Here is a 139,586-nt window from a genome sequence, read left to right as displayed (position 1 = left end):
ACTGTTTAAACAGTAGGTGATCCTCCCAGGCACTTCTGTAGAGAGGAATGGCCTCTGTTTCCTACTGTGTCTCCTACCCACACTGCCTGGCTGGAAACTGCTTCTCTTAACCCAAAGCAACAGCAGAGGAGAGGAAGAACCGGGGAAAAAAAACAAACTAATTTCATCCTGGTGAGTCTGTGCAGACTTCATTTCAAGTAGATTTGGCAGTATGATCTTCTATTTTACATTGTAAACCTGACTGCAAAAAAAACTTAGTAATGGGGTGTATGAAAGAGGTGATCAGGAGAAATGTTATGGAAAAAGCAACTTTGCAAGTACTTATGGAATAAAACATTTGCAAGTAAAATATATAAAAGGGGGATGAAGGAATAAAGAAATTCACTGGCTCAGGGGCAAAGGTCGGTGATGTAGATAGATGCATTCATGTTTGTATATTTTTCTACTGTTAAATGTACTCAGAAGCATATCATCATAAATCCTGACTTGATCAGATGAGTGTTTTTCATTGTTCGATCACCCTTCCACCGTAGAAAGTGATGACAGTTTTTGTAACAGGTGGCACTCGCTCTATTATGTGCTACTAAAGAGTGAAATTGTACGGGCTGTCATCCTATTCTCAAGCATCATGCCTTAAGTGCAAAAGGGCTTTCAGCATCTGACTAAATCAAATTGGCAGTATGATCTTCCATTTTATATTGTAAACCCGACTACAAAAATATTTTGGAATAAGTTTAAATAGGTGGATTTTTATACATGATTTGTGGGTCTGTATGTCCAAGGTACAATTCTAGCTCTGCAGAAATCAATCATAAAATTCATACCAACTGTAATAAAGCCAAGTTTTACTGAACTTTTATAAAGCCAGGTATTTTTAAACATCAGAAATAATGTATTCAGGAAACATTAATGCCTTTACTCAGCTGAAAGTGGGGACCCTGCTCACAAAAGGTTTGATTGTTTTTCCAGCTTAGCTGGTTTCTGGACATGCTTTGCTGCCTCCTACACATCACATAGCAGTGTTGAAATTGGCAGAGAACAGGATCTTTCCCTCCTGAAAACTTTTTCTTCCAGTCCTCATGGTGAGTCCAGAGTAACAGCTGGAATCTCAAAACACACCTCACCGATGGTAGATTCAGTCAGCAGTGCTGACTGAATGGATGCTCGGAAGTGAGGTTCTGGGGCATGGTTAGACTAGCATTGGATCTGTTCCTAGGTATGAGTTTGGATTTGCCCTCCCTAGGTAATGAACCCTTACCCTGTCATGCAAGAAATGCTGACGTCGTCAAAAGTGTCTGTGGGTAAAACACCATCTGAATTAGAGTCATTAAACCCAGACATATCTCTTTAAGGTCAAGGAGGCAAGGAATTGCAATTTACACTTATGGGTGAGCGAGCACATAAATTAGAGCTATTTAACTAATTCCCTGCCTTACAAAGATGAATTGGACAAGGCTTTCCCAGAAACGGGAGATATTTTGGGCTCACTTGTATATGGGAACACTTTCCTAGTCCTCACTCAAAATGCTACCACAAGGCCATTTCTCACTACCTAAACCTTCTAAATCATTTCAAACCCCTCAGTGGACACAGTATATTCAATGCCTCTCTCTATAACAAGTTTAGTACAATTCCCTGCCTTTCCCTCGGAGATGCAACAGGCTCTCAAGAGCACAGGCAACAGCCTTGTGGACTGGCATAGGAACTGTTAAGGAACACGTGAACTCTGGTCTGACCTGTAGTAAGTGAAACTGGGTGTTCCCCATCTAGTCCAGCCCCGAGGACAAACTGTGAAACACTAAACTAGCTCTCTATACCTGTATTTCCCTAAAACATTTTCTATTTTTCCAAACCTAGTGAATTACCATAAAAATAGGACCTGCCACAGATAACAGGAGTCAGGAGCTTGTATATTATTTTCACAGGAACAGAGCATGAGTAGTTATTTACTGTAGAAGGTGATGTGCCGTGAAGTGCAGCGATGAGTATGAACCAGCACTACTTGGCCCTAGGAAGAAAGTATGAAGTCATAAGTTCTGCATTTAGAAGAAGAAAAAAAGCTACAGGAGTCAAAGACTGTTTGTGAACTGAGGATGCCTGCCAGAACCAGAAATAGTTCTGTTGCCTGATGCTTTCTTTCCTCAGGCTCACAAACCCCAGAGGTGCCTTGGAGAGTGGGTGGAGCTGCAATGTTTTAATAAAGTACTCTGGAATTTTATTAACGTGAAGGGTTGTAAATGCCTGCAGTTCTGGTCATGTGAGCATCTGCATTCATCTGTCTTGGATTTTAATGAGGTGGTAAAGAACATGAGCTGTGTAATTCATGTAACTATTCTTTTGGCCCATAAGGGTCTAACAAGGTTAATGTCATGTTCATGTTCAGATTTCAGTGTTTGGCTTCCAGAAAAGAAAAAATAAGCAAAAAGAAATTCCTATGCATTGAAGGGGATCAGAAAGACTCTTGGAAATGAAAGGCGTGGTTTGCAAATGTGGAACTCTTGGAGTGCACAGGAAGGCTAGCCAGGAGAAACAAGGGACAGGGTGTTCCCAGAGACTTCATTGCAGGTCTCAGGCTCACAGAAAGCCTGACTGTCATATTTCATCCCCAATAAGGAAGAGATGAAGTGAGCTTTTAAAACCTTTTTCCTTTCAAGAGAAAATCAGGTCAGTCATACTTCTCAGAAAGAACAAATGTCTGGGGCTTTTTTAGTAGGACATGTAGTTAGCTCTTGATCCCAGTCCAGCTCTGACTGAAGCTCAGTCCCTGTGAAAGGGGTGCCTCCCTCAGAGAAGCATTGTCAGTCCAGGAGCAGATTACGGCTACGGACATACCGCTTACAGCCCCAAGACAGCAGCTCCCTCCCAAAAAGAAAATTTAATTCCTTTGTGTGCCAGAGTTCAGGTATCTGGCCATAAATACCAAGCAACCTTCTGACAACTGGTAGGTTCTCCTGTATCCTGAACTTATATTTAGTGTTTCTTCAGCAGGAGGAGAGCAATCCCATATGTGAATCCCACTTCAAACATTATCTTCCTCTATGGCTACGGCCAAGTTACACAGCTTTTCTGTCCCAGTTTTCTTCCTCCCCCAAAACCCGCCCTCGTTGGATCTGCTCTAGTGTTCTTTTCCAGCTCCCAGAGGAGGACTTGGTATTCAAAAGGAAGCACACAGTGAAATCAATCGGCACACAAGCGCTCATCCTCTGCATACAGTCTTTTCTCTGAGCTGATATCTGCTGTCAGTGCTTTAGGGTGGAGAGAGGTCCTAGTCCCAGCTCTGCCACTGCTTGCTGTAGAGTCATCACCTCTCTGGGCTTGTAATTCTCCTTCTCCTGATGGCAGGCAGAACAACTCAATCGCAACGTATAATGCTCCAGCAGACATGTCAGAGACTCCTGCTCTATGGCAAGACCATTAGAAGCGTCTGGTCATGCTTTCAAGATCTGGCAGAGGTATTTGTTGATGACACCTGAGAAACTCTTTCTCAGGAACTGGAGTGTTACAGCTGGGAAGAGGGACTAGGCAGGCCAGGCCAGGGCTGTTGTGCAGTCCCTCTTCCATAAATGCAAAGGCCGGCTTGCCTGTGAAGATATTTGAATAACATTTTTCTCCGGTGCCAGACTGTGAGCTGTTCATCATGCTGTCAAGGCTAGCAATCAACCTGATTGTTGCAAACTTGACAAACACTCTTATTTTTAGAACTGCTAAATATTACGCATTGCACTAGATCTCCCTTTCATGTTAAAGACTTTAATCTTCTGCTGGATTTTCTTATTGGACATCTGCCCAGAACATAAAGACTAATCTTTCTTCTTCTCCTCCCCCCATCCCCGCCTTTGATAAAGTGTCAGAGCCTCACTGAAAAGTGTAGATGGCAGCCAAAGGATCTCAGTTGAAGTTATGCCTCTCCCACCTCTCATCCAAATTGTATGTAGGGGTTATTGACAGTATGTTGAAATAACTTTACCTTGGGATAATAGCCTTTTGCTTATCTCCCATCTGTCTGTCACATTGTCTAACTTCTGTATTAACAGAGTCTACCTTTGGGCAGCTCACACAGTACAGTAGCTGTCATTCTGTCCTCACTCCTGGGTATTTAATGTAAACTGAACTAAAGTATGTTAAAGGTGTACCAGGAAAGACAGTGATTTTTCCATCTTTCTCCCCAGCAAAGTGAGAGGTAGCCAAAAGAGTGGCCCTGCAGCACTCCAGATGTGAAGTAGCACAGTACATATCATTACAGAAGAAACATTTTCTGCCTCAGGGGTCTATTAGTAATTTTGACAGCAGAGGCACTCTAATCCCACACAGAAGAGAACAAGGCTAAAATAAACTGGGACTAGTGAGTTCCCAAAATTAAGCCCCACCTGAGATATCCTGGCCCTGACATTACACCACAGATTGTTGAAGACTTATATTCCAGAATGTAGGGCTCAATATTGCTTGACTGTGGTGGCTGGAAATAAAGTGGGAGTTGAAAAGATGGGAAAGTTCACTTAAAAGGCTCATCTCTTTCATCTCTAATGTAAGACTAGGTGACAAATGGCCCATAAGGACAAGGTACTCTGAGAAGCCGAGGCCACAGGAGGCATGTGAACACCTCCTCGACTAGCAGGCTTCTCCTCACTGCAGGAGGTGCTATCCAAACGCAACAGTAAGTGAATGCAGAATGGGGCCAATACAACAACAAATCCTGACTGGAACACCAAGATTAGCCACTTCTGAGAAGTAGAGACCCCAGCACCTCAACATCCTCCTCCTCCTCACGCTCGCCTCTCCTTTGCACTGTGCCATGAGCTCAATCTTTGTCTTTCCTGAAAGAAAAAAAAAAAAAGGTACATAAAAATAAAGTGGTTCACATAAGAATAAGCCAAGCTGCTTATCATTACCTTCCAGAAATTACTTTTTCTACATACTTTCCTCCATTGTTTCTGCTCTCTTTTTTTTTTTCTAAGCATCATTCACTTGCTGTTCTATTGTTTTATACACGCCCTCATTCAATGACAGGGGAGGGTAGGCTTCTGATACCTTTTTACTGATTTGGATATTTAAAGGGGAATATGTACAAAAAGTCTGTAGAATTTCAGTGAAAACATAAACCTGGAAGTTTAAACAAAATCATATTCAAAATTCATCACAACTGTATCTTTTCCTCCTAGCCTACTGTCCAGCTGATCCAGCAGGTGACATGAGCTGCTGAGGGCATGCGTGGCAGCCAGAATCCAAGGAGGACAAATATCAGCATGCTGCCTCATAAGCATGTGTGAGAAAAGGTAGGAGAACCACTAACAACACGGAACTGGCCTGAGGCACCTCGGCTTGTTAGCAGAGAGAATGGAGCCGCCTTGCAGCAGATGTAACCAACACCCTTCATCTGTAATCACTGCACAGTTCTTATGTCAGAAGAGTCTGGGCAACATGAGGATCTCAGCTGCTGTCAACGTCCAGTCCATGAGAAAACAGAAGATGTGGCAAACCTCCAAGCATAGCTTGGATTGGTGGTCCAGTATGTTAGTGTTATACTGGAGAGACACTTGCTTTCCAGCTACTGATCTCAGTTCCACGCTTTTTTTTTTTTCCTGACAGATGGGGATTAGTGTAGCTAGCCAATATGCTTTATCTCTGGAGAGCAGGAAACATTTTATGTCACTCAACAGGAGGCTTTATGGATGCTAGAGGTCAAATTCACAATGATATCTGAAATCCTAAATCCTATTGGGGTACTTGACTTCCCTCTGGCCCTGGTGGGAATTTAGGCACTGGAGAGTTAGACCTTAAATACCTTTGGGAAACTGAGCCTAGACAGCTGACGTTTATATAATCCCTTGTGGAGTTACTTCTTGAACTGTTCCCAGGTTTCAGGGATCCCTATTTCAGTTATAAAACTGGGGAGAGGGGGACATATACCATAACTTACACAGTGAGGCACAATAATCCTCTAAGTAGCAAGATAGCTACCTGCTGTAGAAAAAGTACGGTCAAGCTTGTAATATTAAACGTTGGCCTTTCCACCTTAACTGCATAGCTGGGAAGCTGCTTAGTGAGTGATATACCTGCAGTCACGGACCCTGAGAGTCTAATATCCCATTCGTTCTGTTTAGCTGGAATAGTATTGGAGAAACAGAATTTTATATCAGATCTGTCAATAATTCCACAACACTGGCTTTTTTCCAAGTTTATTAATACAGTGCCTCTCTCATAAACCACAGGCATTACTTTTAAATGTTTGCTATGTCATCTCACTTGCAAGAAAAATTATTTCACTTTGAAATGACCATGTTCAATATGTGTCAAAATATGTTGCCTCTTTTATTAATTCTCTCCCATGAGCATTTCAATGACCATGGTTTAAATTAAAATTAAAGAGTGAAATGACTTAAAATAACATATTACCAGTACCTGCAAGGACACTATCCCTTTAAGATCTTGCAGTCTGCCCTAATTAACATTCCAGTTTTACTGCATGTACCTGGTCTGAAAAGAGTCAGTAGCCACTGGGTGTAGCATAAATTGTTGGCCTTCAGCAAAATGAACAGCTGAAATGCACGCAGTACCTGACCATGCTTGTTAGGCTATTTGCTCCTTTAATCACCGGTTGTGCTCATGAATGCTTGCCATTCAATTATCTTCAAAACCTTCATCATGTCGCTGGACAATAAAATGTGACAAGACAGGTATTACTGTGTTATGCTCATCTGATACCTAGAAGTGTCTCATTATTCCCTTCAGTGATTAGTTACAATTACTGCTTTAACCCAAGTATTTAAGACTGTAACTAAGTGTTTCAAATATTCATCATAGAATAACTTAGGAGCTGCAGAAGTGTTTGTGGAGAAAGCACCAGCAGTTTGCAGCTGACTATTCGCAGAGCAGAAGCAACCCATGAGACAGTCTTCCAAAAATGCTTTGACTCCCAGTTTGTTCTTACGATACAGAGCTCACTGACCTACGCGTAGGCAGCCTGCGTGTTGTCTGTGCTGATCGCAACTGACACCAGACCTTTTAGGAAAGATCCACTCACAAAACCGATCTCGAGTCAACCTTTCTTACCCTACATCACTCCAGGCAGACCTGGTGGGATAGTTGAAGCCAGAGATGCATCTGAAGCACCCGAAACCTCTCCCATAGGAATAGCCACAGAAGCCACCAGAAGGTTGCACCTCTCTGCGCAGTCTGTATTGGCCCCAAGGAAATATTGTCAATCTTGTCTGGTAACACAGGCGCGTCTGGCCCCAGAGTTACTGCAGAATCTATATTCAAGTTGAGAATTTGTGATTAGATTTAAGATTAGGCCATCTTGTTTGTGAAGTTGATGCGGTCCTATCCTAACAAAGTCCCTTCAACCAATTTAGGAACAGGAACAGGTTTTTGTGCCTGACACCTGAAAACAGCAAGGCATAAGAGTTAGAACCAATAAAAGATTACACAATCTCATATTCCTCAAGTTTGGGTAAGTTAGGCAACCACCTGAGTTAAAAACTTTTGTTTTCTTCAGACCACACCATTCATTTATGGTGAGCAATGAGCAAGGGAGAATTCCTTCCAGGAAGGGAGAGTCCTACAGGCAAGCAGAGATGGAGGCGTGCAGGGCTGCCATTTGTGCACTTGGAATGATGATTGTCAAGGAGAAGGTAGGATACACCCAGAATTTAGCATTTCTCAGTAAATCTAAATTACATCAGGATCAAACTAAGTCTGCCCTCTCCCTTTCCCCCTGCCCAACCTAAGCCAAACTCTGGTGAAGGGGAGAATTTATCCTGATCTTTGAATTCAAAGGCAAGACACACGTTTCACAGCGGTGCTTCAGGAGGTGGAAATAGTACCTGCATAGAGTAGTAAACCAGAACAGCTAACCTTTCACTGAAGGAAAGGCAGATTTACAGGCACATTGCCAGCAGAAACCACTCTCTCATAGCACCTCAGAGTGGCCCCGGTATTCACTCTGCCTCACATATTGCATTCAACGTGACAAACCAATAACCACAGCTGGCACTGCCACTGGCAGAGTCAGCAGTTACCTCAAGCAGATGACTGGTAGCAGCAGCAAATTAGCTTCTGTGTTACCTACAAGCAGAACCCTGAAAAGTCAAGTAAGGCAATATGGCAGATGTCCCACCCCCAGTGGTGCAGGAATAGCAAGCCTGGCTCTCCAGGACTCACCTCCATTCCAGCCCTTCCTTTGTCCTTCCCCATCCAGCAGCAGGACAAGCACAGTCCTCCAACCTTGGGGCTGCAAAATTCAATCTTTCTAGCGCTTGTGGCTGCAAAATTCAATCTTTCCAACACCGCTGAGAAGCTTTGAGCTGGCCCTCCAGTCAACGTGTATTATTGCTAGAGAATGAGTTGCCAATTTTGTTTCTTGTGGAACAATGAAACTTATTTAAATAAAATTCTGATTAAGACAAGAAGCCACGGACTTGATTCACAGCAGGGAAAGCTGAAAACTGCTTGCTACATGCCGTTAAATTACCGATTTCTACTATTTTATTTCTAAAACAGAGTGCTGTTTCTTTGAACTGGGAACAACATGGCACACACATCATTTTGGATAATGTGTATGCAAGGTCACTTTGTTCATTTGATGTTATTGAGCCTGAATTAAGAAACATGGGGGATTTTTTTCCTCTTCAGTTGGAGTGTCTTTTGATAAGTGGAACTCAATGACCCTGCAGCAGTAAAAGAACTGCCCCATTGTGCAAACAGTAAATCAAGGAGGATCCCACAATAAAGATCAGTGGGAATCATTATTTCACCAGTCATTTTTCTATTCCAGGGATGCATCAATGAGATACAACAAACTTCGTAGCTCTCTTCTCTATTCCTTGCATTTAAGTCGTAACTGCTACACAGCACAGTTACTATTTGCAGATCATTGCTTTCTGTCTCAGTTACAGAGGACCTGTTACACATACCAGGCACAGCTGGTAGAAGTTCAATTAGGCACATGATAAGAAAGCCTATAACGATGTACCCAAAATTTAATTTAATACTAACTGTGAGTAATTTGGTACTTTGTGGCTATATATCCTCCTAAATCTTATTCAGCTAATCACTTATCATCTTTTCCATTGCCTGGCTGAGATTTTCTCATGGTAATCCATGCAGCCTTGTCATAGCCGATCATTTCAGACCATTTCTATTTACTATTTGGATATAAGCATGTGAGCAACGCTGAAACAAATACTCAAGTCTGTTTCATATGGGTAGTTGTATCTAGGAACAGGAACACAAGAACTTCCTTGGAAAAGGACTACAAATAGAACCTGGTTATAGTAAAGAAAACATAGTTACTGGAGTTCATATTTGTTAGTCCTTTCAGGTCTTTTCCAAGACCTTCATGAACTAAATGTTTTGTCTCCCATCAGCTAGGCTAGCTATGAGTTTGGGGCTCTGTATCAGCTTACACTACCTGGGCGTCTGGTCCTTTTTGTACTGTGTGCATTCAGCTATGGCAGAAAGTCAGAGAAGACATGTCCTATACTTCACTGCTTTGTGTTCATCTGCAGATCAGAGGAATGTGTCATATACATTAAGCACCATAACAGTTCTGTTTGTTTTCACTACCTAGAGGATTTTCAGATATCTACATTTCATATGAGGGTGCACTGCACAACATAAATGAGTTTGCATCATTGTAGGAATGAGCACTTGGCCATTTTAGAACATCCCTTTGAAACTCATCCCTGGCCTTCTGTAAGGACAAGAGCTTGTATATATAGCTATATCTTATAATAAAATTTTTCAGTGAATCCAACTTCCTTCAGCAATGCTGTGTCTTAAGAGATCCAGCTATATTAGCAACCAACATTCCTTTACTCTGCACAGCTATGAGGGAGTATGGATAGCACACCATCACTGTCCTGATGCAATTTAACTTCAGGTTGTGATAAAGAATGGTCAATTTTGGCAGCTGCCTCCAGGGTAAGTTTTCATGTTTCAATGTTAGATCTTTCAGCAGTTTTATATCTGGAATAGCCTGAACAGCACCAGTAACATGCCAGAGAAATCTAAGCCAGGTAAATGAATAAGTGCTGTGCTAATGTGTTTGTTCTTTCTTAACAGTTCAGGGTTTTTTTACTGCATTTTGGGGAGTATCTCTTTGGTGCTTAGCATTGTTATCCACCCCACCTAGCTCTTATCTCCAAGCAATGTTAATATCTGTTAGTGCAAAATGACATGTATTCCACACCATGAGTGCTCAGGTAGGTTACCGCTTGCTATCTAGAAAACCCTGTCTTCCTCCCCAAAATGTTCTTCCTCTTGTGTGAGATAAGCAGAGGGGTGGAGGGATGATAACAAAAAGTTGATGTAGGAAATCAGGGAGGGTAAGTTACAGAAGACAGGGTAACTTGCCAGTGCATTGGTCTGTTAACCCAGAGCAAATAGGGCACTGCAAAACCTCCAGGTCCTGCTAGACATCTGAACGTAGGTCACTCAATGAAAAAACTTTTCAGTCAAATGTGCTGTGGATTTTTGTCCTCACTATAAGCATCAGTGTAGTAGCAGTAGTGAATATGAATGGATTATATCAGCTTCAGTTATTTAGTTTCTGTGGCCAGGAGCCAGGCCATGATGAAGCTTGTGCTTGCTGCACCTGAACTTTCTATATCATCATTGGAGTACCCTAGACAGCCCTGAAAGTGCTTTGTTTCCAAAGCAGGCCAGAAGCAAATTCGTTCAACTCAATATAGGTAAGGCTTACTGAATTCTTTGTTATAGTAGTCCTTCAGTGGGACCCTGAAGCTCTAAGTGAATCCCAGTTATGGACTCTGCTTCTATGACGCTACTGAGACTTGTATTACAATAATAAACCATTGAAGAGATTATTCATCATATGTAATTAAGACGTTGGTTAACCATGACACCCAGAATGAGCATTAGAGCAAAGACACTTTGCTAAATCTGTAGCAGTATTCCAAGCCATCAAGATATCAGTTTGATTGACGGGTCAGATAATCTCTTTAGTAATCCTCTGAATTCTAAACACAGAAACACGTAACTCATAATCATACAAGAATATGCTGCAGTGATACTCTACAATAACGAAGAGCAGATTTTCAGTTTGCCGTTTTTATCCATTCACTGTTTGCATAAGGGTCTTAAAGCATCTCTGTTTCAAAATAAAGTTTAGCTTTACTTTACAAATGTCAGGCATATTCATTAATGTCAATGACATGTTCTTGCAGAGGTTCTGCTTCTTTTTTACAAGGCACTAATGATGTAATAAAGATTAATTAGTGTAAGTTATAGTATCTGAAGTGTATATCTTCAAGCTGTTAAATGTGTCAATGGAGATCCATTATGACAACAACGGGGATATTATTCTCAATAGGGATTGCTCTATTTGCCAGTATGAGATGTGTGCTTGTTATTAAGACAAAATCAGTGAAAGAGCCCAGATCTGGATGCAGCTGAAATAAAAGCTTGCTTTACACAGCTTGATAACCTTTGATTTTGTGAACACTATTACTTTGTCTTCATTATATATTCCTGCTGGTATTATTTCATGGCATCAGCTATTTTACAGGCTTTTATTTGTCATTATATGAAATCAGACCAACAGAACATGCTTAGCACTTCACAGCTTAAAAAACAAATTCAACTGAGTGATTTAAAAGGGATAAGTACTTGAATTTTAAATAGAATCTGTGTATCCCTATCGATATCTGCCCAGATCTGGACAGTCTATCAGACAAAACAAATTAAAGCTCACTGAATTTCTACAGCCAATAGGAAACAAGGAGGAAGTGTTCCAGATAACATCACATCTATATGTTTGGACATTCTGTAGTCCAGTCAGGTAGTCATCCAGTCACTACTGGATCAGAGAGGGGTGATTACCACTGCAAAGCCCAAACCCATCTGTGTCTATGGACCCATATTGACAATTGAAATATACTCCCACCATCCAACCATCTCTTTAACTTGTTAGAAGATTTAAAGTGATTGTAAACCCATTATCAACATATTTTAAAATAAACACAAAATGTCACAGTAGGATATTTGCTGCAGACTTACGGTTTAAAGGTTATAAACACCAGTAGCAAATGCATTGCTTGAAACATTTTGAGTGCATATATCAGTTATTTAAAATTCAGTGCTTGAATTAGCTTTCAAAAACGGCCTGCATGGGTTGGGCTATTCTGAGGTAGATACATGTGCAGGCGTTTCCAAATCCCCCACAGCAGCCTGGACCCAGCATGGTGTTCCAGCCAAATGGAATAGACAGCTCTTTTCCTCTTCCCAGGTTTTTGCACTAGAGGGTTTTCCTTTCTTAAAGGAATATTTTTCCCACACACACTTAGAAATTGTTTCTCAACATTCTGTTTTCAAAACTTGAGCTTTTACCCAAGGGTCTGCTGTGCATGGCATTCCTTGAATTTTGTGGGACTACAGCTGGGCTAGGACACTGGCCTTTGCAGAAGAACATTCAGACATTAAAACTAGGTATCACCTTCTCTGGGGTATTTTTGATAGTTTGCTTGCTTGCTTTTTTAAAGTTGTATTCTGTAAGAAGGTTCATTATCTCACTCTTCCGTGACTTAAATTTCGATCAAAGAATTTTCCTCAAAACTTCATCTGAAAAAAAGGTCTTTTATGAGCTGAGACCAAGTATCAAAGCTTTCAGCCCTAAAGAAGCTTGTGAGGAATTTACAAGTATTTGAAATTGAGGAAGAATAACAAACATGCCACAAGTAACTTCCCTGACACCAGAAAAATGCAGTTCCTGCCTCTCTTCTGCCATAGTCTCTGGTTAAAACAAGCTTCAACTTTTTTAGAGCAACATGAGTAGGGCTCAAGGCCAGATCTACTCACTCTTTGCTGACTTTCTGCTAGCTGTCTCGTTGAGGTTCACCTTAACACAACAGAAGGAAAACAAGGAGGGAAACCTGGAAAAAAGCAAAGATCTCTCCTTCCTCTCCTAAATATAAGTGAACGACCATGCTGAACCTTAAGCCCAGAAATGGACGACTCATAGTCCAAGGCAACTTTTCTAGAAACTTGGGGGGTTCACAACACGCCATGCACACACGCTCTGTCTGGAGTCTTTTTCTCTGCAGTCATGCGGGCCCAGAGCTGGACTCAGCTGCGGTCTGAGGACTCACCTGGAACTGAAGCAGCAGGATGATTTTTCATAGCTTTGCTCTGATCCTAGAAATCCAGAGTGATGCCTATTCTTATCTTTACACATCTGGGACAGAATCATAAGTGCATACAATGTCAGAGCCTGAGCAAGTCTGTAATATCAGGTAGCACACTACAAACAATTTCCCAGTGCTGTCAGGGACTAAAATACTAGTTGACTATGTCTCAAGGGAGGGATGAAAACCTAAAACATTGTCCTTATATCACTGACTGACATCTGGTTGTTTGATTAAGATCTCAAGATTAAAGCTGGATAAAGGGAGAAAAACCTTTTCAAACACCCTTCGCTTTCTTAGAAACACAGAGATTATTCTGCCCAGTATGTAATGAAATCACGGTTTCCCAAAATAGCATAAAGTGTCACAGCAGCCCCCTCCTTCAAAACAGACAGCTATGCTCGGGGCGTGGGCAGCTTTTGTAGGCAAGGCAAGGATTCATCTGAATGTAACCTGTTCTGGGCCTTCTGTCAGAGCTGCTGATGATGATCCCTATACTACTGATCAGGAATACCATAATAATTAAGTGCAGGTGTCTGATTTTGCTTTCTGTAAATGAAAAACAATAACAACCACTACTAATTGCTACTGTGTTATTGATGACCATCCCGTTTGTAGGAGACACTGAAACAAAGGACCAAAAAGCGTTTGCTTTGAATTCAGAATTAAAACTAAGATATCATAGTTTCTTACTTCGCAATCTAAAGTCTGAAACTTCACACATCTAAACTACAGCTCATGTTACTTTCCATACATTAACCACTTCTACAGTTGAAAATACGCTAATTTGCTTAAAATGAATCCATTAATGCTGTATGAAGATGTATTTACTGAAGATCACATCTGTGTTTTGGCGTATTTATAATTAGATACACAGTTTACCAGGCAGTTACAGAAGACAGGTCTCTGGCTGTGACCCACTTAAGGATTCCAGCATGTAATTTTTTTAATCTTTTTTTCTATTTTGGTAAGCTAATCACTGCTTCTATTTGGAACTATATATTAAAAATTACTCAATTATGTGCATTTCACTATGAATGAACCTTTTTCTAATAACAGCATTGCACCTGAAGTAATTAAATAGCTGTAGAGCTTATAATCACAACAGAAATTGAATTTCTCAGTTAACATTTTCAAAGTCTTATTGATGAAGATTCCTTCTGATTACGATTCCTATTGACTGAAAGTGATTTTAATCAGTTCAGTTGTTTTTCTAGAGGATTGACCACAAAATAAATACTCTTTTCCTCTGTAAGAATATTTGCATTACTAGGACCTATACAGGGATGAAGCTTAAAATTCAGTGTCAGCTTACTTTGCCTAGGTGCCTTCCCTGAAGAGAGAAAAAAAGCTCTTGTTTGAAGACACTTAGCATTATAATTTTAAAGGCATGAACATATTCATCTCCTACGGATAAGATATCAGAAAATTCTAGAATTCCATTTCTGAGACTGCCATACAGCTCAGCCAGTACAAACATCTACTTGCTTGAGTTTGTAAGCACTACGTAAGCATGGAAATCAACTATAAAAAAAGGAAGGTAATGGTTTATCAAGTATAAAACCAGAATTCTTAATATCACTGCATAACAAGTTAGCTTTCTGAAATACTATTAATTTGATCGTATTACGCACCTGTAGTATTTTCCATTGTTTTCTGAGATATATAGATCTGGCCTATATAGTGTGAGACCATAATACGTGATGAAATATCTGAGCCAGTATTGTCCAAAACCATAACACTTCCCTAATTTTTACATGATCTGTAAGACCGTAGTCAAGTCAAAAATTCTGCCACAGCAGGGAGTACTCTCTTTCATTCTCATGCACAGTATGGACAGGTTTATAAAATGTGTCTGTAACTGGAAGCCTAAATACTTGAATTTAAATAAAGGGCAATTGTCAAAATACTGTAAGTTCACCTAGTATCCCAAATGATTCCTATGCACAGCAAAATATCTTTGTTTAGGCGTTATGGTGCATAAGTCTTCCTAGAAGGATCTTGGTGAAGATGAGTTGATGTTCTGTCTTTTAATTTTTTAGTACCTTGACTCTGTATTTTTCTATTTTCTGTCAACTCAAGAAGCCTGCAAAATTTTGAATTCATTTTAGTGTTGAGCACCAAGTGGGAGATTCACTTTGCTTCCCTGGCATTGTAATGCTATAGCTGAGAACAAAAGGTATAACATTTGCAAGTGTTTTGATAAATCAGATTGCCTAAAGATTTTTTTTTTAATCAAAACTAATTAAGGCCATTTAGATAGTGTGATAGATAAACTATCAGAAAAACTGCAACGTACAGAGTTTGGTGATTTCTTTAAGATTTCACATAAGTCGAGATGACAAACAGATGGCACACAGACAGGAAAATCTGGAAGGCAAAATATAGCCCCCATGTCCCTTTAATGATGCCTCTGCTTATCACAGCCTATATTTTAGATCTACTTAGAAAGTATTTTTCTAAATCATAAAACTCTCTAGAGCTCTATTTTCCAAAGACGAACTGGTTTGTAAAGATGCATCAGTCAAGCAGAAGATTAATTCCTGTTGTACTGAGTTGTTGTTTTTGGCACAGAAGTCAATATTTATAAGACAGAAAGCAGCTGTAGTGCGCAAGTTAGCATAGTGCATAAATCTTTGCAGCAGGTTATAGTAAGATGATGATACTATCCACAGGTAACATGAAGGAAGCACTGCCACAACAGAGCCTTCCTAATGGTGGTCATCCATTTACCGGTGTGAGCCACACTAATGAGGTCACACTGATTCACTTCATGTCATTTCCCCTTTGGAAGCAATCAGCCCAAATATAAACCAGTAATACATTAGAAGAGGTCACCCAGCACAGTAGCTCTGTAAAGAGTGAGCTGTTTGTATAGGACTCTGAGCCAGATCCAAGCTTGCCTGGAGCAATAGGACATGCAGCTACTGACAACAGGGCCTGGGAAGCAGATTAACCCCCCATCCCCTCGAAAGCTGTCTGAGGTAGAGCGCTGCTCAGATTTGCCTGCGGTGCAATACTTCATCTCTCCTCTCTCATCACCCCACATCAGCCACGGGGGCAGCAGGGAACGCAGGGGGTTAACTCTCAATTTTCATTCTGCTGATTGAAGCTTTTGCCTCCCACTCAGCTATGCTGGACCCTGTGGCAGCTTTGGGGTAGCAGAAGAATCGGCACACAGTACTGCCAGGAGCTGTGGCAAATGTAGTCCTGCCTTCCTTGCAAGGGGACAGAAGACTTGTCCTCTGGCAGACGTTCTGACTCCCTTCCACATCTCTCCACCCCTCTTGCCCAGAACACTGCTGGAGGTTGGGGGGGCGTATTGCCAACCACTCTGGTTTGGGGTTCGGTTCTTTTGTCAGAAGTTGGGACATGACATGAAGCCCATTGAGGTCAACAGGACCATTCCCCTACTTACAAAGGGTTTCTCATCAGTGCCAGAGCCCCTGGATCTGATCGAGAGGCTTGGCACGGACCATGTAGCACTGCACTCCCCCTCGGTGCTGAGCAATTCCTCTGAGGCACCAAGACACACATCAGTGACCATGGTGTGGTCAGCAGGAGGGTCAGGGCACAGAGTCTGGTGGCCAAGTGGCTCCAGTGATCCCCTTCCCTCCCCAGCATCAGCTTCCACACTTTAGCCTGGCAATCATTCCTTCTGTGGCACACAACGAGCTCTGCAGAGGAGAGGCTAGAGCTGATCTAATTTTTGATGTGCAGGGTTATATAGATTACTCACATCTCTGTCAGCCTTTTTGCTGGTGCTGAAATTGAGGATATCAGATCCCTTGCCACAGTGTTATCCCTAAGAATAGATGTGAAAGTAATTCAGCCTGGAAATGTGCTTAGGTATTTCTCTCCCTTCTTGAGAATCCCGTCACACTGAATTTTGGCCTCCTGGCACTACAAACACGAGTGCAGTTACTCACATACGGATCTGTATGCAGTTTCAAGCCCATGACTTTCTCTCTAACCACTGCTGTGCTTGTTCTGACATTTCCAGCCTCGCTTGACCGAATTATATGTGCGTTTAGGCAAAGGTGTTAGAAATTTAATGTCAAATAGATGCAGATTGAGCCCACATGGGAAGCAGGAAATACAATAGAAATGTGCAACTCCATTATATGAATTTATCAGTGTACGTTCTGCATGCTTTCTAAATTTCACTAGCATGATCATCTGTTTTGTTCCTAGAAGAGAAAAAGCTAGTAAATACGAGTTTCTTGAAACAGGCAGCAGAAAGAGATTGACTTGAAATAAACAAAGTAGTAGAAATTAAATTTTCTTGGCAAGATTTGCTTGTGTTGTTCATCAAATAAATGTACATTATGTCTTGCACTGTTACTCAGCTGTGATCCTATAATGTGTTCTCTGCATCCTGTCAGACATATGATCCTTTGTTCCATAATAGACCCAACTATCTCACAACCAGCTGAGCTCAGGGTCATCCCAGGGTCAGTCTGGTTAAAGATGGCTGTCAGTTCCCTGCCTGACTCACAGACACACTTTAAATCACCTTTATCTTACTTGTGCTGATGCTTTCCAGCCATCACTGTAGCAGGAGCTCTAATGTCTGTGTACAATGTAGGAAAATGTCTTGTAGCATCCTTGAAAATTTCTCCATGGATATGCAATGTGTAATGTACCCAATATAAAGAACGTGCAGCTTGATGTATAATGTGAAATGAGAACTAATTTGAATACCTTTATGCAAGGTAGCTAAATAATATGGTTCTCATCCATCTTGCAAATGAAAACAAAAATTCAGAGGGTGAAATATCACCTTTCAGATCAGAAATATAATTATTACCTAGCCTGAAATTTCCAGCAAAAGGAGTATTTGCATAAGAAGGACCGATAATCTGGGAAATGCATCACCTGATGTTTTTATAGTGATAAATACTTCCCTTCAGCTCCTGATGCTACACAACTTCTTAACGTTTGTCACTAGTCTCTGAGGCACAGAAGAAGGACAGGCCTTAATTGTGAATTTACACATGCTTTATTGCCGGTGCAACGGCATGAACACATTTAACAGGATTGTCATTCCAGTTAATTATGCTGATTCTGACATGTACCTATCACGCCTAAAATTGATAGTGCTTTTCGACCAGTTAGTAGCAGCACAATCCGTGGTGTCTTTCTCTCTAAGGTTAAGCATGTTAGGAGCCAGAGAATGGCAGGAGAAGAGTCCCTGCATACAAAGTAAGCTCTGCTAGCGAAACAGCCAAACCTCCTTTTAAGTGAACTGTAGATAGCTCAACCCCAGCAGGTGTTCTGCATTTCTATGTGTGCTCTGGCCTCAACCCACCTGCCCCAGGCAAAGACAACAATCTTCATTATACCTAATAGTAAACAACACTGTCCCAGCCCCTGGAAACTCTTGGCCCTGTTCACAATATGTAATACCAGGCACCAAAGCAGATGGTAACGGTTACCATAGATATTAAAACGGAAGAAAAGATGGCAGTAAAAGAGGCAACTATTAGAAAACATTTTGTGGTAAGGGAAAAAAACAATTTCCACGTTTTCCCTGCAGCAGGGGTCTGAGTCTGTGAATTCCAGAGTGAAAAAATAAATGGGCAGAAGACCTGAAATCAACAGCTAATTAATATCAAATGAAAGTGAAACACCATCCTTACCCTCAGTGAGTTATCCATGCTCAGATCAAAGCCTCACTTTAAAACCCCACAGTGAAAAGCTAGATAGAAATCTGGGCATACTATACATCCTCCTTTCCTCCCCTTCCCACACACACCAGTATAAATCTTGTGGGGCATTCCAGAAGGGAAGTGGATGTACATATATTTTACAGTCACAGCTGGCTGACAAGGATAATATTTTCAGATCGCCTGAATCAGAGGGAAAGGAGGAAGGAAGGAAGGAAGGAAGGAAGGAAGGAAGGAAGGAAGGAAGGAAGGAAGGAAGGAAGGAAGGAAGGAAGGAAGGAAGGAAGGAAGGAAGGAAGGAAGGAAGGAAGGAAGGAAGGAAGGAAGGAAGGAAGGAAGGAAGGAAGGAAAAACATTTTTACTTTTCTAAAAAATGCATTCATTCATTTACTATCACATGACTCACATACCTTTTAAATAAAAGTAAATTTTTATGCTACACCCGAAAGCACATCGGTGATGGGATCCAAGCTACACTAAACAACGCAGAAACCTGAAAGAAAGTACCTAGAGGAACTATAATATACATTAAAGAATAGCAGCCCTATTGGATGGTTTTGTGAAATGCAACTTAGTTACCTGAAGAGCTTGTCTCCTAGGTGTGGATAAGCATTTGGGAAACATATGTATACAGCTTTATTTCAGAAATTATTTTAAATAAGAGAGTAAGCACAAGGAGGAATTCCTTCACCACATTTTCATAATAAAAACTTCTGCAACTTTTCACCTTTTGAGTATGTCCAGGACTCATTTTGCTAGACAAGAAAAAGTAGTGTTTTCAGTAGTGGTGTTCTGGCTAAGCACACATAAGCCGACCCACTAGTAAAGGGATGTTCACACATGGTGGCTCAAGGAATGTCCTTCAGATCTAGCTGACAGGATCTCCGGAGCAGAGCATGGTGCCTGCCTTTGGACAAATTCATACCAAGCAGGTATACCTCAAGGCAGGGCTGCTGACAGACTTCATTCTTTTCTCCCTCTTCTCTTTGAGCTCAGATAGTGTTCACCCCAAAGGCAGTGACTACTTCCACAGTCCATTTACTGAGAAACCCCCCAATGAAGCTCCTAGGGCATTTTGTATAGCACCAAGATAACAGGAGCTAACCCTTTTGTGATGAAAGAGAATTTTCAGTTTTATGCCTGCTGGCATTTTTTTATTGTAAATGGCTTACTACAATGAAAAAAAAAATCCTACCATCCAAGAGGTGAATGATAAATCTTAGATTATTTAATCTTCACTTAAATGCAGATTGCTTCTTTTCCAGAGGCTGATATAAATTCCTTGCCCTGGAGAATATTTAGAGACAAACAAATATAATTTTAAGGCTCAGGCTGGACTCCATCACCTTTAGTGCCGCTGCTGTGAAGGGATATGGAATTGCACTTAATAAAAGAAGTGCTTTAAGGATTAAAAACATGAAAAAACATGCCTCATTCTCATGAATCCTAAAGGACACACCCATGCACCCGTAGATCACTCTCTTTCTTCAACATGGACGTTTAAGACATGACAGCAAACAAGGCAGCTGTCACAGGTGCTTCACGAAGGAGAACGGTTATTTGAATTTCCTGTATGAAGTAACAGCATCCTTATCCCTCTGAGTGCACACCAGGGGTACAGGGGACTCTGTGCAGCTGCACAGCGACCGCCATCCCACATGGCTGAACGTGCACGCTGCCCTCAAGGAAGGGGCCAGGTTCCTTTCGTCTCCTCTCAGCCAACAGACACCTGAACGCAGTTAATATTGCTCAGCTCTTCCATTCATCTCCTGGCCATTTTTTTTCAGCCCCTAAGAGAAAAGGAATTTTATGAAATAAAGATCTAAGGGTTGAAAATGTGTGCGCAAAGGAGGCGGGAGTGTGACAATCCTCGCAGCCCGTGTGAAAGGTTGTTTTGCTTCTAAACCAAAGGGGAGGAGGCCTGATCCTGCTCTCCTGCTAGATAAGCAGATATCCTGCAGGCAAGCAGGGCTGGCAACAGGGTGAAATTGTGGTGAGAGTTGAAAAGCCTGTTTTTCTATACGCACAACAAACCAGAGATGTTGACAGAAAAGCAAAAGAACATCTGCTCATCCTGATCTATGGAGGCCCTCCCTGGATCCATTAACCTCCCTTCTTTCTCTGTCTTTCCTTTTTTCCTAAACTGAAAATTATCATTTAAAATGTTCAGAGCTTTCATTTCGCTATTAATCAAACTAAATTTCCTTAGCTATCTTTAAAATACTCAGTGAGGTTCTTCGACCAAAGATCATTTGCCTTGCAATTAGATCTCATTTTTAATACAACAGAAGGGAAATAGAGAACCACAGCTTTAGAATCAATATAACTATAAATTACATGGAAAAGGAAATGGTAGCATCCTAGCTTGAAACAACAGATTTATTATCAAAGTGGATAGCGTTGTATCAACAGAGTACATAAGTTTTATAAAGAAAGAAAGAAGGAGACACACAGAGAGAAATCAATGTTAACATAGGCTCACTGTTCCTTTAAAAGCTGCATTTGTGGTAACTAATTTTCACTTATTATTTAAAATTGCAAAATGTCATATTGAAAAATGGCTAGTGGCTCAAAAAATCCTGTCTATAATATGGCAAAATTCCACTGATTTTGATGAAAAAGGTCTGCAGAAGAGTCACATCATGTAGTCTGTATTTCATCACGGTTAAGACACCTCCTCTCTTCCTCTGTTCCTGTAGTTTGAATAGGATCATAGTTAAGGTTGAAGTTAAGACTTTTACTTAAACCTCAATGGTCTGCATTTATTTTGATTCACACATACTGGATAGGGTGAGCAAAAGCGTTCTTTCTGATAAGAGCAAATATTTTGAGTGTGTCACTTTCCTCTTCCACAGACAGGATTCCACTGCAATAGTTCCAATACAGTGAAAAAAAAAATTTGAATGTCTGAACAGTAGACTGCTTGTTAGGCTTCCTCTGCTTTCAGTGCACGGCCTGCCCTGCTGTCTTCTCAGTGCAAAGCAGAGGGGAAATTTTGAATACAGAGTTTGCAGCCGAGGCCTGATCCAGAGCCCAAGGTAATAGGTGTGTCTTCTGTTACGGCTCCAGCGAAAGCAGGAGCCAACCTGCACGGCTGGCTGGTCTCAAAACAGATAACTGTGTTCGAAAAGGGGATTACATGGAGATTATCTGGATTTATAGAGTCTTTCCTCTGATTTGTAATCAAACTGTTTCATTAGAGAGGCCTCAGCAGAATTTCTAGTGGTTTTTGTCTACGCTCCTTATATGCTTTACTGTGCCATTCAAATATTGAAGTGAAAAAGGTGTGATCTGAATAGAGAAAAGCTCTTTACTGATGGATTACCAGGTTCAATAAATCTAATCTTTAGATTTGCAGACCTGTGGGTCTCAGGTGAGCTGAATCTCCCTGGGCAATGGGCCACGTCAGGTCCCACTCAAAGTCAATGTAAACCTGTGGTCAGGTACAAGCCTCTGCTAACACTTATATCTTTCAGTTCATGAGCTGACTGAAAACAACCTCAGTTAATGCCTCTTTAAGTGAACAGAAGTTCTGGGGAAACCTTACTGTTCCTATGCATAAAGACCTTGCACGTCTCCAGCACAGTTTGAGCTGAGGTGTGTAATTCCTCATCCTGTTCTGACTAGAGGACAGGTCTTCTCAGACTCTTTTTGCCTCACTCTCTGTTTCCATGATCATCGCCTTGCCTGCTAGCACTGTCAGAAATACAAAAAATGAAATATCTGAGGAGGGGTGTAATATATTACAGAGCCCCACGGGGTCTTGCCTTTCTGCAATACCCAATACCGTGTCTAAACATATTGTTCATGCTAACACCATTTGCTGGAAGGACTGTTCCTCCAAGATAACATTTTTGCACAGTGAAATATGTGTGGCTTTTTGATGGCTCAGCTTGGATGGGATCACCTTTCAGTTTCTAGACAGTGTTAGGGGTTTTTTTTACTTTTTTTTTTTTTCTCAACTCAGCATGAGGAATACAGCACTACCCCAGCCAATACATTTTGTTTTACGACCTGTCTGTCCTCAGAACCATGCATGGAGGTTGAATCCACTGACATTACAGAGCTGTGCCGCAGGGATTTGGTTTCCTGCAAAGAGACTAGTCTGACGAAAGTCTTCACCTTTGCTGGGTACTAGCAGGAATATTTCACAACTATGCTAAGAATACAAATTGAATTGCGGGTGGCATTTCCACTGTAACCGATATCTTGCACTGGAGTTAGCTGAAGCAGCAGACCTGTTGCAAAAATCAAGGAAAAGATTTGTTTTATTACTATAGAGGAGTTTCAATTAAAACTGTGTAGAAATCCCCACCCCTGTGACTTCATCCCTTCCATAACTTTGAATGTAGTGAGAAGTCTGGACAAGTGGTTATTCACTGAGACTCCTCCAATGTGCTCCCCCTGATTTATCCCCAGGCAGAGTCTGTGATTTACACAGATGTGCTTTGCACCTGAAGGCTCGCTAGCACGCGGTGGAGGAGAGATTCCTGCTCCTCCGTTGCCCCACATTTCCACCAGCCTCATCCTCACCCCCATCCCTTTTTATTACTTAACGAACCTGGTCTCCTGTGTTTTCTCTGCTCTTTATTCCATGTCACCGGGGCTGAGTGACTGCTGAAGATGAGAGGGAATGAGGAGTGTGAAGAGGGAAGCTTCTGCCTTTGGTCTGAGTTTGACGGGGAATGATGAAAACCACATGGGCTATGAAAAAGTCCAGTCCAACTTTCTGTTTACGGAGCTCCCTAGAAACGTCAACATCTGTCACCAAGTTACCCCTAAAAGGGGCACCCCCTTGCTACAGGACCCCGATAGCAGGTCCCATCCCTCTTCCTTCAGCACGGGATGGAGCAGAGGGGTGTTGACAGAGGGAAAAGGAGGTTATCCGGGATTTGGTGATGGCTGTATTAATAGGCAAAGGAGATCAGAAGCAGCACCCCGGGTTCAGCGCTGCGATGCCACTCCAGGAGCAGCCAGCCGGCCGCAGCTTCACTCCCAGCAGCTCGCAGCCAGCCGGCAGGGCAGGACAGGGCCCACCGGGACACTCCCCCGGCAGAGCTCGGGGTTTGCCCTCCCTGCAGCCGGAGGCCCGAAGGAGCGGCCCGCAGAGCCGGGTACGGAGGAGGTCGAGCCAAGCGCGGAGCGCAGCCCCCCTCCGTTGTTATTACAATGCACACAACGAATTTCCCTTGTATTAGTCATTTCCCGAAGAGCAAACCCGAAGACAGCTGCAATCGATCCGTACAAAATGTGTTAGCGAAGGGTTCAGTCAAAGTAGATAATTCCTTGGATTTATTTTTATTTTTATTTTTTTAGTAATCGATAGCACATTCCTTTTTTCTTCTTCTTTTGTGGTGGCGAGCGGCTACAACGTCGCGTAGGTTAGAATTAGAAAATGTACAAGCGCCTACGCGCAAAGCCAAGTGTGTGGGATGCAAAGAGCCAGCGCTGCGCAGAGCAGGGGAGCCGGGCAGCAGCGGGGCAGGGCAGGCGGTCCCCCGGCTCCCGACAGCTCGGACACTTCCTACAGCTGTTGCGAGCCAAACAGTCCCTGAGCCCCTGTATTTTTCCTAATTCCTCCGCTTCCCGCTGGCTACACCACATCTTAGCCCGATGTGAACAGAGGCAAAAGTGTCTGTGGCTGAGGGTGGCTTCGCGTCTGCTCGACCTGCCTCGTTTGGGGTTTTATTTGGTTTAATTTGATTTCTTTATACTGTTAATTCTACTTTCTGGAGTAGGGAAAATCTTGCAACACGTTGAGTTTGTATTTGACACTCGGAGAAGTCATTTACTGCTGTTGGTTTCATCGGAACAGAGGATGATCATTATTCGGCCACGATTTTATAAGAATCGATAGTCCTGGTTTAGCTTTACAAAACTCACACTTTTAAGGAAAGTAGATCGGAAAACCAAAACAATTGTAAAAGTCGTGGCTGAAACATTCTCCGTGTGGAGCAAATGCTTGAAATATGTCACTGCTCTATAAAAAAATAGCGCAAAAGTATTTTTCCGGGCCAGCTTCTGCTCGTGTTGCTGAAATATGTAATCCTTTTGAAGTTGTATGGCTAAGAGGACTCCTCGCATGATCTAAATAAACAAAATTTGCCCCAAAATTCCTGGGCAAAAGGGAAGACTTCTTTTCCCTAGAGCTCCTATTGATTTCAATGGTCCTTCTGAGTCTGAAACGGGAGTAACTGTGACCTGTAATATTTTATGACACATAAACCATAAAAGAATAACGTTAACAGTGAAAGTCGGCCAAGCAGTGTGCCTCGGGGAGGAAAAGAATGTTTGCCTTGGAAAGAGAGAAAGGGAAAAAGGAGACAAAAAGAGGGAGAGAAAAAGTGAGAGAAAGAGAAAAATTGAGAGAAAGAGAAAAAGACAGAAAGAAGGAAAGAGGAAAGGAAGAAAGGAAAGAAAATAAATAAAAATAAATATTTTAATACATAATATTGTTATTTATTAATATAGTATTTATTTATTTATGTACTCTCGTATTGTGGTTACTAATTCACTGCGACCGCACAGCGCTAGTTGCTAAGGGAAAACAAACAAGAAATCTTTCTCCTAGAGCTTACGAAGGAAAAAAAAAATCGAAACGATCCTTTTTCCCAAAAAACCATCACAGCCCCCACGTCCCCGCTGCAACACCCAGGCTCTCCCGCCCAGGTCGAAGCCTCCCCGTAGCCCGGCCGGCAGCTCATCGCCTTTCGTGCCCGCGGTCCCCAGGCAGTGCCCGGGCACTGGGAGGAGGAAGGTCCTGAGAAGCAATTTGCTGGTGAAAACCCGCTCGAGTCTATAGCCCAAACGTGAGCTGCCATTAGAGAGGTATTAATAAATCCCTATTAAGAATGTATTTATGCAGTGATTACGTGAACTTTGGCCTTTGAAGAGTCCCTGCAATTAGCAGCCACGTCCGTACCGTTTTGTCTATATTTCTCTCTAATCTTTTTCCGTCGAGGGTGGAGAGGGGAGTTAAAACCCTGTGAATCCGCCAGCGCCTCTAGCTGTAGGGCGCGACTCCAATCCCAAGCCCCCCAGTCACCCCCAGTAGCTGCCGGGGAGAAAGCCCCGAGCATCCCTCCCTTTGCCCCATGAAAATGCTGGATCCTTTGAGGGCGGGCTTGTTTCCCGCACCCGCGGTACCTCCCGCCTTTGCTCCGGCGCCGGGATTTTGCCCTCTCCGCAAAACAGCGGAAAACGGTCAAGATTTAGTAAAAATTGTTGGGCAAAAATGAGAAAAAAAAGTTGCCGCTGCTGGGGAGACAGCGAGAAGGAGAGGGATGGCTCTGTAATTGTTGCCTTTACCAAGGCTGTGAGATTAACCACTGGGACTTATTCTAAAGTGACCCATCACCGAATTCATTTCTGCTTGAACTTTCGGTGAACCTGAGATTAAAGAGGGGAGAGCAGCTAAGCAGTTTGTTGTTAGCTGCCTTTTCAACAGCCCTTTCAGACTGAGTAAATATTGATCGGTTTCAATCTGATTGCCCCAGAGGAAAACACCAGAGCATCTCAATAGCCTCCAAAAGTAAACTTTAAAAGTGAACAGCAGAAATGGCCTTAAGTATGATAGGAAGATGCTAAACTCCGGTTGACATCTGGACGCGGTTTGCTTTTTTTTGCTTTTTTTTTCGGAGGGGTGTTCTTTATTTTTTTCCTCTGAGACGCTATGGAGAAAAATTAAAATAAATTTTAGAAGGTGTAGAAACAAAAGGATCTCTACTACCTGAAGGAAAAATTAGTATCTCCATCAGGCCAAAGCATGCTGTGATATTTTTAGCTATATTTTTGTAGTAGAAACTCTAAGGTAGAGATTTTAATTTCTCTTCCCCTCACACCGTGACCCGAGCGGATGATCGTATCGAAATAATAGTAACGCTAACTAAATGAGCCAGGATCGGGAGTTTTAGGGTGTCTTTCCTTGAAATCGATGGGAACTACAGGGGGGAAAAAAAAGATAACGCAGGGTCTGGACTTGTAAGGAGACGGGATTCTTTGCCGATGAATCGCTCACCTCAGATTGGCGCACTGACAAGGGTCTTGTCTCCCGCATTTAGGCTATAATTTATGGCCACTCTTTCTAACACATAAAGTCAACACCGGGGGAGCCGTGTTGCAGATCCGGATTCCAGCAATGTTTAGATCCAGATTTCGATATTGAAATGCCCTCATTGGCATGCAAATGTCACTTTAACACATCCAAGGCTCTGGAAGAAGGCCATCTGTTTTGCTTTGTGTCTTTACACTAATAAACAAAAGGTAAAGTATATGGCAGGCGAGGAAATGAAAGAAATAGAGGGATCGGCGGGAGTCTTTGGAGACAGCCCTGCTCCCTTGCAGATAGCTCAGCTCTTGATATGCCCGCCGCGCCTTGCAAATCAGGGCTTGTCTCTGTTGACACCGAAGTGGAGAAAACTTCGTTGACTCGCTGCGCATCCCGAAAAACCGAGCCTGCGTGGGCAGCCCGGCCCCGGGAGCAGCCCGGGAGCACTGCCCTCGCACATGGGCATGGTGAAGGGGATGGTGTGCGTTGTTTGCGCTAAAATTAGAGAGGCAGAAGTGACGTGAGACAACCCTCCGTCATGACTCTGCTCCCTCTTGCACACGATTTCTCCACACACACTCTCTCATCGACCCCATCCCGCAGTTCATTTGACACCTCTTGAAAATGTTATGATATTTACCTGAGAGAATTTGATATTTTTCCAAAAAAAGAAGTAAAGTGGTGGTGGCTGGGGTTAACGGCAGAAGCACCACTGCCAAGCACCTGGGAGTCATCTCCCACCTTGGCACCCACCAACCACTGGGGATGGCAACCTGGGGCGGGGAGGGGTAGAGAGGAGCCGCAGCAGCTTAGTTTCAGGGCTAATTAAAAGTGCAGCCCTTGGCGAGGGGCCTGCGATGTGAGGAAAGACTGGCTGAAGACAGTTTCGGCTTTTGAAGCGTGCTCTGTTTATGTAAGTGTCAGCATCCATCCCGAGGTGAAAAGGTTAGCACTTGACCCAGGAAGTTCTCGTATTTGTGCTTCAGAAATAGATCGGGACCATAAATTCCTCCCGGTTACAGGAGAGGGCCTTATATTTTCTACAAATAATGTTATTTGAGCATAAGAAAGGAAGAAGTTTGGTGTTATGAGTCAGGCTGGGAAGCCAGAGTTCTGCCCCTGGTAAAATAACGCATGAGGAGTAACGCTGGGAGATTTTTCCTCCCTTTCCCCCGTGGAAAGGCCCGAGCAGTAGAAAATAAGGGAAACCAAACTGCTGAGTCCAGCCAGTGACTCAGCTCTGACGTCACGCAGAGGTAGGCAGACAAGGGCTACCTGAAAGTGGAATATATTTATTACAGACATTATAAGGACCCGTAAATCCTGCCCTGGCTTCCATCACCAGTGGAATCCCAGAGCCTTTTATGATTGTACAGAAAATCAGGAGGACATTTTGCTCACACACGATAACTGATAGAACTCAGTGTACCCGCAGCACAGCAAAGCACGGTGCGTCATGCAATGGTCCAGACACCAACCACAGAAATTATACATTCATTTGGCCATTTGTCACATTCACGAGTAGGCTGAAAAGACATCGAGTCTAAAGAAGGGTTAGTGTGAAAATAGGAAGAGGTGAGGTCTTTTGGACAGTTATACCCTTTGGCTGAGTATAATCCAGAAGTTTTTTGGGGGGTGGGGGCAAGCACACCGAGTAAGGTTTACAAAACCTAGTGCAATTGAAGCCTTTTCTTGTCACATTTAAAGAAATAACGCTGCTTTTTTTTGAGGTATCTGCTTGAGCTTAAGACGTTTACTTTACATGGTCATCGACTTTACCAATATAAAAGTGGACCCAGTTTGGCGAATGCACTCACCCTGCTTAACCTGATAATCGAAATGTCATTTCTAGAAAAATCTGTAAAAAGATAAATCTCTGGGACAAAGTATTTACAAGCAACAAACTCATAGACACGAACGAAGAATACGTTAAATTAAGGGGATGAAAGTCCTATTAGTCGTGTAAACACTTGCAATAGTGCATCTCTTCATGAGGTTATGTACCCTAGATCACCTGTCTTTCGCTCAGGGAAACTCAGAGGAGCGTCCTTGCAGCTGAGGAGGGAAACCCTTACGTGTGTGCCAACACAGCTCCTCCAGCAGAAAAGGGTTCGAGGGGCGAAAGAAAATCTCTTGGCACCAAGGTGCCGGCAGCTGGGAAGCGGGCGGGTGGTGAAACCGGCAACCCCGGGGCCGGGCGGTGGCTGGCGGGGGTGGGGGGTCTGGCCCGCCGGGACCTCTTGGGGAGAGACAGACCGACCGACGGACCGACCGACGGACCGAAATAACCGCGGCGAAGGGACGCGATCTGCGGTGACAGGGGCATCGCGACGGGCGGCCGTCGGGGCACGTCGGGTCTCAGTTGGAGGCAGCGAGCGTGTCCGAGGCGGAGGAGGCAGGTGAGTCGCTGCAGGGCGACGAGCAGGACTTCTCCGAGGAGTCCTCTGCCTTCTCCTCGCAGCCCGTGGGGGTGACAGGGGAGATGGGCAGCAGCCCCTCTTTCTCCCGTTTCTTTTGCTTCATCCGCCGGTTCTGGAACCAAATCTTCACCTGCGTCTCGTTGAGCTGGAGGGAGGCGGCGATTTCCACCCGCCTGGCCCTGGTCAGGTACTTGTTGAAATGGAACTCCTTCTCCAGCTCGGTGAGCTGCTTGGTGGTAAAGTTAGTTCGGACGGTGCTGGGTTGCCCCACGAAGCCGTACTCGCCAGCCTTGCCTGCGAGGGGACATGCAGCGGTAAGTGAGCGCAAATGATTTATAGGCGACGTAATCAATATGTCCACACGGGCTAAGCGATAGGGAGCAAGAACTTCTTAGGATAAGAGGGAAGCCCCGGCAGGGTGAGTGATGGAATGCGAGGTGCTAAACTGGAGTCAGCCTCTAGTGTCAGACGAAACTTGATAAGTGGTTTATGAATTACAAGAAATATGACCGCAGGAGAGGGGGAGAGGGGGAGTCAGGAATAAGCGGTGCTGGATTCCAGCGCCGCGGGCAGACGGCTGCGGCTGCTCCCAGAGGTGCGGGTCGTCCTACCTGCCCCGCGGGGTACCCACGGCGGAGAGGGAGAAAGAGAGAGGAGCGGCGCCCGTCCCGACCCTCCCGCCAGCCACTGACCTGTTTTGGGTGGGTTTCTTTTCACTTTCATCCAGTCGAAGGTTTGCGCCGGCGGCGAGGTCTCGGCGGAGGGGGAGCGGGCGTTTTCCCGGTGGCCGGCGTGGAGGGGAGACAGGGCATGGTTGTAGGTGCCCAGGGGCAGGCTCTGCTGCTCCTGCCCGTAGGGGGGAGGCACGTACTGAGCGGGGCCCCCCGCGTAGCCCTGGTGCGGGTGCTGCGCGGCGGAGGAGGAGATGCTCCCCGAGTAGACGGCGGGGGCGCAGGGGGGGAAGCCGCCCCCCAGCTCCGCGTCCTGCCCGAGGGGGTAGGGGCTGTACCCCGCTCCGAAGCCCTGGGCGCCGTAGGTGGGGCCGCAGCCGGGGTGCGCGTAGGACACCCCCAGGCCGCCGTGGTGCTGGTAGGCAGCGGGCTGTGCCGGGGGGTGGTGGTGATGGTGGCGGTGGGGGCTGATGGGCACCCCGCGGCCCGCGAGGAAGCGGTCCTCCCCGCTGCAGCTGCCGGCGCTGACGGCGCAGGGCTGGAAAGTTGTAATCCCGTGGTCGGGGTGGTAGGCGCGGGCGGCGCAGCCCCCCGGCTCCCCGCCGAGGACGGGGTACTCGAGGAAGGAGCTCATCCTCGCCGCGTCCCTCTGTCACGCCGCCACCGGGTCTTCAGCGTCCGGCGGGGCCGCGCCAACTTTCCCACTTCCTCCATGGGGCCGGCAGGAAAATGACACGAAGGTACAGGCAGCGGGCAGGCACGTGGGGGGCGGCAGCCAATGGCTGCGGCGCCTGCGGGACTTTCCCGGCTCCTGCCGCTGATAGATCGCCGCGTCGGGGGCATTTAAACGCCGAGCGCTCCGACGGCGCGGCACGGCGCGGCGCGGCACCGCGGGGCAGGGCGGTGGCGGCCCCCCGGGGGGAAAGGGGGGGGCGGGCTGTCGCCCCGCTGCCACCAGGGTCCCGCCCGCCGGATAAGAGGTGAAGGCAGCAGAGACCTAGAGGCTGCGCCCGTCCCGCCGAGCCCACCGGCCCGTCCCCTCCAGGGTGAGTGCTGCTGGGTGTCCCGGCGCCTCCAGCGCCATCGGCTCTGACAGGACGGCGCTGGGCACCTCTGCCGCCCCCCCACCCACCCCCATCCCTCTGCCGGGGCCACGGGGGGGCGGCTGGATCCACGATACGGGGCGGTGGCTGGGGGGAAGGGCGGCAGGGAAGAGCATCAGCCCTAGGGGTGGGGATGAGGATGGGACCGCCGACACGGTTGGGGAACGCTATGTGAATTAAGATAGGGACGGGCATGAAGATAAAGCGGAGACCAGAGATGAGGACGAAGATATGGGTGTGGATAGGGGTGGAGATGGGATTGGGATGGGTAAGGGTATAGGGTCGAGAGATGTCACTGGCTCCTGCTCCGCTGCAGTCCCAGCGCGACGCGACGCCAAGAGTTAAAGGGGCTTGTCCAGCCGCATCACCAGGCGGCCACGGACATTAACATGGAAATGAGTAGCATTTGGGACTGACGACCATTGTGCTCTCCCGGGCCGGCATCCCTGCTCCCCCCGCACCTCTGGCGGGCTCACCCGCGCCAGCCCGGGGCTGGGGCAGGGGAGGAGGAGCCGGGGACAAGGGGATGGATGATGGGGCGGGGGGCGGCGGGCTCCGCAGCCCATCTGCTGGGTCCCCGCGGTGCTCCTGCCGTCCGCCCGGGGACCAGGTGAGGGGAAGGATGCCCGGGGTGCCGCGGGTCGCAGCCCGGCTCTGCCAGGAGGGGGTCCGGGGCAGGGACTGAGCAGCGGCAGGAGGCTCAGGGCCCGCCGCAGAGGGCCCCTTTGTCCCCGCTCTCCTCCGCCCGGGCCGGCGGTGGCAGGAGGTGGCAGATGGCCAGAGGCAGAGGCGGCCCCAGGACCCTTGGGAACCGCGCTCAGCACAGACACAAACCGACCTCTCCCCATTCCAACCTGACAAAAAAAAAAAAAAAAAAAAAAAAAAGAGAGGATCCATGGCTAGAGAAGGAGGGAGGGCGGTGGGAGGTGGGTTGCAGCCTCATGTTCGGTTTACGTATGCGGAAAAGGAAAGGCGAGGTAAAGGCCGGGCATCCGTCCGTCCCGGGGCACCCACCCGTCTGCAGAGGGAGAGAACGGCACCGACAAGCTACAGAGGCGTCCTGCGAGACGTTAATATCAGGGATAGATGGATAAAAAGCTATATCCCCCGCCACCAGTCCCAGGAGGGGTTGCCCCTTCTATTTCTGCAGGTGCACGCCTAGCCGGCCTCTACGTCCTTCTGTTCTCACGCTCGGTTCTTGCTTGGATTTCAATCCAAAAGGCTCTTCTACCCCTCCACCACTCTCTGCTCACGGACACACACACAAACCCTTAAGCTCCTCCCTCCCACATGAAGTACAACATCCTCTTGTAAGTGCACGGCTCTCCTACTGCTATTAGGTCATCTCTTACCCCGTGCCACCCCCATGGCCTCTCTATTGCCAGCCAAAACCTAAGGGCTGCTCTCTCCACCACGTGTCTACCCGTGTGCCCTCAATATTTCTATTTGTTCTGATTCACTACATAAACACGTATGGTTAAGGGCCCTCTGGAAAGGTTTGGTTTCTTAAACTCCAGGGGGGCGGGGTGGAGAACAAGAACAACAACACCCCAGAGGCATTTATGACATTATACTGCACCAATTTTGGCTATGCTTATGGCTGTAAACACATTTATTTCATTCTTGTAAACCAGTTGTGATAAATACTGTGTAAGGCAGAGAAAAAAAGGCAGGCCATCGGGACTGTTTACCAATAAAGGAGCTGGCATCTTTTCAGTGTCTTTTCAGCAGTCTAAGAAAAAAAATGTTTATTTTACTATAAATAGATCCATTTTACCCATAAATTCTGCCGAATCACAGCACATCCCTCACAATCTCCGGCATCCTGAAATCCTTTTTTTTCCTCCCTTTTCATACCATTGTCTCTTTGTTGCATTGTCTCTCTGGCGAGGCTTTGGGGGTTTGCTGCCTGTACTGTGCGTGGGGGCAACATCATGAGAAGGGCCGGAGCAGAGAGGATCCCTCCCTTCCTCCTCAGCCTGGAGAGAGGGAGCTGCTGCCCCTTCCCCCTGCCCGCAGGCCAGCCCGGCCCCTCAGTGGCTCCTCTCCACGTTTCCTGCCCCGAGACTGGGACCGAGGAGGCGATCCCGGCGCTTCGGGCTTTTCCGTGGGAGTGTGCCCCTTCTTTGGCTCCAGGGCTCACCGGGAGACTTGGAGGCGACTCCTGCTCGCTGAATCCCCCCATTTATTTAAGCGATGCTTGCCAGAAATTTGAATCGTGCTGCGTATTTTCCTTTTTTTCTTTTTAGTGTTGTAAACATCCAGAAATCTGGGCACAAAAGAAACCCCAAGCCATACGTGCACATTGCAGTCCAATTTAAGCCAGTGGCAGAGGGGTTAAAATGCCGGTGAGGCTGCTCGCTTTCTGCAGGGACAGGGCTGGAGCAGAGAGGACAAGAAGCAGGGCCGAGGTTTCGCCGCGCCCGCAGCTCAGCCAAGCTGTTGTTTTAAAAGAGCAATAAAAATGAATTATGACTAAACGCCTTCTCACTTAATGGTTTTAGACGGGAATCCCCAGCCCCGGCAAATACGTAAGAGGATTTTTATTTGTGCATGTGTTCCTGCAATTGATCTCTTTGATGACATCCTCATTCATAGAAAGAGGTTGATTTATGACTTTCGGAAGAATTGCGTTCAGCCCTTCCAGCAATAACCCACGCATCCCGGCTCCACAACGTGTTGCAGAGCTGGGAGACAACACTCCTCGCATGGACGGGCAGCAGAACCCCGACTATAAACCCCCCCCTTTCAAGCCGCACTCGCCTGTGTAATGAAACACGCTCACATGCACGGAGGGAGCCGCAATCGCACTCGCCCAGGGTTCCCTGGCCCCGGAGCGGCAGAGCCCCTCTGGCATCTGTTGCTCGGTTTTAGTTCCAAGGACGGGGCTCACCCTCCGCTCCGGGGTCCTGCGACGCCGCTAGCCGAGCGGCAGGCGATAAGGTGATTTCTCAAAGCTCATCTTTGCTACCGCAAGCAGAGAGTGAGGAGCTCCGAGGAAATCGTAACTTTAAAGTCAGAGTTTGCCCTTTTCGTTATCGATCCTTCTCCCGCAAAAAAAAAAAAAAAAGGTTTAAACCGAAAAACAACTTCGGCTGTGCCCCCGCGTCTCCCCTCAAACGGATCGAGTGAGGGGCTGATTCCTCCCTGAATGTTTTTTTACCCCTTGCTTTCTTGCCACCCTTTTGATTTTAGAGACACTAACTTCTCCATTTCTTCTCCTTCTAGGGCTGACTTCTTGGACCGCTCAGCACACGAGAAGTAACCAAGCTCGTTCTCTGTGAGCTCTGATATTTTTAACATATGCTTCCTGAAACAGATTGCTGGCAACCAAGCACTACTTTAAAAACAAACAAACAAACCAAAAAAACCCCAGGATTATCTCTCCCAAAAAGCCTTTCGGGTATGTAACAGGCTAGTTTCTGCAGGAGATGCTTATCCTACTGAGTCTCATGTTTTGTCTGTAACAGAGAAAGTGCTCGTTCATGCTTTTGTTACAGCTCAGCATTTCCAAGCTTTGTATCCTCACGGAGATAAGATGCTACATTTATACATTAAAAGGAAGAGGTCTCCATCAAAGCTGTGGATGGTTTTAGTTTCTTTGGTTTCTTTTTTTTTCCTTGTGAGAGCGCTTGAAATAAAGGATTTGAAAGCGTTTTTTCCTCTCTAATGGATGTCCTAAATTGCCAAAAGCTCGTCAGAAGGTTGGATTTTGGTTCTTAGTAAATTAAGAGTAGGAGGGAGGGGAGAAATACCCGTCATGTTATCAGTCTTGAAAGGAGAGAAAAAGAGAGAGGGAGAAAGAAAAAAAGAGAAAGCTCCTTGTAGCAAACAAGAATTTATTCTACCAAAAATACTTATGACAACGCATCCTAAATGCAATACAAAAATAAAAAGAAAGTGAAGATACAATTCCTATATGATCACTTTCTTACAGACCTCATATATTGCTTTCGTAGAAGGACCTAGAGTGTGGCTAGGTTAAAATTGAACACTACTAAAACTTCGTAAGAAACAGCAAAATGGCACAGCAGAGGGAGGTAATAAACAGAAAATACTGACTAGGAAAAGGGAGGAGAAGGGGAAATTAATTCACTGGAAAATAAAGAAGAATAAAGAGGAGAAAGCAGAACCCTTGGAGAGGACATCTTTAATGTCTCAGTAATTCAGATGCTGTAAGTCAATTGTGGTGAGTGTGTCTGTAAAAAAGTCAAAACTGTCAGCAGAAATATCTACGGGACTGTCCAGAGATCCTGGCAAACTGGGCGAAACCGCATCTGAAAGCTGTAGGCAGGAATCTGTGGAGAAAACGTTAAAGTCCTGTAAAGAAGGGACATCTAGGGCCTCAGGACTGTCATTGTTCAGGCCAGCTGCACAGTTCTGGGCCATTGTTGAGAGACAGTTTTGAACAGTGGGTGACTGATGCTGAAAATGTTTCAGATTTTTCTCATTGCTCGTTAAAGGCGAAACGGGGAAAGTTTGGGACTCGCCATTGTGCGCATTCGGTGCCTGCTGCTGGGAGAGGGCATTCTGCTGGAAAGCGTAGCCTTCCCGCTCCAAGAGAGCGCCGGAGACGTTGCTGAGGGCTTGCTCGAAGAGGGATTTCTCCTCCTCCTCCTCCTCCGCCGCTTTCTCGGGGTCCTCTAGGCTCTTAAATTTCCCCTCGCTGTTTTGGTTCTCCTTGCACTGAGTCTGTCTCTTGTGCTTCATCCTCCTGTTCTGGAACCAGACTTTGACTTGTCTCTCGGTCAGATCCAGCAAGGCTGCAATCTCAACCCTCCTTGGTCTACAGAGATACTTGTTGAAATGAAATTCCTTCTCTAGCTCCAAAAGCTGGGTGTTGGTGTAAGCTGTCCTCAGCCGCCTAGATCCACTGCTACCGCTATCGGGGATTTCAAGGGGGTCTGTTAAAAGAAAGAAACAAACAAAAAAAAAAGAAAGAAAGAAAGAAAAGGGAAAAAAAAAAAAAAAAAGAAAGAAACCCACCACCACACGCACCCAAAGCATCAGCGCCAGAACAGCGAAAGCAAAACCACCCGCACCCGCACACAAAATAGATATATGCAGGGATTGAATTTCAGCTCCCGAGCAGATCGCATCCCGGGGGGGTGGAGGGAGTGCTCTCTCCGCACCTATGTGTCTATATCTATATGTCCATATAGCATAAAATAGCAACTGCAACAAAATGGCCGCCTTTGGGTGCAGCAAACCCATTGTGTTGCACTGCTGAGCGCCCGGTGCTGAGTGCCCCTCGGCCACCTCGGCAGAATTACCGCCTCCAGCTCCCCAACCTCCCCACACCAGAGCAAACTTTATATTAGCCATAGCGCAATTTATAATTAATGCATCAGCTGCTTAGCTGAGCGGGAGCAATCTATCACTCTTCATTACTGTCAAATATCCTAACTCTAGGACGGCGAGACAAGAGAGGTCAGCTCCAACTCAAATAAATCATCCCACGTTAAGCAAGTTTGGGGAAAGTTTGGGTTTCCAGAGCGCCCCGCCAGCTCCGTCCCCCCAGCCCGCCCGCCCCTCCGCCAAGCCGGGGGGATGCGGGGAGCCAAAAAAGCGGCCCGGCGAGGCTTTTGGACTGACCTTTGTGGCTGAGGCAGGCAGGTCCAGCGGCTGAGGCGGAGGCCGAGGCGGGCGGCAGCGCGGATCGCTTGGACGCCTTTTTCTCTTTCATCCAGGGGTACTCCGGGGGCGGCGGGGCGCCGGCGGGACCCGGGCTGCCGCTGCGGCCGCGGGGACTCGCCTTGGGGCGGCTGTGGCGAGGGTGGCTGCCGGGGTTCAGGCTGGGGATGGTCTGCTCGAAAGGAGGAGGAATCAGTGTCGAGTGTGAAAGCGTCGAGTTCTTGATTGATGAACTTTGAAATGTATCACCGACAGGGGGAAAAGATGTCAGGCACTCAGCAAGCGATGGCTGGCTATTGATAAAACCGATCTCTCGCTCAAATGCGAAATTCATGGCCTTCAACTGGCAGCCCCCGCGGAGAAAAAGTTCCCTCGGATTCAGGGGGCTCGGGGGGGGAAAGGCCCAGGAAAAAGGAGAGAGAGGAGAAAAAAATATAGCATAGAAGATCGCTGGTGGGGTGTTTTTTTTCTAATTCACTGATTACAGCCGTATGGGGACCGTGCTACTATTAAACTATTGAATTCATGGAGACAAGGTTGAAATTGGACCGAATTGGCTGTCACATGATTGCCTCTGCCCAATGACAATTTGGGCTTTAATCAAAAGAAGCCACTGTCTGTTTGATTGATCCAAAAAAGTCGGGAAGGAACGCCTCATTGGGGGCCAGAAAGGCTTTATTTACACTTTCTTAAAAGAGGGAAATGATATCTCGAGTATCTATCCCCTTGGCGTCCTAATCTGAAAGGATCGGGGGTCGGGGGGAGGGTGCGTGTGCGTGGATATGTTTGTGTGAGAGGCTGCGAGTGTGTGTGTGTGTGTGTCCGCGCGAGAGTGTGTGAGTGTGTGTGTGTGTGTGGCTGCTTGTCCTGCAGCCTGCTGCCTCCCTCGCCTCCACCCGCACACTCTTCTCTCATTGTTTGGGACTGTCAGGAAAACGCTTTGCACCTCACAAATCATTTAAGCACCGCAATCTGACGCCTTGAGTCATTAACAAAGTAATCCATTAATCTTCAAAGTTTTGACACCGCCAGGCCCCCGCATAAGAAGTTGCACCCAGGCAGGACTCTGAAACAGAGGGTCTTGATTTTTTCCTAGGGAATAGTACTTCCTCCAAAACTAGTTTCTCCTTCCCGATTCAGCCTCCATGGGCGCCTTTCTTTTTTTTTTTTCTTTTTTTTTTTTTTTTTTTTGTGGTTAGTTGGGGCTTTTTTCCCTTCTTTTTTTTTTTCTTTTTGTTTTTCCTCCTTTTTTCTTATTTCTCTTTTTCCCCTTTTTTTTGTAAATTTTCTTTTCTTTTTTTTTTCTTTTTTTTTTTTGGTGACTATCGGGTGTACAGTACGGAGAGTAATTGGTCGCCGTTGCCGAGCCATTGTTTAACAGGATCTTCCTCAGCAACCTTGCTTCTAGGGGAAGAGTCACATAGGCAGCAGCCCTTGTGCTTCATGACTTCCCTCTCCAGTTGGCTTCCCGGGATTGGACCGTAAAACATAACCTTAGGAGTACCTCTCTGGGCGAGCCAAATCGCGAGGCTGCAAACGCGCTTGACTGTTGCCTCTTTAAAAAAAAATCCAAATCCTGTGCCTTAGCTTACAAACGATACTCCAGTCTGCTGGCATAATTTGCTTAATAACCGTAGTAGGCTGGGTCTGGTGAGTATTTTCGATTACCAGGAAATATGCGGGCTGGTAGCGGGTTTGTTTTCACGGGGACAGGCAGAGCGAAAACGCTGCGGGATTATGACTTGAGAGACGGCACTCGTCTCCGACGCTTGGCTCTCGCCGCCGCCGTCTCCAGTCGCCTCTGCTAAGCCGAGGCAAGTCTCGAATTTTGATGCTTTGGGCACAGTTTTCCAAGCAGATTGAGGCGATCTGGAGAGCGATGACAATGATGGGCACAATCACCAGCCTGAAGAGTCCTACGGTCCCAGCCGCCTTGGGGAGCCCGGACGGGGCTCGCCTTCCTGCGCGGAAGGGGGTTCCTTGTAGGCTGGGGTGCTCCGGTGGGGAAGGCACTTCCAAGCCGCTCTCCGTGTCCTCCAGGAGCCGGAGACCATCGCCAGCGCGATGCGGTGCCTTCCTGCTTTATTTTAGGAGCTGCCAACGAGGGGTCGGCAAGCGTCTTCGTAATTAAAAGGAAGGGGGGAAAAAAGAAGAAGAAGACGAAGAAGAAAAAGGAGGCAGGGGGTGGAAAACAAGATCCCAAGCACTCAGCGGATCGGTCTGTGTCGAGACTACACGAAGTGCATTTTAAAAATCGGTTTTAAGTTAATGCACCCACAAGATGTAGCATATCTGCGAAGGCATTGGAGAGAGGGGGAGGGGAGGGGCTGGGAGGCTTTAAATGGGCTTTTTGGAGGTTGCTTGTTTAAATAAAATATATAACAAGACTTGTCATTTAATCCCTCAAAAGGGATGCCTTACAAATATCGATGCTGTTGGAAAATGCAAGGGGTTTAATTTTCTTGCTTTTAGTCCAAACAAAGCTCTGGTGGTGTCTGCGCGCGATCAATCTTGGCCGCCAAAAGGTTTGACAGCTACTGGCCCTTAAGAACACATTTAAAGCTTCTTGCTCTTTCCAAGATCAAATGTGGCCGAGAAAAGAGGCAGAGCAAGAAACCCAAGTAAACAAGGAAAAAAGCTGCTTTTAAAATATGCTGCCAGAGGACTGGGCTGCTTGTGGGAAAAGTCCGTTTTTTATTTTGCTTCTCAGTGCCTACCTTGGGGTCGGGCTTTTCTTTTATTTTCTTTTTCTTTTCCTTTTTTTTTTTTTTTTTTCCTCTCTGGAAAATTCTGGGATTAACAGCAGGATGACAAATAATAAAGAGAGAGGTTTGGACTTTAACCAGGCTTTGTGAGTAAAACCTGTGTGGGTGTCTCTATTCTGCACATTTGTTTCTTGTGGTCAGTCTAATACAAAAACCACCTGGAACAAAACCTTTGGAGAGGGGAAGAGGGTATGTGAAATTCTTGGGCAAATCAATTACTTCTCCCTCCAGAGAGATCTTTTAATCGGATGAAATTTAAATTAAAAAGTACAAATTCTTCTTTGCAACCTACAGGCTCCGAAAAAGGGGTCGAGCACGGTTTCTAGAAGGAAGGGGGCAAAATCGCCTGTATTTTTTATTCTTCGGAGTGGGAGGCGGACGAAACGCCAAATTTCTTCTCTTCGAACGTTTTCCTAAATGTAATTCGTGATGCTAAAGGAGCCAGGCAGTAAGGATCACCGACGGTACCGTTACCTTTTGTTGTACCTAGTCTAACCGATCCGAGGGGTGGGGGGCCGGCTTGGATTTTATACGGACGCTCATTTGAAACGAGTAATGTCTCGCAATGTTGAAAAAAAATGCTTCCTTCGCCTATAAAATAATAATCAGTCGTTGGTCTGTATTGAGTAATAATCAGATTTCAATGGAAAATATCAGACTACATAACCTTTCCTTCCACGGTTACATATCTATATATACAATAAACAGCACGGTATAAGTATATTTGCACTGAGCATGCTTTATCAATTTATGCAAAAAAGCTCTATATAGATTCATGGATGCATGACAATGTTTCAGCAGCAGGCAACGATGGTTCTGGGAACAAGATAAAGCCCAAAGATTAATAATATTTCAGCATGAGACCAAAATGGCGACATTTTTTTCTGTGCTCTAAAAGATACAGATGGTGAGCAGCGTGTGTTATTGCCTATACAACGTAGGAATATGTCTTTATAAACGTGCAGGGGTATATTTTACCTAGTCTATTAAGGTCCATTTGGATTTATCTTTCAAGTTTCAATCTAAAAATTACGGTCATTTCACCTGAAAGGAAAAAAAAAAAACGATTTAGGCACATGCTTGCGGGTTTCTGCCTTCCACCTCGAGCCAGTTCGGCCCGGAGATCTCCGCGGGTGCCTGTTTGGGGCCGGGACAGTCCCCCTTCTGCAGTACCGTGTGCCCCTCATCCCCTCTTGCAACACAGAGACACGCACACACATCCACACCCCCGCGGGAAGAGAGGGAGGGCAAGGCTCCCCTCCCCCACAGCCCCGGGCTGCGAGGGAAGGCGGCTCAGCAAAAATGAAAAAACATCCACAAAACAAAATGAAAAATAACCATTTTTTTAAAATATATAGATATAAAAGATAAAATCAACATCTTCAAAGAAAAGTGAAAAGGATGGCGGCGGGGGGTGGAAGGAGCCGTGTCCAGAGGCGGCGGTGATGGGCATCCACGGCCCAGCCGCCTTTGGGGCTGGGTGGGGGGCTTTCTCCTCCATCCTTGCTCCTAAATGCAAGGGCTAGGTCCCCGGCCGCTGCCCTGCTCCCCCCCGTTCACCAAGAGCTCGGGGACGAGGTGGCCCCTCCGCCCCCACGCGGGGCTCTCTCCCTCGCTCGGCTCCCATGCGCTTCCCACACAGGGACTCGCACCCCCACGCCCCCGGGGAGGGGACAGGGGACGCTCCCCGCGGACAGTGTTCCCTCCGGAGCCCCAGGGAGGGGGCCGGGGGGCGGCGGCGAGGGGGCGGCAGGGGCCGCTGGAAAGAAGGAAAAAAAATACCCCTTTCCCTGTCTATGAACCGCTGAAAAGGCGTCGCGGGGCCCTCGGGTGGGCAAGAGGATCCTCGTGTGAGTTTACAGACGAGTTTCCCAACTCACCACGTCATGAAGGGCTCTCCCTTCCCTTGCGCTGCAAAGAACATGTTCTTAACTCTTTATTATTCAGAATAAAAACTTTATTTTCTTTTTTTTCAGAACGTGAGCAGCAAGGAATGTATAACTTTCAAAACAAACCTAGCCTTTTCAGCTTCACACGCTTTCCGCCTAGCTGAGTGTTACAAGCATGAAGTATTCAAACCGTGATCTTTTTTTCCCAGATTTTATTGCATCGTCATCATCATCGTTATAATTACTTTCAATAGAAGGAGTTATGGTTTCCTTTCAGATGATATTTCCTACTCGTGCCACTATGCCACCTAACATATGGCCAGGTAAATGCCTCCTGAATATTCAGGGTACAGGTTTTTTTTTTTTATATATATATAAATATGAACAAATGGGGATAAATAAAATTTTAAACACTTAGATTATTCAATGTTTGCAAAAAAAAATATAAATAAATCTGAATGTTCACCAGCATACACACATTGAAAGACTTACACGTATTAATAATTGTCCAGGGAGTCCCTGTCCAAGCGCTTTTGATGTCTTTCTCGCTATTTAAAAGAAGTGCAATAAAAAAAATTGCTTCCCCGTGGGATCAATCATGTACGAACAAATTCACATTTAAGAATTCCTTTTATAGAAAATTTGTTCATATACCCTGTTTTGATAAAAGTGTAGAAGGTAAAGTATAAAGCCTCTGCACACTCCCAAAGTGAGACACAAGGCTACAGTTCAAGAAGATAAATATCCACTAGTGAAACTATAGAGCAATTCAAGCAACAAATATTGCTACGTCACATAAACTAGAAAACTCTTTTACCAAAGGAAACAGAACAAACAAAACGAACAAAAGAAACAAGAAGGAGAGGGGCAGGCACATGGGGGGTGGGAAGGGGGAGGGAAAGGGTGAGTACTTTCCAAAAGTTGGGGGCTTGGTGTTCCACTTAGTTACTCCTGTCTCTTACAGATGGGTGAGTTTGGGCGCTTCCTGAATTCTTCCCTGAGAAGGATGGTGAGCGGTAAGGTCTGTGTATGTTGGATGCGGATCACAAGGTCCATGGTGGTGATTGTTTGCCATTGGCCCACTGTAGTCCATGTTGGCAGAGGGAGGATGAGGGAGATGAGTTAGACCAAAGATGGAAGGCCCAGAATTGGTCATGGTCTCCACGTAGTTGCCCCCTACGTAGACGGGGCTTCCCTGTATATGTGGATTCCCATAACCGTTGCCTTGAAGAGGATGAGTATCATATTCAGGTGTCACAGCTGCTGTCCCCGTGTATCTCTTTTGAGGAGGTGGGCAATTATTAAGAGGAGCGGTATATGATGCAGGGATGCCGTAGGTATTTTGATGAGGCTTGTTAAATGGCGGAGGTGACTGGGGCTCGTAGGGTACACTGTTTACCAAAGAATGCATAGAGTTTAGATATCCCCCAGCAGCTGGAGGGACAGGGCTTCTGCTTGGGGATTGTCCTCCTGAAGAGGTCATCATGCCCTTGCCTTTCTGATCCTTTTTGTATTTCATTCTGCGGTTCTGAAACCAGATTTTGATCTGTCTTTCTGTGAGATTGAGCAAATTAGCCATCTCTACCCTTCGTGGCCTGCAAAGGTACCTATTGAAGTGGAACTCCTTTTCCAGTTCTACCAGCTGGGCACTTGTGTAAGCTGTACGGGCTCGCTTAGACGAGGCTTGCCCTGGAGGGCTTTTATCACCAGCACAACTCTCACCTATGTAAATCACACAAAGAACAGAATCAGCATGGCAAACCCAGACATGGCAACCAGAGACAACAGCCAACAACACTTGAACCTCTAGCTCTAGAGTCCATCTCTTGTACACGAAATGGACATCCACATGTGCAATGAGTTATCCCCCATGGCACAAGTTCAGTCATGCCAACCTACAGGCCTCAATAGACTCCTCCACCTCATTAATGTCACTATATAACTATACTTTCTTTCCTGAAGAATAACAGTGTACAACAAATCTTGAGCACTGCGTAAAGGCGTAAGAAATGTTCAGGGAAATAGAGCAGAGTTTAGAAACTCTGAAGGTGAACCTATGGTTCTGTTAACATAATGAGATCAGAGTCTTCAAGACCTAGCTCTTCTCCATTGTTGTAAATATCTGCAGCCCTCCTCTTCTAAAAACCCTGATATATACACAGATGCCTGAAGGTTGGGTATCTATATGCAACGTTATAATATATAAACATAGAATTGACGGTATAGTGTTTCTATCATGTCTAACATCTAGCATAAACATATGGTAGTGATTGGGAAGTTTAATTTACATAAGAAGAACACACAGTGGCTAGGCTTGCATGTAGGCATACAGATGTATTTAACTGTTACTGCTTTTTGATGAAATAAATACGGAATATGAAAGGCTGTAAACAGCAATGTTAGCAAAGTTCTAAAAAGCTGATTGGCAAAGTCATTCGCTAAAGGCTTAAACTCTATTTCCAAAGCACACTTAAGAAAAAAAAGAGGAAGGGGTTAATGTAAGCACAACCCCTGAGCATTGGAACTAACGCTGGTGTTACTGATTTGGGCTTCCTCAAGTAATAAAAGCATTAGTACACACTTCCATCCCTCAAATAATATTTTATGGGATGAAGTTTATGGCAGTCCAGAATGATTTTCGTTTATCAGGCTTGTAACTTTGCCCATCAGCTTGTTAAAATAGGAAGAGATTCTGACTGCACGCAGGGCATTGATCCTGCCTGCACGTGATTATGAGCTATTTTATTCCTGTTACACTTCAGCAGAGATAGGTCACTGTCTTATTAATCTAACAGCACCATGCCAACAAAGTACTTGGGACAGGCCTCTGGCTTAAGGCCTCGACTGCTCCGCATTGACATAATTTATTGGAGGGAAGATTACTTAGGAAACATGATAGGTGTAGGAGGGCACAAGTGGCAAACAAAATCACTCTGGACCCATCCTGCAAGATGGGGAAAGTTTTGCAGGGAGTGGTTTGCTCACTGAGCTCCCCTTTCAAACAGTGGGAATCCCTTTACCAAGTCTTGAGGAGGTCAACTCAGAGCGGAAAACAGCCCACTCCCTCCCATTCCCTCCCCTTCCCAAAGCGAGGGTGGGCAGGGCTGCCCTGCAGCCCAACAGATGAGTGATCAGCCCAGGGGTACCCAGGAACAGCGGGGAGCATGTTTCATACCTGAACTGGAACTGCTGTTTTTCTGCTTTGTGTTTTGCCGAGACTCTTTCATCCACGGGAATATCTGTTTGGACATGGTGGGCGAGTTAAGAGCTGGGCTCTTAGTAGAGTTGGCCGGGGCAGGGTTGCTGCTGGCATTTTGAGATGGTGAGGCAGAAGATGAAGGTGGTGGTTGCGGCTGCTGGGCCGGAGGCGGCTGTGACGGGGCCTGCTGGTCAGTGAGGCCGGGGGGCTGAAGAGACTGGCCGGGGAGGGTCCTCATGCAATTCTCACTGATGTCATTGGCCTTGTGGTGGGACACAGAGCTGCCGGGGGACTGGAGAGAGCACGCGGGGCGGTGGTACTCAGTTTCCACAAGTGATGAAGATGGAGGATATTGCTGCTGACTCGCATTATAAGTGAAACCATTTGCTCCTTGGTAGGGGTAGGCACCATAGATTGCAGAGCTGTCGTAGTAGGTCGCTTTTTGCATTTCGTTGTTTCCCAATATTTATTTCGCAAACTGACAGGGTCTTGACACCCTTGGAGAATAACATTGGCACCCCTCTGTCACGTGGCGCTCTTCCTCCAATGGCCTCTCTGGGCAGACCTGGGGTGTGGGGAGACCAGAGCAGGGTGAAGAAATGGTACAAATCCATCTTACTTTCAATAGCTAAGTGACATGAAAGCCATAAAAGAAAAAGTGGTCAGCAATATTTAGCAGCATGACTTGGCCTCAGGCGCAGAGCATTTTGATATAAAAGCTGCCTGGATTTACTGGCAGCTACAAATATGTGCTTTGCTGCACTAAGATAGGGGCTTTCTAGGGTTTTCTCTTTCTTTCTTCATAAGAAACAGAGCAGGGCACCACACGGCAAAGGGGTTGATCGTTTATCACTGAGAGGCTGTTTTAATACCGGTCTCTGAGATAAGGGTGATCGAGGAATCAGTAATTTGAAGGGGCTGGGCTGTTCCTTCATTCCAGTTCCAGGATCAAAACCTCTCCTGTAACCGGCGTTGTTTTATTTTTAGCCTTTCTCTCCAGGTTACAGCTTCATACAACTTCAAAGAAATACACTAGATTGTTCCTGTCTACGTGTGGCAAGGGGCAGGAGCAGGGTGGAAAGGTTTCCTAGCCAAGGATATTTACACACTCCGATCTCAAGTGATGGCTTTTGGCCTGTCTATGAAATGCTCGATAGGAAAATAAACAAAGCCAGTGCCTTCTCCCCTCCGTGCTCCCACAGCAACTCGAGCCGCCCAGGTCGCGCACCCCGGCAGCAGCGGTTTCTGCCCGGGAGAGCCCCGAGAGCCCCAGAAACACGGCTGGGGGCGCCCCAAGCAGCCCCCGCGACCGCCTTCCGCCCGCGACCTGGTCTGCAGCCTCAGCTGCACCCGGCACCGCTCAGAGCTCCTTCATGGAGGCCAGCAGGGACAAGCTGGGCGCTTTGGAGGTTGCTGGTTTGTTTTTTTTTCAGCAGTTATTTTCGAGGCACTAAACTTTTCGTGGAATCAGCTAGATCCTACCTGTTAAAACATGATGGATTGGGGGAAAAAAAACACACCAGGAACCTGAAAAACCAGCGTTCATCTCCATGACCACGGCTTGAACTTTCCTTCCAACTTAGCGATAATAGGTTCTGTCTTGGAAACTGCTATGTAATTTGATGTATGAGGGTCACTTGGCTGGGAAGAGGGTGGACACAAACCCAGAGAATGCTTCTCCTGCCCGGGCGAATCCCTTCCCCCCCACCACTTTTTGTCCCCTGTCTTTCTTTCTTTCTGGTTTGTGGTTGGTTTGGGGGTTTGTTGTGGTTTGGTTTTTTTTTCAATTCTTTTCCACCACATAAAAGTCGAATGGTTACCTGCCTGAAAATAAGCAGTTAAAGATTCGCCCGCATGAATGAGAGAGGCGACCTGTGCCTAATCTCCGATCTAGGAGCTCTTTCCACACGCAGTCACATTGTTCTCAGAAAGTAAAGTGTTTTTCTCACCGTCCCCCTTGCTGACAAACAACCGCGTCTTTTCGGATCAGAAGAGCTCGCGTTCCTTTTGCCACTTTCCCTATACTTAAGCAGCTGGATGTTTTCCTCACAAACATCTAACGAGGACAAATGCTTAGGGGCGAAAAGCCTTACACAACACACGCACCAAACGAGCTCATTCAGCGCCTTTCAAGTTATACAAGTTCTTAGAAAACAGTATTCCCTTTGTTACACCGTAACAAAACGAAGGTAACACACCTACAGCAGGGCGGCCACCCTGTTATTGCACTAATCAAGCTCTTTGGATGTTATTAAGCTAAAAAGCCGATGGGAGATCTGAGGCGCGCACACAAATTTCCAGCTCCTCGCCTCTCCTTCCTGATGTTATCGAGGCCTGGTGTGATTTTTCTCAATTCCTTTGAAAGAGAGAATATAGACACCACTACCAGAGCAGAAAGAGGAAATAATGAGCCAGAGGTGATTTTACAAAGGCACATGCCTTTCATGATCGCGACATCAAATATTTGGCCTTCCCCTCGCCGCTTGGAAGTTTGCTGGCGCAGGCAGGACGGGCAGCTCGGAGCGGGGATGTGGGGACGCGCTGCTCCCGCAGCCGCCTACCCGCAAACAATAGGCAACTTTACAGGAAAGGCAAAATACTATCGAAGTTTCGGCCGCCTGCCAGCCAGGAAAGGGAAAAAAACAAAAAAAAAATCAGCTCCCGCCTTTGGCATCGCCAAGTTAATCACTTCCTACAAAGTTATAGAGAAGCAGGGGTAACCTGAGGAGCTCCCGACCATTCCTGGCGAAAGTGGGAATAGCGGGATTAAGAGCGACAACGATCACGATAATAACAGCGTCCTAACGGGAGAGGGGAGTAGGAGAAGAGTATGCCACCCCAGCCGGTGTCTGGGATGGGAAGAGCTCTCCTCTCCCTCTCTGAGACAAAAGGCCAGCTTCTACAAACACAATTGGGCTCCCAGATATTCCAGTGCCCATTTAATAGGCTACATCTCCATTCACGCAATACATTTCTTCGTCTTTAACCAAGTTCTCTCCCCCAACCCATATAGCCCGGAGACAGTAAACAAGAGATGCTTGAGGGAGGCAAGTCTCCCTCGTTTCTCCCACTCCCCACTTCATCTCTCTCCTTCCCTCCGCCTTCCCCGTCCCCAAGCACACCAGCTCTATGCCCTGCAAAGCCCAGCGGAGCCCCAAACTCTGACTCTAGGACGAAAAACCAGGCAGCCCCCCTGAAATATTTCCTGCAAGATAAAGGCAAAGTTGAGAGAAGGGGAGGGGGGGAAGAGAGGAGAGAGAGCTGCCTGAACACGAAGTGTAAGGGTATCAGTCACTGCCTGGAAGGAAGCCCCAGCTTGTGAACTCTTCTTGAACCGACATTTAAGTCTACGGTCATAAATCACTGGGACATAAACTCCGCCATTCACGACTGATAGCAGCGTATTTGTGGCCTGCTTACCTTAACTTCTGACGACTGAGGCGGAAGCCAGCATGCTCGCTCTCTCTCTCTCTCTCTCTCCCCCTCCTTTTTTTTTTTTGGTTGATTTTTGGATTTTGAGTTTGGTTTTTTTTTTTTGAGGCGACACAACCCAGGGAGCAGGGGCTGTCTATGGCCTCAGGGTGGGCACCGGCTCAGCTTCTCCGCACCCTGCACCCCCCGGCCGGGAGGGGCGAGCCCTGCCCCGCACAGGATGAGCCCAGTTGCTCCAGACACCCGCCTCCCCCCTCTCCCCTCCCGTTCCAGGCTGCCCACCCTGCTCCGAGCCCGTCCCCGGCGTGCTGGGCTCCCCCTGCGCGGGACAAGGAGGACAAGGATGTTTCCCAGGGCTGCTCTGAGAAAGGAAGAAGAGAGAGGAAAGGAGAAAGGGGAATGGGGGGGAGCGGAGAAAAAAAAATATTAAAAAAGGTGGGGGGGGGAAGGAAGGAAGAAAGAAAGGCAGCCGCCTAGGGAAGCCTGAGGCAGGGTGGGGGCTGGGGAGGGAGCGGAGGAGCGTGGCAGTGAAGGAGTGCGGTCCCCCCCCCCGCACCCAGGCGTCACCAAAGTCCAGGAAAATTATGCTAATGAAGACAAACGGCGCTCACAAAGGGTCGCTCTCACCAGCCTCCGGGGGTGCTGCTGGAGGGGGGGCTTGGGTTTGTCCTTCGTACCGGTGGGCTTGGGGGGCTGCTGCGGAATAGCCCCTCTGCCGCTCCCCGCCGCCCGCAGCCCCGCACAGCCCCGGCTGAGTCCCGAGGAGGGGAGCAAAGCCCGGAGAGCCGGGGCTGGGTCCGGAGAGCCAACCGAAGCCCACCAAGATCCCCGCTCTGGGCAATGCTTTCAAAGCCACGCTGGAAATCATTAGAGTTACTAATTATTAACTCATGCATGCGTGAGCGCACACACACACAGATGTACACACAGACACCCTCCCACCCCCCAAATATCCCCAGCGCTCGGGACAGGCACAGAGGCGCTCACCCACACAAACACATGTGCTGCACAGGCGGGCCGGGGTGCCCGCAGCCCTCCGTGGGGGTGAGTGGGCAACAGCCCCGCGTGGACGTGGGCCCGGCACCGCACAGCTCGCCTCCTCCTCCTCGACAGAGCTGGGGAAGGCGCTCGCCTCTTTCTCCAGCCTCCTGAGTTTGGGTGGTGGTGGTGTACCCCGTTTTTCCCTGCAACAGAATCACGGCAACGACCGTGTAAACGAGAACTTAAATCGAGTTGTAGCCCTTGCCCCTGTGGGCAGACAGCAGCCGGACTATAGGCTCCGTGCATTAAAGCTGAGGCTCCGAATAGTGCCTAAGTGTAAATTTGATGTTACTTCGTTAATTAAGGCATTAAAAATATAACTAGTCCGTTTAAAGCACGAGGGAGCTCGGCGTCATCTTAAAGCACAAACAAAGCGAGGGGGAAGCGAGAAATAAAAAACACTATAAGGCTGGGGTGGCCTCTTACGCATACCAATGGTTTTTGTCATTTATGGCTATGCAAGATTTATGACTCCATGCACCAAAGCTGTAAACAGAGCACTAAAACAGAAAACACTTGCTCCTTATGGCATAAGTGAGAAGGCACCACATGAAAGGGGAAGCGGGCCGCGTAGGAGGAGAGGAGAGGCAAAAATCCCGCGTATGCGTTTTTCTTCAAACAACCCCTTGAATGTTGCATCGGGAGAAAAAAAGTCTTTTTAGTCAATAATCAACCCCACACTTTCTTCTGAAACTGCTGATCTGCCATTCGCCCTCTTGCCCTGACCAAATAGCGAGAGGCAGCGCTGCGCCCCGACGGAGCCCCCGGAGCGGAGGATTTGGCAAGGGAGAGAGCCAGCTGGGACTGCAGAAACCTGCGGACAACGGGGAGCCTGCCGGTTTGGGGAGCCCTGACGAAAGCCTGGGCCATCTCTTCCTGGGGGGGGTGGGATGTGTTTAAACTTTGCAGCGATCTCCAGAGGGATATTCTCACTACACGTCTGTATTTAAAAACGGGAACAAGGAGTGGGGGGAAGGGATCTTTTTTTTAAACTGAAGGGATTTGCAAGGGACTTTAATTGTGAGACCGAAGTGGTTCGTAGGAATACTGAGGTGTTCCCTCCATTCGTCTTGCTGCCTGCAAAGAGTTTTTTTGCGACGTTTCGCCTATTACTCCTGTTTCCCCACGCCCTCTCTCTCCCCACAGAGGTCATTTTAAACACGAGAAGATGATTAATTTTTTTTTATGTCTCCTATGATGTCGGGATAAGTGTCCCAACGCACAGATCCCCGCTGCTTTTATCTGTCTTTCCCTCCCAGAGGCCGAATATTTTCTTTCTACTCCATTCCGCAGAGAGCGATAGGACTCAGTTCGGGGAGCGACTGACAGCGTTTGGGGCTGATCCCGGGTCAGAAATGAGCTGCCTTTGCTTCCCGAAGGATCCCACTCTGTGGGACTCCCTCCCCTCTTTCATGGACTTACTCTTCGTTTACGAATAAAATAATGTATTGTAAAGAGCTTTGCCCTTGGATGTTCTGAAACAGAAGCAGGCAGCACCATAATTCAAGGCTGATTTTGGGGGAATCTCTCAGGGATTGGTATAGCAAGGCGAAGAGTTGCTGGAGAAAGGGACCAATTCTGGAAGTGGTGCCTGTGCAAGTCGTTAGAGAGTCAGGAGGGGATATGAGCGGCCTTAGAGGAAGACTGGACTATCGAAGCAAGCCGTGGTTAATCTGAATCATTGTTTATATTCTCTAACACTAAAGAATGGCAATGGACTCTCAGCTCAGCAGGCTGAGGTTATTTACACATCTCGCCAAAATCCCCCTCCTCCAAAACTCTTCTTGCTTTCTTTTGCTCTAGAGCAGGACTGTATTATTTATGAGTGTTTTAACTGGGTCAATATGCATCCGAACTGGGTCATAAATCAGGAAACGCTGCCAAGTAATTGAGCTGCAATTAAAGCCCGCACTTTATTTTTGAGGAGCGTTTTGGATCATTTCAAAATATGGCAAAGCCAACCTTGGCTTTTAAACACATAGCTTGGAGGGAAAGAGTTTTCCTCCCCTCACCAAAAAGAGAGAGAAGCCGGGTGTAAGAAAGAACAGCGTGCTTCAGTATGGCGAGGAGGGGAAATAGCATTTCTTTAGGTCAGTTTTGCTCTGAGAGCAGCTTAAAGAGTAAGAAAGCGAGAAACCAGAGCCAACATCTCCGCCCTGCAGGTCTCTGCGGAACGGCCGCGAACAGCTCTGTGTGGAAATAATCTTTTTCTCCTTTGCTTTCAGCTGAATTTTTATCATTGCTCTCTTTTCTCCCTCTCTTTCTGACCGTATACAAGATGAGTAACTAGAAGCCATGTGTAACTGGGCTCAAAATGGGCGAGAAGCTCCGAGCGAACTGGAGGAAATCGAGCCCCAGCGCTCCAACCTTGCCCAAAGCCGGGATACAACGGGAAAATGTTGTTTTATAGAGAACTTTGCCTTCCTCTTTCATTTTCCTCCTTTAAAGTGCATTCTTTATATATATAGCTACGCACGCGTATTTATAAGTATATGCAAATGCTTACATATTTATACGTACGGATATATAAATTTTTATGTAAATTACGGTATGGGTACGAATTTAGGACTAGTATATGTCCTCTTAGAAGATAATTTCCATTCTTCCCCTTTTTATTCTCATTTTCCAGATCCCCATTCAGAGAGAGAGAGAAAAAGAACCCACGCTTCGAAGGCCGATTTATTGTTAGAAGCCATGGCTGGTTCTCTCTCACCGCCGAGAAATAGAGAGGAGCCACTTGGTTCATTTGGGAAGGGGAAGCTTTGCCACAGAGCTGAGCGCCCATTCAGCCCTCCACGCACAGTAAACAAAGTACCACTAAAGCATCATAAATAAAATGGCAGCGCGATCGCATCCTCATCTATTTACAGAGCGGCCGCGGCCGAACAAACAGCCATAAAACAACAACAACCGCCGCCGCACACTCGAGCACGACCCCGACCGAAGAGCATCCCCCACCCCCCGCATCGGTTTCTCCGACTTCCCCAAATACATAAATAAATAAACACACAAATACACAAATAAAATAAAATAATAAAGTTGGGCATCGGGGAAAAGATCCAAACACAACCATAAAAAAAAAAAGCCTTCCAATCTCTAGCCGATCATAAATAATGATAAGATGGCAATCGAGGGGCTGGAGCGGAGGCAGCTGGCCATCAACAGCAGTGTGGGATCTCTATGGAGAAAAATAAATAAAGAAGCAAACTCTCCCTGCTCTGCTCGCTGCGAGGGGAGAGTTGAATATTTACCGCAGCAAATTGAAACAAAGGGGGAAGCAGCCTGGCTCCGGGTGCACACACACCCGCACGCACACACACGCACTCACTCCAGCCTCTGCTACTGACCTTTGCCTCGAACAGCAATAACTCACCACATAAATGAACAATCAACGGAAATACCTTAAAATAAAATCCATCCTTTCTAACGAAGCATTTCGTCCTCTCGGCTCGACAATAACCTTTCCATAAGGAACGAAAGCTGTCAGCGAAATGGCCAGCTCTTGCGGGGACGGTGATGGGGGCAGGAGGAAAAAAAAAAAAATAATAGAAAGCAGTGGTTGCTCTGAACAGAAACTGCAAAAGCGTAATCGCAGACGGAGCCAGACCGGGTCTCCACTCCAAATGCCACAATAATGCGCTGTATTATGTGCTCACGTGGTCATACGTCAACTTAAATCCTTTTATTTGAAATGGGGAATCATTGAAGGAACAAGGTTTCTTAGCGCGAGCCTTTGCTTTTTAAAGCCTTAACCCAGTATGTTAAAGAAGAGTTTCAAGGGAGGGGAAAAAAAAAAAAATCCAAGAGATGCAGATGACTGGGGGGGAGATTGGTTTGATTCTTTTTCCTCCCACGCCAATATTTCTTTACACAAAGCCCATTGGAAGGTAAGAGGAATTCTTCTTATAATATGGGGTTACGCTGCACTTTGATACTTAGCCTAATTAACCGGCATTTTCTCCCCAGGCCCGCCACTCTGCTCCACCTCGCATGTCCTCTGCAACCCCCGAAGAAAGCCCAAAGCTTAATACTATTATTTCCACCCCCCTTCTAAATGGGACGATTACCAGCCTTCCCCACACCCCCAGCTGCCTCTACCCTGCCATTGTACAGGGCTTGCTCAACTCCCACACGCTACATCAGGGCTCCTGTAGAAACTAAAAAGACCTATAATTACCTGACAAAGGCAAAAAAGAGTCTCTTCTAAGAGGCTAGTTGATTTTTGTCCTTGTAACACACTATGAAGAATACACCTTCCTTCACTGGCGAAGCTCTGAATTTTGCAAAACCTTTTGGGACCTTGCTGTTAAACCTGTGCTTACGCATTTCCTATACAGCTAGTTTGAGTGATGCACAAAATTATAGGTTTCTAACGATGGGAAAAAAAAAAAAAAAAAAGAGGGAGGGGGAGTTCTCTGTCTAAGGGGGGAAAAAAATAAGGAAAAAAAAAAAAAAGAGCAAAGTTGTATGCGGCCCCCTAGCCAGGCAGCATCGCCTGTGTGCGAACACACCGTATCTTCCCTGTAAGATTGTTTGACTTGTGCTATTGACACAATAAGCTAAACAAACAAAAGAACCCCTCAACTCACATAACTTTTCTGGAAGGAGTCAAAGAAAATCAGGTAGTTGACTCTTTTAACTTGCTCCTGGTCCGGTTCTTTGACTCCAGCATCTTGCATCATGACGTGTAAACCCTTGCCTAAATCTTTCCACCATCCCCCATGAGCTTGGAGAAAACTTTCAGCTAACTGCTTCTTACTGTTTCACCTGCACTTCATTGAACAGAATGGAAGGAGGTGTCTTTTTAAAGGGGATTTTTAGTGCTACGGGCAAGCCTTATATACTCTCGCTTGGATTGTAAAAGTGGGCTACTGGAATTTAAACCTATGAGTAACAATGAATAGTAGTAGACACAGCAGCAAAGTCAGCGTGACGTTACAACAGAGGAAGAATTTGCACTTTTTCAAGTGGAAGTGACCAAGTTAGTGGCAGGGTATACATATATTATCTCTCACTGAGAACTGGAATAAAACCATATACCTTTGAAAAAAGAAAGAGCATTAGCCACACACACAACGTACACAAGTCTACAACTGTCAGCACTACCGGTAACTCGACAGCCCTCGTACTCCACGCAAACCGAGGCTGATATTTACTCGAGATGGTTTCACAGCTCTTTTAAATAGATCCTATAACAGAATCACGCAGAAAAGTTCTTCTGCAACAATGAAACAGGAATTAATGGGGAATGGGGCAGATGTTGAAAAAAACAGAGCAAGCCTTTCTTGGGGCTGTTGTAAAAAAGTTATTGACTGCTTTGCGTCAAAAGCAGAAAGATGGCTTTAGAAGTTACAGTCCTGAGCAAATAGAAACTACAAAAGCAATAAATCACAATCATAAGTCAGCTTAAATGCCTTAACGCTAGCTATAGCTATTGGCTTCAAAACCCCGTTTCTATGAACATCCTTATTAGTATTAATGGTCAAGTTAATGCTAAAACTACTGTTTAACAATTAACTTTGTGTATGTAGTGAGGAAACTAATTAATTCTTAAGAAAAGTAACTTCTTGACGTGTGAATACCTTACACAGGGTGTGTTTTAGGAAAGCAGAAGGGGGAGTTTGCCTAACTTTATGCCGTCCTGTGTGGCAGCTGAAAATTATTCCCTTCTACGAGTTTTGCAGAAAGCTTTCTTTGCTCCAGTATCGCCATTATGAGTTTTCAAATACAAATTCAAATGATCTTGCAAAGACGCTAGATTTCCCCTGCCACCCCATATACTGCTTTGTTCCTGGACATTCAACATTGTGTTCTATTACCTAGATGATTTGGAGACCTAAAACATGGTTTCTAGCAGAAAAATATGGAGCTTATCAGCAGGTCTGCTACTGATTTTTCTGTACTTTATACACATGGCTTCGAGCTGAGCTGAAATTCCAGGCTCAGTAACAACAAACAGATCCGAGTTCATAACGTGCCTTCATTAAGAGAGAGCCTTTGTGCCAGCTCTGGCATTAATAGCCACTCTCAGCATTAATGCTATTTAAAGTTACCTTCAATATAATTAGATTTACAATTTTTACTGTCTTTCGAATTTGCTTTTATGCCAGTTGTTAAGAGGTAAGCCTATCACTCCCATGTGGAGACGAAATAGGAATCACCGTACGATCTAAGCATTTATTTCCTTGCTTCCTCGAAAGATTCGAAATCTTCTGGGACGCAGATTTGTTTACCTACATCTGTGCGTCTGATAGAGATAAAGTTGGTCTTTGATCATTTCCAAGCAGATAAAAAGAATAGAGCTATCGACTGTGTCTTTGTCGGTGAAGTTCTGCTCAGAGTCAGCTGAGCCTGCGAGTGTTGGGTCAGTTCAGGAATCCCAAATATCTCTGCACGCAATGCTGTGGATACATGCCACCGGAGGAAAGTTCCTTCATACCGTATTTTCGCTTTTAATTTCCTAACACAAGCGTGAATAGACATTTGCAGCGCCTTTTTGTAGTTAAGATTTAAGCAGCCCATTAAGCTAACACAAAGAGCCCTTGTAGTCCCGTAATTTATGGCCACTTTTAAAAGGTAGTAAAACACACTAATTGTACATCAGCGTCCAAAAAATAAGCAGGTAAATCTAGGAGGAATTTGAGCTAATTCCTCCCCTCTCTGCGGCCGTCATAAGAAAATGGTCACTACGAAAAGCATTAGATTGCTGCTGCTTAAGGACCGAGCACATCAGGGACTGCAACAACTTTGAACCATCAAACCCCGACCTCCGCCCGGTGCAAAGCAGGCCAGGATAGACAAATATCCCAAACTCTTTCGCGATCCGTTCTGGTGCATGCATTCAGGCAGAAATCAGGTTTTCTAACATCCCCACACGCTCTCCAGGCTTGCAGGTCTGGCTGCGGAACTCCTCGAGGAGGAGGCAAACAAACAAGCCGCGATAAGCCACTCAACACACAAATGGCTCCAACCCGCTCTCCCTTGCCTTACGCTTTTGCTTTGGGAAGGACCTAAGAATGGACAAAGAAATTCTCAACCTCTTTCGCTCTTCGGATGACTTTGCATCCTTCCTGTCCCCAATGCCTTTTATAAGGAGGGCGATCACTCAGGTCCCGTACACTTCTTTGTCTGTCCAGACACGCGCATTCACCACCCACGGAAGATGAATAGAGCCAATCCAGGCAAAAATTCCAGCTAGGTTAAATATTTATCACAACAACAACAACAACAAAAATCTCAGTCCAGCAGGCTTGTTCTGCATGCAGGTACCAGGCGAACGGTTTGCTTACAGCTGCGACCGGCGCAAAGGCAGCGGCAGCCTCGGCGCTCCTCGGCTCTTACCTCTCCTCCAGTTGCGCGGAGTTGGGCTGAAGCGCTCCCAGCTTCCACCGCCCCAGCCGAGAGGCTTCTTTTCGGGGCTCCCTGTAAACAAGCAACAAACAGTGCCTTATTGGGGGGGGGGGGGGATGCAGGAGGAGGTATTTTGCTCCTTCACAAGCAATACATGGTTTGCCAGTAGCGGTGGGAGAGCCCCGGAGTGGGGCGGGCAGGGATGGAGCGGGCTCCCGGCGAGGAGCGTGGGTTCCCACCCGGGTGAAAAGCACGGAGAGCTGAGAAATAAAAGCGTGTGGTGTTTTTTTTGGTTGGGTTTTTTTTTTTTTTTTCCTGTAGACAGCTATGCCTTCTGTCTCCAAGTGTTTGGAAATATTGTCATTCCAAACTCTTGTTACATGAATGTCTGCTTTATTTTCCTCTGGGAAACCTTTGTTTAGGATCATTTAATCAAGAACAGACATTAAACACAAGTCGTGGTGTTCATCTCTGCTGAATAAAACGCGGAAAGGGTTCCAGTTTAAATGCCGGGCGTATTGTGGTTGGGCTTTTATTCAAACGGTTAGCCGGGGCCCGATTCTGCCGCCACTAGCTTCGGAAGAGACTAAGGACTGACCTCACTGAAGCGGGCTTGGGACCAAAGTTGTCTGGGTTTTTTTTTTTGTTGTTTTGCTTTTTTATCCTAAAAAAAAAAAAAAAAAAAAAAAAAAAAAAAAAAGCCACTCTGAAAGCCATTGAAGGGAGGAAAAAAACGTGGACGGCTTCTTTCCCCTAAAATAAATAATATTGTACAATCCAAGAAATCCAAGAAGACAATAGATTATTCGCGTACTTACTGGATCACGTTTACATAAGAATTTGTCAGATATAATAACGGACCCCCCGTATTCATTCTCGCTAATAAAAGCCATCTAGCGCATCTTAAAATTGTCAGTAAATGTAAATGCTAATAATTAAATAACACAGTCCTTGTGGAAGGGTGTCATCTGAGCTTTAGAAATATTAAGTCTGCCTTGGGAGAACTTTTCGAGCAGAGACTTTGCTTTGGTAATTTAGTAGTTCCATAATTACGTTAATAATTTTAAATTTGGTGTTGAACTCCAGTCTACATAAAATCATGCAATAATAGCCTACTAAGCTGTTTATTGGCGTCTCATAAATTTGAGAGCGCTGACTGTTAAAATCTACTGGCAAACACAAAAGAAAATGGAAAGTTCAATCTGCAGTCTCAGAGCCCGGGAGCTGCTGCCTGGGGTTGTTCTTAGCTCTACCTTTCCCTCCACTCGGCTCCAGCAGAGGGGGAACCCCCTGGCATTTTAGGCTCAAACTCATACCTTCGCTGTTTTGATCCGTAATCAATAGTCATGTTACAAACGGCAATAATCATCGATCAAGCGTGTCGTGACTGGGTTGCTCCACTCGTGTTAAATATGGAGCGTGTATTTGAAAATTGTGCCAGAGACTTTCTGTTATTTATTTTGGAGGTATTAAGTCACGCCAACATATTTTACACTGCCACAGTCCTTTCAACTATGCTGCTTCTCGAAAGAGTTGCTAAGTAGCAATAAAGCACTTTACAAACGCTATGACATTTTTTTTTAATTTGTTGTTGTCCCAAATTCTAATATTCATTGCGGCACTTTAAGTTCGTACATAAATCGTTCAGACTAATGAGTCATAGAGAAATTCGCCCATGACTTTTCCTTTACAATGCTCACTGCCTTTCCATTGCTGTTTTGGCCCTGCATTAGGAGCCGGTGATTTATTAACGCCAGGAAAATTGAACAAAGCAGGTCCTCCTGCACTGTGGCGTCCAGCCTTCCACAGTGTGAATTAGAACATTATCAAATGTGTTTGCCTCGGTAACACTTAATCACCAAAAGCCGTAATGTGACCACAAGGCAGCTAAAACAAAGGTTTAACATTTCTAAATATTAAACTTGTTAAGCAAATGCTCAGCAGACAAAGCAAGCACAAACAATTAAAGTAATCAAGCTAGAAATACACACTACCTACTTACCAACACAGACCCTACTGCTTGCTTAAGAAGTTTAGAATCTTTCAAGATAAATCAGGTGGGTTTTTTTTTAAAAAAAAAAAGGGGAAAAAAAAAAAAGAAAGAAAAACAAACTGCAGTAATAAGGAGTTGAGTTTCACTTCTGAGAGAATCACTCCTAGTGAGGACTGACGGCCACAGATCCATTCCTGACTATCTGCATTAATTATTTAATGAGTCACGTGACTCTAAAGATTAAAATTTCAATATCTCCCCAGAACAGACGCAACACCTTTATCTGCGAGCGCAGGGATCCTCGCACTTGGGTCCCCTAATCTCTGCTGCCTTTGACAGCTCCTCAGTTCCTAGGGAAAGCGCTTGGGCATTAATAACACGGATTTGTCCTGCCCTGTACAGGGAGATGGGGCAGCTTTGCACCCACACCCCAAATTAGCCGATTGAACCCAAATCCTCATTGTCTGTAGCGGGAATAGGGGGTCTCGGAACGCTGCTGGCGGGGAGACAGGGGAGCATCAGGGGTGACATCCCCCGGGCTGCCCTCCAAGGGTCAGTCCTGCTTGTCCGCAGCCCCGGGCGGAGCCAGGAGGGCTTCCCGGGAGGAGGTGCCCGCGAAGCTTACCCTGCCCACGCGGGGAGCCCCGACCCCGCCGAGACCCGCGTGGGTTGGACTTGGTCACTCCCGCAGCGCTGCACCCGAGGGGGCGGCCCCGGGGCGACCCCCGGCGGGTTCCACCCAAGAGCCTCTGCCCCCCCCGGAGCCGCGGTGTGCGGGGGCCCCCGGGGCTCCGGGAGACAACCGGGGCTGCTCGGATCGGGCCCCAGGGCGGTGCAGGGGGGGCGGAGGGGGGGCCGGAGTCTCAGAGCAAGTCTGTCAAGATCTCTGCCTGTGTGAGGGCTCCCCCCGCCTTCCTAGTTTACAAACACTGGGCAAGAAGGGCACGGGAAGGAAAGCACTCTGAAGACACAAAAAAAAAAAAAAAAAAAAAAAAAGACAAAAAAAAGAGAAGAAAAAAGAGTAAAAAAAAAAATAAGGGGGGGAGGAAAGAAAATCCCAGCATTGGCTAATCCTCCAATGTGAGATGACTCTAGTTATTAAATACCGCAAGGCGCTTGTCACAGCTGAGTTCCCCGTGTAATAAAACACCAGGTATAGCAAGAGATCGCAGGAGAAACGAGGAGGGGGAATCTTGGAAACGAAGCATTTTTCTTGGTGGGTGAAGGGGAGGTGGGTACCGGGGTTAACGGCGTGGCTTTCCCTGCGGCCAGCAAATTGACTCCGAGGTGATTTGGTCTTTCTTTGAAATATTGACAAACTTCCACTTCCAGCGTTTTGGGCCGCGCTCGCCTTTGTGGACAGAGTAGATAAATCCGTGTGTGAGAGACACCGGGAGAGAGGGAAGGGGGGGGGGGGGGGCAGGGACATTTAGGTCCAAGTGCCGGATTAAAAAGAATACTGTCTTTAAAGGTCAAGGGTTTGAAGGGTCAGTCTGCTTCTCTAAAAAAAACAATTAATGGGATAGAAAATTTGTCCTCTCGGTGAACTCCCGGTTGCCTTAGCAAAGGGACCACAATGCGAGAATTTTAACTGGATGGTGTAATTTTCGAAGTTATTGTAAAGGCAGGCGGTATCGGACAGGGAGCAGAGGGCTTCCAGCCCGGGCGCAGGGTCTTGCTCCCAGCACAGGCAGAGAGGGAAGGGGAAAGGAAAATTTACCTTAGACGACGATAATCTGCCATGGGATATTTTGCAGTCCGACGTTCAATCTTCAGTGAGCGAGTGTACATTTTTTTAGCAGACAGCCAAGATGCTGTGTCTTTACACATGACCACCTTTTTTTTTTTTTTTTTTTCCTCCAGGAAAATCCTTTGCGTCTTCACAGACTTTTCCAAGAGAATGCCTTTCAGAACCGCTGTTGAATTACAAAGAAGTATTTATTGTAGGAGGTGATTAATGATTCTCGCTAAAATTGCTATTTGCAGCGTGATTTCATTTCTCTTTACAATGGGAGCAAACCAGGTTTAAACGCACAAGCTGCACACTAAACAAACCCTGCATCACTAGTTAATACATTTCAGCTGGTATTTTGCTCGGTTGTGCTAATTCTTGCTGTAAATATATTGAGGGAATCTCAAGCAATAAACAAAACGAAGAGTTACACACTTGTGGATGGTAGTTACCTCACTTATAGCTATATTTTTCTCCCCTTATAAGGTGGCAGCTGGCAATTCAGGATTTAGTAAACAGCAATATGTCAGTGGAAGTATGCTTTTCAGGCCTGTTTCTTGGTCAGGCTTGGAGACAGCAGTGTTTGCTGAAGGTATTTACAGCCACCACCTCTCTGATGCTGAACGTGCTCTGCCAGTGGCACGTTGCGTTTTTCTCGGGGGTGATCTGTGTTCTATGGCCAGACAGGGATGCTGGCAATACCACGGGGCCTGGTGCTACCTCACCCAGGGGTGATGATGCTCTCTGTCCTGGTGGTCTCACTCACACAAAGATTCCAAAAATCCCTCTCAGATGTATTTGGGTAAGTAAATAAATCTTGGCCTTTGGGCCTTCCCTGGAAGGCTTACTAGCATTAGAGTCCCTTTCCAAGCTTTTTCCTACCCAGCTCAGTACTTCCCTGTTGTGGAAGCCCTGAGCAAGCCTTCTCATTAGCAGCTTTGCTCTTTAGCTACCTGGAAGCAGTGAGATGCACAGCTTGAGATGAAACCACTTGAACCCCATTTTGTCACAATCATTTTCACAATCTCGGTCAAACAAACCTCTTGAGTTGGACCCAAATGCATATTTCTGCCGAGGCTTTCTCAACACATTTGGAAATATTCTTAAAAAGAAGAAAATAAAAGGAAACAGAAAAGGCATCTTAGAGAAACTTCGTGTTACCGTCCACATATTCCCTCTCAAAGGTGCTAGCCAATTGAGAAATCCTAATCGGGTGAAAATGAACGAATAAATCACGACTGGCTAAAGATTTAGTGTTATCATGGGGAACATGTGTGACTTCTCCAAGAAAAACTGGCGTGGGAGCTTATTGGCTCCCAGCAGAAGCTCAGTTTTTCTGTAACGCAGCTGAAAATAGTCGCAGGGACAGCGATGGAGAGCCGGGCTAGTTCTGCCATAATTCCGCAAAGAGAATATCACTCACCTATATAATGGAGAAAGACCTTTCCTCGTCCTATAGCGGTTTTTTTGTGTTTTGTTTTGTTTTGTTTTTTTTTCCCAGCCAGGCAAATACGAGTCAGAACGTTTTCACTATACTTAAAACAACCATTTACCGTAATCATAAGATGAGTCCAATTTAAGACAGTAAGTTAAACCGTTGTTTCCCATTCCTTGATTCACATTCGAACACCAGCCAAGCACAAGGTGGATGAAACAGCACTGAGTGGTCTTGTGTTTCAAGCATTTAATTCTTTTGTACAGAATAATCTTTATTATCAGCATTTGGCACTGTTATACATTACACCAAAAATCCACAAATTGTACACGGACCCAAACGATTTAGACGGTGCCAAATATGAAGACAGCAACAGCCTTTATAGCAATATTTCTTTAAATAATTGCAATAGGGAATGTGGGAAAAAAAACTAATAGATCACAGCTACTGCGGGGGCTACACTTAAAACCAGTTAAGTTACCTTTGATACATAAAACATTTTCCTTTAGAAAGCTTAAGGGGACGTTTTTCCTACGTCTCTAACCTCCCGTGGACCCGTTCGTTCTCTCTCCCGTGTTGATGAGCGTGCATACGTGCGAGTTCACCCTCACACACACACGCACACGGGAATCCCCAAACACGCCACAAAACAGCGCTGTTCAAGCCAACGCCTTACACAAGTGTCTCACGAGGTCTTTGCTTTGTTATGACCGTCTTTTATTTGTAAAGTGTTCTCAAAAAAAAAAAAAAAAAAAAAAAAGAGGGAGAAAAAGAGTCCGTCTTAGGTACAGAGATTTCGTCCGTGACAGCATCCAGCCCTCTCTTACACCGAGGGCAAGAGACCATTTCCATAAATAGAAAAAAATGATGGGCATGGAACCATTATCTATATACAATGTAGACAATCGTCCAGGTTTTGGTTTAAACATGTGCCCGTTCTTGGGCACGTCTCGTCTTCCTTTCCTGCTCCTGTTTTGTTTTACACAGTTGTTTGGTCCAAACGGCCAGTCTCCATCATGGGGCAGCTGGAAAACCCCAATAGATAGGTAAATATATATATATATATATTTAAAAAATAACCGTATTTATAGCGCGGCTGCGTTGGGTGTAGCCCCATCGAGCGGATGGGGGTGACCCTGTGTCTGTGCTTTGGACTGCTGGCTCAGTGTGGACTGATTTGAGGAGCGCATCTTTGTGTTAGGCAGTTTATGGTCTTTCTTCCACTTCATGCGCCTGTTCTGGAACCAGATCTTGACCTGGCGCTCGGAGAGGCAGAGGGTGTGCGCGATCTCGATGCGTCGCCTCCTGGTCAGGTAGCGATTGAAGTGGAACTCCTTCTCCAGCTCCAGGACCTGCTGTCTGGTGTAGGCAGTGCGAGACCTCTTGGGCTCCCCTCCGTTGTAGTTGGGATTGACTGAAACGTGCACGCACAGGCACATACACACACACGGAGGGGAAAGAAAGGGAGACGAGGGGGAGGAAAGCGATGGAACATAATCATTATATAATAACTTGACACCAGGTTCACGTAAGATACATAAACGGCAAGAAAAATTGTTTCACAGCCTATCGACAGTGGGGACAATCGAGGAGCAATAAAAAATGGTGATGGGCATTTGGGTTAGAAGAAAAGCTTCAAAGACACATGGCCCAGAGCCACTGCAGGGCAATTAAATTTATGGGGGCTATAATTACTGCCCTAACAGTTTGGCGTCTCGTAAATCTTTTGATAAAGGACCCCGGATACAAAAGGTTTCTCACTTTTTTTTTTTTTTTTTCCTTTTTTTCCAATAAGGAAACGCAGAGGGAGATGGAAGGGGGAGAGAAAAAAAGCTACACAAGCAACGACTCATCCCGTCCCCGGGAGCACCCTCCCCCCTTCCCTCCTCTGCAGGCGCATCCCCACCTCCCCCTGGCAAGGGCGACTCACCCGTGCTCACATGGATCTTCTTCATCCAGGGGTAGACCACCGGCTCCTTCCCCTTCAGCCCGGGCAGGCTCTTGTCGGGCAGCAGCGGGCAGCCGGGCCCGGTGCCGGCGGCGGGGGCGGCTTCGCAGCGGCGCTGCAGGGCATGGCCCGGGAGCAGGGGCTGGGGGGGCCCGGGGTGGCCCTTGGCCGGCGGCGGCGGCGGCGACGAGCCCGGGGGCGGCTGCTCGGGGCCCGGGGCGGCGCTGCCGGCGCTGCTGTAGCTGTAGGGCGCCTGGGGGTAGGAGGGTGCCTGCGCGGGGTAGAGCGCCTCGGGAGGCGGCCCCGGCGGCCCCGGCGGCGCCGCGGGAGCCTGGTATCCCGGTTCCCGGCGCGGCCGCGGGAAGTACTCGGGCAGCGCGGGGCCCGGGTGCAGGTGCGGCGGCGGCGGAGGCTGCGGGGCGTGCGGGTGGTGCGGGTGGAAGCCGACGGAGCTGCCGGAGCCGCCGCCGTGCTGCGTGTACTCCTCGCAGGGAGGGAATTTGGGCTCGATGTAGTTGGAGTTTATCAAAAACGAACTCATGGTCATTAATTTGTGAAGTGCAAAAATACTAATTTTTCTCGCGTTGTCGTTTTTCTGGGCTCGGCGAGGCCCCTCCCCTTCCCCCCGTCTCCCTCCCCTCCCTCCCTCTCCCCCTCCCGCTGCTGTCAAGTGCTCGCCGCTGCCAAAGTTTGGGCCTCCAGCTTTCCCCCCCCCTCCCCCCCCTTTCCCCGCCGCACTCCCCTCCCTTCCTCTCTTCCCACCCCTGGAGCGCCTACAACACACACAACACACACCCCGCACACACACCCCCACCCCTGCGCCCCCCGCCACCCCGTCACCACCTGACCGCCAGCGCCAATTACCGCGCGGGGCCGCGGACCCCGGATCAGGAAATGGAAGGAGGGCGAGAGGCAGAGGGGCAGCTCCGCGCCCGCAGATCCACCGCGGGGGCAGCGCCGGGGGGGCCTCCAGCGCCGCGCCTCCTTCCCCGGGGAGCGCCCGCCCCGCGCCCCTCGCCCGCTCCTCACCCGCATCCCCGGATCCTCCTGCCCGCCGGGCCGGGCCGAGCCCCGCAGCGGCGGTGTCAAGCGAGACAAAACTAATCCGAGCACTGTCAGTCTTCACCCCCATCCCCCGACACTTCTTGTTTCTCCGTTCCCGCGTGGGAGAGCGTAGGAAGCGGAGCGCAGCCCAGCTGCGTGACCCGGGGGGAGGCAGGCATTGCACAAGGCGTTGCACAATCCTTTTAAACAAGCCCATCTCCAAACGCTTGGAGTCGGGGCTGCGCGCAGGCAGAGGGCGGCAGCGGCTTGCCGGACGCAGGCCACCAGTAGCCCTGCGGAGTTTGCCCCCAGCGCCCCGCCACCGCGGGCGGCCGGGAGCCCCGGGGCTAGTAGCCCTTCGCACCTTTGAAGCCGCGCTAGCCGGAGGATTAGATGCAAAAGTTAGTATGAGGGTGGGGCGGGGAGGCCGACGAGAGTCCTCGAGTGGCTCGCGGGGTGAGGGATGCAGCCAGCCTGAAAATAACGGGGAGGAGGGGGGGGGGGAAGGGAGCAAGGGGAAGGCGGACACCACGGTATCAAAAACTTCCTACCCGCGATCGCAGGGCTCGCTGCGAGCATCCCTCTCCGCGGAGGAGCAGTTACCAAACTACGAATTTAAGTCCGTCAGTTTGGAATGCCTCGCCTTGAGTTTATTTCTCAATTGTCATTTCCACGAGAAATCGCTAGCGCTTTCGCAGAAGTAGCTCGCAAACCCTGGCGTAGGAGGGAAAAGGGCACTCGGGCACTTCTGCGTGGCTAAAACTGAGGCTCTTACCGATATTTGCAGCTCAAAGGAAAAAGAGGCAACCGCCCTGACCTTAGGTAATTGAAATTTGATGGTTAAACTAATTACGCTCTTATTCTAAGGGGGGGAAAAGTACTTAATGAATCTCAGCTAGTCTGGTACATTCGGAGTTAGAGAACTTTTCAGATTTTTTTTTTTTCATCTTTTCAGGAAAGCATATAAACACACAAAAATATTTACCGCACCCTTCGAGAACATAATTGCTGAGCAGATAATCTCATCTGCTGGTATGGGAAAATACGTCTAATATATCAAGCGTAAATATGATACGGTTTAGATCTTGCCCTCCTAAAGTTATTACATGAACAGTTACCCTGGTTTAAATTCAGATTATTGTCTTTTACAATTTTACAGATAATGGATACATGCAATAAAATTCTATTTGAATATATATTCTATCTAACAAGACACATCGTATCGATCTATATTTTATACACACATTGCAGGCGGCTTGTAATATGTTAGAACGTTTCCAGCACTTGGGTATACTGGGGTACTTATCTAAACAATCACTCATTTCCTCCTCCTATCGAATGTCTAATTTGTAAAGAGAGTTAAAACACATTTACTTACTCATTTCCAACAGCACATTTACGGAACTCTTTAACTGGGGTAACAGATAAGTTTCTCTATTTACTTTGCATGGAGAGGAAATGCGGTTACACACATGCACACAGACACAGCCGTTCAACAACACACATTGGACAGGAAAGAGGAGATTGTTTTATTTATACATATTAGAAAAAAAAAAAGAACAACCTCACACGACATAAAAGAATTAAAAAAAAAAAAGCCACAACAAAAAAGCAAACATAAACCAACAGCAACCCGTGTTGTAAAAGAATAAAACTCCCACCTACACGACTGTAAAAAATAAAGGATTGACGAAGTCCACCACTAAGCAGGGAGCATTTTCGCGGCGTAAAGAGATCCATGCATACATACAGACACAGACATACAAATACCTGCCGGCCAGCACCAGATGAATTACACTGGGTTATCGTAAATGTTATCCTCGGCATAAGTCGTGGGACACTATGGCCAGAGCACTACAGCAGGCTGCCGTGCTCCGAGCCACGGTAAAACACAACGAAAAGTGCTGTCTCGGTTTGTCAGCTCAGAGCTATATTGGGAGAGCTGACCGGGCTCTGTTTCTTTTTATTTATCGCGATTAGATCTCAAAGTATACTTCTTTTTTTTTTTTCCCCTGTGCCTCTTTCTACCGTGGGGGCTCTGGCTCTTGGTTATAGAAAGAAGGATAAAATTTTGTATACGACTCTCTATCTGCAAGGTGACCCGAGCTGCTCAGCTGAAGTCTGTTTTTTTCGTGTGGTTCTATCAGTCTGCGAAGATGTGCTGAGGCAGGACCTCCAAAAGGCCTGTTCCATGTCTTTGTGGTTTTGTTATCATAAACAAGAAACCAGCCAAGACCACCAAGTGTTATCTTGCACACGGCCATTTCGACATTTTACTGCAAGATTTATGGCTGTAATAAACAATCTCAGAAACCTCTTTTTTTTTTCTCCCGGTACTTCCCTTTAACAAACTTGTAGCATCATCCCAAGCTCTCAAAGAAAGAAAAGGAGAGGAAAAATAGGCCATCTCTCTTATTTTCCCAGAAGGACTAAAGGCTCTATTTCAGTGGCGAAGGAGACTTAAATCATTTAATAAAGGAGACACAGTTTCCCGGCCGAGGCCGGAGGACCCCACTGGAATTAAGTTGGAGAGGGAGAGAGTTAATTTCCATGCACCCAGAAGAGCAAACCTGATACATACCCAAAGAGGGGGATATGGGAGGGGGAAAGGGAGGAATCCCCCTTTTTCTTGTGAAACAGGCAATCACTGCTGCTCCTTCCAACATGCGCGGCTATTATCCCGAAAGTAGTAGTAGTAGTAATAATAATAATAATAATAATAATAATAATAATAATAATTCAAGTCAACCTTTCGCCGTGCCCGGGCATCCTCCACTGAGAGTGGTAGGAGGAGGAAGAATCGCACTAGCAGCCTGGTTGGAATTTGATTTGAACCATTTTGAATATATTTAGCCCTAGCTTTCCCTCTTGAATGCGAGGCTGTCCCAAGTTTCAAAGTGACCGAAAAGTGACACCGTGTGCATTTTGTTTCTTATTAATCTTACACATTGACAGTCTTTGTTAAATAACAAGGCGTGCCCTTCACCAGGCGACATTTTCATATTTGTTAGACGCGGTGACCTGAAGTTCACCTCGGCCTTGGACTTAGTTTTTCTAAAAGGTCTCTATAACAGTGTCTTTTAGATAGCGGGGTGCTTTGCCCAGGTCACTACTTCTAAGGGAAAATTAAGAAAATATCGCGGGAAAATGTAAACGTTATGGAATGTATGGACTGTATTCTCTCCTTTGTTCCTAGGAATGATACAGCCCCCGGGGCTGCTCCTGCCTCCGCGGGCGGGAGCGCTCCTTTCCTGTGGTGGCTGTTGGAGAGATGCTCGCACTTTTGCCCCAAGTTCAGCATTTGGTAAAAGCGTTGATTTCTCCGGCACTGGGGCTCTTCCTAACAACGGGATGGTTGGCGGGATTTGCTCCCTCTGTTCTGGCTCGGTTAAATAAACACACGTAAAACGTGATTTGTGCCCGGATTTGAAATGAATGGTCTTTTGAGCAGACCTTCCACGCCAGAGTGCAGTGTGCTGAGTGAAAGGACAGAAAGAATTCGTCTCAAATTATTAACTGTTCTGATTCAAGTTATTTTCTATATATATATAATTTTTTTTAAGGAATAATTTTAACAACGGTTCCGAAGAGTCAATATTCATTGAAGGCGCAGTTTCAACTTCTTTGAAAATATTCTCATTCATATTTTTATTCTAAAACAGAATGAAAATATGGAATTCGAGACACTAATTATTTTGTTGAGGAAGCAAATGGAAATCGGTCACCTACTCTTGAGTACTTGGGTTGTAGTAATAGCTTTCGTTCTGGGTATATCAAAGATGCATTGTTATTCTTGGAAACAATCGGCCTGCTATTCTCTAACAAAATGGATATTTGGCTACGGTTTTTAGCTTGTTATCAGGCTTCGCTCTTACACCAAATAAATACTCTGGATGTGAAAGTTGATATACTATCTCCAGTGAGGGCAGGCTCCCCAAAATGCAGTGCCAGAGCTCGCTAGAAGTGACCAACAGCAGCAAATTGTGAACAACGCCTGCACGCCGAGCAAGTACTTGCATTATAGCCTTCGCAGGCTTCAGCAGGTACTTTCGGCGAAATCTCCAATAATCACTTCGGCTAATCTGAAATCTAACTCCTCGTATATCTGTTCCCAAGAAATAGCGCTTGACAGCCACGATCCAGCTGTGTCTCTGGCAAATAATTCAGGCTTACCAGCTTACCCAGAGGCCGGTGTAGCCTCCTGCCTTGGGGTGGAAAGGGAGCTATGCATGAATGGGGGTGAGATGCGCGCTCTCTCGGACTTAGTCGTCGCCCTTTCTCCTCCTTTCCTATCTGCTTACGACTATTGGGGAATATCCTTTCCTCTTCCATCGACCCCTCATCCTCGTCATTTCAGGCTGAATTCAGTTTGCTGTGATGTCCCCCAGAATGAAATTCCCTATGAGATATTGGCCAATTCTCCCTCCTGACACGCCTAACCGAGGAGCTAAGGCTTCAACACCGAGGAACAAAAAGTCCCAGCAACGTGGGAATAACTCTCTGCGCAAAGAAATTCCACCAAACTTTTTTAGGGAGGGGCGGGGGAGGGCAAGGGGGATGGATTGAGGGAAAACAACCCTCTCCGCTTCTTATTTCGCTGGGAACTGCTGCCTCGGGTAATTCCAGAAGGCTATGGGATCCTTCCAAATCACGGAGTGGCGGAGAGCGCCAGTTTCTCCGCAACATTTTCCACCGGTAGCACATCATGGCCATAAGGCTCCGCATTTTAAACGAGCTCCTTCAGACCTAACATATAACCCTTATTATCACCAGCATGTCCTGTTTAAACACAGTTTAGCGGTCGCTACAGAAATGAGAGCAAAAACAAAGGCGCGGCTAGGATCGATACACGCGTTAATAGCTTCGCTCCTATCTTATCTTCCTGTCATTTTGCAAAGTGAGAAGGCTTAACATTAAACCTCTTAAAGCAGGTTATTATATAATAAACAAAGGCGAAACGTTTTGCTACCTGACTCTGGGAGGAGGCAGCATCAGCGGCTGCTGTGGGGGTAACACGCGTGTTTACCTGTCGCTGCTGAACCCGAGATATTCAGACACAAACGTGGGCGATAATTCAAGATGAAATACAACGTGTATTACTCTTGAAAAGAGGAATTTTCTATCCTTTCCTCGGTAATTGAGGTCATTCAGCCAGTAGGGTTCACCTGGAGTCCATACTGTGATACACACGTAACTCAAAGCTATTTTATCTTTTGTGCTGATAGTCAAGATCTCGGCTATAACATTGACATCAAACTCTGTCTGGGCGAATGACTAAGAGTGGTGCAAAACGTAAACTTTTGACCCTCAACTTTTTGACCTGCAGTTGTAACGCCCTTAACCACAAAGATATACAAAAGCTATGCAGCTTCTCTTAGGAGTAAGAGACTCGCACTGTTTGTTTCAATACTTCTGCCGTTTTCCCCAGCCTTCTAAGGGCTTTTTTTTTTTTTTTTGTTATTTTTCTTCTTACTGTTGAGAAATCGGATACTTTTGCATTTTTAATTATAGCTTTTTTTTTTCTTCTTCTTCTTTACTTTAATCTCACAGCTTTGTAAAGTGCTGTTAAATCAGTTTGCACAGCCTTTCGGCAGCGTTGGAGGAAAGCCTGTTACTCAAAGGCGCTATATGGTTACAATTGCAGGTGAAATGCTGGGTAAGTTCTGGGCGTGAGGTTGGAAGGAATGTAGCGACGAGCGTTGGCGGGGGGGAAGCTGCAGCACTCTGCTGCGAGGGTCTTAGTCATTTCTCCTTGATTTAAACATAAAGAAACAACTCTAATTGTTTGCGAAGCCTTGTCTAGGCAAACGAGTTGACTGTGAACTTGGTCTAAAGCGAGCTCTGCTGGTGATTCCTAGGGTGTGCAGATTTATCTTTTCTGCATTTACTTAACCTGGCAGTGAACTGCACGGGCTGCCATTTATTATCCAGAGACAGACTTCACCTCAAGCAAGGACTCTTCCACAAAATTGCAATAATTATCCAATAACCTTCATAGCAAATATTATTATTAAAAAGACAATTTTTTGGGGAGGGTATCTAGGAAAGATTCCTTATGCATGCTATAAGACGAAATCCTTGTAAATTTTTACATGCTTTCCGTGTCAGATTTGATATTGTTTGTGCGGTGGCTACAGGAACATGTGACTGCGACGGTCCATGAGCATTTGCCTTCCAGAGAGACATGAGTGAGAATGCTTTATTTTGAAAGGGATAACATTTTCAAAGATTACCAGACAGCTGTGGGAGCTGTATTTTTGCACTGTGGCTAGCAACTTTAGCAAAAAAATTGGGGAGACTGTAACAGGAGAAAAGAGAGAGGGCGAAGAAAGCAAAGCTATGTCTCAACTTGATCAGAAGGTTTACTTATGTCTGCATTTAATGCGTTAAGTCTATATTTGCGGGGAGGGAAAAGGCATTGCTCCAGTATCCAGGGTTTGAAATCGAAACCTCCTGATCCGCCCCTCATGATGTGTTCCATTCAATTTCCCATGGAGCAGATTGCAAACCCCTCTATTGTCACCCTGCCACAGATACACACTTATTAAATGTAAGGAAATGGCAGAATAATAATTTCCCCGTAATGTTCTGCAATTAGAGCGTTTGCAGGACTTAGACAAGGCTGCAGAGCTTTAATTTACGCATGACTTTCCATCGAATTGTTATACTTCTGGTTTAGAGAAAGTTATGCCTTGCAAAGTCACTAGTTACACACATTAAGAGAGCTGCTTAATCTTTAATTGGCCTGATGCTTAGACATGACACACTACACTCAAGTATTTCTTTTAAAGGATTAGGTAAACTATATTTCAAATCGTAGAACGCCACTTGCCCTGCCTAAAGTAAAACAAACTCGCAAGCATTAATCCCCCAAACACAGCAGAAAAATAATGTGCGTAGATAAGACCTCTCTCCTGATTCCCAGCGATTATTCTCCATGGCATTTTCCTTCGGAAAACGATTAGGACCGGGGAATGTTTTGGTAGAGTTCGGCAGTCTGGGGTTGTTTGAATTTCAGATTTCAAAGCGGATTAGAAAATCTTAACGCGTTTCTGGATTTGACTGACTTCAACTGTCCTGCTTAAGACAGGGTAGGGCCAGAAATACGGAGAAGTTGTTCTTTCTAGTCAACTTTCTTTTGTTATTACGGTGTTTCTTGCAGCACGAGTGTGTTTATATACGTCGGAATTTTGGAATATTTTTCTTTTCCGTGGTTCTTGAATCTCTGTACACCACCTTAGGTGGAACACTCTCCAGAAGCCATACTCAAAAATGTGAAAATACGTAGTAACAAATCTTTTTTTGCTCTAGACAAAGAAAAACTGGAATCCGTGATAATTCCTAAAATATTCCTAAAATACCAGTCGAACGTGTATGCGTTTGTGTATTGACCAGATAATTCAAAGAACGCAGCGTTGTTGAACATTGAGTAATCGGGAACGCTTTGTTTCTAGTATCATTCCCATTTACAAGCGAGGGATTTTCCTTGGAAAAGGACCTGTATTTAAATGAAGCCCAAACTTTTAAAGGTTTTCATGCCTTTGCCTCGAACTATAAAATTTTACAGCGTATAATATAATATAATATAATATACGCCTGTCATATATAACTTTCTGGTATTCCTATTGACTAAAATGTGACAGCTAGCATACTGTAAAATCTCCAGCTGTTTACTACGGAAATTATTTTCAAATGTGCATTTGGATGTGCGCTTTTAAAGACTTTCCCATTTTTTAAATATAAAGTATATACATATGTGTTTGTTTAGTGTTCATAGGAATGATACACAGACACAAAGGCTTCTGATTCCATTTATCCTAAATGGGTATATTAAAAATTAAATATTCCTAAAACTGTGAGATTTTTGAGCTGAGTCAACCTTACATATTACCGTTTCTTTAACCCTAAAGGCAAATAAATACATTAAAACCAAGGCTCAGTCACCAATGTACAGACCTTGCAGAGGTACACAACAGCCCTACCCTCCTGTACCCATGTCCCTTTCTCCCATTTTTTTCTCACAGAAGCAGATAAAACCTAAACCGCAACATTCAATGGGACAGCACTAGCAAAATTAAACAAAGCCCATCTCTCAGCCCACATCAAGCCACCCTGTTCTTTTGCAAACCCGATTTTATGACACATGAAGGGAAACAATGCGATCTACTGAGTCCCTGGTACTCCAAACCTGAGCAGAGAAAGAGATGCTTACAGCTGGTTTGTGTATAAATGTACACACACACATATAAGTGTATCTATGTGCATTTGTGTGTGTGTATATATATATATGTGTATATATATATTGCAGGCAATTCCCAAATCTTTTCCCTAGCCCCCAACTAGTCCATCTGCACCTCCTGAGATCACTCGCCTAAATAACAGCTCTAAGGATAAGGATCAGGCCTTAATGCTACCCAGAGAAAGACAGTTCCTTTCACCCTTTCATTCAAGTCCTGGAAATTCAAAGACTGAAGTTAAATCCGGCCATAAAGTTTATTGCTGAGTAATCACACTCTAGTGAGAACAGTCCACTTAAATAAAAAGAATGTTGAAGTAAACACGCAGCTGGGGCCTACCCCACAATGGCAGCCAGCAATATAAGGCGGAGAAGGAGAGAGCAGAGCTAAGGGGATATTTACAATCTTCAATAAACCAAACCCGTATTTTATAATTTGCAGCACTCTAATGACCTATAGCCTCCTGAATTAATGCTACAAGTTACAGTCAATTGGTTCGCTTTGAAGAAAAAAAAGAAGTCATAGGAATGTATATATGTATACATGCATACACACCCTTCGTATACATAAATATACCCATATAAGATATCCGTATGCACGCGCACGGCTCTATGCAGGCATATACGTCAATTTGTACACGCATGCACACATGCATATAATTTAAATGTATTTATATTTATGCATTTACATATAGGATCTGGAAAAAGTTACAGAAACATTATAAATGCGCATCCCCGAAACGAACTACACGCTCGCAGATGGACATATATGCATAGCTAAAGCTTTCTGCACAACCCCGTGCAGAAAATAGGAATCTTAAGCACTCCACTACAGTCTGTGCCATTTTAATACTAGCTCTGATGTGCAACATATTTCACCAATCCTAAGATTATTACCATATCAACACGCCTCCATCTCTATCATGCCTACATAAGACTCTGCCCAGATAGTATCAAGCCCTATCTATTTTGTTTTCCCTTTTCTTTAATCGCCTCCAGTAATACTCTTTGCTAAACAAAACCTCTCCAAACTTGGAGAGTCTATTGGAGCAAAGGAAGTAATTATCTTTTGCGGTAGTCAAAGTGATTAAAGCTAGGCCCCAAAATCCATCTCTGCCAAAGTCGCTTATTGTGGTTTACTTTGATTTGATCGTTAAAATAGAGAGCGAGCTGTAGCGAGTGAAGGGATGGGGGGGGGGGGGGGGGGGGGGATTTGCAGCGCAACCTGGATCATTAGTGGTTTATCCTGCCTCTCGGGCTCGGTGGGACCGTCCTGAAAAGCTCCAGGCGGAGAGGAAAGGGAAAGAGAAACAGAAAGAAACAGAGAGGCAAGAGGCAGCGAGAGCGAGCAGGAGCCTCGGCTTCCCCACTGTACAAATAAACTTTAAGGAACTTGTGCACAAAACTTACCTTTGACTTGCAAGGAGCCATTTTTCACACAGTATTGAGAACTTGTGGTTTGGATACTTCTGTCCCTAAACCTGACAATTTGAATGGCCAGGAGGCACACGTAGCCTGCAAAAGAGTCAAATGAAGTCCAGCGTCAGTGAGATTATATGTTATGTGGTATATAATGTTGGATGTCAACTCCCCAAAACCATAAAACTTACTTTAATGGCACCACGTGACTTTTTATAGCCAGTGAGCCTATCTGTCTGTGCTATGGATGATTTTACGATCTAATTCATAGACAAAACCCTATTCATTTGGCACCCAAATGTCATATAGCCGGAACTGGGGCTTATAAAGTTTACTGTTTTATAACTTTTAAGGGAAGGCATCAATGTAACCAGTCAGTAAATGTGCAAATCTTTAGTTGCTCTTAGAAGCTCAGAAGAGTTAACCATTCAAGCTCTGATGGGGTAAGTAACATTACGTTTATAGCAAACTAATCGTAGCAAAGAAAACCAAAAATCTTTAAAAGGTAAAAACTGTGAATGTGGCTTACGAGGGTTACTAGTAGACGCAAAGGGCTGGGACGTGGCTGCCCTGCAAATATACTTCACGAAATCACAGGAGAAATTCTAGAGAGATGCGAACCCGTCTTGGAGTTAGCAGCGTGTTTTAACAAAGCACATGGTTTGGTTTGGTTTGGTTTGGTTTGGTTGGGTTTTTTTTTTTTTTCTTTTTTTTCCCCAACCATTAGCAAAGAGTTAACAGTTGATTTACCCGCAATGGGTGTTGATTGTGGTCCTACGATGCAGTTTTCCACCTAGCGATAAACCAATAAGGAGGAAATTACGGTCAAACTTTCAATTAAAAATACTGGTAGCGGACAACCGCAACATCTACCATCAACGTGCAGCAGGAGCCAGGTAAAATATTATTACGAACTCTGCACTGGTTAAATTTTTTTTTTTTTCAGAGGCAAATCAGGAAGCACAACTTCTTGCTTTGCACAAACCAGATCACAAAAACATTACAATAGAAAGTTTATTTTTTTGTTGATTTCCAGTCAGTTTTTTTTAAAAACAAATACAAAAAAAAAAAAAAAAGCTGATCACAGTTTGCTCAAACAGCCAGACTTTGACTATATTTGTAACTTTGTTCACAAAAAACATACATCACAGAAGCTGCGCTTAATAAGAGCCACTTCTAAGAGTTCGTGCAAAGAGTCATATACAAAGGCACAGCAAGGACATACTGCTTGGAATCACAGTTTTCGTCACAGATTCACTATTCACTACACGTAGGACAAGTTCAGTTGATTTCATCATTTCACCTCTACAACAGCATTAATTACACAGGAATTATATAGGTAGTTTGAATAAAAATATTTTTAACAGCTTGGAGCTATACAGACATTAACACTTGACCACACATGCACAGTTAAGCAGGTTGAGTGCAACACATAACATTTGTACTAAACCGGGGGAGGGTTTCTTTCTCTCTCTCCTCTTTTTTTTACCTTCTTTTTTTTTATTCTTTTTTGTTTAGTTTTGTTTTGTTTTAACAGTTACTTCAAGTAACACAGCTCGCTTCATATAAATAAGTTAAAACATCTATTATTTTTTCCAAGACAAAGCCATTCAAGACAAAGAAATGTACGATAAAAGCAGATCTACTTATACACGCGAGAGAATGGTAATAAACAGGCTCATGATTAAAAGATGAATAAGGGCGACAAGAACAGGGTTTCTTCACAGAAGTAACACAAGGAAGTTTTAGAAAGTCAACTTAGTACTGACATGAGACGCAGGGTCAGCTAATACTGCTCAGTACTTTTAATTGATCAAACGCTTAGGGACGAAATGCCCCTCCTGCAGCTGCCATGCTCATACTTTTCAGCTTATTATCCTTTTTCCATTTCATTCTCCTGTTTTGGAACCAGATCTTTATTTGTCTCTCTGAGAGGCAAAGAGCATGTGCTATTTCAATCCTTCTTCTGCGGGTCAGGTATCTATTGAAGTGAAATTCCTTTTCCAGCTCCAAGGTCTGATAGCGGGTGTAAGCAGTCCGAGCCCTTTTCCCTTCTGGTCCCCCTATGTTGTCTGGAAGAGAAAAGTACATGATTTAGATTCTCAGCAGCCACTCGGAGCCTTCGTGTTTTATTGCAGCTACCAGAGACCAGGACCGTTATTCTCTGTCCTGTTTGGTTTTGTTTCTGTTTTGGATAAACGCTCAACAAGTTTCCCCCTCCAGCCCCTTTTAGGAAAGGCTTGGGGGAGGGGGATTTTGGTGGTCTCGGTAAGTTTTCGCTTGAATTTGGGGGTCGATTTGAAAAAAAAAAAAATTTTTTTTTTTATTTTGGGTAAGGCTAATTCCTCCCCACCCCATCCCCCCCCACCCCCTCGCCTTCCTCAGATAAGCTGTTTGGGAGGATTCCTCCGCTCCTAGCTGGGTTTTCAGGGCTGGGAAAGCAAATCTGAAGCGAGCAGCCCTTTCCCACGGCTGAGCTGGGGAAGGCTCTGGGAGGCAGCGAGCCCCCGGCTGCTCCCCCAGCAGCGAGGGCAGGGCAGGTACTCCGAGCTCAAAGTTGCTCCGCTTTCCCCGTGTCCCTCAAGCCTGATTCCCCGGAGTTTGGGGCGACTCGCCCCCCTCCCCCATGGCTTCTCAGCAGTGAAAAGTGCCCTCCTCGCCCTCTCCTATTCTCTTTTTAATATGGCTCGGCAAAATAAATGGGGTCAGCCGCGTCGTTCCCACTGGAGGTTCTCCCTCACAGTGTAGAGCCGGGAGCAGCCTCTGCTTCCGATCCCTCTTAGGGAAAGCGCCGTCTGCTCCCCCGCTGCCCGATGGGGCCGGCGCTGGGAGCCGAGCGGGCTGGAATTTTTTTGGGCCGGACATTTTTTCCTTTTGAGGGGACTCTCCCAGAGAAGGGAGCGTGCTTCCCTGCGAGCAGAGTTGTGCTGTGCACGGAAGCTGCCCGCTCTCACGCCCTCCTCTCCCCCTCTCCCCGACCTTGCTCGGCGCAGCCACCCGGTTTACATTAAATCCTCGTTTTCGTCCAGAGAAATAAAGAAAGAACAGGGTATTTGCTTTACCATGACTTATGTGCAGTTTTCGCATCCAGGGGTAGATCTGGGGCTGTGAAGGCTGGGCTGTGCTTTGGTCGGTCGGGGCACTTGCCTGCTCGCTGCTTGCTGGAGTGTCTTCCTCAGTCCCAGACGAGGTGCCAACCCCGTCTCTGCTGATGTGCGTGTTGCTGCTGGAATTGGACGAAGTGCTGGTGGAGTTGGCGAGGGAGTTTTTCACCCCGTGGTGACTCTCGCTGACAGGCGAACCGGCCACGGCGGTGCAGGGCAGAGGGTCAGGGGGAGGCGAGTGGGAAGCCGTCGCGGGCTGGTTGTACCTGGGCTCTGCCGAGGCAGAGGTGGTGTTGGCTGGGTAACTGCGGGGTCTCTCATTGGCACCAAAGTGGGTGGAAGCAGAGCGCCCGACGCTGAGGTCCATGCCATTGTAGCCGTATCCGTACCTGCCGGAGTGCATGCTGGCGGAGTCCCTGTATTGCTCGCTCACCGAGCTGTGATCTCCATAATTATGTAACTGGTAGTCCGGGCCATTTGGATAGCGACCGCAAAATGAGTTTACAAAATAAGAGCTCATTTGTTTTTTGATATGTGTGCTTGATTTGTGGCTCTTGGTCGTTTTGTGCGTCTATAGCACCCTTGCACAATTTATGATGAATTATGGAAATGACTGGGACATGTACTTGGTTCCCTCCTACGTAGGCACCCAAATATGGGGTACGGCTTCACATCACGTGCTTTTGTTGTCCAGTCGTAAATCCTGCCTGATGACCTCTAGAGGTAAACTCGTGCACTGGTGGGGGAGCTGGGAGGGCGCGGGCGGCCCGGGGCGCGCCGCCGCCGCGCGCCGCCGCCGCCGCCGCCCGCCCGTCCGCCGGCCTCCAGCGCCACCCGCTGGCGGCGCGGGGGATGGCGGCGGCTCCGCGGGGTCGGCGCGGGGTGACGGCCCCCGACGGCGGAGCGGGGAGCGCGGCCCCGGGAGCGAGCGGCGAGGCGCCGGGGCTGAGGGGCTCTGCCTCCGGGGAGCCCTGCGTGCCGAAAGCGCTCCGCTTTGTGCCCGTCGTCTCCTCCGGGCGAGGCTTATTTACCCCGGTTCGCGATTCCTGTACGATCCGTCCTCGGATGCTGGTAGCGCTTATGTCCCTGGCGGTGCTTATGTCCCTTTCACATACGTTTTTATATATCCTATTTTTATACATCATATTTTTATCGCTCCCCCCTCCCCCCTTTTTATTCCTGTTTCCTTTTTCCGAGAGGCACCCGGGTCCTGTCGGTCTGAAATGACAGGTTACCTATGAAAGACAAATATCGTGCAGCGTTTTTCCAACTAGGGGGTCAAATTCCAGGCAGCTTTACGGCCGCCGTTATTTTTCGCCTCTCAGAAAAAAAAAAAAAAAAAAAAAGAAGGCTCTAAAAGCGTCGGTAGCCATTTTGCATTAGTATTTTCCAGATTTGGCTTCTAAAATATTTGGAGCGGTAGCCCAAATTGCGCTGCCTTCCAAACAAAAGAGCCTCGAAGCGTATAGGAGTGTATTTGGACACAGTTTCACAGGCACACTCACGCACACACAATATACTATAGAGAGATGTAATGTATATATTAATCAACATTTTTGCTACGCTTAGTTTACTTATATAGAACTCGAAGTGGAAACATTTTATGGCAGCTACTTTTCTTTAGAGTACCTATTTATTTGTTCCAGTGTTAAGAAATGCGAATGGGAATTTAGATACCACAAAAGCGGGGAAGAATACCCCCGAGTTAATATAACAGACACTTCTCTTTTAATAAAACAAAATCAAAAATAGAAATAAAAGAAAATAAAGAAAGACCGATCCAAGCCCATAAAGCCCCAATAAACGTAGTCCATAATTCAAAGTCCTTTCAGCATAGAGCCGAGCTCACTGAAACCTCAGTGTAAGCTCAACGAGAATCACAGAAATTCGCCCGCTTTGAAGCATCTTCCCTCGCTTCCCCTGAAGTTTAACGCCGAGTTTTTACTTTAATACTAATAGTGCAGATTAGGCAGTTTAGTGGCATTTTAAAAATCTCCCTGCAATTCGTCTTCGCTTTAACTGCCAGTTTATACCCAGGGTTTTTTTTAGAACGATATTTAAAAAGGATTTTTCTTCTTTTTTTTTTTTTTTTTCTATTTAAATACATTATACATGTGTAAAAGTTGGGGCTTTTTTCCTCCCCTGCAAACCATAAGCTCCCAAACACAGCATAACGAGACTGCCCGACATAGCGGGAGTTAGGAAAAACATAAACCTAAGATTTGCTAAAATCTCTCATATTTCCACAACACGAACATTCCTAATTAAAAGAAAAAATCACTCGCTTATCTCTTCTCACACAGGCACACAATGGACTCTCGACATTCACCCATACACAGATGCCCATTTCAACTATCTAAAAATCTGGGGCATTTCTCTAATACTTTAAGCAACACCATCTACTTTTCAGAAAAGATGTTATATACGTACATGCCTGTAGCTCAAAAGCTAGGGCTTCCACATATATTAAAGAAAGTCACAGTTGATTGCAAATGTACATCTTTTAACCAAGCCTTTTGGGAATTAATAGACTGTGACAAACCTATAGGAATTTAGTAGCAGAAGGAACACATGGTAAATAATAATAGTAATAGTAAGCACTAAGGAAAGGCCTGGTAGCGTTTATTAAACGTGGTTCTACTCCCCTGACTTTTCCTCTGTTTCTTCGCTGCTGGGCTGTGTGGAATTTATGAATTTGTTTTCCTTTTTCCATTTCATCCGCCTGTTTTGAAACCATATTTTAATCTGGCGTTCAGTAAGGCAGAGAGCGTTTGCAATCTCAATACGTCGTCTTCGGGTTAAGTATCTGTTAAAATGAAATTCCTTCTCTAACTCTAGCGTTTGGTATCTGGTGTAAGTTTGCCTCCCTCGTCTCCCATGAGTTCCATATACTGTACCTGTAGAAGTAAAGACAAAACGATCGCATTGGACAGGGCCCAGTGATTTCAGACCAGAAAGAGCGGTTAGTATATTCTGCCTTCTTTTGCAGGCACAATTACAGGGGTGGGGGCTGCTCTGATTTCCTGAAGGCTTTTTTGTTTTTTTTCTTTTTTTTTTGTGTGTGTCCCTCTTTTCCTTTTCTCCTGCCTGTCCAGCTGTAAATGCGGATGTGCAGCGTGCTTACGGTGGTGGGGTAACTGGGATAAAAGAGGCTTTAATGTGGACCTAGGGAAAGTGGAGTAGGCAGCACCCGTGTGAAACGCTGAGCAGCGTCTGCCCTCTGCGTGTTGAGAGTCTGTGCGCGCACACACACACACGCACACACACGCACACACACGCACACGTGTGGGAGCCGGGGAGCTGCACGCATGTGTGCGTGAGTGTGTGTGTGTGCAGGCAATTGCGGGTGTGTTTACACAAACACACTCTATTGCCATGGCTGTGACTACAGAGGGTCTGTAATTTGAGTGTAATCATAGACATCAGCTAAAGATCATAGAAGAGCCTATGCCATTTGCTTCGGAATTTATTGCCCTCGAATGCAAAGAAGCCTCAGAACAGTCTTGCTGAAAGTTTAACTTTCAAAAAAAAAGAAATATGACCCACAGTCCAACAAACATAAACTCGGGAGGAGAGGCGAGGAGGGGAGTAACTAGCAAACACTAGAAGTAAACGTCTTAATATGGGATTATTAAAAATAAATGCCACTGCGATGCAACCCTCCCCCGAGCACCATTCCTGGTCAGAATAGTTCAATTATGTGAAGTTCACTTGTAAGTCAGAGAAAATCCGCGATGCCATGGAAGTGCGCCCACGGCCCCAGAAACGTGCTCTCAATATCCAATACTTACAGGCTAATGAGCTGGGGGAGGGGGGCGAGGAGGAATGTGCCGCAAATGCATTGGTTTGTCGGTGCAGAGGGCATATTCCCTGCATCGCGCTCTGACAATGAAGAAGCGGAGTAGAGGCTTTGGGGTGGCGGTAGGAGAGTGGTCAAACTGCTGAGCTCCTTTTTTTTTTTCCTTTCCCCCCCACCCCGCTTCCTAAGGATTCCCCAGTAACTTTCACCAACCAGCCCCCAAGCTGGGCTCTCGGCCACCATTCCCAGGGTGCCAACTTGCCAGGTCTAAAATAACCTGGGAAAGGTTTCATGTTACACTTTGCCCTGCAGGAACCGTATCTCTCCAGCAATCTGGACTTTTATCTACGAACCAACAAGAACAAAAAAAAAAAAATATCTTGGGGAAATAAACTTTTCCTTCCTTTCTTCCTTCTTTCCTTCCTTCCTTCCTGCCCTCCTCCCCCCCCATGACTATATCGAAATGCCTTACCAGCACAGGAGTTCATCCGCTGCATCCAGGGATAAACAGGACTCGTGTACTTCCGGTCGGTGCCTTCGTCATTTACGATTTTGGCTTGGACGCCGCTGGATTTGTACTGTTGATCGGGAGAAAAGTGCAGGTAGTCCCCTGGCCCCCTCTGCTTGCCACTGCCGGAGGGAGAGGCGCTACTAATTTCCTTGTCCGAATAAAAACAAGAGGCTCCGTACTCATAGGAAGCCCGATTGCAAGCAATGACGGTGTTGGACTGTTGGTAGAAACAAGGTGAGGTGTAAGTCTTGTCCTGCAGGCTGCCTGCCCCGTACGAAGCCGGAAAATGCCTGAGAGCATCATAGCCAGCCGGGTAAAGGGGGATCTGCCCGAGGAAAGAGTCCTGGCCCCCGGGCAGGCTCCCTGGGAAAGTGGGATTCACGAAATAGGAACTCATTTGCTCTCCCCCTTTCCCGGACCGTGATTTGTTGTGTATTAGTACATCTGGCGATAACTATTAGGAGTCATCGAAGTGGTTTGTTTCTGGATGGCCGAGCGCCAAAAGCGACAGCAGAAAATAGGAGCAGCTGACGGCGGGGCGGCCAATGGGAGCTCGCGCGGCGCCCGCTCCCCCGGGGCCGCCGCCACCGCGCCGCCAAGTTACCGGCAGCCCTGGACCCGCCGCGCCGCCCCGCGCAGCCCCGCGGGGACCGGCCCCGCCCCTCCGCAGAGAAAATATCCCAATAATTACAATAATAATAATAGCGATAATAGTCATCGCTCCCCGCAGGAGCGAGCGACGCGGGCAGGGTGACAGCGGTGGATGGGGACACCCCCCCAGAGCCCCGGGCGCCCCGGAAAGTTGGTGGCATCACGACAGGCGCCGCGCAGCCCCGCGGGCAGAGTGGGAGACTGTGTCCCCCCCCATCCTCCCCGGTTCTCCGGCAGTGGATGTTGTGGAAGGAAAGTTTGGAGCGGATGGGGGAGCAGCGCGGGGGGGGGGGGGGGGGGGAGGCGGTCCGGCCTCCCACCATTTTCCCACCGCGATGCCACAACCGCATCCAGGAGTTTTTTAGGCGACTTATTTATACTTATTTGTACGGAAATCGACCCTCCACCGAGGCTCTCCTTCGAAGGAGAGCGCCGAACTCAGCTTTTGTGAGAGGCTGGCGCGTCCTGAGAGGAAGAGCTCTCGTAGATTATTGAACACCCCTATAAACCGGAGATTGCGGTTGGGACAGGAAACGGTGGCCTTCTCGGGAGGGGTATTTTGAGTTTCCACCAAATCCCTGAGAAGGCCCCGGGAAGGGCTGGGCGGGCTCCCGGCGCCCCCCGAGCAGCTCAGATAAAGTTCCACGTGTCTTTTCTCCACGAATCCGCCCCCCCCCCCCCCCCCCCCCCGATAGAATCGAGCCTAGAGGATCACATATTCAAATTCAAAACCGAGCCAGTAGGACTATTCCTAATTAATACAGCCCCGCTAATGAGTCAGCAGAAGCCAATCGGTTTCGTTATTGCTGTGAACAATTTGATTAAACGCGGATGTGTGTCTTCAAGAAGGAAAAAAATCCCATAATACATGAAACAAACATTTCCACCTTCATTTTTCAACATGGCAGTTAACCCATAGCGGAAATATAATTCTCGGCCCGGGGCAGGGACAGTAACAGTGCTGATGAAATTTGCTGAGGCGCTTTTTATTCAGCCGTAACCCTGCGGTTCCTGGAGATAACACGAGGTTGTTCATTCCAAGCTGTGTTTACTCATAATCCATGCCCATTACAATAGATTGAATAGCCTAATTTTAAACGCGCTCTGACGAAAAGTGACATTCGTACGAGCCTCGTTTCCTAAAGTAGCTTTCAAAGGAGAGTTTTGTTGTTGTTGGGAGACTATTTGTCTCATTTCCGGGGGCAGATTACGATACCTATAAAACAGCAGTGAGTTAAAATCTCCCTTCACAATAGTTTGTATTGTTCACAGCCTCAGCTGGACTTTCACATTCAAATGTTGATTGCCTCCAATTATTTTTTTTTCAACTTCCTTAACCTCTTCAGCCTGGCTAATCCATAAAAACACCTGGTAGAATTACAGCTCAACTAGCTGCCTGCTTTTGGAGGTCATTTCAGAAACGTGTATTTCCTGATAACCAACCTTTTCCAGAAAAAGTTTTTTTTTACTCAGTGCAAGCAGAGTTAAAAAAGGAGGGAATACCAGCAAACAAGCACACAGCACGCTAAATACAAAGAGGTTTTAAAAAACCAGCGGACTTTAGCCAACATAGGTCAGAACGAAAACGCACCGTGAAAAAAATGGATACTCGGGACACGCGAAACGCAACAGCCCTGCTTAAAAAAAAAAAAGTTGTGGCCAGACAGACTTTGTTTGAATCCATCACACAGAGACCAAGATACAAAAAAAACCCACAAACCAACAACAAAATCCAAACCGCTCCAGCCTTAGTTATATTTACATTTTATAGCACCGGTACATAATGGTTCCTTCTTTTTGTCTTATTTTCTTTCTGTTTCTTTCCTCTTTTTCAAGTTGTTGTTCCCATCGAATTCAAACTGTCGAAAGCCCGACCGCAAGCAGCAAAAACATTTCTTCGTTGATCACATAATATTCAAAGGAATGAAATGCGCATGTTTTCCTGGCTGGGTCGTGTTAGAGGAGTTACAGTGACAGCTAAACAATCTGCACTGCAATCTCCGCTTCAGTCACATTCAGGCGTCCCCTCCGCTCCTCCCCCTACCCCCAGAAAACCCCGAATTACAATAATCTGTTACCCCCCGGCTCTGCCAGGGAAATGCCCTGCCGGGACACATTTCGCAGCAGTTTTCCTTTCCCCATTTCCCGCCAGGAAAGCAAAAAGCCAACGGCTGCATTTTGCCACCGCAACAAAGTCACACTTGGCGATACCCATGTATTTCGTCCGCCTTTTATTTGTTTTCGGAATTCCCTGCACCTCCAGCACCTCCTCCGCCAAACACTTCTCCTTCCTCCTCCCGCCGAAAGCCCAGCCGGCTGCTCCAGCCACCCTTGGACACAGGTGCCGGGGGCAGTTACCCTCTTAAGCTTAAAAGCCTCCTTCTCCTCGTATATCAAACCACTTACAAATCCTTCTCCCGCTCCCCAGCGTCTCCAAAACCGACCTTTAACTAATAGTTCCTAATCCAAACAGTTTGGGCAAAGCGAAGCGTTGTTTAGACTGGCGGGGCACCGGGAGCCCGGCCGGGGGGACGCGGGCGGCTTCTCCCCAGCCGGCTCCCACTGTGATATTTTACAGTTGACACACACCGAGGTAGGAGCGGAGGGAAAGGGGAGGGGGCAGAGCCGGCCCTGCCGGAATATCTTGCCCGAGGGCGAGCTCCGATGCTCTCGTAGAAAAAGGTAGGCCGGATTTTTTTTTGTATTTTGTTTAGTTAATTGCCTTTTTTGGTTTAATTTATTGGGGGGGGGGTCCCCCGCCTTTTGCCTGGGTTTGCCCCGTGCCTCCCGGCGCTGCCCTTCCCAAGGGCTGCGGAGGCCGCTCCGCTCCCTCCTCCGCCGTTCGGCCACGCCGTGGCAGCACTGAGCACCCGCGGCCCCGCAATAAATAATCCTGCGCTCACTGCAGCTCCAGTCCGGCGGATACCGCAATGCAATGCAAATGCAACACTTTATCAGCCCGCCAGCACAACCAGAGCCGGGGACAACGCTTAAAAGCACCCCGAGCCGCCCGTTCGGCCGGGAGGAAGGCTGCGTGGGGGGAGTCGGGGGAGCCGTTCCCGGGTCCCCCTCCCTCCCGCACACACCGCGGGGCACCGGCCGCCGCGCCCCCGCCCCAGACCGCACCGTCACAGTCACAACAAGGGGAGAAAGGGACGAAAAAAAAAGAAAAAAAAGAAATCTCCGGCTCTGAAATCTGTTTAGCCGCTGCAAAGCCCGCTCCGCGCAGCCGAGGAGCGCAGGAAAGCGCCGGGAATGCTGTCCCCCCGCGGAGCCGCGGCGCGGGGACTTTGCAGGCAGCGCTTGAGCTGATAAAGAAAATCAAAGACACATTCGCGTTGTTTCTCCCTTCTAGAAATAACCTTTCTCCTGGGCATGCCAAGGGAGCCAGGAGACGTTGTGTTGAGCAGTGCTTTCCCCCCTCCCCGAAATAGTAAAAAATAAGTTACATCTTAATTTCAGCTGCCGCAAGTTAAGTAAATGCTGCGAAATAAAAAAAAAATTAAATATTAGCGTTTGGGGTTCGTAATTTTTTTTCCTAGTGCTAGGAAAAAAAAAAAAATCCCCTTGGATTGATGCTGTATACGTGAATTCTTAGAAAATAACCTAAAGTCAGAGCAACCCCCAGGCAAATGCAAACAGAAATTAACTTCGTGGGGAAAAAAAAAAATCCACAGTTTTCTGGCTAAATAATATAAAGTAGACATTTTATTCAGGCATATTTTTGCATGCAATAGTTAAGTCGAAATCAACCGAGCTGCAGCCACCTCTATTTTTGACCGGTAACATTTCCATTTGGTTTAATTGCACATGTCTAATATTTAAACGTATTAAACCATGTTTCCCTGCTTACGGTAGTGTTGTATACATTTCTCACCTTTCAGGTTCTGGCTCACAGAAGCCCCTGCGACTTTGACAGCTGTCGCTTTGGCTGCACAGGAGACGAATCGCCCTCCTTTTGGTGCCAGAAGAAGCAGGAAATTAGCCAGGTTGCAAGTTGAAAATCTGCCACGCCAGTGCTTTGAATCCAATATGCCACACCTTCCAGCGGGGGAACTGGAAATTGCCATCCCGGATCTGTGTTCTAGGCGGCTGCTTATGCCGAACCTCCGCACACTTTGTTCACTACTGCCTTACAAAGAACAAATGAAATGGGGATTGAAAGCCAGAGAGATCCGAAGCAGGACAGAGCTCAGCAAAAGAATGCGGCTCTATTCTCGCAAGGGAAATTATAAAAAAGTTCATGTTCACGGTTACCATCCACATGACCGACAGCGACCAATGGAAAAACCGAACAACTCATAAAGTTGTATTGCAAAGTTGTAAATTTTCATAAACAACAACGGATTTATGGCCTTTTCCTCATCACTAAGAAGAGGCAGGTCTTAGAGAGGCGCCATCTTACCACAGAGGCAGCCCTGGAGTTTTTTTTAAAGACCTGGACTTTGTACTAATTTTATTAAAATTGCAATTAGTACGTGGACCAGGAACGGAGCGCAATAGAAAAAGGGAACTTGCGCTCAAGGGATGCTCTGGTTCTACCTGTATTTACCGGGAAGAATAAAGGGACTATTCGGACGAGATTTTTATTTTTATTATTTTTTTTATTTAAAAAAAAATTGAAAATATTTTATCTTCTTGATGTTATGTGGCACCTAACAATAATGATACATTGTCTAAAGCGGAACGTGTTTTCCCCCTTTTTAATGCCACCCTGATGCCCCCTGAAAACCGCACGCACCAACGACACACGTACCCGACCAGATAATTTCTACTTGGAAGTTTCCTATCGCACTTTTTGTTCGTTACCAAAAGATTACTTCACGGCATGCGATTTCGGCTTGATCGCCGATCGTCTGGGCTGGGGTTATGATTTCGAGAGGACACGGGAACACGGTGGAAGGAAGCCCTCCCATAAAGAAGGCTTTCCGCTTTATTAATCAACTGCGCCAGGGAAAAAAATATAATCATGAAGTCGAGGTAGAGAAATTGACTGATTCCTACCAATTCATCACTTTGAATTTTTTTTCCTTCTGATTATGGAAAAAAGAGATTTATATGGTCTAAATTCTATATTTGTTTGTGTAAATTATTTTTTTAATGCTTCCTTCGAACTGTTTCCCTAATAAAGAAACACAATTCATTGTCAACAAGCATATTTATTTTCTGTGTAACGTAAAACACATTTATCGTGGGAGATATTTGAACACGGTATCACTTCCAAAGAGAGTTCAGACATTTTTTGTTTCCACTTCCAATACTTACACGGCATATTCAAATGTTCACAACGAACACATCGAAACACATTGAAACATACAATTTTTGAATAAACTTTAGACAAACCTTCAAGACGGATTTATACAGAGTTCTTAACAATACATCATGCTACAAAGTTTCCAAATTAATTAGATACTTGCCAATTTGTGATATGATCTTACAAATGAGCTCCAGGACGAATATAAATGACAAAAACAAAACAAAACAAAACAAAACAGTTCAAATATACAATATCTGCTATTGTGGGGAAATTCATGGTATTACATATTAACACGTTCGGATAATCAGGACAAACATTTATTTTTTTTTAAAGGTGGTTACATGGTCATTTAAATCCACTTTTCAAAGAACACTTTCCTCTATATAAAGTAAGATCAACCTAGAATAAGAAAACGGCCTTTAGCAGAGGCAGCCGAAGGTAGAAGCCAACGGGAGATATTAAACCGCTTTGCACAATATTGGCGTATGTTTGCTTCCTTACTCGGAATAGTAGAGAATCGAGAACAAAGATATATTGCAGCATATGGTTTTCATTTATAATTGCTTTGGAATAAATATATTATTTTAAATTTAAATATATTCAGCCTTTTCGGTACCAAATTCTATACCAAAGCTATTGATGCGTGCTTTTCAAACGACTACACTTACATTTCTAAAAGCATTTTGCGATTCACATTAGTAATGTTATTTTCTTTTGGCTACTAAAATACAGTATACTTTCGAAGATAGGTAGGCGGAGCAAGATATATAGGTAGTCTGAAAAATAGGTAGTACAAATCATTGCTGTAGATTGTAGTGGTTTGTGGAAGATCTTTCCTCCCCCTTACTTGTTGTTTAAGCTTTTGTTAGTGTAGCTGTTAGTTACGATACTTGTCTAACAACAATTAAAAGAGAAAAAGAAAGGAAAAAAAGAAAGAAAAGAGAGAAGTGCAGAGCTACTTATTCAAAATTAGGTAGTTTCCTTAATGTGAGCCTAATGCACTTTCCCCCTTACACATAATTGGGACTATTGAGTCAGGTAGTTACTTCAAAAGGTCACGGTTTGCTATCTGTGCAAGCTGCAGTTCTCTCACTGAAATGTCCCCTGGACAAACCCACTCAGGTTCGGGTGAAAGAAAAAAAAAATAATGATTGTAGGATGCTCTTAGCAGATATTACCGAAAGGTTCGGCACGGGGCAGGTTTAGGGAGTAAGGGAGAGTGGAGAGAGGGCTGGAAAACCACCCCAAGAAACGTTTTCATGTTTGCAAACGCTCGCAGGATGAATCTTAAATGGGACTGATTTTTTTTTTCTTTAAATAAAAACAATGAGTCTTTCTCTTTTTTTTTTCCTTTAAAGGGAGTTTTTCCAACTGTCACGTGCATACATCATACTAGGAGATCTCTTCCTCGAGTGGGACTCCTTAGTCCTCTTCCTCTTCGTCTTCTTCCACTTTCTCGACAGAGGCTGCTGACGTGGGCTCGTTGGGAGCCGGGGTGCTGGAGCTCTCCTCCTTGTGCTCCTTCTTCCACTTCATCCTCCGGTTTTGGAACCAGATTTTGATCTGCCTCTCCGTCAGGCAGAGGGCATGGGCGATCTCTATCCTCCGTCGCCGAGTCAGATAACGATTGAAGTGGAATTCCTTCTCCAGCTCCAGGGTCTGGTAGCGGGTGTAGGTCTGGCGCCCTCGCTTCCTATCTGGACCTGAAAACAGGCACACACAGCCGGGTGTTAGGCAGGAAGAGAGGTGGAAAGTTTCCTCTATTTGGTATATTTTTTTTCCTCTTATTCTTATAATTTATTTAATAAATAAACAAACACAAGGCGGCCGAGCGAGAGTGAACGATCCCCTTCTCCCACTTTCAGCCGCGCCCCCACTTTGCCATAACAAAGACATTGCAGCCACACGACCTGCCCTGCTCAGGCAGGGCAAAAATTAAGTTGCTCAAGACCTGGAAAAAGTGGAGAGAAAGCATTTAGGAAAGGAGGTGGGGGAGGAAATTGCTTTTGGGAGGAGGAACTTTTCCCCCAGGCGATGTATTTCCCTAAAACCTTCCAGACTTCGCGTTTCGCAATGGGAAATAAAAAGCTGGAAGGCCGGGCTGTATTTATTTTATTTTAAAGTCGGGGGCTCCCTCCCCCCACCCACCCCCACCCCGCCTGGATCGTAAACAATACATTGCATTTAGCTCCAGAAGAGAGGTCTCCTTTTTCACACACTTCCCCCCCCCCCCCAATCTTCCCCCCCCCCCGTCCCGTTTTCCTGTTTAGTGCATTTCTATAGATCCTTATCTCCGTGGAAAGGACAAGGGGGGACGAGAGTGGCACGTCTCAGCAACGTGGGCTGGCAAAGTCCTCAGCAGCCCGTCCCCCGCTCCTGAACGCCCCTCTCCCCTCCGCCTTCCCCAGCCAGCGACGTTTTTTTCTTGCCCAACTTCGGCAGAGGGCAGGGGAGCCGCTTACCCGTGGGGGCTCCGGGAGCCCGGAGCCAACTCTCCACATTTCTACAGCAAACAGCGCAAATCAACGCAATGCTAAAATTCCATAGCAAATGGAGTTAAATAAATTTACGAGGCTAGAACCCATTAATTGGGCAATAAAAAGTTTTATGATACTCATTTACATACAATGCCACGGGCTTTCTACGCAATGGCGCCTCGGCTATAATTAAAACCATAAAGGCTGTGCTGACAGTAATTCTGGCGACACGCTTTGCCTGGCTGCCACGGCTCCAAGCCCTCTCCGCTTGCCCCTACCTGAAGACCTCATCCAGGGATATATCCGGAAATTAGGCTCAGCCTGGTTGTGCAGGTTGCTTTCCTCCGCTTTCTCACAGCTGGGTTTGGTTAGCTCATTGCAGAGGACGGGAATGTTCTGATCAAAAGAGGAACAATGCAGGTTGTAGGCATCAGAGCCCAGGCTGTATCCGGAAGAGAACGGGCTTTGATATATGGTACTGTTCACATTGTACAAGCCGGGCATGGAGGAGGCGAAGGCACCCGCGCCTGGTCCATAGCCGCTTCTCTGGGAGTTGCTTGCAAAGGAGCAAGAAGTAGGCTCTGCATTTTGGAAAAGAGAAGCCCCCGCCGTATATTTGCTAAAAAGCGCATTCACATAATACGAAGAGCTCATAATTTTGACCTGTGATTTGTTGTCCGGCAGGCTTCAGTGTCGGTTTTACGAGGTAGCGTGATATATGATAACATTACACCCCCAGATTTACACCAAACCCCATTTTCTTTTGGACTGAGCTGCCTGGAGCACGTGACCGGTCATATGACGCCTCCCCGCCAATCCCCGCCCGCCTCACAGGTGGTGCCGGCCGCGGCCCGACGGTGCCCGGCCATGGACCGGCCGGGGACGCTGCCGCCGCCGAGCCCGGCAGCGCCCTCCAGCCGCCGCCCCCCCCCGACGGCGCCGCTAAGTGGGGGTGGGGGGGCGGCTCTCGGTGCCCCCTCGGGGGGACACACGCGCCATGTGGTCCTTTAGGATCGGGGTGTGGGGGGGAGGTCGAGAAAAGAAGATAAAATACAGGCTTTAAAGGAGGATCCTCGTCCTCTTCGAGGTGTCTTCCGAGAGGAAAATAAGCAAAGGTTGTGGGGGTGCCGCGCTGCTCCAGCCGCAACACCCTGAGGGGCTGCCAAAGCCTCGAAAGGCAAGGAGCAAACCCTGGGGAGACACCCGTCGGTTCCCCCCCTAAGAAAAAAAAACACGTCACACCCCCTGGAGAAAACAAATATAAAAAATAAAAAGAGGAAAAAAAGAAAAAGGAGAAAAAAATGCAAGGACTTAACTTTCTGAACGTATCTTTTTTTTAAAAAAAAAAGGAAAAAAAAGACGGAAAAAAAGGAGTTAAAAGGAAGAAAAAAGATGCAAGGGCTCAACTTTCTGAACCTATAAAAAAAAAAAGCACAAAAACAAAAGCCGCCAAAATAAAACAAAACTCTCACAAATCGCCTATAAACGACTTCAAATGTCGGCCGCCTGCCTTAGTGCCCCTCTTACCTCCCCGTCCTACCCACCTTACAGTCCCAGGCGTGAGGCTGCAGCGGAACGCTCAGATGTCGGGGAGCGTTGCTGCTTTTCTAAACGCCGGGCTCCCCAACAATGCGAATGGCTCTCCATTGAGGATGCTGCACGGTGCCCTTCCTTTAAACGGATCGTAAAATGAGTTTCCTTCCCTCAGACAGGGAGTCCTGGTAAAGACAGCTTTTACTGCCTGCCTGGATTGCACATCATAAACTGGAAGGAGCACAATGGAATTGCCCCGGAAATTCTCCTTTCAATTATAGTTTGGTGCCCCGTGTACAAAGACTTTCTCACCAGTTAAAATTGTTCTTGGTGATATTTCGCACGGACCCTAAACTTTGTGTTTTGTAAAGGTGGGACACCCTTTCTGCCCCCCAACGCACACACACACACACACGATCCCTTCGGGAGTCTTTATGCGCGGTTATTGCAGCCCCCAGGAGTATAGGTTACCGACAGAAGCAAGTAAATTCTTTAAAGCCAGATCATTGAGATATTGGTGCTTCAGAGCATGCAAATGTGCCGGCTCTATCTAGATATCTGCCAAGTGTTAAGTAGGTGAAAACGTTATTATTCGCAGGCGTAAGAGAAAAGCTGGCGAAAGAGCCCCCTTCGGTTATTTCTTCCAATTCGCCAATATTAGACAATATCCCTGCGGCCGCAATCGCGATGTGGGAATATGCCTCCAGAAGAGGCTGCTGGAAAGGAATAAAGGCCCAAGAAGTTAAACGAATGCAAAACGAACAAGACGACGACTAAAAAGATCAAAGAGGCTGAAGTGGATGACATTAGACCAATAAATTGCTCCTCTGGTGACAACATACCAAGATGCAAGAAGAAAGAAACAGCAAATATAACCAATGTCTAGACTTAAATATGGATAGCGGAGGACCGAATAGATTAGCTGAGTGGTTGTATTTCGAGCTCTCCGATCCTGTACAATTTACACAGTTATGTATTTTTCTTTGCGAGTTTGTGTTTACTGCCGGCACCTTATTTTTTATCAATATTTTACTTTAATTTCTCCTCCCCCCGTCAGCTCTATATGATTTCTCAAAACGTCTTAATTGAATAAATCCTAAAACGACACCCAGACACAGGTCCCCGCGACCTTATTTACCTTCCTCACCCTTTGCGCGTTATGCATAACGCTGCCTTTGAAACAGCCTCTGAAATCTCTCATTTTGTCGCACACAGAACCAGTCTGGATCCGCGCGCCTGAAAACGCACTTTTCATTTGAATGCATTATTTTCCTGTGGAGAAAACGGAGAACGAGCGCAAATTGCGAGTTTTCGGTCATCACAGTATTCTCGCACGGTCTAAAAATAATCCTCTAGGCGGGATTCATTGTATTTTTTATTTTGTCTCCTGTGAGCTCTAGACTACCTCTCTTTGCCTTCTGAGCTTTTCCGGGAAGTAAAAGGTAGTGATAAAACGGTGCTCATAAGTTATAAGCGATCTGGGAGCACTACATGATTATGGCTTGTGTATTAAGCAGGATCTTGATGTGGTTCATACAAGGGAGTATTCTGTTGTTTTGGAATCTGTCCTCGCCGTAATTTATCCACGATTATAATGGAGAGTACTGTGCCAAGTTCTTCCTTAGTATGACGATGCATAAACACTTTTTAATTTCAATATAATTTCACTGCCCAAGGAAAAAAAATAATTAGTCATAATAAGTTTAGCAATGCTACTGTAGACATTTGATAGGAAAGCTCTTGTTAGAAAGCGGGGAGTGGCTGTTACTCTTCATCCCTAGAAAGAATTAAATCTTTCAATCAGTGCAGGGAAAAAAATAGTTCGTTGCTCACATTCCTTCCCGATTCTTAATTTCGATAAAAAGAGATTGGCTTCGATTTAAGGAAACGTAAATAAAAAGCGGAGAAAATAGTTCTGTTCTGGAATACTATGCAGCGTTTTGTTTACTTGTCTGGCTTTAACTTGAAAAATACAAGTACATACTTCATCCCACATTTTATGCTTCCTTTCCTCCCGCCTTTATTTTCCTTCCAATTACTTTTTTCCCCATCTCTTTTGGCAACTGCCATCTGAAAATAGTCCACAATTCCCCACTGAGCCTCATTCTCAAGACGCAAAAGCCAACAAAAGCAAAACAGAAAAAAAAAGGATTATACGAAAACGACTCGGAGAAATCAAAATAGAAGGCGAGGAGAAGTTAGGAATGACTTTGAGAGACGCGTCAAGTTTGCAGAGCATCAGCCTGCTCGCATCTGTATCATATAATCACAAGGGGTCCCACTGAGTTAAAATTGCTGGGGACACAAGCAGAGCTTTTTATTTATATCAAAGACAGCTGTTGAGGAATTTCACTCGCGGTAAATAATTTTCAAACGAGAGGTTTTCGGGGCGGCCGTTTCCCCGCACGACCGTGTCTCCGGCTACGCGGGGCAGGGAACGGCGTTCGAAATAGCTCGCATCGCCCCCCGTGCCGAGGGTGAACCTCTTCGGGGGTTCTGACACCCTCTTCCATGCTAGCCGAACCCTTCCATTCCCCATTTCTCCAAATATTTCATTTCTCAGCAGCCCTTCGGAAAACCCTGTTTGCGGGCTCAGAGCTTCGCCAGAGAAAGGCGAAGATTTGGGGCAAGGGAACGAGGAGCTGGCAGTTCAGTGCCAGGGCTCCATCCGTCTCTATTAGCTCATAAGGAAATGCCTCCGTGTTTTGAGAATAATAAATGCGAGGTCTGTCCTTGGTGCAGAGGAAACATTTACTTTTGCCATGAGCCACGATCGTGGCCAGGTGGTCAATGCCACCCCAATCGCGCCCGATGGCAACGGGGCATCCCGCTCCGTACTCTCGGTATAAGGGGCCGGGGAAACCACTCGAACCGATTTGCCTTTGTTTAAACCAAACCAGCAGTTCCAAGCCCAGTTATGCTCCCACAAAGTCGACATTTTAGGAGCTGTAGGGGAGGCGGCCGAGCGCTTGATGGCGGGCGGCCGAGCGGCCGCTCTTTCGCGGGGTCACAGCGCCACCTGCCGCCGCCAGTCCGCCAGCGCAGCTGCCGCCGCCGCGGAGCCAGCGCCGCTGCCCGCCAGCGCCCGGGAAGATAAATATCCACCTCCCAGCCTGGATTTAAGCAGGGGAAGGCCAATAAAAGGTTGTTATTTCCGCTCGCCCGCTTTATCTAAAACAGCCAGACAAAACAAATGAAAAGGCTTTTGTAGAAAATCTTAATTGTGGCTGGACAGTTGTAAACTCATTAAGAGCCGAATTCCAGACAGTTTGCAGACCCGTCATTTATTACACACTCTTAATGCTGATTCTTTGAAGTTGCCTCTGTCTGCAACAACAGAGGGCGTCCCAGCATCCCCAACTACTGGCTCAGGGATCAATTAGGGGCTTTTTGTGTGTGTGCACACCAGAACGAGCTCCCTTTCACTAATTAGAACTCATCAAATCTTACCCCGGATTTCTTTTTTTTTCCAAGTTGAAGCCGAAAGCATTTTTTTTTTCCTCCCGCAGTTCTGCACATCTGTAAACTTCTTGCCGGCTCCCTAAGTTTTGTCTTTAGCCCTGCAGCGTTTTACACCCCATAAACGGTTACAGCAGTCATTTTCTTTTATTGCACTGTATGGCTCTGAATTTTCCTAACAACAACTTCTGCCAAGACCATAAGTGTGTTCCGTCCTATTTTGCTTTAAATACATACATACATGTAAGCGTACCTCCGTAAAACAAGAAGGCTTTTATTGTTATTCGACATATTTGCAGACAAGGGTCGGTGTGGCGCAGAAGTGTGCTGCGGCTCGTATTATGGAGGATATCTGCTCTGAGCAGTAAGATGTCCGCCCAAAACAAGGGTACATTTCAGCAAGCTCACAGACTTCGCTATTTTCTGTTGTTGCTGAGCTTGGTTTGGCTTTGGGCTGCGGGGGAGGGGTGGATGCGAAGGGGGTGGGGGTGTGCGTGTGTGGAAACCTTCCACTCTAAAGAAACCTTCTTTCTGTTTTTAGAAATAAATCCTATTTCGCCTTCTCTCCTCTAACCTGCTGCCAGCCCTCCTCTTTCCTTCGGCTACATCAGCAACTAAAACTGACACCATAAATTCTACCATAATTGTCAGTAAAATTTTATCTGCACCTATATCTATCTATCCATACATATATAATCTCCGGCGCCAGTAAAATGCAACGGGTTGTTTTTATTTGCCACGGGACATTTAAAAATGAAAAAAAAAAATCCCAAACGTGAAGGCAAGGGGAAAAAATGGGTAACGTTTGAAATAACATATTTTACATGGGCAATTATGTCTAGAAGGGAATTTAAAATGAAAGCGCTGGTACTGCGAGCCTTTTCCCAGAGCTTGTGGAAGCACACTCGGTGCTGGACATTTTCTGGTGGAAGCTAATTAACCATCTCAGCTTAAATGTCGCTCTCTGAGCTGATTTACATTATTATTCGCACTAAGGAATGCCGGACACTTGGGTTTGGTCCTAAACCCTCCCCGCCCCACCAGGCGAATTTATGAAAGCGGCGTTAACGGGAGATGGTGTCCCCGCTGCCAGCGAAGGGGTTCGCTCCGCGCACCGCTCAGCTCCAGCTTTCCAAATTCTACCAGGAGGAGGGCAGCCGTGCCTCCTCTCGGCCGAGAAAGGGCATTTAGGGCTTGAATTTTCACGACCCGGGTTCTGCGTTTATGGAGCGGTGTGTTTGCCTTGGCACTGCTGCCCGCCTCACGCCGCGGCGGCCCCAGCAGCTGGGGGGATGCGGGGTGCCCTGGGACAATCTCTCCTTAATAATCTTAAATCAGCACAAAAAATATAAAAGAATCAATATATTTTATTTGGCAAAAAGTTAAATATCATTTCAACACAACGATTTGGTCAGTAGGCCATGAGGTAACTATTTCAAAATAGACAGTGTATGTTCTGCATCAACATAACTTCCCAGATTTTTTTTTTAAATCGATACAAACTTACAATAAGCAAATGCAGGTTTTTATAGTGTATAATTTATTATCAATAAAATTAACCTTCATTACAATAACCATCAAATCATTCGATTAAAATTAAAACGTAAACCATAGGTAGTTACCCTTTTCACATATACGTATAGCTCCGAAATCTGATAACTGCTCACTGGTGCAAAAACAATATTTAAGCTAGTCTGTTTATTTACTTTTTTAATATATAGATTATATGTACAACCGACAAAGACAGTACTATATATATATCAACTGTGCATACTAAAATGACTTGCTTCGGTATTTTGAGAACCGTAATTCCCAGACATCCCAGACGAACTTTTTTTCTAATTATTTTTCCTTGCATTGAGAGATATATATAATATATATTTTACAATCAAAGGTTAAGTGTCTAATTATACAGAAAAGACTTAATACACTACAGAGCTATACTCTATGCAATTTTTATAATAAACAACCTGAGTTCAAATTGAATTCTAGCTTACACCATTACATCCGGTACAGCACCCAAGCACATAAATTGAGTCACAAACATAATTACCACAATAAAACACAGTGTTCAAGTATTAGAGCAGAGCCATCTCTGCCGCGCAAAGAGCGAATAAAATTAACTACGTAGACTAAACTATACAGTCCGTAAATAGTTGTGCATTATGAAAAGGTAGTTTTTTTCTTTTTCTTTTTTCTTTCTTTCCGTAAGTGAAGAAACAGGTAGATTTATACAAGCCAGCTAAACAGCCTTTTCGTGCTAATGCCCCCATTTTCTTTCCTATTAGAAAATTAAAAGTCTTACTGTACCTCTCCTGGCAAAATGGCCTCTGTGACAATCAAGGTACAATCATAATCAGAATTTGCCATGGGAAAAAAATGAGGCCTGGACCCAGACGCATTGCATGGCAGGGCTCGAGGGAGGATTTTGTTTGTTTGTTTGTTTTTAACATTTTTCTTTTTTGTTTTCTTTTTTTTTTTTTTTTTGCTTTATGCATTTTCAATGTAACCCACGTGTCTCCTTCATTCATCCTTCGCTCGATCTTTGTTGATTTTCTTCATTTTCATCCTCCTGTTCTGAAACCAGATTTTCACTTGTCTCTCAGTTAGATTGAGGAGCCTGGCCACCTCGTATCTACGGTCCCTAGTGAGATACATGTTGAACAGAAACTCCTTCTCCAGTTCCAGAGTCTGATGCTTGGTGTAAGGGCATCGCTTTTTCCTGGTGGACCTTGCATGGAGCCAGTTTGCAGCTGGATTATCTACAACGAAAACAACAGAAGTTCAGACTTCAGGAGGGGAAGGAGGGGGTTGGGAAGTAAGACCCACAGAGGACCAGACCCGTAGCAGACCCGATATTTGGGTTTAGGACGGGGTTCTCATTTCCCCAGGCACAGAGGACGGTGAGGCACAATGGACTCCAAAACACAGACACATGGAGAGGTCACACGCAACTACACGCGGCAAAGCCCCGCCGCCCCCGCCTCCCCTCGCCTTCTTTATTGTTTGTAGGACGCAATTTTAAAATACTCTTTCCCCTCCTCTCTCTCTGTGCCAGCTCCCTCCCTTCCTTCCCGGCCTCCTCACGCACATACACCCCTCGAACTGCCAGCCCAGGCAGTGACCAGCCAGAACAACGTGTCATCGAAATTGTTTCACTTTTCAATTTCGACCTTCTCCCGTGTCATCACTGGCAGGACCCGGGGAGCTGGCGAGTCGCTCTGCAGTTGGCATAATTAAAGCCTCGGCGGACTGGGACCCTTATTCGCACGGCGTTAATCGCGATAGTAATCCCCAGGCGCTCTGCCACCAGTCCGCAGCCCTGGGAGCATCCAGCCCTGGGTTTTCCTCCGAGGAGGCGAATGGGGGGGGGGCGGAGGGGCACCAAATGAACGGCGCGGTTTCTGCTCCCTGCCCCGCAATAGCCGCCTCGGCCTGCGAGCCGTCTCAAAACAAGACCAGATTGACATCCAATGCTTTCTAGGCATTCCCTGCCCGGCGTTTGCCCACGCCTGGGAGCGCCGGCGGGGCAGAAGGATGCAAGCACGTCCTGCGGGGTTTGCTGGGGTGGCTGGGGCGGGGGTGGGCGGCTTTTGCCTTTCTTATTTTGCTGTTGTTGTTTAAGTTGCAGTTGTAGGGTGAGTTTTTGTTTTCCTTTCAGCCTGGAAAACCCGAACCATCCTAGATCCCGCGAAAGGCAGCGCTGGCTGTTGCAGAAGGCAGACCCCGGCGAGCTGGAGCAGCGGCGGCGGCCGGTGCTCGGCCGCGTAAATGAGCCCCAGCGCCTCGACACCTCCCCGCGGCCGGCGCAGCGCCCTGAAGTCCATTACCCCGGCAGTGCCACTTACTTGGATCGATCTGCGGTTTCTCTCCGTTTGCCTCGCTTTCTCCATTGCTTTCAGAGAATGCGCCTTCGTGGCTTTGCTTATCCCTATCAACTGGAGGAGAACCACAAGCATAATCAGAGAGAGACAAAGTGTGAGTGTCAAACGTGGTACAGTCAGCCCTTCTGGCCGCCAGCGGTTCAGGTTTAATGCCGTAATGCCTGCCGGTAGGTAACCCGGGGAAAGACAAGGAGCCCGGCACGGGCTCAAGCCACGAACGCATGTACCTGCCGTCGGGCGGTGCCACGGGCGCCTGGTGGTGCGCGTAGGGGTGGTAGACGGCGGGGACGCCGCTGGCGCCGGCGGGGTGCGCGGGGCTCCAGGGGGGGCCGAAGACGGGCGCCTTGGGCTGGAAGCTGCAGGGCGCCAGCTCGGGGTGCTCCAGCGCCGCCGGCCTCGGCGGGGGCCCCAGCGGGGCGGGGGCGTAGCGGGGCGCCGCCAGCTCGTCCCCCTCCGGTACCAGGAAGGAGTCCACGTAGTAATTGCTGAGGGTCCCGGGAGCCGACATGGCGGGGCGGGCGCGGGCGGCGGACCCGCCGCGGTTCGGGGCTGCGGGTTTCACGTAACAACTTGGTGCTGGCGGAGAAGTAGAGTCAGTAATAAGTTGAGGGCAGCCCGGGCGCCCATTGGCTGCCCCGGTCACGTGGCGGGGGAGCAGAACAATAAAGTATAAATCAGTCCGCGGGCTATTAATGGGTCAGTGTTTTCCAGCCATAATTTTTATAGCGAGGCCATATGTTTTTTATGCAAAGGGATATTGGAGTTATACGGCGGGGTTTGTTTTAATTGAGGCCAACTGAGATTAAAAGATCGGATTCCGTATTACAGGCCCCCCTTTCCTCTTTCTCTCTCTCTCTCTCTCCCCCCTCTCTCTTTTTTTTTTTTTTCGTTTAAGCGGACTATTTTATATCACAATTAATCATCCCATCAGTGGGTCGTGTTCCCCGCGAAAAAAAAAAAAAGAAAACACACCCTAGTGATCGGAGACCTTCACATAAAATTATACAATAATTGAAGCAATAAAAAAAAGCAAAATAGCAGTTGCGGTATACTGTATTTAAATATATATTTATTATATTTCATAAGGAGTTATTGTTTCAGGAGCCACGGGGTTGTTATTAAGTCAGTAACTATGAGCGCGCTCATTTGCATCGCTGTGTTTCACAGCAGTAAAAATTTACGAGTGCTTGGAAAGGTTAAATTATACTATTGTGTTTAGTTTGGGAACTCACTGTAAATAATACCGTTCCGTTCGGCTCAGGGCTGGCAGCGGAAAGTCAAATTCAACCCATCCGTTTTCCTAAGCCGAGCCGGAGGAGGACCGGGGCAGGAGCCCTGTGGCCCTGCACCAAACTGCACTTCACCAGCCCATCCCGCCGGGCAGAGAGCGGCAGTGACCGAAACACCCTCCTCGTTCTCCCCCTCGCCCCTGCCCTTGGACGGGAGCCGCGGCGGCCGGGGACCCCCTCGCCGGGCCGGGAAGAGGAGCCGGAGCCGGGCAGAGGAGCCGCCGTCCCGGCCGGGAGCGAAGGAGCAGAGCCGGGATTTATCACGACGATTAATTCTTTCACTATGCAGGGAAGCAGCAGGGGGAAAGGGGGAGAAAAAGCGCCGTCTCCCCGCTGCCGAAAGGCACCCTGCTTCCCAGGGCGGCTATCAAAGGGGAGCTCGCCGTCGGCCGTCCCGCACTCTGGTGAATCAAATTTATGTGCAAATATAGTTATTTATTTGCTGGCACCTCCTTTGACTGCAGGACACACGCTAGCGGCATCGGAAACCGAGCGGAGGGCTACAGCTCGCCGCAGAAAGAGGGGAGGGTGCGCGGGGGGGAAAGTAAGAGGCGGCCAGATCCAAGTCCAGTGTTAGGAATTAAAGTCGTGGCTGAGCTCTTTGCAAATGTGCCTGGGACTCCTTGATTTTTTCTCCGCCGGACACTCACGCTGTTCGTCCCGTGGCTGCCAGTGGAATGCGATCCATGGGATGGGGTGGGGGGGGGCGCACACACGACAAAAAATCTCCGCGAAAGCCTCAATTTACTCGAAATATCTTTTATTGTAAATAGAGTCCAGCAAATGGTAGGGAAGGCTAAGTAATAATTAAAATCACGTGTAAATATTGTGCATGCGAAAGTGTGGTTCTAATTAGTTTTACATCGCTATGTGGGCTGTCTCTTTCCCTCTTTCCCCCTCTCTCCTTCTCTCTTCCTTTTTCTTTTCATGTCTTCCCATCAGTTTAATCCGAAATCTTACAGAGATTCTATTTTAACAACGCTTTCTCCCTCCCATTCAGGATTACAAAGGACCATAATGAAACTATTATCCCCCATTAGGGTTCGAAAATTACAGAACAGTTGCAAGATCTCCACAAACAAGGAGCCCGTTATTTTCTAACAATTTAAAAAATGCAAATAAAGCTCTCCTCTGCTATTTTTTGTGGCCATTGTATAGACATGCCGTAATAGAAAAAAATAATTGTATTTCTTTCCTGGAAAGACGGAACTCCACGTCATTTGTATTTATTATTAAGAGTCAGCTGTGGTGAAATGTGATTGTAGAGCTTCCCTTTTCCATTCAGAAAAAATAATCTTAGCTGCAGGAGTCCTGGATGTTTATGTTCGAATTTGGGTTCTCAACTTGCAGCGGGTTGAATTTTTTTGGTTGCTCACCAAAAATAATAGCAAATGAATAACAATAACAATCACGTTTAGAAGAAAGTGCCTGCATTTTTATTTCCCTGTAAAATTCTGCGTTTACTCACTGCCGGCATCCAAGCGGCAGGAGAGGGTGTACAGAAAGCAAGAGATAAAATACAGCAAATAATTACAGACATTTTTCACGCAGTCACGTTGCTGATATTAACGCTGGAGCATTCGCCTCTCTTTTAGCCCTTTTAGACCCATTTTTCCCCAAGTTACATTGCACATACGAGCCACGAAATCTAGTAGGGGCAGCGTGGGCTCTGTAGAATTTGCGTTGCAAATTACTTAAGGTTTGGAGGCTTAGCTCGTCGGAGGCAAAAGACCCAAAACAGGGCAGAAAAAGATATTCTCATCAGATTGAGATATGAAGTCGGAATTCCCAGGAACGAAGCACCGCTGGAGCGATCGAGTCTGAATGAAAATACACCCTGCCTTCCATCCCAATATAATCAGATTAACAGAGCTCCCATTCCGCTAGATCTTAGTCCCCGTTTGCACCAGGACGGACACCGTCGGATTTTAAGCAAGAGACATATGCAAGCGCTGCTTCGACAGCCACGCACCGCGGAGGCGCGGACTATACGCGGGCGCGGAGCAGGAATTCGCGGGGTTGGAGATCTCTGCTGAACGGGAAGTTCAGGATCGCCTTTTTCCAAGGCTTCCTGCCACTCCAAACCTCTCTCACGGAATCGCCGGTGCTACGAATGCACGGAGGTGTTTTGGCACAGCGGAGAGAAAAAATGATTCAGAATTCGGGGGAAGCAGTCCAAAATCAGGATGGTGCCATTCAAATGGGAAATAAAGGGGAGAGGCAAACCTATGTCCAAAAGCCATACAGGCACGCACAGACACATACACTGTAAACACACAGCCCGTAGGAACAGAGACCCAGCAGATCGCCCGCCAGGCGTGCAGTGCGTGCAGAGGCAGCCACAAGCACTTCAATTTGACTGCGACGTAGAGCTCTGCTACTGCCCCAGCCGAGGGTGTCTCCTTCTGTAAGAAACCGGGTAGGGTGGGTCTAGCAAAAAATCCGCTATCCGAACTCCTCTGAGCTCCTGCAGCCCCGAATGGAGTTTCGAAAAAGTTTGCAGGTTTTAAAAAATATAAATTTTTTTTTTTTCTGTTTATAGGCGAATTGATCACGGTCACAGACAAAATAGAAATAAATACTTAAGGAGAGAGTTCTGTGCCTTTTCTCCCGCCTGCCCCTCCGCTGCTGCGGGTGCCCCGTTCTCCGTGCCGAGAGCCCGGCGGGAGGCAACCCCCGCCCGCCGTCGCGCTGCGGACACAAAAGGCGGTGGCGGCGGTGGCGGCGGGCCCGGAGAGGTCGCTGTTGCCCGTTCCGCCGCCGCGGAGACCGGCCGCGCTCGCATTGCAATCGTGATCGTAACCGAGGCCTTGCGTGGCGGCGGGGCCGCCCCGGAGGAGCGGGGCCCGGCGGGCACGGGGGGCACCAGCCACCCCCGACGGGTCGGGCACCCTCGTGGCGAGTGGGAGCCGCCCGGCCTCGGGCCCCGCACTCCGGGGCCGCCTTTGTGATGGAGCGCGGAGTGCAGACTTGATCTCTCCCCACCCCCTCCCCCAGGCAGGGTTTGGGATCTCTGGTTTTTAATAAATCCAGACGGAACAAAATAAAACCAGATTCCCTCCCTTCCCCCCTCACCCCCCGAGCTGGACCCACATCGAGCAGAATGCAAAAACGCACCTGACCTTGAATGCAGCCTGTGAGAGATATTAAAATCCCGCAAGCAGGCAGGGACTCGCTTAGGAGCTAGCTAACCTTGAAGAACTTGTCAAGCTTCCCCCCCTCGCCCGCCGTGTTTATCTGAGGAATCAAAGGAGGCTCCGTTGCAGATGGGGAACAATGGCATTGGGACTTGACGCCTACAGATCACTTCGGCGCTAAGATTTCTTCGGGCAGTAAGGACCCTTGCACCAAGCATACCTGGTGATGATATCAACTGAAGTAATTAAGGCAGTTTCGTGCTGTAGAGAGAAAGGTGGAGCCCCAACAACATGAAACTACCTAAACCACAGAGCAGTTCTCAGGCGCTAATTATTACTTTCCCCATTGCCGTGGTCCTTAACGCAAGGATCCCGCTACGAAAATAAAACCAGAAACGTGACTAAAACATCCCTCTGTCCCGCCCGCCCAGCCGGCGCCCCTCCGCGCCCCTCGGCCAGCCTCGGGTGGGTTAATGAAAACAAGAGAAAAATATAATAACAGCCCCCACCCACCCCGGCCCCCGCCCCAGGCAGCTTTCGCGTCTCCATGCAGATGCAACCGGGAAGAAAAAGGTCGTGCACGACAACGTTACATCACGGAAAGCTAACGGCTCCCAGTAAACCCGGGTTCAAAGTCTAAACCCCCTTCTCCAGGCATACACATACCCTGCAAGGAAGCATTAGCTGTCTCTCTTCTCCCAGCCCTCCCTTTGCCTTCCTTTTGTGCGAGGCTCTATTAGCTAAACATGCAGGCAAGGAAGGGAGGATGCAGAAAAAGCAGCCTGGGTGAAATAAGCTCTTCCACATGCAGGCAGGTAGGGAATAGCCTTGTCTGGAGGGGCCCACTGAGAGAGAGGCGAGGCTGATGTCGTGTCCCCCCCCCTTCCCATGCGCTCACCTTTATGATTTCTTCTCAGCCCTGAGATAAAGCTAGAATTTTGTCACCGTCCTCTGGAGTTAAAGATCTCCGCACATTTGTAGGTGTTTGATTAAAAAAAAAAAAAAAATTCATTTCCCTGCCCTCAAGAAATGGTAATTTGCTTCCTCAGTCCATGCAGCTCCTCAGTCAACTGAAACCACTCGTTCAAGACAGCAACAATCCAGATATACTAGCAAGTCATAAAACTGAACAAAAGCCGACAAACCTTAGAGCACCATCGCTATATGGCCCAGACAAATTACGACCGTCTAGGTAATATTTAAATAGATTCCTAAAGTAATTGCAGGGGGTTTAGGCAACTATTCCTGTTGTAAAAGTTCTCGAAGACATAAAGTAGAACCTGAGGATAAACAGTCACAAAAAGAGGTAAAATTAAAAGGATTAATTCCACGGGTTTTTTATTCTTCTATGAGAACATAAACATCGTCTTTTTCACGCACAGCAGCATTACAATATTAATTTATTCAGATTTAAGGTAAGAACTAGATATAGCTAGAACTAACATTTATAATAACGATAGAATGCATTTGCTTAAAACAGTATCGGCATTTTAATAATAATAGACATTTATACATATCTGTATTTATATTTCCCCCTTCTTTTTTTTTTTTTTTCTTTTTTACTTTTTTCACTTATATGTTTGACCCTTTAATGCATGTAACTTCACAGTATAAAGGAAGATGAACATATTCTCCCTCACAATCTCAGACTCTGGCTCAGGAAGTCCTTCTGATGTTCAGGATATATACTTTTTCAGTGAAATTAGTGAGGAAAAAGTGACTACTTTCTTCTGAAGGGGGGATTTCTGTGTGCTTGTCATGTGTTACCAATGGTAACGTTATTTATAGACAAAAAAAATCACTAATTCCACATATTTAAGCAAAACTACATGAAGTAAATATCTACAACCAGAAAGAGCGAAAGAAATTCAGAGGTAAGTGTCATAATTTAGTCCATGAGCAACACGAACTCTTTTACAGCTTTAAAGAGAAGAGATTTCATTTTCCTGGCCAATTTTAAAGCTGTAATATTGACTTCTAAGGTAAAGCAAAAAAAAAAAAAAAAAAAAGAAGCTCTCTTAACACTCGTTCCCATGAAGCCCTTTTAAAGGATGCCTGCGTTTCATTATTGTAAGTCCTGTTTTTCGAAGGAAAAAGGGGGGAGGGGGGAGAAAAGGAAAACAGAAGAGGGGAAGCTCCCAATATATAGAAATACGGCAAGGCTTAAATTCTTCTTTCTGCAGCTACTATGTACAGTCCAAGTTACACGGCTTATAATTTAAAAGAATGCGCCTTTAACCGAGCTTGTTTACTTTCCAAAGAGAGAGATGAGAGGGACGATAATTGCAGCTCCTGACAAGGTATTTCTGTGTTTCAAAGCTTAAAGGAACAAATCGGGCCCGGGGAAAGCTGAAAAAAAACCGGGGAGGTGCACACACAACATTTTGTGCATTAGCGTAGCTTTAGTCTGCTCCCCACCCAGCCCCAGTAGCTCTTAAGATGATAAGGACATATTGAGAACGTCTAAAATCGTTAATCCATACAGGTGCGGATGACTACAGCCTAGGAAAATGATACTGGCTCTTTAAACCATAAAAATGTGTTTATAGGTTCATCAAGAGAAATTAAAGTTGGCTGTGAGCTCCCGAATCCTATTCTCTCTGTTCATTTTCTTCAGTTTCATTCTGCGGTTTTGAAACCAGATTTTAACTTGTCTGTCTGTGAGGTGGACTGTGCGGCTGATCTCTAGGCGACGCTCACGAGTCAGGTACATATTGAATAGAAACTCCTTTTCCAGCTCGAGAGTTTGATGCTTGGTATAGGGGCACCGTTTCTTTCTGCCACTTTTTGCCGTGAGCCAGTTTGCTGCATTTTCTCCTTTTGAATTGCCTAGTTTTGAGAAAGTAAAAAAGGGACGTTACCAGCGAGTAGGAGGCAAAAGAGCTGGAGGGGAGTGGGAGGGAGGAGTGTGTGAGCGAGCGGGGGACTCGCTCCGCCAGCTGCGGGGACTTGGAATGTGGGGTGTCCTTGTGAGAACCGAGAGCTTCAAAGCAGTTTTCCAAAAGTCCTGGAGCCGGCCGGGAAAATCTGCCTCTGCACAAAAAGCTCCAGGCATCCTCGGGCCGGGCAGTGTGCCCAGCCGGGCAGTTCACCTCCGACCCCTCAAAAGAGGCTTCTATCCTCTCCCCTTCGGCTGCTACAACCCCCCCGGTGCTGGGGGCGGCTTGCTGAATGACCTGGGCTCGGTTTGCTTCCCCCCAGACACCTGCTTCCAAAAAGACAAAGCCTGAGGATCTGAACTTTTGTAACTGTGCTCTGAAGGCGGAAAACAAGGTGAGCTCAGAGCCGGGGCCTCCCTGCCTTCAGCCCTTGCTTTCCCTGGGAGATTCGCTCTGGCCCTCCATTTTCCAACCTTTTCAGAGAAGGGAAAAATCAATAAATTAAAGATCCCCCTTTGCAGAGTGTTTATTTCTATCAGTTTAACCAGCTGGGAAAGAGGTACTACCGATTCCTCAATGGCTCTGAGTGGTTCGTGGTTTGGGGTTGGCTATTAGTATCCACTTTCTTTTTTGTTTTGATCTTATTATCTTCCAGCGGGGCGACTGAAAGAATATCGGGGCATCCGAAATGCGGCCGAAGAGAAGCGTCTTAAAAGTCTGCCGCCCAGTGAAGGGCAGGTTTGTTGAGTTTGGGGTATTTTTTGGTGTGGTGTTATTTGGGTTTTTTTTGTTTTGTTGTGTTGGTGTTTTTCTTTGTGTGGTTTTTTTTTTTTCTCTTTTTTTTTTTTTTTTTTTTTGCCCCGGGGACCCGAAAGGGAAATAAATAGGCAAATAAATAAATAACAACCCTGTTATCTAGTGTAGACGCTGAAGGATATTCGCGGTGCATTCATCAGTCTAATTTGATAGCAGTTCATAGATGGCACATTTCAGCGCGGCTGTTATTCCGAAAAGCATTCTGGATCGTAAAATATAACTTACCGCGTTAATAGGTTTATTTATTGGCACTGCCTATTGCTTATTTTGGATGCTTTACAAACATCTCTGTTATCTGGTAGGCACCTTCACATCACAGCGGGAAGATTGATCTTGTTTTTCTACATGTTTAAGCAGCATGCAAGCTAAAGTTGCCCAGAGCGGAGGCTCTAAGGGTTTTAAACTATAGGATGGACATTAATTTTTACGGCAACCCCATGCCCGAATATTATAAAGTTCAGAAGGTCAGTCTAAGCAGCGCTTCTTGGCAGCCCCGCGGGGCTGCTGGGATTCTCCCTTTCGCATCGCAGTGCCACCACTATCCTCAACCTTTTTTTTTTCTTTATATTTTCTTTTCTTTGTTTTTTTTTTAAATCATCACCACCACCACAACCATCATCATCATCATCATCATTCGCTTACCTACGGGCTCTTTCTCGGGAGAGGCTTTGCTGCTCTCTGACGGAGCCGGAGAGAGCTCCTCTGCGGTGGAAGATGAAGCCTGAGTCTCGTCCTCCCTCTGGGACACACACGCCAAGGGGCTGGGGGAACGCTCCTCGTCCTCCTTTCTCCCGGCGTCCGGGACGGGAGGCAAAGATGGAGGCGTCTGGAAGCGGCCGTGGGGCTGCGGAGGGAAGGGGGCAGCCCCGGCCGGCCCCGCGCCGTAGCTCTTGGAGGTGCCATAAGCCTGGGAGAGGCGGAAATAGCCCGGGACGGGGACCCCGCCGCCGCTGCCGGCCGGGCTGACCTCGGCGCTCAGCCGGGGGAAGGGAGCGAGGTCTGTGGCAGCCGAGCCCTTGGGGCATTTCTCTGAGTCATAGAGGCAGTAGGAGCTCTCCTCCTTAATGCTTGGAGCGAAGGAGCACGAGGTGGCCTGCTGGCTCTCCGGCTCTTCCATGCGACAGGACCGGGGGGGGTCTAGCCACACTTCCATCCCTGATACGTAGGGGTGCGAGCTGGGGACCATGCTTTGAGAAGTACCTTCATTGCGTTTGCTCAACACCGGGAAAAGTCCGCAGCTTTGCAGCCCGTAGGACAGATCGGACGCTTGTGGCAGGTAGATCCCACTGTTGGGATAGTAGCCGCCTCCGCCTCCGCCTCCGCCTCCTGCTCCCGCCGCTTCCCCTCTGCCCGAGCTGATCAAGGAGTCTACCAAAAAAGAGTTTGCAGCCGGGCTCTCGGAGCATGACATTGTTGTGGAATAATTTGGCGAAGGGAGCAGATAGCCCTTTCTGGCTGACATTTCTTGTGCAAAACATGCTGAATATGATTAGAGATACCCCCGCACCACGGCAGGCGCCTGCAGCCAATGGAAGCCCGGGCCTCCCCAGCAACCCCTCCCAGTCTGGTTTCGTATGCACCGAGCTGCTCTCAGGTCGACCTCTGAATTTGGGAGATAGATGTATATTAATGTGCAATATGGATTTCCATACACACAGGCGCGCACGCTTCGCCCACATGGGCGAGTGCCTGCGCCTGGGCGGGAGCCGCGCTCCCGGGGAAGGAGCGAGCTTTGCTAGGGCTGCCTCCAAGTTTAGCTCCTCTCTTATCGCACGCACCGCTATAAAATAGCCCGGCGGTCCTGATGTTTATTATACCTAGGCTGGAGCGGTGTCCAGATGAAGCTTTTACTATCACCCCTCTCTCCTTCGCGGTTGGGCTTTCCGGCAGCAATGCCTGCTCACCTTCCTGCACAGTCTATGCGTCTCACGAAATTAATAAAGCCACGGCTCGCCCGGTGTTTTATGCTCAGGCTCTGCTCATTTTATTTGATTGTCTCGTTTCTTAAGAAATAAAAGACGTGTTATTGTTTATCACGGATCATTGGAAACCGTAAAGGGGCCTGGTGCCTCTCGCGTTAAACTACTGAGGAAGGGGGCTGCTTCCAGCCTAACATCACTGCCACGACGCCAGGCTGGGATTAAATTTCCTGGAGATAAAATGCTCGCTGCTGCGCTGAAGAATCTCTTAGGGAGTAATGCCACTCTGGGAGGATTGATTGTGCGGTTGCAGCTCTTAATGCTTTAGTTAACGCTGGATTCTTCCCGAGGTCTGATTACCATTTAAAATATAAAGCCAGACATACGGCACAGAAAGAATCCAGACGCGAGCAGATCAAATGGATCCTCGCAGGATGCTGCGTACCCTGTTTATTGATGTGTTTATATTTGGGCGATCATTTTTATATCTTCCCCCCCTCTCCCCCTTTGGGTCATTCACTTTTCGCCCCTTCAAAAACACCGTCTTTTTCACAAACAATGTACTAAATAATAGAAAGAAGAGTAAGTAGATGAATCCTGAGGTACTAGACGGCTCTGTCCAGTCAATATGCAATTGTGGCGGAGGCAGCAGACAGATTGCAGACAGACAGGGACCCAGACAGAGAGACAGAGATATTTTTTTTTCTAATGAATCGCTTAATGATGTCTTGCTTTCACTTCCATCATCTCTCGCTTATGCCATTTTGAAGTCGCCTTGCTGCCTGGCCAGCGGAAGCAAGGTCTCTTTAGTCCAAGGGGAGTCTGGGGCTGCCCAGTGCTCGTTGCCCATCCCGAGGAGCAGTGCTCGCTCCGCGCGCTCTCGTGCTGCCGAGAGGAAGCGGCGGCCGGTCGGGAACCGCTCCCTGGCACCCGGTGCAGTTCCGGGAGGGAGCTGGCGGCGGGGACGCTGCTTGCCCGGTGGGGTGGCAATGGGGCGGGCCCCTCATTCCACAAAGTCCCGTATCCCCCCCACATCCCCCGGTGCCTACCCTTGGCGTTCAAACAGCCCCGGGGGCAGGGGCCGAGGCGGCCCTTTCTCCCCCCCCTCCGCCCCACGGATCTGTCAGTCCCCACGTGGTCTCATCCCGCAGCATTTGCCTGCGACGAGGAAATGCTTTTTCCACAGCGTGACATTCCCCCGGATGATCCCTGCTCGCGGCGGGAGGCAAGTGTCCCTTCCCGCAGGCGAGCCCAGCCGGACGAGCCCTCCCCAGCCTCCCTCCAAACGCCGGGGCAGACAGAGGCTGCTACAACTTTGCAAAACCCATAAAGGCTTTATGGAAAAGCGCCTGATTTTTCCAGTGTGGTGGGGCGAGCGTCGCAGCGCAGCTTCCTTCTGACCGGCCCGCGGGATGCGGTGACGAGGGTAGATCCCACAGCCTATGGAAACCCTTCGAGGTTTTCTTTCCTTTTTCCCCCCTTTGCCCCCCGCATCTCCTCCCGTAACACCGCTTGTATTTCCCCGACCCGACTAACCCCGCGATGTGTTAATGTGCGATGGACAAACTCTTATCAGATTCCTATGAGGGCCATATCACTGCTAACAAAATTAATTCCATATAAGGCACCGGTTTATTGGCTGGTGTAAAGGAAGGTTATTATCAATAGGCTTAGCGTTATAAATACAGATCTAAATAAAATGAAACGTGAGCCCCAACGCCGCCTTCCAAATACATTTCTCTACACAAGTCAGGTATAAAAATTACTCCGGGGAAGTCCGCTCTTGCGGTATGTTTGTTTTGCATTTGCCAAATTAAATAGAAATGGATTGCAAACCTAAAAAGCCATACTGAACCGAGAGGCAACACTTGAAATCCTTCCAAAGCTGTTTTTAAAATAAGCAGCTCCCTTTAAAAAATTGGATTAAAGAGGGTGGAAAGGCCTATAAAAGTATGTTGCGATTCTCGTCAGCCGTAATAAAGCCACTCGAAATGCATCGGAAGAAACACGGGTTGGCTTTTGCTCCCTTTGTGCAAGCTAACGCAGGGAAATCGGGCGAAAGGTACGGAGACCAGGACCATTTGGAAGGTTTTAAGTTTTCTTTAGCCTCCTCTCCTAGATTTTGTCGCAGAGGTCTGGAGTTTGCCCCAGTGTCAGGTCCTGCAGGAGCTCTGCCGACAAGGCCGAGTGTTGCCGTGCTGATCGCAGCGAACGGTGCCGGTTTGATGGTCAAGGCACTGACTCCGTCTAGATCATGAACTCAGCTCGGCGTTGCATTATCTCCGCTTTCTTTAATCGCTAACAAGGCCAAGGCAAATAGTAACCAGCGTCATCAAACCCAGTGAAGTAAAACTAATAATGCTCACTTGATTCGTAACTATAAAAGATAATGGTCAATTCTGACTAAACTGAGCTAATTTGGCATGCGCTGGGTGTAGCTACTGCATTTCCAGCGCTTAACAATGTGTCCCTTGGAGCTTAACCCCCATTTAAAAGAAATTTTAAAGAAGATTGTGGACGCCAGGGGACAAGAAATACTTTTCTTAAAAATTCTACTTCTGTAAGTAAAGCTATCCGAGGGTCTATAAAACACAGCAAATAAAATTCTGATAAATACCAAAACCGGTGAGAAGGTGCTTTCGCGGAGAATCTAAATTCACGGCGTAGATACGCAACACTATCAAAATAAAACTTTATTGATCCAAGAAAAATATAATAGATGCATTAATAGCGTCGTTAAGCCGTTTTATTGTTCGGACTAAAATTAAAACCAAAAAGGGAATAAATAAAACTCGACAGCTCAGCCTAAGCAAACTCTGACTGGAAATCTCAAAATGTAGCATGTTAAACCGTGATTTATCTATTATTGGCCCATATAACCCAAAAGATCAGCACTGTTAATCCAGACACGCGTTTTGCGAGCTAATTAAAATATGCTTGTATTTGTATACACGGGCAAAATGTAATTTGTGAAAACGTAAATGGCCTTGCAGTCTGTTGCAGCAGTCCATGCGCCGCCTATCTGGGAATATATCAGTGAATTACATTCTATACAACTCCAAAAAATAATGGAATCAGGGCATAGTTATTTAATATTGCCGGGTCCTGCACTTGGGGCACAACAACCCTATGCAGCGCTACAGACTGGGGGAAGAATGGCTGGAGAGCTGCACAGAAGAGAAGGACCTGGGGGTGCTGGTTGACAGCCGACTGAACATGAGCCAGCAGTGTGCCCAGGTGGCCAAGAAGGCCAATGGCATCTTGGCTTGTATCAGAAATGGGGTCACCAGCAGGTCCAGGGAGGTTATTCTCCCTCTGTACTCGGCACTGGTGAGACCGCACCTCGAATACTGTGTTCAGTTCTGGGCCCCTCACCACAAGAAGGATGTTGAGGCTCTGGAGCGTGTCCAGAGAAGAGCAACAAAGCTGGTGAGGGGGCTGGAGAACAAGTCTTATGAGGAGCGGCTGAGAGAGCTGGGGTTGTTTAGCCTGGAGAAGAGGAGGCTGAGGGGAGACCTTATTACTCTCTACAACTACCTGAAAGGAGGTTGTGGAGAGGAGGGAGCTGGCCTCTTCTCCCAAGTGACAGGGGACAGGACTAGAGGGAATGGCCTGAAGCTCCGTCAGGGGAGGTTCAGGTTGGATATCAGAAAAAAATTCTTCACAGTAAGAGTCATTGGGTACTGGAACAGGCTGCCCAGGGAGGTGGTCGAGTCGCCTTCCCTGGAGGTGTTTAAGGAACGGGTGGATGAAGTACTTAGGGACATGGTTTAGGGAGTGTTAGGAACGGTTGGACTCGATGATCCAATGGGTCCTTTCCAACCTTGTGTGATTCTGTGATTCTGTAATATTGGAACTGTCAGTTGTCAGGAACGTGCGTGTGTGCCAGATTCGTCCTTTTTTTTTTTTTTTTTGGTCTGGATTTGCTCCAAACAAGGCGGATTTCAAACAGGAGGTTTAGGAACTGTGTCTGTGCCAAGTTAGGTGACAAATGACGGCCCCACTAATTTTATCTTTACTAGAAATACTTTCACGCTGGGGGTGGTGGGGAGGTTGGCTTGTTTTGGCGGATTATCCTGTTAAAAATTAGGCTGAGATTTAATTTTATTCCAGCCATCCGGAGGCTTGTTCTCCTAACTATGTTTTATAGTATATGTGTATCGTTTTACTCATTTGGATTAGGAACATATTTTGCAAGCAATTCTGACGAGCTCCGAATTCTAGTGTGCGGCAGGACAAAATACACCCAAACCAATTCATTAGGGCTTTATCTTCTCGCCATTCCTTCGGCGCTGGCGAGAACAACGGGGATTTCTATTGTCCGAAGAGCTCCAAACACCGTGCAGAAGCAACAACGATATCAGGTTATATATGTGTCAGGAAAAATCTTGCATACTCAAGTCCGTCTTTTAAGTGTACCCCTGCTACTGCGAGAGATGGGCCGTACAGCTGTATTAAGCATTTGAAACTGTATACCTTCTCCCCTTTTCCCTCCTCTTTTCTTTAAATAAGATCTAGATGCATATACAAATGTCCTTTTTTTTTTTCCTTGAGGTATAGCTTGGCTCTAAAATACACACGTTGGCCTGAAATTTCGATTTCAGAGCATTTAATGAAAAGATTGTGACCAAAAAGAGGGAAAAAAAAAAAAAAGACAACAAAACATAAACCCAACGAGCTTATGAAAAAGGCTCCCAGGGGTTTGGATGTGGTATGTGAGCTGAAGTTGAGTACACGATTAATTAAACACAGCGTAGACACTGAGTTGGCTTCGCCTCTTCCCTCCAAAACATGCAAACCCAAATCATGTGAAATAATAAACAGTTATTGTAAGAAACAAGCTTGTTTTTTTTAAATATTATCCTATGACCGCGGCCGTCAGTAAACAATTCGTAACCAGAGGGCGCTTTAACTGCTGCTGGGGTCTCTTTGATTTATTCAGCCAAGTATTGAATGGGGCAGGGAAACAACAAGGGGAAAAATAAATATTTGATCAAATATGCTGAGTTTAACTTGACTGGTATAAAATGAAATGTTGCAAAGGGACCCTCAAACCGCTCTACTCCTTCCCGAGACGGGGCTTCTCACGTACTGGTGGTGCCGAGAGAAGGTCAGGAGAGATCAGCATCCCCGAGCTTTTAATGGAGCATCTTTGATGAAATCGATAGGTTTCGATAATCATCTCAAAACTGCTCTCTGCCAAGTGAGCATGTGCTTTTAACTACGCTTGCAACAGTCCTCTGGAAGCACAATTTTAAAGGGCACTTAAAACATACAGCAGGAATGTTGCATTACTTTACACACAAGAGCAAGGTCGAAATGTTCCTTTATTTATGTTTTCATTTCTTTTTGTCAGATATTTAAAAATTGTGTACCCTCTCTCCTAAGAAACATGCCGATTAAAATATGTAGCCAAACCAGTATATCCTCCATACAGTACCACCTTCCCTCCCACCCATCTCAAATGGAGACATAACAAAAACATGTGAAACTTTTATGGGTGAGAAAAGTAACCTGGAGTTAGGGATACTCGTAGCGAGGATAGAGTTTCAAAGCTACAAGGCAGAGCAGCTCTCAGCACATGAGAATGTGTGACTGTTGTTTGTTTACAGCACATGTGCTGGGATGGATGGATAGATAGATAGATAGATAGATAGATCAGACAGATAGAAGAAATCCATATCTGGTCATGAACACTGACCTAATATGCAATTACGTGAATAGTTTTTAGCATAAGTATGTCAAAACTTGTTTACCACAGCCTGTGTCCATCTGCAAGGAAGCAGACTAGCCTTTAAAGTTACCAAACGACCCTAACTAAACTACAGTTCAAGTCCAATAAGATCGTCAGAATTGTCTGTCATTTGCAGTCTGCGTTGCCATACATCTATTTGATTGAAGACACCTACTGTTCCACACATAAATGTCAAGTTTCATAATATTTCCAGTGCTACAATTTTTTTATAACTGGAGGAAAGCTACGAGCTACTCTGAAAAAATATTTCCAGATAATGTGGATTTTCCATGCGGCCGGCCAAAACTTTACCGAGAGAGAATAAAAGGTCAACAGCAACTTAGAAAGTCCCTTCTATATTATTTCACAACGTAATGATCAACTTCTAGCATCGCATCTCCTCCCTACGGTTCTTTTTCGGGGTTCTCAGTGGCCGGGGCAGGGCAGGGGCCACCCCAGCTCTCTAGTTACCACTCCGGTCATCGCGCCCTCCACCCAGGGTAGATGTATAAAACACTTACCTTCGCGCCTTTTCTAATTTTTAGGAAACTTTAACTCCACCGAGAAGCCCCAGCGGCTCCTCCCCTCGGCATTCCGAGCGGCTTTTTTTGCAACGCGGAGCCCAGTTAAGTGCAATAATTACCCTTGCGGCTCCAGGGATGCAAAATGAACAAAGGCCAAGATGGTTTGGGTTGTTTTTTTAGTGGGGTTTTTTTTTTCGCCCTCTTTCCAGGGCTGCTCTCCTCTCCCCAGGCGGCTTTGACATTGATCTGAAGATCGCCATCTGGTGGCAAAGAAGCCCCCAAACCACCGCAGCCGTCGTCGTTCGCGGGTGCGGGCTGGCGGTCGAACGACGGCTGCGGTGGCGAAGGGCAGTGGTCGCTCACCCTCCTGGTGTAGAAACCTCCCGTCGAGCTCCTGCTACCTTTATAGCGATGCATTTAGTCCAGGCGAGCGGACGAGTCACGGACACTTTTTATGGCCACATTGTCAGAGCAACACAGGAGATGAGATTTTATTGGGCTAGGAAATCAAAACCCCGACCAGAGAAACTCCATGGTTTAACTGTCTCTGGGATTGGCTATGAATGCCAGTTAATTTTTAACCAGGAAAGGAAGCTTGCCGGCTTAACTTTCATTGCCATTCAGCTCTCCATCAGTCTCTCTGTCCCTCTCCTATCACCCGTCCCTCTGTCCGTCTCATTTTAACAGGCATTCTCCCTTGCATGCTAGACAAACAAATAAACAAAGTCCCCCTTTCCCCCCTCACTTTTTAACATTTCCTTTGGGTAGACGTTGTCTGGCTGGGTGGCGGTTGTCAAAGGCCCAAAGTCAGTAAGTCCTTCACCTCAAGGTTATGGGTGATGTCCAAGCAATACAGAAGTTCAAAGCCAGTAAGCAATGCAAAAACAGAATGTACTTTCTTTTCCTGATTAGGATTGGGGTCAACATTAAAGATTCACGCGCTTTTCCCAAAACACATTCCTATCTCAGCTATTGTTTGGGGTCTGGGATTTTCTTCTCCCCCCCCCCAACTTTGTCCCTCCACCCCTCCTTCCTCCCCCTCACCCCCCCACCCCACCCCCCCCGCCCACCGCAGTCCAGCCCCTCCTTGCCTTGGAGATCAAGGACAATTTCAAACAGTCCATTTCCACCACACTGCCATGTGGATTTTTTTTTCCAAAGACAACAATTTTCTTAGGGCTCTCACGGTTTTAGCCACATCCATCGACTGGTTTGGACCTTCCCTTTGGCTCTGGGCTAATGAAATCTGCCCTAAACGCTACCGACTCCACAAACATTTCCCAATCAGTTTTCCTGGACACATGTGGTGGGGAGCAAACAGCAGTGTCACATCAGACCTTGCAGCAGAGGACCTTGCCCAGTCTAAGGAAAGGCTAAGGCTAAGGAAAAGGCCTAACACATAGCAAGCTATGAACTTACTTCATTTTCCTTCTCCTATAGCCCATTGAAACGATGCTTGAACAAGCCTTATGTTCACTTGTTAACTCCAGAGTAGAAGATTTAGCTGCGAAGTTCACAAAAGAAGAATAATTCCCCACAAAGGACTGCACAAGGTCATGAGGAATTTCGGGTCCCAGAGTTGCATCGGTTAAAAGAACATGCAGTAACGTAACACCAGAGTAAAAATATAAAGTTTCCATTTTTTTATTGTCCTTGTGCGCTGTTCCACTGTATACATGCAATCAAATACTTTCGCATATTAAAAGAAAACTGTATATACATACAGATGATACATATTGAAAACAGTGATGTCATACAAAGATATTGCATTTTGTGAACGTGTCAAAGAAATCACATCCATTTGGTAAATTCATTAATCAAAAAACATTCTTATCACCACTTTGTTGCACATGTAAAGACACCCCACGTCCTTTAGCCCCAAAGAAAGAAAAAAAAATCCAAAAAAAAACCAACAAGGGGAAAAATAAAGGCATTCTAACAAAATAGGTCATGGGTTCTTTTTTTATTATTTACAAGTCTTGTAAAACACTGTTCCTGTATGAAATATACATTCAGATATTCTCAACAGCAAATTACCTTAACGATAGAACACCGCATCCTTTGTAAACTGATATAGAATTTTAAATATTTTCCTTTTTTCCTTCTTATTTTTTTTTTAAATTGTATTTTTTTTTTCACGCTTTGGTTCCTGCAGGGAAATATATATATTTATAGATATTTAAAATAACGCCGAACAACTCTCCATTCTTTGTATATGTCGACTGGGCGACAAAGTAGAGCTCGTGACATTTAAAGCAGACAACAACAAAATTACCATATTTACATTGTTTGGCTTCTGTTTAAACTCCTCGTTAGTCACCTTTAAACGAATATGCGATCGAGTTATTTTAATGATCCAATGTTAATGCATTGCACAACTCCAAGTTTCAATTAAGTGTTGTGTGGTATTTGCTAAACTGTCGTTCTCCACAGGTATTTCCTGAAGAAAGTTTGTGAGCCAGAAGCCAGAAGGTTAGTTTCCTTTATGGAGTTGTTTCTGTTAAAACGCTGAATTTCATACTTTTTTTGTCGTTTTGCTTTTAGTATTTAAATATGATTTGTCTCCGAAAAGATGGCAACGCATAGCCAGTTGTCATAAATATAACGAGAGCTAATTAAAATTTACTAAATTTTTTTTTTTTCAGTGATTGTTTCCTTACAATATATGGCAAATTTATACCTGATTTTTAAAAGTAAATACTTAAGTCTTTCATTTAGTTCTCTTTCTTCCCCCTACCCTCTCCATCCCCACACCCCCAAAGGAAACACTACTATAACCATCACTACATCCATATTACAACTGCTCGCGGTTGGCCCCGTGAAGGTGTAGGCATGTCATCCCCCCTTCATTTAATCCTGCGTCTGTCGTCGTCGTCTACCCCCCACCCCACCCCACCCCAGTTAAATTCTTTTAAACCCATGGGCAGTGGAGTACTGCCTTCATCCCAGACATTTTCCGCTAAGGAAGGAGAAAAGATTATCTCTCAGAGTTTATATTCTGCAGTGGTCCTGGTTGGGTGAGCTCAACCTGGCAATCTCCAGACAGCTGTTCCACAGCAGCACAGGGGTAAGGGAGGGCCGGGGTGGGCTAGTCTGGGGACAGAGGGGTGCCGTCCCCTCCTGTGCCTGCCGAAAGCGGTAGTAGGGTGAGCCGCAGTGCCTGGTAAGGTAAGAGGTATGGATTTTGCACTCAGAGGTGACGTGCACGTTTAGAAATGGATGCCATGTGTGTCAAAATCAAATCGATTCCAGTTGATATGTAGATAGATAGATATAAAAAAAAAAATCATCATTGAAGTTCCAGAGTAGATTTACGTGTATGTAAAACCTTGGATTCTTCTAGTCCCGTCAGATACACACCTCCTTCCTCCACGTAACCCCTTGGCTTGACCTTGTCAAGGGCGAAATCTGAATTTAACCTCGTCTTGAAAAACGCTATGAGTTTTAAAGTAGTGGATTAGCTGAGTAATATTGTAATCGGTCCCTGTTAATTTTTTTTTCTTTCATTCTTCTGTTCTGAAACCATATTTTCACTTGGCGGTCGGTCAGATTGAGCATTCGGGAGAGCTGGAGGCGTTTCTCTTTGTTTATGTAGACGCTGAAGAAGAATTCCCTTTCTAACTCTCTGATCTGATATTTGGTGTACGGGCATCTCTTTTTACGCGTACGTTGTCCACCTGTGGAGCGACAAAAGGCAGAAGCGTTTGAGACCCGGGGGTGGCCGGCGGCTGGGGCTGAGAAGGGGTGTGGGAGAGCACTCAGGCAAAACACATTCATGTGGAAAAGACGCGTTTCGCCGGCTCCGGGACCGGCATTGGCAGGTCCAAGGCTGGACGCCAGCCCTCCGCCTTGGCGGGTGCGGGCAGGCTGGGACCGGGACCCGCTGGCTCCCGCAGCGCCGCGGCCCCGGGCAGGGCGAAACCCCCGCCGAGACGCAGGGATCCGGCCTCGTTGCCTCCGCTGGGAGGGCGGCCGGAGGAAGGAGTGGTGGCGGGGGGTTCCTGCGGATTTCGCGAGCTGGAGGAAAGCCTTTGTAGGCTGCTCTGCCGGGCGCCAGACACGCGGAGCAGCCCCGGGAGCAGCCGTCACCTGGCTGCCTGCAGCAGGCAGCGGGGCGGCGGGCAGGGGGACCCAGAGCCCAGCCCTCCCCAAGCCAGAACCCGCTCGGACCCCAGTCTCACTCTCTAGACTAATCCCGGCTGTGCGTCCCCAGCAGAGGAAAAGTCCCTGAGCCTTGGGTTAAAGGCGCCTGGTTCTCCCCCAGCCGGCTTTTTAAAAGGACGCTTTCCACCACCGCATCGAGGTATTCTCCTCTCGATTAGCCATTACGGTTTTAAAGTTCATTAAGCAGAATATAAAAGGTTTCAAGGTTCAGGAGCTCTTTACATTAAACGTAGCTGCTATCCCTTTAAAAACTTCCTTTTCTGGTACAGTTCATTGTCGAGGTATTTTTTTTTCCCCGAGCCGTATACTAGCTTTGCCTTTTAAAAAGCCCACATAAAAAAATCAGACTTTGACAGATTGAATAACAATTGTAAGTAACAAACTGTTGGACAGAAGGCAACACGTAATTGCCACAGTGCCTTAGTAAAATGGCTTCCTTTAGACAAAAAGGCCAGCTTTAGGTTAATTTGTTTCTTTTAATATATTGCAACAATTCAGGCGGCTACTTTATCTGTTAAACGCTATTCTAGTGCAATCGTTAAAACGGCCAAGGCTTTGAATTCGGCTCCTAACTAGACTTCTGGTGCAACACATGGCTTTTATAAAATCACTGGATTACATTGATATCAAAGGAGTCAGGATCTCCTTCTTTTGCCGAATTTACAGGCACCGGACATACGTTACTATATTTTCGAGAGTTGACCACAGAGCTCTTTTTTATTATTATTTAAGAAAAAAAAAGGAAAGGAAAAAAAGAGGGAAAAAAAATTTTTTTAAGGCATCCATTGCCCGGTGGGTATTTCACGGCCAATTTCAGCACTAAACACGTGATCTCGCCTTTTATAACAAAGTTTTGTTGGGGGAAATCTAAAGGCCCTTCATAAACCTTATATGCTTATAAAACAGCATATAAAAATTTAACAGCGGCGGTGCGCTAGATTTCAAGCTGCCTTCCCTAAAAGCGCTCGGGCGCTGCCTTTATACGTACTGGAGCTGCCGGATTTCTCCTCATTGTTGCCGGAAGATGACTCGGGGCTGCTGCTGCTCTCCGGCCGCCTCCGCCTCTCCTTCTCCGCCGCCGCTGCCCTGCCGCAGCCGCCCTCCGAACTTGAAGTTGCCGCCGTCGCCGCCGCCCCGGCGGCCGCGGGCGCCTTCTCGCCACTCTTGTCTACCGGGTAGTCCGCCGAGGCCAGGTTTTCCGCCGTGCCATAAGCCGTCTCGAAAAACTGGTCGAAAGCCTGGGGTAGGACCCCGTTCCTGCCCACCGTGCTATAGAAATTGGAGGAGACGTTGGTGCTGGGGTGGTAGACGTTAGCTGTGTTTTTGCCGAACATCTCGCCCATGCTAGCAGTGTTGGTGGCAGGCAGGCAGTCTCTGTGCATGATCTCCTCTGCGGAGTAGCAGTGGGGCAGATTGTTCCTGGGGTGCCATTTACTGGAGGGATCAATGGCATATTCCCTGAAGGTAACTTCTCTCACAGGTTGGACCTGGGGTAGGTTGGAGGAGTAGGAGTATGTCATAGGGCGAGAAGACGGGGTCTGGGGCAAAAAAGAAGGGAGGCTGGAAAAATCAGGACCCGAGACGTAGTAAGTACAACTTGGCAAATACATGTTAGAGGAACAAGGAACACGCTCATCAAAATCCATCATTAGGGCTACCTCGGCTTCTCCGCATTAGCTGAGCTTAACATGATTCTCTAAAGCAGCTGCCTCTTTGAAGCAGATCCGTGAAGTAAGAGATGGGGAGACGTAAGCTGACGTGGAAAGCTCTCCCCGGCGGCGGCAGGGAGGTGCGGTCACGTGGCCCGACGTTGACATTGACGAGCGGCGGGTCTGGGCCCCGCTCCCTTTGTGGCCATCGCGGGGGGAAGCAACAGCTCGTCGCCAGCGCCTAAGGGCGAGCCCAGCGCAGGTTGCCCGGGGGGGTCGCCTTGGGGGAACACAAAGCCGCCTTGCCGCTGCCCCACACTGAGCCGCCCGGCCCATGGCACCCGCCGGCTCTGGAGTAGCGAGGCTTTAGCAATCCCCCCAGGGTTAGGTGAGACCTCTCTGTTTGTTCGTCTGCTTGCTGGGGCGTTCGGCGGCTGACGGGCTCCGAGAAGGAGGACACAGGAGAGATGCAGGCACGGTTTCTTCTGGAAAGCTGCTTTCGAGCAGGAAAACGCTCCTGAAGAAATCGGCGGGATTTTTTTTTTTTTTTTTTTCATTTTTTTTCCCCCTCAAGTTTGTTTGGGTTCGGCTTAAGCTTCCCACCCTCCCCCCTCCAAAAAAAAAAAAAAGAAGAGAAAAAAATATAAAAGCCCTCGCCGCGCAGAGTTTTTTTTTTCTGGAAACGTTACTAAGAAGAATGTGCCAGGGTCAAGTCTGTACTGATTTTCATGGTGAATAGATTACATGCTTGCATTCATGTTCACTTCCGAAGCGCTTAGTGTCTTCCTTCCCTTACTTACATATTAACCTCAAATACCCCGCGCGGCTCCAGCCAAGCTTTACTAGAGGTAGTTAACGATGTCGGGTTCCCAGGACGCAGGTTCCCTCTCCTCTCCCCCTCCGAACAGTCCCTTGCCTCGTTCGCGTCGCCAGAAAGCCCTTTAAATCGCAGACCACGGAGATAGAGTGTTTCCTGATCTCTCCGACTCAACGCTGCCACTAAATACTTGGAAAACCAATAGATGTTGGGCTACCCCGGCTTGACAAATACTCCGAGTTTAATTGCCAGGAGCCTAGTTAAAATTATTTGACATACTGTTAACCCCTAAGAACAAACTTGCCGTACCGAGATACTTTCCTTTTTGCTTCGTACGGTCGCTGAAGGCTGAGACCCAGGGAGACCCATTTTAAAAACGTGGTTAAACTTTTACTATTGTTGCATGAAAGGGATGATATAGAAAGCGGATTGTACAGGGCAGGGACTGAAAAGTACTTCTCTGCCAATAAAAATGCACACCCCACCGAAAGAGCAGAGCCAAAGAAAACAGAGAAATACGCCAAAGAATACAGCACCTTTTGAGGCATGGACATCCCTAGGCTCTAGGAAAAAATATTTTTTTGCTATTCTGATGCCCGATTTCAGAAAAGAAATATTTGGGTTCCGGCTGGATTTCATCAAAATAGAAAAACAGAACGGCAAAAGGCTATTGTGAAGTCGGTGCTCTTAGGAAATTAGACGCAGTTCAAGATCTATGCCCCCGTGGTCTTTGGAGGCTGATGGAAGGGAAACGAAAATGTTAGGGAAAGAATATTTGGATTTTCCCCCCTCTTCCTCTGCAGTGCTGTAGAAGTATTTATATATCCGGGGAAAGTTCTCTAGTAAATTCTGGAGATCTTCGGTATTTAAATGTCAACATCGATTTGTTTATTTATTGCTTAGCTTATCGTAACTGACTCAATAACAAATCTAATCATGTTGTGCACAGAGAAAATATTCTCATTATGTATTTTCCCTACATTATAGTTAACTGTTGCGCTTGAATCCAAGCTGTAAATTCAACATTATCAAGTAATTACTTTGTAGTGGAGTAAACTAATTTATTAGCATTAATGTTTATATGCCTTTTTCGTCTTTTACAAGGGTTACTGTTCACAAATCAAATGCTCTGGACGTATCCCTGTAATGAACTCTTTATTTTGGTTTGCTGCAAGAACTTCTTATGCTTAGTGCACGTCTGCGAGCTGAACTTGAAATTAATAAATTAATCTTGCAGCTTAACGTATTTGCTAGAAAGTGGATGGAAAGAGATTGCATGTCGTCAAAACCGCTAACAGAAGACTGCAGTGTCGTTTAGGGATTGTAAAAAAGGTTTGGGCTTTTTCCCTCTCTCTCCTTCTCTTTATTTTTTTTTTTCTTTTTTGTAACTTGGAGTGGGGTGCAAGAAGTCTGGTTGGCTTTTTCCTTAAGGCTATAATTTTGCTCTCATTTACTTCCTTCCCCCCCCCCCCCCCCCCCCCGGCTTTTACCGGTGGCGGGGGGGAAGTGGAATTTTGGGGGGTCGAAAGCCCTGTTATCCTAGCACTGATGATTTTCCTTATGTCTTCCTTTAGCCTTCAATTCTGTCGATGAAAAAACTCTCCCCATACACTGCACACACGCAGACACCCCTCCCTTCAAACAAAAAAGGAATGTATAAGGATTTCAGTGACTTTGAGATAACAAAGGCGCCACCATTGCAGAGCCTCGCCCCGCCTCTGTGTGATGGCAAACAAATTCTTGCACTTGTATTAGGGCTTTTAAGGCTATAATTGAACACGGCGCGTCTAGGAGAACCGAAAACAGTTCTAGACTGACCTGCGGTTTTATAGCACTTTGGCAGTCAACTTCAGCTTGTGTCAGGGCAGACATGACAGAGCTGCCCAGCGCCTGATCGCAGGACGCCACCTCCTCTGACTGACTGCAGCCCCCCTCCTGCATGTCAATAAATTTCAAACCTTGGGGCTAGAATTGGGGAGCAGAGCTGGCACAGGTTTGTATGGGGCTCCTTCCCGCTCCTCCCTGCAGCCGGGGCTGTGGCGCAGTGCGAGGCTCCGCCGTGCCAGAGGTTGGGGCTGCCTCTGGGAAACAAAGGGAAATTAAGGCAAGAAGGGCGAGAAGGCAACTGGAAAGAGGCGTGTGTGTGCCTGTGCGTGGGTGTGCGCGGGTGTGCGTGTGTCTGGGCATATGTGTGCTTGCACAGCATGCACACGTGCAGCCCCGATGCCTACTTTGGAATGGCTCGATCTGTCCTTCCCCTCTCTCCAAACCAAGCAAGCCTGTTTCTTCAAGCGGCTTTGCAACGCGAGGGGACCCCAAAAACGCCTCCCGGTTCCGCCTGCAGAACAAACGAGGAGGGTGATGGGGAAAGGCTGGAGGGGCGCAGCTTGTCTGGGAGCGAGTAGACACCCAAGGCACAGGCTGTTGCTCTGCTTTATTTGCTGTTAAGTGAAACAGAGATAATGTACGCTTAAAGCCCCGGAATGTGTGGGTAATTGCAGGGAGCCTGCTGTTAAGTTGCTGTGTTCAGCACAATTATCAATGTTGATTATTTGGTCTAATGTTGAATTGCTCTTTTAATACAGTAATTGGGACTTCCGCGTTGAGAAAGGGGGAAAATCGAGCCTTCCCCTCGCTAACCTCACTGAAAACAACATAAACAAAGGCAGGCATTTCGTTTGGAGAAGCAAAATGCATTCGTTACGCCTTCCCATGTATTTCGGCCGGATTAGAGAGGGTAAAACCTCTCTGAATTTGGGAGCTCTGCTGCGGGACGCTTTTGCAAAGGACAAGCGTGGCCAAGAGGTGGGGAGACTGTGAACACATTTACCCATAGCTAAGCTAAACAAAGCGAGCGAAAAAAGCTACATCTCTTGTTTGGAGGAATATAAACAGAGCTAGGACGCCTCGATAGCCTAGCTTTTATATATACAGACGGCGTGCAAAGGGAACTGTTTAACTTACTGCCGCTCGTCTCCAAAAGGTCAAGTTCTCTAGTATCTAAATTGTTGTCTTTTTCTACCCTGTTTTGCCTGAAAAAAACTTGAAGCCGACCCTTTACCTTGCCGACAGGGTAGGTGCCTGTAATTAACAGGAGAAACGTGTGCTAAAAGGAATTTGAGTCAAGAGGAGCTGATTAAAATATTACATGATCGCTGGCTTCAGTCGGTGCTGCTCTTCTCGCATAGGAAGGGTGAGGGGTGTTACTGCTCGAGCAGGAGAAAATATCTCAGGAATTAAGACAGTGTTTTGCGGGTTAAATACAGTCTACAAGGGCTTGTTAGAAAAATGTAATATTAGGGAATTCGCAACGTTGTTAGCATCGAAAAGCGCAACCCCTTCCCACCTTTTCCAATGAAAATAAGGCCAGAAGGCGATAATTCTTCGCAAAATTTGCCAGGAATGCAGCTTCAGAAAAGCGTGCTTATTGTTTGGATTTTACATATTTCGGGCTCAGAAGTTCTTAACTGGCGTTTCTTCTATTTGTCTGTTATGGAAAGGAGCTATACGTAGCCATCTTTTTTTTTTTTTCCTCTTGTTATTTATTTATTTTTTAAACTAAACATGTTCCTTTAGCACTGCAACAAAGGAAGTGTTGCAATAGTTAGACAAGATTTTCCAAATAATTTAAATAATAGGTGATTTTTTTTTTTTCGTCTCTGTAAGATGGAAATCTCGTGCTGTGATATGGGACAGACTATCTATTGTCCAAAACCTGAAGCGGTATGGTTGTGATTTTGCTAGGAAACTGCAGAATGCATGTAAAGAGACAGAGCAGACGTAAACAGGATTTCAGTCAAGGTTATTCTGACTTTTTGTTGTCGTTATTGAAGTTAATCGCGTTACGTGATTTCGAAGGCTTGGATGTCTGAAAAGGCTGCGTCCATCTCAGCATAGAATATTTTAGACTGATTTTTTAATACCATTTAAAGAAATCCTTTCCTCTGCCACTTTCTGTGTCTTTTTAAGCCGCCGAGTTGGAAAAGTCGCTTCAAAGGGTGTTTGTTTTTTTTCCTCCTCCAACTCTCCCGTTTAGTTTGATCATTCGTATTAAACGGCTATGGACCTACAGAGATCTAACCGTCGTCGGCGACCAGCTAGAATATTTTGCATCCTTTTGCACTGATGAGCACCCGAGGGCTCTATCTGAAGGCAGACCCCGACTCCAATAGCTGCAAGAAGCTGTAATAGAGAGGGCGCTTCCTCCCAACCGCCCCCCCCCCCAGAAGCTTGTTCCAGACAAATAGCTTCTCTTATTTTCCACAACTATTTTCTTGCCCTTTTCAGCCAAACGGTTTGTTGTTCCGTCAGAATCCCGGTGCCTTCACAAGCGTGGGGATCTTCTCCTAACAGCGTTCCTCTCTCACCCCCAGGTTCTCCAGCCCTGTGCGCCCCAGGCTTTAAAATTTTGTTATAAATTTGTTATATACTCTCCTAAAATGTTAGTTATATATAATTCTCGTAGCTTGCTCCTGAACGAGAATGGTGGCAGATTTGTCAGTAAGGGGGGCATAAGGGGTATTTTCTCCAACGGCCACGTATATCAGAAATTGATTGACTGACGACGCTGCCATAAATGTCTCCTTTTCTCCCCTTGAACGCTCTGCGAGACTTCCCCGGCACGTTAAAATGCACTTCCAGTCATCCATCCACCACCACCCCCAGTCTACCCAGATACAGGTGCAAGAGACTTTTGGCAAAAATAGGCTGCGGAAGAGGGGAGTCTGGATCAAGAGAAGAGCTCTAAAAGTAGTGCGAAAGCAAATTTCCCTGGTTATAACCCGCCGGTACAGGAAAGCATGCACTTTCCACCGACTCCCACCCAGATCCACAAAGAACGGAGTCGTTAGCGCCTTTTGTAGCAAGCAGGTTCCAGTCCTCTTTTCATGCCGATATATTTGAAGCGGAGTTTTAAGCAGAGCGGTTTAGGGAACGTACCCAGCAACCCCTTGAAAATGCGGTGCCATTAAAAGACGCTGTTATCCCTACGGATGGGCCACATCTCAGGCAATATTCCCGTGCAAAGTTCACCCACAGCTCGGAATGCCGCTTTACCCTACGTATTAAGGGGGGGGAGGAAAAAGTCCGCCGAAACATTCCCATGTCGACTTACATTTAAAAGTATTGCTACAACTGATGCCTTGAACTTGACCTTAGATTTGTTAATCGAGGAAATATATTCAGAGAGAGAGAAAAAAAAAATCCTACTGCTTTGCCTCTGACAAACGAGCGTTTTTCTGCCTAAAAATTCAGGATGCAAACGACACACCAGAGTTGTGAGGTATATAACATGCCCGCTAGATTAAAAGCAAAAAAATACAGAAAGAGAAACGCCTCAGCGCCGAGACAATGTCTTCGTAGCCAGACTGTGTCTGTGATGCCAAGACCCACACTTCGCCGCAGAAATTCAAGTCAAGGTAATCGACTGGGATTCTCAGCTAAGCTGAATTTTATAGGATATAAGGTTGTCTCTAATGCATACTGAATTTTAACAGTGATTTATAAAGGTTTTTTTTCCTTTTTTTTTTTTTTTTTTTTTTTTTATTTTGCCCAACTCGCCAAGAAACACATCAGATTTTACTGTACCACACTGCTAACTTTATAGGAGAGCCTTATTCACGTATCGTGAAAACCACCGAAGTAAAGGCATTTCTTCACCGAGATTGTTTCAGGGGGCGGGTACAGGAAGTATAGCTATACCGGGGCTGTCAAATCAACGACTTCAAAGCCCAAACTTCATATTTCGATGGATTCTCAGAGCTGCATTATAATAACGGTACCTGTATTTCTACCTTTACAGGAATCTATTGTCTAACACAAGCTTAAAATACTCGCTGCAGTTGAGGATGCGACCGTATGCTCGAACACGGCTCTGTAAGGACCGCTTCTTGTCTGTTCTTTCATATGTCACGCACAGATACCTATCAAAATAGCTCTCCCTGAAAGCCTAATATGGCTGCTCTTCCCTGTGCCGGAGTAGAAACCCTCTCTCTCACCGTTCCCGTTATTTCCCTTTCCCAGATCTTCAACAAACACCGATGTTAATATCACTTCTAGCAGAAATCGGGGCGCATCAGCACGACGAAACCACACCGCCGAGGTCGGGGTAATTGGGGCAAAGTCCCCCGAGTCAGACCAGGCGGAGTGTGTGGCTTACTCGTCCTTTCTCTTTCGGTTTTATTTTCCCATCAAATGACCGTACAGCACAGTATTTTCATTTTGCGAACCCTCTCACATTTAAATACGAACCAGCCACTGGCTGGAGACGAAGCCCATCTAGCTTTGCATTAAAATCTATCATTTTTTTATGCCTACTCGAGGGCATTTCCAAGGCTAAACCCAAATGTAAAATGCCCTGCTTTTGTGTTACTCCTCGCCCAAGCCGACTGGAGAGGCCGGTTTATACGACCAGGAATAAATAAAAGCACTTTACTTGGCGCGTGCAAATCAAGGCGATTACGACGAAGTTCAGATTAATTTAAACTGGCAGGTTACAACACCCGGCTGGCATTTTTCTCTCCGGATACACACAGGCAATGTCGAAAAGTAGACAGGCTAAACATCCTTTCTTCCACACCGAGCCGTCCACCCTCGTCCCTGTCTCTCGAACCATTAAAATAATTTCAGAGGCAAACACACGGGAATAAAACAACCGGGAATAAAAACGAAGAGCAGCTTTTCCACGCAGCCTGACCCAAGTCTGCGAGACAACACGGCGCAGCAGAAAGCCAAGCAACCAGCAGCTCTATCTGCGAATCTGCCCAATTCTCAGGCTCTGACCCCAGACTCTTCTGGCCCACTTGCCTGCCAAGAGCCTTCTTTGCTTTCCACCTATGCTAGGCTGGGAAGCAGCATCTCTGGGAAAGGTGGAGCCAGCACCCAAGCTAGGAAAAAACAGCCTTACTTTTCTCAATGGGCTCTTCGTCCCCATTAGCATCAGCCCAGGCAGCCCTTCCTCACCCACGTCCCCGCAGCAGAAGCAGCGCTTCGGCCTCCTACACCGTGGGAGAAAGGGAGCAGAGAGGATGGGTGGGCTGAGGGGAGACCAAGGGCCTGGGAAACCCTCCACAAAGGCCTTCCAAATGACTTTGTGCTAGTCATGCAGAGGGCTTTTGCGAGGGGACCGGGTGGGTGTTTGTTGTTGGCTCTCTTGCTTAATTCACCACCGAGCAGGGGCGAAGAAGAAACATTTATGCCGCTTCCAGGAAGAACATGAAAATCTTACCCCAGCATCCAGAAGTCTCTCGCCTGCGTAAAAATACGTTCCCGCGGTGACTGACAGCTAGGATCCCTCGCTGGGCTGTAGACATCCCGTTCAATGAGGATGGATTGCATCTTTTTTTTTTTTTGTTTCCTTCCCTATAGATTAAAAATACCCGATCCACAAAACATTCCTTCTCGATCTCTCAGTGACTTGGGTTGCTGTTGATTTAAGGTTTTATAATTTGCTTGGTTCGAGTTGATGTTGATCTCCCTTTAGACGGAGAGAAATCTAGCCACTAGGGCACAACGTCCTTCCTGCCAGCTTCAGCCAAAACGCAGCAATATCACAGGCTAATGACGATGATTGCTGTTATTATTACCACTATTACTGCTATTTATTTTCCCCTCTCTCTCTGTCTCTCCTTGTCCCCTAGGATTTCCGATGGCCGTTTGCGCACAAGGTGACTGCAGGAGGCTAAAATGCTGCCCAATTCCACGGATTCCCAACGCACGAGAAGGAGAAAAAAAAAAAAAAAAGAAAAAAAAAAAAAGAGTCCCAGTGTTTTTGATCACGGGACACCCGTCCGTTCCTCCCCAGTACACCCCGGGTCACAGTACAGTAATGACCGTGGGTTGTGCGTTGTAGGACTTGACCTTTCCTACGTAGAAGAGGGCGCTTTCCTCTACGTTACAGGGAGGGAAAGGAGGGGGGAGCGACGGGAGGAAGAGAGATGCTCTCTTCGGGGATGTTTAATCACAGTTCAGATCTAGGAATGGGTAAAGCTTCTGACTTTCAGCACGCCATGTTGAAGCTATTCACTGGAGAAAAAAAAAATCTTCTTTTTTCCTCTTTTTTTTTTTTTTTTTCTTTTTTGAAGGGGGGTGCGGAGGCGGGAGGGAGGCCGGGAGGGGGGGGGTGGGGGAAGGGGGAGGGAAGAAAGACTTAATGAACATTTGCATTTTGTACCCTACTTCATGAATCAACTGCATTCAAGGGGGAGGGGGCCCAAGGGGCTGGGAAGGGCTCACGGCGTGGTTAAGCCCCCCGTGGCCGGACCCCTGCGGCCGGGGCTCATAGGCCACCAGCACCCACCGGCCCACGGGGAGGACACCCCCACAACTCCCCCCCTTCTCTATTTGGACTCCTTTAACGACCGAGGACGCGGAAGGCCATCTCTTCAAATCATCATTAAAGTACATTAAAACGCATCTAAAAGTTATGAATGGCAACAAACGGCCTTTTAGCGCCTGCCAATATTTTTTTTTGTATTAAACGCTGTCTTGATTTTATTGCTAGAGCTGCCCACGGACAATGCTGAAATACAGCAGGAATGGGGTTTTATTTAAGGCATAGCCTTTTTTATTTTCTTCTTTTTTTTTTTTTTTTTAAAATATCTAATTCATAGGCCAAAGGCCGAGTTGCTTTCTCCCTCGTTCAGACGAATACAGAATAAACTCGCTACTCTGGAAGCACAGGGAGATTTTAGTTTCTAAGCATTTCGATACTGAACACCATATTTTTTGTGTTTGCTTCAGAGGCCTTCTCAGCTAGAGGGAATTTTTAAGCGTGAGTCTTTCTGAGCAAAAGGCAGCGGAAAAAAAAAAAAGATACAGCTTTGCAGTTCTACTTATCATTCTTTTTCGGAAATATGCTCCTGTCAAGGTTTATTTCCCATAGCATACCACCTTTGCTACTGCCAAGGGCTCGAGGCGGGGATAGATTAAACACCGGATTATTCTTTCAATGGGAAAAAATACAAAACATTTGCTGTACCCTTCTGTCCGCGTCAAAGAGGTAAGGCCACTTTCTACCCATGGGAATTCCAAATAGGAGGGACCAAAGACGCCTAGAATTAGATGATTATAAACCAACACACCCAGACACTGGGAATTAAAGCATATGCCGCCGAATCCCACAAGAATTACTTGACGTGAAACCGAACTAAACTTTTTTTTTCCCTTTCATTATGATTTGCTTTTTACACTGGGAGTGAAATATTGCTCTGACATTAATGCTTCAATAAATACGTTAAATACAGAGTAATAACTTTCTCCCTCTGCCTCTTGTGTTCCCCCGCACATCAGCTTCTATACGCAACATTTTCATTTCCAGAGGAGCTGAGAAAATATATATTCTACTTTTTTATGCATGTTTTTCTTTTTTTATTTTGTGATTATTTTCTTTTCAAATCCTTCCTCCGGCACATTTTTACCTCTGCAAATAAAGCTCTTCGCACACACATCTCTGCACAAGCCAAGGACAATGAGTTCCCCAACACCATTTCAAAACAATCTCGGTAACGCGGTTAATATAAATAATAATTCTTTCCGAACTGCGTGCAGGGACCAATCTTGTGAAGTAGTGTATCATGTTGCTTAATTATTTTCGTTGGTGATATATTTACTTGTAAAATATATTAGGGATGTATTTTAGGACGCTGGCGGCAGATTGGTGAGAGGGGAATATGTAATACAAAAGCAATTTGTACTTGAAAATGTATGTGCCAACAGCTTTTGGACCGTAAATGAAGGTAATAAATAACACGAACAAACACACCTACACACAGGCTCTCCCGCACGCTCCGAGGCAGCAGCTACCCACGAAGGGATGGGGACGTGGAGGGACGGAGCGGTGGGGATCCAGAGGGACGGAGCGGTGGGGATGCAGAGGGACGGAGGGATGGGGATGCAGAGGGACGGAGCGGTGGGGATGCAGAGGGACGGAGGGATGGGGATGCAGAGGGACGGAGGGATGGGGATGCAGAGCGATGCGTGAGTGCAGCGTGAGGAAGGACCGAGGAGGGGGCGGGCGAGCACGCCAGCCCCATGGACAGGGAAGCTTTCGAGTCTCGGAAAACCGCACAAACCCCTGTCTCGGCGCCCTGAGTCGCCGCACGGAGGGCTCTGCTTAGCGATGTCCCCCAAGGCACGGCCATTACTCACCTGACCGAGCCACTGGCCCCCGGGAAATCTTTCCTCGAGCTGGGCCCGAGGAGGAAGCAGCGGGTACGAGAAGAGACAGAGGATCCGAGAGGAGGACCGGGTGCGGAGCCGCCGGCGTGGCCGCAGCAAAGCCGGGTGTCCGGATCCTGCTGCCCCGCCGGGCCGGGAAACACGACCCGTTCTTTCTGCTGAAGCCTGAGAGAACCTCGACGCTGACTTACATGGTAGCAGGGGTCCGATCCAAAATGTTACCTTACTCTGTCAGCGACCGCAAGTCAAGCGCTCCCCTTTTTACCCTGTGAAATATATACGAGCAGAGCTATTTGAACAGTAGTGGGAATTTGGATTCGCTAATCCACGGTCAGTCTTGAAATGCTTAGCAGATTTGGACGGTAGGTAGCTCAGTGTGAAAATATAATCTTCAAACATTAGCTCCCGTTAAAAGTTACCTAACAAAAAGAAAAAAAAAAAAGAAGTTGTTATTTTGCTAACGTCAGCTATACTGTCGTTGTGAGATTCTTTCAAGGTACCCCTGATTTATATCGCTTCGGGGCACGGTGTGAAAATATAAGATCCTGCCTACGATACAGAGGTCTCGAATCCTCCCTATCTATCACTCTCATCTCCGACCTGCATTACATGTAATTTGCGGCGTGTCTCATGGAATAATTACACACGTTGCGAAATATAACGGAATAAATAAAATCATTCAGTCAGAGGGAGAACAAGTGCAATTCGCAAGTGGCTTTCTCCAGGCGGTTTAGCTCCTTCAGAAGAACGCGTCGCAATGGGGACAGTCGGTGCCTGCAGACCGGCGGGTACGCGCCCGCGGGCGGTGGGAGACCGGCTCCCGCAGCCCTCCGGCTCCATGCAGGGAGCGGTCCCCCGCTCCAGCTGCCTCCCCCAGCTCCGCTGAAAAATCAAGACTACAGGAGCCGTGGAGGCTGCTGGATCCCGGTGAAGAGGGGATCCCACCCGACTCTCCTCGCCCGTGGGCAGAGAGAGGCCCTGACTGCCCCGGGACGGGTTATCGCCCCCTCGGGCGATGTTGCGCCCGTGGGTCTCTGCCCGTGGGCCCTCGCCAGGCGCCGGGTGCCGCAGATCAGGTCCTTGTCGTAGGGGCTGTTTCCCGTCCCCTCGCGGGGACAGACACGCTGTCACCCCACAGCACAGCCCGACCGCACGGCCTGGAAACCGGCTGCAACTTAGGCACCTCTCCCTGGCTATTTTCACAGCGGGACGGGGCAAATCTATCTCAGAAAGTCCCTGACCGGCCTCTGGAGGGATGAAACACGTATTCCCACACTCCGCCGCCGCGGATTACCCACGGCCTGAGAAATCACATCGCCCCGCGGCCCCGAGAGCTGCGAGAGGTGGGCGGATAACGCGCCTGCACCCCGCGGGAAGGCTAAAATCCCGCAAAGCCCCCTCGGCGCGACAACCTCCTGGAAAACATATTCCTCTCCTAAAGGTACTTTTCATGTAAGTTATTGCAGGAACGCGTTACAAGTCAGATCTGAGCGGCGGAAAGAGGCTCCGCGCTGATCCCTCCCTAGGTGGGTCCTTTTGTATTTCAGAAATGTAAGGCTAGAAGCGCACAGCTAGCGCGGTATACGATACCCTCTAAATGTACCGTAAAGGTCCCCCCAATCACTCTAATTAGAGCTGCAGACCACCGAAGGAGACAGGCGGCCAAAGCAAACCTGTCTTTGTGCCCGACCAAACTCGCCCGCCACTCACAACACCGGCAGGTCGGTGGCTCCTCTCACGGCACCCGCACCCTCCAGCCGGTCACCGACATCCCCCACGAGGGCACCGACGTCCTCCAGCCGGGCATAGACATCCTCCAGCCTGGCACAGACATCCCCCAGCCGGGCGCCGGCATCCCCCAGCCGGGCACGGGCTCAGCACCTATTTTGACTCCTAGCCCAGCCTCGTCGGTCTCCGCCACCTCGACAGAGAAGCAGAGAGCAACCTGCTGCTCTCTGCAAATTCATGCATATAACGCACATCCCTAAGGACAGGCGGCGGCCCGGGTCCGGCGGGGAGGGGATGCCGCGCGGGTGCGGCCAGGTGCGGGTGCGGCGCGGCGGCGGCCACGAGGTGGCGCTGTCGGCCCGCGGATCCGCCGTCGAGCGGAGCTGTCAAAAGTCAAGGTCACAAATCGGATTTTTTTTTTCCCCCTCAAGGTCAAGGTTTTAGGCCTTCCCCGTCCTGTCATCGCCACGCAGCCCTCCCCCACTTTCCAGCCGAGGCACCGCCGGGCTGGGTAGCGTCTCCCCGCTCCGTTTGCCAGCGAGGGCTGGAGTGCTGCACTGGGATCATCCCGATTTTCCTGCCCCTGGCCCCCAGTCCCGCTGCAAAACCAGTGTTTAACATTACCGAAACATTTATAGTTTAGGAACGCTAGTTATCAGGCGTGCCTGCCCCCAGATAAACCCCATCAAAAAAAAACAACCCCAAGCCACCATATAAACATAGGCTAGATAATGGAAGACGACAGTATTACAATTATAAGACAATTACACTGTATTTCTCTTATGAAATTCACGTAGGTATGGAAAAACAAACAGTATTTCTTGTAGGTTTTATTACAGTGACTATTTTATTAACAGTATTAATACTACTATACCTATCTACACGTCTTGGGTTTTCATTTTTCAGTAGAAATATAAAAAACCGAGGGTGCACAAGTACATTTTCACAGTGCGCTGATTTTTTTTTTTTTTATTTACAAGATAGCTTCTTATAGTGAATAAAAACAAAATAATGTGCTGGTTGAAATAACTGATTGGATTAAAAGGTGCTGTAAAAAGAATCCCTAAACGTTCTACTGCGGCCTCATAACAGACAATAAACAAGGAGAAACGACTAATTATTATAGATCAAAATATAGATTATATAAATCAAAACACTTCTGGGGAAAAATGTACTTCAGTTCAAAGTTCTTGGATTTTTTTTTTTTTTCCAGAAAGGTTTGGGGTTTTTTTTCTCCCCTACTGTAGAGAAATGCCAATGCTCACTTTTTTTTTTTTTTTAATCCACCCAGAGTAAGATATTTTAAAAATTTCCGGGGACCTGGAATATTAATTCTTGAGGATTATTTGAGGTTTAAAATAGTCAGAGTCCTTTAAACAGTATCTGTTGTACGGTCTGCAGGAGATAAAATAAACAATAACAACAAATACCCAGCTTGGATGACAAGAAATCATCTTTTGAAAAGAAAGAATAAAACCGAAAGACATCTCCAAGCAAATATTTTCCTTTCTATTCCCACTAGTTTGCGATGGTTTAAATTTGCTATTAAGATAAATCCTCCACAGAGCTTCCTTCATTACTGATGTCTCTGAAATCCTTATTCAGTACCTTCGAGGTTTATTATTACCTTTTGACAATAAATGCATTGCTTAAAAACATACAGTAATTGTATTTTTTTTTTCACTATGGTTTACCTGAGCAGTCATTCAACATACAGTTTGGATTGCAATGGAAGAAAACCAGCTTATGTGTCCACATCGACCTTCTCTTGTTTAACCAGCTCTCGCACCGTGGCCACGAAGAGTCTTCTCAAACTGTAAGGTTGTAGAAGCACTTACAAGTTTCTCAGAAAGTCTTGTGTCTTAATTGGAAGTGTATCTCTCGGGGCTGGGCGTGTGGGCTTTACAGTCTGTCAGTGATACTGTCTGTCTGCTTGGGACTTCAGAACTGTCAGTTTTAACCATTTTGCTACAGCAAAATTAAAAAAAAAAAAAAAAAGGAAAAGAAAAGCTATAATTCCAAAGATACAGATCTCTTGTTCTTAAAGAAGAGGTTCACTGTCTTTTCTCTTTTTAATTATTATTAATAATAATTTTAATCAAAACGAAAAAAAGTTCTGAAACTTTTGAGTTGCTGCTTCTCCATTTTTAATCCATTAACTGGTAGTCTTCAATTTGTTGATCACTTTTTTCTCTTTCACCCTTCTGTTTTGGAACCAGATTGTGACCTGTCTCTCTGACAGATTTGTAGTCGCCGATATCCTCCTCCTTTTGTCTTTGGTTATGAATTTATTTGTAGCATATTCCCTTTCGAGTTCTTTTAACTGGACCTTTGTGTAAGGCACTCGTTTCTTTCTCCCACGTCTGTACGAGTTAGCATCGGAGGGATGCGAAACGACGTCTGGAACAGAAAAACCATGGAGGCAAGCGTTAGAAAATGGCTCGGACAGCTTAGGACATCTTCAAGTGGTGCAGGGGTCAGAGCTACAGGGCACTCCTCCGCCTGCCCCGCTCCAGCTTAGCTACTAAAGCCCCGCTCAGCATTTGGGATCCCTCTTTCCCGGCCGCAGGGACAGCTTTGGGGCACGGAAAGGCTCGCTTGTGTCACACGGGCAAATAAGAATAACAAACCCCACGGAGCCCAGCGAGGACTCCGGGAAAAATCGTGCCGTGTTGCAGCCATTTACCCAGCCTGCGTGCTGCTGGATTTATGGAAAATAATACCGCAGCCCTTCCCGTGGCCTTTTTCAGCTGTTTCCTCTCCCGGGGCCGTGCGGGCGAGGCGGGATGCGCCCGCGAGGAGCAGGGGGCGGCACCGGGGCCGCTCCAGAGGCAACGGGGCACATGGGGCCGGGGCGGGATGGTCCCGGGGAGGGCGGGCGGGGCGGGGAAGGGTCACCCGGGGGGATCCCAGAGCTCCGCCGGGGGAACGGGGCGAACGGGGGGACTTGGGGGTGGGGGGGCAGGGGGAGCCATGCAGGTGTATTACCCGGGAGGGTGGATTTCCAGAGGTGAGGCGGCTGGCTCTGCTCCTTGGGGCAATAGACTTGCCCGTTCCACCCATTGGTGATGGCCCAAGGCTGGTAGCTGTCCATGGGGAGCAGGGGGTCGTGGCGCGGCTCGCCGGGGCCGCCGATGGCCGGCACCACGGGCATATCCAGATAACCGGGCACCGGCTGGTAAGGCCCCGCGGCGTAGCCCTGGTAGAACGCGAACTCCTTGGCCCGCGACGTGAACTCCTCGCCGGAGACCGAGGTGTCCATGTACTTGTCGGCGAAGGAGGAGGCGGGCTGAGCGCAGGACTTGATGGCGTTGTGGTGGGTCATGCGGCACGGGTAGTAGCCGCTGCCGAAGTAGCCGTAGGGCAGCGCGGCGCCGGAGGAGCTCTGCACGGCGGCCGAGCAGGGACTGCATTGCTTGACAGAGGGCTCGGCCATGCCGGCGGCGGGGGCCTCGCTGGAGGTGTAGGCTGCGGCGCTGGGGGCGGCCAGGGGCGCGGGGTGAGCCATCAGGTTGCGGCAGGGGTTGGCCGCCGCCGCCGCCGCGAAGTTGCTGCCGGCGTGAAACCCGTCCATGTTCTTATTGATCTCATCCAGGCTGTTGTCGTAGAGGAACATGACGGGCTCGATCCAGCGGGGGTGGAGGAGCACGGAGGCTGTCATAGCCCGCTCCGCATTGAGACTAGTGGCTCTTTTTTAAAAGCCCCAAAGACTGAAAAAAGAGATACTCAATCTCCGGGACTTGACCAAAGCTGACGCGCCAGTGTCGCGCCAGGCCGCCTCTCATTGGGCCGCCCGCCCCCACGTGATATGCAAAGCAGCTGATAAACATCTGAAGGAATAAAGTGGAGATAATTAAATAGCGCAATAATCGCGCGGGGCCGGGGCACGGCGCGGAGGCGCGGGCACTGCGCGCTCCCGCCGCCGAGCGGGGACCGGGGAGACGGGAGGGGGGGTGCGGCGGGGGGGGCCGCCCGTCCTCCCGCCCGCCCTCTCTCCCTCCTCCCTCCTTCCTCCCTCCGGCCCTCCCTCCCCTCGCCACCGGGGCGTGAGCATTTTGGCCCCGTTGTTGCCGATCGCGCGTTCCCGAGGTGCGGGGCTCCCCCCGCGAGCTCCCCGAGGGATTTCTCCCCTGCGCTGCTTTCCTCGGGTTCTCCCCGCCCCGAGCGCCGCGGAAATCCCGGAGGCCTCCCCTTATCTCTCGACAGAGATGAGCCGCATCCCCTCGACCCCCTTCCCGCCCCGGTCGGAGCCGCCGCCGCTCCCCGGGGATGGCTGAGGGCCCGGCCGGGCGGCGAGGGGAGCGCGCCGCAAGCTCCGAGAGGAGAAGCCTTCCCGGGCCGCAGCAGGCTCTCGAAACGGAGTCTCTCGGGGTCCTTTCTGGGTGTTTTCCTCCTTCCTTTCCGTCCGTCGAAAGCCCGTGACCCACCTCGCTCCTCTCGCCACACAGCCTCAGAATTCAGATAAGAGGAACAGATCAGGAAATCCCGATTTTATTTACTATTATCTCTCGGAGAGAGCGGGAGGGTTAACTGGATCTCCGTCGAGATTCCGCGGTATTATTTGTGGCTGTAATGATAAAACCCGGGGCCTACAATTCGGCTTGAATCTTTTTTGGCTGTAAAATCGCACGCCAGCTTGTATAATGTGTGCACGGAGCTAGGGCGCTTTATTTTTGCACCGGGAAAAATAGTTTATTGTCTGAAAAGCCCTTTTTTTGAAGGTCGTACCTCTCTGCAAGCGAAAGCCAGAAAAATACCAACAGCATCCTCTTTTCGCAATAAATGTTAGATCTTTTTCATAGGGCGAAATATTTCCCACTTTTAATATTCCCCGCACCTCCCACAGACGCGGATGCGTTTCCCCTCAACATTCAGTTATTCGAGCACAACCTTGAACTCAGAATGCTCCATCACTGAACAATCAATAAACTTGACCTAAAGCAGCGTTCATCTCATCGTTAACAGCTCTCAGCCCTCACGCCTGTGGACAAAACAGCCCCAAATATTCCCATCCTGAAAAGTAATTTTTTTGTCTTTTTCTTTGCAATTGCATGTTGCTTTGTTTTGCGCCTGACAGCTCGGCGTATTTATTATCCTATTGTGCTTCCCATTGACGTTGTAGCATTGTTTTGCCCGCATGGCTACAAGCGCAGAACAGTCCCGGGACGCACATTGTTACCGAGCAGGCTTTTCCTTGCCTAGCGCGGAGCTGCCAGCCATGAGAAATAGCCCTTTGGCGCCCATGGATTTTTTTCAAGGTGCTTTTTCCGTGCGATGGGTCGGGATACCTGAAGTCGTTGTCATTCCCCTGCTAATTTGGCAGCATTTCAGCCGCTTTTTTTCTTCATTGTAGCCAATAAAGAGTTCCCATTTTGACTTCGCATACTCCTTTCCGCATTCTTCCTCATGGCCAAAAGCAAATATTTATTCCCCACATATTTTTCCTTTTCTTTCAGGCTCCAGTTTTGAAACCTGTGGATTCCCCCGGCCAACCATTGCTTGACTGGCATAAATTGGGTCGGTTTGTTTCTCTGGTTTCTCGAGGCTGCTTCTGAAAATCGGGGGGTGGGGGAGAGAGGAAGGGAAGGCAGCACTATGGGGCAGCGCTGTTTTACATACGGGTTAGACACGGCTAGAGGCCAAGGTCAAGTTGAAAGCTGCAGTCTAGCCAATGCGAGAACTGTCATTCACGGCCCGAAGATCTGTCTGATTTGTTAAAAAGCGGGTAGCCATGAAAACACTAAAGTCTCCAACTCGCCCTCCCCCTTCCAGCCCGCCCCCCCTCTCAAACTCTCCTTTCCCGCAGCCGCGAAGCGTTTCTCGCTTATTTGCCTCTATTTTTTCGAACTCCATTCCATAAGGAGGAAGAAGCCATGTGAAACCATAGCTTTCAGCCACTGTGCAAACTGT

General features: G+C 46.9%; 11 protein-coding genes across 28 annotated transcripts; 1 reads left to right on the top strand and 10 right to left on the bottom strand.

The window, feature by feature from the left end:
- Positions 1 to 28,140: 28,140 nt before the first annotated feature.
- HOXA1 (homeobox A1) lies at positions 28,141 to 30,594 on the bottom strand. The gene is made up of 2 exons (XM_009560792.2): positions 29,971 to 30,594; positions 28,141 to 29,572 (listed from the first exon to the last, which is right to left on the bottom strand). The coding sequence occupies exons 1-2, from the start codon at positions 30,581 to 30,583 to the stop codon at positions 29,217 to 29,219; spliced, it is 969 nt and encodes a 322-aa protein (XP_009559087.2). The 5' UTR covers positions 30,584 to 30,594; the 3' UTR covers positions 28,141 to 29,216.
- A 4,294-nt stretch (positions 30,595 to 34,888) lies between these two features.
- Positions 34,889 to 86,251, bottom strand: LOC104059153 (homeobox protein Hox-A3). 17 transcript variants are annotated; one of them, XM_054058283.1, is made up of 7 exons: positions 86,112 to 86,251; positions 74,161 to 74,265; positions 60,076 to 60,271; positions 56,354 to 56,434; positions 44,516 to 45,104; positions 36,648 to 36,858; positions 34,961 to 35,934 (listed from the first exon to the last, which is right to left on the bottom strand). In XM_054058283.1, exons 5-7 carry the CDS (start codon positions 44,985 to 44,987, stop codon positions 35,211 to 35,213), a joined length of 1,407 nt encoding a protein of 468 aa, XP_053914258.1. In that variant the 5' UTR covers positions 44,988 to 45,104; positions 56,354 to 56,434; positions 60,076 to 60,271; positions 74,161 to 74,265; positions 86,112 to 86,251; the 3' UTR covers positions 34,961 to 35,210. The 17 variants fall into 17 exon arrangements, with proteins under 17 accessions (XP_053914275.1, XP_053914264.1, XP_053914273.1 ...); XM_054058284.1 differs by lacking the exon at positions 86,112 to 86,251 and adding an exon at positions 81,545 to 81,650; XM_054058286.1 differs by lacking the exon at positions 86,112 to 86,251 and adding an exon at positions 74,920 to 75,678.
- On the bottom strand, positions 61,603 to 64,088 carry HOXA4 (homeobox A4). Its single transcript, XM_009560794.2, has 2 exons — positions 63,453 to 64,088; positions 61,603 to 62,936 (listed from the first exon to the last, which is right to left on the bottom strand). Exons 1-2 carry the CDS (start codon positions 64,015 to 64,017, stop codon positions 62,608 to 62,610), a joined length of 894 nt encoding a protein of 297 aa, XP_009559089.2. The 5' UTR covers positions 64,018 to 64,088; the 3' UTR covers positions 61,603 to 62,607.
- Positions 75,823 to 77,898, bottom strand: HOXA5 (homeobox A5). Its single transcript, XM_009560758.2, has 2 exons — positions 77,232 to 77,898; positions 75,823 to 76,241 (listed from the first exon to the last, which is right to left on the bottom strand). Exons 1-2 carry the CDS (start codon positions 77,791 to 77,793, stop codon positions 75,991 to 75,993), a joined length of 813 nt encoding a protein of 270 aa, XP_009559053.1. The 5' UTR covers positions 77,794 to 77,898; the 3' UTR covers positions 75,823 to 75,990.
- HOXA6 (homeobox A6) lies at positions 78,623 to 86,251 on the bottom strand. Of its 2 annotated transcripts, XM_054058302.1 has the most exons (3): positions 86,112 to 86,251; positions 81,545 to 81,650; positions 78,630 to 80,170 (listed from the first exon to the last, which is right to left on the bottom strand). In XM_054058302.1, exons 2-3 carry the CDS (start codon positions 81,567 to 81,569, stop codon positions 79,911 to 79,913), a joined length of 285 nt encoding a protein of 94 aa, XP_053914277.1. In that variant the 5' UTR covers positions 81,570 to 81,650; positions 86,112 to 86,251; the 3' UTR covers positions 78,630 to 79,910. The 2 variants fall into 2 exon arrangements, with proteins under 2 accessions (XP_009559052.1, XP_053914277.1); XM_009560757.2 differs by lacking the exon at positions 86,112 to 86,251 and having other exon boundaries at positions 78,623 to 80,170; positions 81,545 to 82,421.
- Positions 86,252 to 87,377: 1,126 nt separating this feature from the next.
- HOXA7 (homeobox A7) lies at positions 87,378 to 90,752 on the bottom strand. Its single transcript, XM_009560759.2, has 2 exons — positions 90,247 to 90,752; positions 87,378 to 89,194 (listed from the first exon to the last, which is right to left on the bottom strand). The coding sequence occupies exons 1-2, from the start codon at positions 90,620 to 90,622 to the stop codon at positions 88,914 to 88,916; spliced, it is 657 nt and encodes a 218-aa protein (XP_009559054.1). The 5' UTR covers positions 90,623 to 90,752; the 3' UTR covers positions 87,378 to 88,913.
- A 5,557-nt stretch (positions 90,753 to 96,309) lies between these two features.
- Positions 96,310 to 100,092, bottom strand: HOXA9 (homeobox A9). Its single transcript, XM_009560795.2, has 2 exons — positions 98,809 to 100,092; positions 96,310 to 97,722 (listed from the first exon to the last, which is right to left on the bottom strand). The coding sequence occupies exons 1-2, from the start codon at positions 99,350 to 99,352 to the stop codon at positions 97,484 to 97,486; spliced, it is 783 nt and encodes a 260-aa protein (XP_009559090.2). The 5' UTR covers positions 99,353 to 100,092; the 3' UTR covers positions 96,310 to 97,483.
- LOC128851259 (uncharacterized) lies at positions 98,894 to 100,760 on the top strand. Its single transcript, XM_054058919.1, has 2 exons — positions 98,894 to 99,011; positions 100,106 to 100,760. The coding sequence occupies exons 1-2, from the start codon at positions 99,002 to 99,004 to the stop codon at positions 100,708 to 100,710; spliced, it is 615 nt and encodes a 204-aa protein (XP_053914894.1). The 5' UTR covers positions 98,894 to 99,001; the 3' UTR covers positions 100,711 to 100,760.
- A 3,611-nt stretch (positions 100,761 to 104,371) lies between these two features.
- HOXA10 (homeobox A10) lies at positions 104,372 to 109,386 on the bottom strand. The gene is made up of 2 exons (XM_009560760.2): positions 107,608 to 109,386; positions 104,372 to 106,099 (listed from the first exon to the last, which is right to left on the bottom strand). Exons 1-2 carry the CDS (start codon positions 108,425 to 108,427, stop codon positions 105,825 to 105,827), a joined length of 1,095 nt encoding a protein of 364 aa, XP_009559055.2. The 5' UTR covers positions 108,428 to 109,386; the 3' UTR covers positions 104,372 to 105,824.
- Positions 109,387 to 118,056: 8,670 nt separating this feature from the next.
- On the bottom strand, positions 118,057 to 121,458 carry HOXA11 (homeobox A11). The gene is made up of 2 exons (XM_009560761.2): positions 120,295 to 121,458; positions 118,057 to 118,819 (listed from the first exon to the last, which is right to left on the bottom strand). The coding sequence occupies exons 1-2, from the start codon at positions 120,953 to 120,955 to the stop codon at positions 118,587 to 118,589; spliced, it is 894 nt and encodes a 297-aa protein (XP_009559056.1). The 5' UTR covers positions 120,956 to 121,458; the 3' UTR covers positions 118,057 to 118,586.
- Positions 121,459 to 135,831: 14,373 nt separating this feature from the next.
- HOXA13 (homeobox A13) lies at positions 135,832 to 137,337 on the bottom strand. The gene is made up of 2 exons (XM_054059833.1): positions 136,665 to 137,337; positions 135,832 to 136,076 (listed from the first exon to the last, which is right to left on the bottom strand). The coding sequence occupies exons 1-2, from the start codon at positions 137,335 to 137,337 to the stop codon at positions 135,832 to 135,834; spliced, it is 918 nt and encodes a 305-aa protein (XP_053915808.1).
- Between the last annotated feature and the right edge of the window lie 2,249 nt (positions 137,338 to 139,586).

Source organism: Cuculus canorus, chromosome 2, assembly GCF_017976375.1.
Source record: "Cuculus canorus isolate bCucCan1 chromosome 2, bCucCan1.pri, whole genome shotgun sequence".
Classification (NCBI taxonomy): domain Eukaryota; kingdom Metazoa; phylum Chordata; class Aves; order Cuculiformes; family Cuculidae; genus Cuculus; species Cuculus canorus.
The sequence above is the reverse complement of the archived record's forward strand: the minus strand, read 5'-3'. Positions and strand labels throughout refer to the sequence as shown.

Coding starts and splice junctions, on each gene's coding strand:
- HOXA1 (XM_009560792.2), bottom strand. CDS start 30,583: ATGAGCTCCTTCCTCGAGTACCCCGTCCTCGGCGGGGAGCCGGGGGGC. Junction 29,573..29,970: donor AAGAAACCCACCCAAAACAG/GTCAGTGGCTGG, acceptor GTCCCCTCGCAG/GCAAGGCTGGCGAGTACGGC.
- LOC104059153 (XM_054058289.1), bottom strand. CDS start 44,987: ATGCAAAAAGCGACCTACTACGACAGCTCTGCAATCTATGGTGCCTAC. Junction 36,859..44,515: donor AAACAGCAGTTCCAGTTCAG/GTATGAAACATG, acceptor CCTTTCGAGCAG/ACCATCCCCAGCCTGAACCC. Junction 35,935..36,647: donor TGCCTGCCTCAGCCACAAAG/GTCAGTCCAAAA, acceptor AATCCCCGATAG/CGGTAGCAGTGGATCTAGGC.
- HOXA4 (XM_009560794.2), bottom strand. CDS start 64,017: ATGACCATGAGTTCGTTTTTGATAAACTCCAACTACATCGAGCCCAAA. Junction 62,937..63,452: donor GAAGATCCATGTGAGCACGG/GTGAGTCGCCCT, acceptor TGCACGTTTCAG/TCAATCCCAACTACAACGGA.
- HOXA5 (XM_009560758.2), bottom strand. CDS start 77,793: ATGAGCTCTTATTTTGTAAACTCATTTTGCGGTCGCTATCCAAATGGC. Junction 76,242..77,231: donor AAAACTGCACATAAGTCATG/GTAAAGCAAATA, acceptor TTTCTCTTCCAG/ACAACATAGGGGGACCAGAA.
- HOXA6 (XM_009560757.2), bottom strand. CDS start 81,980: ATGAGTTCCTATTTCGTGAATCCCACTTTCCCAGGGAGCCTGCCCGGG. Junction 80,171..81,544: donor GCGGATGAACTCCTGTGCTG/GTAAGGCATTTC, acceptor TTACTTCTACAG/GTACAGTATATGGAACTCAT.
- HOXA7 (XM_009560759.2), bottom strand. CDS start 90,622: ATGAGCTCTTCGTATTATGTGAATGCGCTTTTTAGCAAATATACGGCG. Junction 89,195..90,246: donor TCCCTGGATGAGGTCTTCAG/GTAGGGGCAAGC, acceptor GCCTGTTTTCAG/GTCCAGATAGGAAGCGAGGG.
- HOXA9 (XM_009560795.2), bottom strand. CDS start 99,352: ATGTCGGCTCCCGGGACCCTCAGCAATTACTACGTGGACTCCTTCCTG. Junction 97,723..98,808: donor GAAACCGCAGATCGATCCAA/GTAAGTGGCACT, acceptor TTTTCGTTGTAG/ATAATCCAGCTGCAAACTGG.
- HOXA10 (XM_009560760.2), bottom strand. CDS start 108,427: ATGTCAGCCAGAAAGGGCTATCTGCTCCCTTCGCCAAATTATTCCACA. Junction 106,100..107,607: donor TCCCGAGAAAGAGCCCGTAG/GTAAGCGAATGA, acceptor TCTCAAAACTAG/GCAATTCAAAAGGAGAAAAT.
- HOXA11 (XM_009560761.2), bottom strand. CDS start 120,955: ATGATGGATTTTGATGAGCGTGTTCCTTGTTCCTCTAACATGTATTTG. Junction 118,820..120,294: donor GGAGAAATCCGGCAGCTCCA/GTACGTATAAAG, acceptor GTCGCTCCACAG/GTGGACAACGTACGCGTAAA.
- HOXA13 (XM_054059833.1), bottom strand. CDS start 137,337: ATGACAGCCTCCGTGCTCCTCCACCCCCGCTGGATCGAGCCCGTCATG. Junction 136,077..136,664: donor CTGGAAATCCACCCTCCCGG/GTAATACACCTG, acceptor TTTCTGTTCCAG/ACGTCGTTTCGCATCCCTCC.